The sequence below is a fragment of the Gymnogyps californianus genome, chromosome 3, assembly GCF_018139145.2.
Source record: "Gymnogyps californianus isolate 813 chromosome 3, ASM1813914v2, whole genome shotgun sequence".
Lineage (NCBI taxonomy): Eukaryota > Metazoa > Chordata > Aves > Accipitriformes > Cathartidae > Gymnogyps > Gymnogyps californianus.
In genome coordinates this window covers 79,098,948-79,236,753 of record NC_059473.1, presented here as the reverse complement: position 1 = coordinate 79,236,753, position 137,806 = coordinate 79,098,948, and the positions used below count along the sequence as shown (strand labels likewise).

Here is a 137,806-nt window from a genome sequence, read left to right as displayed (position 1 = left end):
TACCTTTAAATTCAGAAGAGTATGAAGATGTACCCTCATATTATAACACCATCCCTGAGATTAAAAAAATAATGTAGCAATTGCTATACTCTTTGGACTGGCGGTAATAGTATTTCATGCTCTGAAATGGATCCTATTTTGCAGACATTGGAGGTGTTTCTTTTACCCTTGCACCACAATAAAATACATGATACATCCTTGGGGAGCACAGCAGTGCTCCCAGTAACTATCTTGACTAAATACATGCAAAAGGCAGGCCTCACTACACACATTCTGCTGGACACTGGTAGCTTTTAACTCACAAAAGACAGAACATCATTAGAGAGATTTTCAAACTGAAGTATACTCCCTTGTTAGTCTAGGCAATGCCTTTAAGTTTGTTTAGTGTTCTAGGGTAGGATTACTAACAGTTTTAAAAATATTTAAGCTGATAAATATCAGCATGTAAACAGAGACTGTTAAAGAGGGCTGTGATTGCAGTGGTAAGAATGCTTTGGTACATTAGCAATTCAAAACCATAAAGCTCTGAAAAAAAATGGAAGTAAATTTTGATACCAGCATTACTTCTTTTCTCAGCTCCCTGTTGGGGTTACTGAATAATTTTCAGAATCGTGTAGCTGATACACAATCAGTGACATAGAGAAGACGTACAATAGCTGTTTAAGCCAAGGGAGAAATTCAGTCTTTTCTAAGAAACTCGAGCAGAAGGCGACATACAAAAAGCAACCACAAGATGTCAGCCTTAATGAATTACAGTAGATTATTCTGGTTCGCTCCTTCCTGATAAGTAACTAGATAGAGAAGAACTATTTATCATGTTGAAAATTTTGTGGAGAAAGTAATCTAAGAATAATATTCCTAGTCATAAACATTTTCAGAAAAACGAATTATCAGCTCCAAATATAGTCCCTATGCACATTTGTTTCTACTAGGAAAAAAGCTGAAGATTTAACCCTTCTGCTTGAAACTCACAGGAAGGACATAGCAGGGATTTGTCACTCCCCACTTGCCCTTTTTTTACACTCTTTCTCTAAGCATCTGCTGTCAGAGCTGGGGTATCAGCCTAGATGGACTTTGGGCTTTTTCCTGTAAAGCTATTTTTATTTTCCTAATATTCTTGACCATGTTCTCATCCTACAGTTCTGAATGCTTGTAAGATAATGAGAAAGTCCAATTTCCATTTCCAGTCCAGACTTGGAGTCATCCAAGTGACAGATATTGATTGTTGTTCCTGGAATACTTTGCAGTCTATTCCCCTATAGTTCGCCATTTGAAAGCTGACAAAGGAGTTGTGCTCTCAGTTGCCTTTTTTGAGGGACACTCCATTTGCTTCTAGCTGCTCACACTAGCAACTAGTACTGGTTGCTCACACTAGCCAGGTTTACCATTAGCTACTGCCATCAGTCACAACCTCCTGTTGTTGTTTCTGCTGGTTGTTCACGCTGTGCTGTTTTGCTCTGCTCTGTTCTGCAGCAAAACTGCTGACTGCTTCTGTGTCTCTGCTCAACCCTTTCTTTCTGCAGTCCATGTAGTCTTTCAGTTGTGCTTAAAAAGTCGAAGTGATACCCAAGATCTGCGCAGAGACCTTGCCACAACGGGCAAGTTTCCCAGCACGATCTTACCCGTGCTCTGAAAAAACAGACAAAACACCAAAAGATGCTTTGACCCAGATTTGCTTTTGGTTACTTTGTTGTGAGATACAATGACAAGCTGCAGCATTTGCTCCCTCAGCAATCACAGATAGGTTGCCCAGAACACAATTAAGACCCTTACACATCAACTTGTAGCTGAAATACCCCGAGGCACCGCAACACTTACCAGGAAATTAAGCCCTGAACCTTTAGTTCCTTCACTGGCTCTCAGCTCGCTGACAGGCAGGCAGGTTCTAGGCTCCCATCTTACAGGGTTCTCACACAGGCTGTCGTCCTCCCCTGCACCTCACACCTCCAGCCTTACAAACCACTTAACTGAAGTTGACCAACTCTTGCCATTCAGCTATTAAGTGAAAGCACTTTTACTAAAGTTAATTTGGCCTTAAAATTTAATTCACCTGCTGTGTCTTCAGGTTTCATAATGCCCTGTTTGATGATTGCCAGTCTCCCTTGGGACATTTGCCTCTGCTTTCTGAAGAGAGCAGGCATCCTAATATGCAGATTAAAGGTGCTGTGGGGCTCAGCTCTGGGCTTTCCAGTGGTAAGAAGCTGACAGAGAGCAGAGACACCACCCTGCAACTGCCTAATACTACCCCCAAAGCAGGGACAGCCAAAATGTGCTCATACAGGGCAAGGAGGGAGATGTGCTGGTGTGGAGCCTCCAGAAGTCTGAATCCGCATCCCATGGCTGAAAGTCACCTGCCATCTGGGACAAGCGTGTCTGCAAACGCAGGCTATTTGTGTGCCTGGTTGAAAGATGACTCGTGTTCTGCTGAGATCTGTTCTGTGCTTTGTAAAATGGACGTGTTATGGTAGGATGTTTCAAAATTTAGGAGGGAAAATGTTTTGGGATGTTAAAGCTTCTTCCTGATACATCACTTGTTATAACAGTATTCTTTGCTTACAGTAATCCTTTGCAAATACTAAAAGTAAAAAGGTAAAGGATGCAAAGCTGTTGTTTCTTGTTCCTCTCAACTCCTCCCTTGTAATTTGTCTGGAATCTATCTGGTTTTTGGAACAAAATCTGTTTCTTCCTGTGTACTTTCTTTTCTGAAAAGCAACTAGACATATTGACCACTACCACAGTCACAAGGGATATAGAATCATAGACTCAGGAGTTAACATACATTGATTTACTACTCATCAATTATTTTGTAATGAGTACCACTGGAGAAATACAAAATGTCAGCAAGACAATGAAATACCAGAACTTGTCTAAAAATATACCTGACATAGATACTTTCTGCAGAAAGCTCAATGCTTCCAACATACAAAAATAAAATTTTCAGACCAGTCAGTTAATTGTATTTATATTTTTCAACATTTCTAAACACAATCTATTAGAATTTGCCATTTAAAGAGCTTGTTCATGTCACAAAATTGATTAGTGTAGCTCCCCAGCTCTTACACCAGAAGCTCCTAGAGCACTTGGTTTCATGGGTAACTTTACATTAGTCAGTACAACCTGAGCTCAAGTTTCACTGAAGACAGCTAATAGAGTTACTGTATTCCATTAAAGAGTTTTCTTTCCTTGCCTGATGCTTAATCAGCTTCTTAAATGTTATTCACTTGTTCACCTGTTCTCAGTATGTGATTTTTCTAGTTGTAGCATTTTAAGACAAAGTTATAGATCGCTGTTTCTTTCAAGATCAGTTTTAACCATTGACAGTGATGATGATAGATGATGTATACCTTCCCCCCACGGCAAGACGCTAATTCACAGTCCATTTCCTGCCCTGCATTCCTAAGCTTACCCATCGCATTCCTTATCTTCCCATTCTGACACTTTATTTTTATTTTAAAAACATGCCCACCCACAGCCATTACCCTCATCCTTCTGCTCTGCATCAGCTTCCAGTATCACTTCGGGCCTTCAGAACACACACTTACCGGCAGAAAACAAACCAACGCAAGCCCAGTGAGACATGCAGAGTTACCAGATTTCTGTGGCAGTCTCGTTTTCCTCCTTGCACTAGGGTGTTTCCCAGAGGGCAGGATGTGGCTTAGTAGTGTCTCTGAAGAGCTAGCCAGGCAAATGGGGATGTTGTGTACTTTAAGATAAGGTTTCTTTTTAACAGCTCATGGCAAGGCCATGGAAGGATAGGATTCGTGGCATTATCCTGGTTTCAGCTTCCAAAAAAACATAAAAAGCTTTTTTTCCAGATTTGTTTTTTATGTTCTCCTGTACTACATGTAACACATATTTGGATTTTGAAATTTTCAGATCTCTCAACACCTTCATCACCCGCTTTTTTCTCCCTGAATTGGGACACATGACAAGGTTCCTGTGGCTCACTCCCTGCTTGAAGCACTGGATCATGCAACAAGGGACCTGCTGAGGGGCAAAAATGTAGCTGGGGAGTCTGTTTTCCAGCACGTACTGCTGTTTGCTCCTCAACCTTGTGGCCTCCCTTGTCCTCCTTGCCATATGCAGCTGGTCAGTTGGCCTTTCAGCTGCACCTGGCCTATGGGACCCTGGAGCCAGAAAACAGATGCAGGTTAGCTTGGGGACACGTCCCAGAGGTAGCTGATTGTTTGGTACCATGGCTTGGGAACATGGGACAGGGGGAGGTTGAGCGAGCACCAATTTTAAAGAATGATTTGACATATCTAGATTTGAGAGGAAAGGTCATTCATTCTCTGTTACTCTCTAAACACCTGACAAACCTGAGCACAAGTAATAATAAAAGGTAACTTTATTATTATTTCTTATTATATTATTTTTTGTTTCTTCTATTGTTATTCAGAGAGGTTTGTTGTTGGGTTGTGTCTGTTGCTAAAGAATTCAACTTTATGAGTGAAAGCAACTTTGTAAATGAGGAGTTAATCATCTAAAACATATATATGGTTGGGAAAAATAGCTGTATAGAATACCCAGTCTTGTCACCCTTGCTTATGTCATCATTTCATTAACTTCCTCGGAGCAAGGCGGGGGCGTGGATCCTGGGAAGAGAGGAAGGGGTGTGCAGGACAAGAAGCAGAATGTTTTACAACACTCTAAGCTATTATTTTAGGCTGTTACTCATTTCCCTCTTTGGGCTCTTTGGGGCCACCTAAGAGAAATCAGTGAGATGAATGGCCTACTTCGTACACTTTGGAAAAACCCTCCCTATTTATAGGTCGGTTCTTCTGAAGACAATGTATGTATAAAAAGATTAACCCATGGAAAATGAAGCTATGATAAAAGCAGATATGGTAAAGTGCTAGAAGATGTAGCCACAGTCAAAAAGCGGCAGACAGCCGCAGACTATTTGGCAAAGTTTTCTCATACGTTGGTTATTTGTAACTTGAGTTACAGAAGCGGGGAAAAGTGACACTCTCCAGCGAGCTGCTGCCTGTAATATGCATGGGATGCCAGAGCGGGCACCTGACAGCAAAGAGCAAGGACACGGTATGCCCATGATGTTAGTGGCCATGTGGGACAAGAAGACAGGAATGCACAGGGAACAGCAGCAGCAGAAGACTACAAGGAGATAAGTACTACAGAGGAGTTTATTTTATTGCCTACTGCTGTCTTCCAGGGACTGGACTGAGTTTCCCATGAACAAAACACTACCAGCAGAGCCCCGTGCTCAGGCCACACGTCCTGGCTACATTGCAGGGCTGCATGGAGCACCGGGACCGTGTTCTGCAGAGCTTGCCCAGAGGGACGGAGCAGAAACCTTGAGTTTTAAAAATTTCATGTGCATATGCAAAGAGGTTTAGGGCTTGAGGTCAAGAGCCTTCTGAGCTGTCACATAAAAATTGCTACGGCAGCCTAGCACCCGCAGACTGTGCTTGGCTTCTACTTCCCTTGGCAAGTTTCACAGCTGACACAACTGAAATTAGGCTGTGCTAGAATAAGACATGCTAGATCTCACATTAACAATATACTGTATTACCTATACATAAAAATATAGAATATGACAGACTTATGACAGACCACTGGGATGTCTTCAGTTCTTGCAATGACCTAGTTTCTGACTGTTCATAAAAGCAGACAATAGCTATTTTAATCTGAAACTTTGATTTTCATACCATACCTAAATAATTAATCAAGCAACAAAAATTACCATCTAAACATATTCATCTACAAAGGTACATGCAGCCATATATATACAAAAGAAATATGTTATTTTTTGCCTCTGTCCTTAAAAAAATCCCCTCAATAAAACTGGAACAGAGGTTGAATAACATTTTTTGGCAGTTTTCTATTTATAGCAAGGGCATCAGATAATGAGCGGAATATTCTTCCCTGTGAGTAAGGGACTCAGAATCCAGCCATAAAGGAATTAATATCTATCTATTGACTTACAAATTATGCCCTTATGTAAATATTTAAATAGAGCATTGGGGAGATACCTATCCCCATGCAAGGCCAGATTTGTATATGGATATGTATGTTAAAAATTCTTTAATGTGCTATTAAGCGAAATCTGATTTCTGGATATGCTAACTCTGCAGAACTTGTGTGCTCCAATGGTTTAATGTCTGTATCTAATCCTGATTATTCCTAATCTTAAATCAGAGAAAATCCTCCCCTCCCCTCTGCAATCACCTGATCTTGATTCCTGGATTACCATATAAATACTTAATTGCCTATTAACATGAATCATCTCCTTCTTTAAATATATATTTTACATAAATAGGGCTTGTCTTTCATTTTCTCAATCCTAAGCATTGTTCTCTTATGCTATTATGTCTCCTAAGTATTCTAGGTATACTGTAGAAGAAAACAGTTGGACTCATCTAATTTCTGAACATTTTTCTCCTGCTCCAAATACAGAGCAAATACACGTGGAAGCAATGTCACAGATTTGAGAGGACCTGCACCCACTCAGCATGCACACCGCAGTGCTGATCTTACCCGCCCCTGAGCTTCTCTCTGTACAAGTAAATCAGTGCCTAGGACTGTTGCCGGGCACTGGAACTGAAGTGTCTGTATTGCTAAATGGTTGAAGGAGTCCTTGGAAGACTTTTGCCTGGGCACACCTCTCCCAAGCAATTCCCAGTCGTAGCTCAGGAACTGGCCAAGGCCAGGGACCATTTCCAACAGGACATGCATATGGCTACACTTGTTTAGAAACAAGGGCCAACACCAGCTGTTTTGTCAGCCCCAGAGAAATACTAGTTTGTTAGTTAATTGACTAGTGAGCCCATTCCTTCATGGATGAAATGTGAGTTCATTTTATTTTGAAGAGCTGATAATGGCTCCTCACGGAAGTCCCGCACTAGGTCCTGTGGTACTTGCGTGTGAGAACGATCTGTTTTCCTGGGTAAATCAATGGAGAAGAAAGAACAAATAGAAAATGTCATTGCACCACTGAATACTGTGGGCAGTTCTGCCCCCTCACCCAGCTCAGAAAGGATATAAAGGGATGTCAGGGATGGTCGAAGTTATGAAACTGCTCCCATCTGAGAAGTCTCTAAATACTCAAAGCCGGGGATGAGGAGGAAGGTATAACAGAGCTCTGTAAAGTCAGGAATAGCACAGAAAAGGTGCACACCAAGTGATTATGGAACATCAAGGGAAATTTCCAGGCAGCATTCTGAATATGAACAAAAGGAAGGATTATTTCAGACAGCACATAGGAAACTGGAACTCATTGCCACAGGACATTGTGGTAGCCCAGACTATAGATGAGTTCAAAAAGCAGCTAGAGAAGTTCCTAGAAAAAAGTTCATCAAAGGCTGTTAAACACAAAGTCCTGGATACAAGTCTGGCTCTAAAATGCCAGTGGACAAGAGCAGGAGAATATACTAAGTATCACTGTATGCCTTACATGCTTTAGCGAATCATGCTGATCATTGCTTGAGATTAGGATATTGGGCTTTACATTTAAATTAGTAAAATCATTCTTATTTTCTATTCTCTGACAGAGTTAATTACTTAGTTAATTACAGAGTTAATTGTTAATTGCTGCCAGGCCATAATTTGCATTGCCCATTATATAACGACTTTCCACTGGCTGTTTCATAAACTGTCGGTCTGCTTTAATGTGTGTTAATTAATGCAATTAAAAATTATAGTGCAAACACTATTTACATATTTGTCCCATGACTCAAACATTTGCTCCTTAAACATGATTAATCACAAATGTATGTGTCCAGTCTATGATATAATCATCTTAGTTAATTAATGTTCATTAACTAGAGCTTAAACACTAATGAAAATTCAAGTTGGCCTTATCCAAAAAAATCTTTGGTTTGGATCTTTGCCTTATTTAAAGGCAAGTAACTTTGAGGAAGAGTGGTAGCACCTCATCAGATACTGGCCTGCCAGATATCCAAGCTATGCAATTGAATATATGCTAGGGACAGTTTTAAAAGAACGGAGTAAAGCTTCCATGCCTGTTGTTAAAGGGATATATCATCATTACTGTAGCTCAGAGCTGGATTAACTTTGGATATACAAAAATAGCTTCAGCGGCTGTGTAAGGTGAGTTTTGACTTTGGAGATTAGTGTTTCACAGGAAGAAAAGATATTCTAACAAAGTCTCTGCTCACAACCACGTCTCAGGAATTAATGAAGTCAGGCCGACTAAGCTGATGATTCACTTCAGTAACAACACTGAAAAAGCTTGACTTTATGTAGCTCTGGACCCTATTTCTGCTAAATTAGACCCTTAGTAAGTGAGTTACAGAAGAATGGGCATCAATGTAGCCAGTTCTGGGCACACGAAGTCACAGAAGTTTATTTATTTAACTTCCTGACAGATCTTTAAGCTGAGCAGTGAGAACAAGTTTGCCCCATTTCTTTCCATCTGTTCATCATACATATATTTTTCTTTTTTCATGTTTTTCCTTCCTTCCTTCAAACCCTGGCAGAGCATATGTTTCTGAGTCTGACAAGAAAAACACTACACTATCTAAAACTATACAAGGCAAGGGAGTTTTTTTTTTACTTCTTAACCACCTGAGAGCTTCGCCAATGAGCTTGTGCAGATCTGTACTTTTTAAGTACTTTTCCCTCTGCAGGATATAAGGTTGGAGTAGTATTGCTGTCAGCACAACCTTAGACTTAGCTAAAGGTCTACACCAGCTCTCACTCAGCTAGGTTCTATTGCCTCAACTTTCTTTTGAACAAATCTGTGCAATTACTGAATCCTTAGCCCACAACAGAATAGCCTGGGATGTATGAATAGAATTGTTACAATGTGTATTAGTGGAAGATACCTTGACGGAAGAAGTAATCTCCTGGTTAAAGGGAAAAAGAGTATCTTAAATGTAGTCCTATGAAATTTTTGTTTCCAAATATGGCACTAAAACCGTCCCTAGAAATGAGTCCTGCAGTTTATTCCATTCTTGAGCTCATTTGTATATTAATATCTTACATATTTTTCTAATGTGATTATTTATATGCCAGATTATGTACCCACAGGCGCTGAGGGCAATGCAGTTTACCATTGGTGAGGTGGAAATGCTGGCTAACTCAGAGATGGGAAAACAGTGGAACTGGCAGAATTGCCTTAGAGGACAACTAGCATAGAGTTACAAGAGGGCAGCAAGAGGAGCACTGTGTCTTGCAAACGTGTGTAGACCTCCAGGCATATTGCTTTGACATCCTAAAGGCATTAAGCTTTCAATTCCCTTGCATCTGCCTTGAGCACGTGCTGTTTTCTCCTCCCTTCATGTTCCATGGTGCATAAATCAGTAGCCGTCCCTAAGTGCCTGTGTGAACCAGTGCCAGAGGTGAGCTCAACAGCACAACTGAATCTTCTCAAATATGCGGTCAGGGAAGGGCTGTCTGTGAATAATTTTTCCTATCCTTTTTGTACCTCAAAGACCAAAGTAAGAAGCCTTCCAGGTGGCATCTTGTAGATATATGAGTTTCTTGGGGGGGATGGAGGTGAGACACAGTTCAGCTGAGGAAGAAAACTCATCCTATACTTGGTATTTAAGTTATATGTTTTTCAACACCTTCCCACATAAGTCCAGATAATTGACAGGCTTAAGTGCAGAGATAATAATATAGGTTAAAATATTTTTTTTTCTTTTCTCGCTGATTTTTTGGTCTTACTTTTCAGCCAGGTCCATTCATGAAAGTTTCACTGGCCAACTGCACAAGCATAGACTCTGGTGTAATGCAGAGAAAGATGTAAGAAGAAAACTTGGGAGTTTTGCTGATGTGAATTGGAAAGTGACCTTCCACACCAAATTAAAAAAAAAAAAAAAGAATTATCAGTAAATTTCACCAAACTTCCAACCTTCTTTTGTAAGTTCAAAAAAATTTTGAGGAGGAGTTTTCTGTTTGTTTTTTATGAAGGAGAACTGATGACCAGCTTCAAGAGTATGCAAAAATCTGACACTATAGAAAGGGCAAGAAAGCAATTTCACAGTTATGAAATGTATTACTGCTCACCAATTCCTTTCCTGTTGAAATTAACAATTTGGTAGTTGGAAAACCTAATTCGTGTAGTATTTTATTGATAGGTGAAACAGTAATCAGACAACAGCAGAAGAAAAAACTCTTTGACACTCCCTTTGAAGAAAAAAATAGTTGAAGTTAGCATTGATCAGTGCCACAAACAATGGAAAGATGTCTTTAAAGGAGAAGGGTTAGTGGCATTTCCTACTCTGGGCCATCCTCTTCTCCGGAAGTTTGCTCTCTCTCTGTATCTCTTTGACAGAGAAAGTTTTGTCTCCAGCCCTTCCTTACTTCAACCAGAGCTTCAAGTTGTCCAAGAGGAGCACAGCTGTGGTGATACTTCAAAGGTCAGGACATAATCTGTAATGTAGGTCACATTTGACAGATGAATTGGTTCAGAAGTCAGTGGAACAATGGTACTTTACTCCATGAAAGTTTGCCTCTAACTGCTTCGGTGTCTTTCATACACATAGCAAATAGTTGTCCCAAGTTTCATTTACTTCATGGTCTGTCGTGGTTTTATTTGAGGTTCCAAGAGGACAGGAGAGTTGGTCTGCTGCTAGACCCCTCCTGGTTAGGTAGAGTTTTTTGGACATAAGTGAATTGATTAGCAACTGTTACATAGTTTGCACATCGCTTGCATGATGGCCTGCTGGTTTTTCAAAGAACAGACTTACTCGGTGAGTACCAGTGAAAGTAAGTAGAAAGAGTGTCCAACTTCATTTAACACAAAATGTAAGTAGGAAAGGGATAAAAGATTATTTAGTTGCTTCGAATTATATTGAAGAAAGGCTCTTCACTTGCCTTGCCGAGTCCTGGGACAGACATATTGGAAGGCTGAGACAATAGCAGCATTGTTTGATGGAGTCTCTGGAGAGAAGGGACAATTAGCTTTACACAAAATTTGGAGGATGTCAGGAGTGCCTTGGGGTGGGGGAGGAAGGGGGAGTGAGAGAGCAGCTTCATTTCAAAGAGTTTGATTTGCTCCCAGTCTACTTTCTTCTGTGTCAACAGGGATTCAGCAGGAGCATTCATGCAGGAGGGAGCAGGTGACAGGACCCCCAGCTCTGGGAGGGGGCAGTACTGTCACATCTCCGACTGCCATTCCACATACTGCTCCCCACTGAACTCAATTTGTGGTGATGAAGTCATTTGTTAGTAAAATGTCAGTTCCTGTCTCGGGTCAGGCTCTACATTGCCTATTTGTTAAAGTAATTTAAAAAAACCCAAAAACAACAAAAAAAAAACAACCAAAAAACTTTGTGATTCTTCCCGTGCTGTTCCTTGCACTTAGTAGGAACTCTCTACTGCAAGGCAGTATCATTATCCTTTTTCAGATAGGTCCCTTACACTTTTTTCATAATGCCTGCAGAAAATATGACAACAGTTAGATTACTGGTGTGCCATGATCACTGTTATCTCATTGTCTCCTGATACCTTCTTATCAATCTTCATTCTTATTTTGAATTGTAAACTCCTTACTGAAGATACTGTCTTTTTATTTTTCTCTATTTGTATGAACTCTTACACAAATAGACTTGACACTTAGATGTCAGGTAGGAAAAAAAAAAACAAGAAAAAGAATTCTCCCCACATAATCTAATTCACCTATTCTCTGCCTGTTCCACTCACTTTTTAAGCTCTAGGTCCCCTTGAATAAACAAAAGTTGTAGAAGTCTTGCATGGCTACAGTTCAGCTTTCATGAACAGAGCCTGAAGGATGAATCAGTGCAGGAGGATGCAGGCTCAGTTGAAAATCTCTTCTGTTTTTAACAGAGTTTTTTTTCTGAGCATAGAGATAATGAAGGGATAAAGCCTTTATCTCCTCCTTTCCTTATTTTTGCCATTTCCCCCCTCATAGTTGCTGACTGGTTAGTTAAACAAAAGAAAAGAAAAAAGGGAATCCTTATTTCTTCAGACTTCCAGCTGTGTTAGCATATCTGTTATTTAGATGTTCCCAGGTCTGGTGCAGCACAATAGGAGGGCTCTGCAGAGCCGTATGAGACTTGTCTCCCCTTATTAAGTGTCAGTTTATGGTTGAATGGCAGAGGAATTTATAAGCAGAGTTAGATATCCAGACCTGGGAAGGGCTATAATGAAGGGTAGGAAGTGTTCTGTATCTATATCCATTAAGGAGTTACAGAAAACTCCTCGTTGTGGTTTGGTTTCCATTTAGTTTTCCTCTGAGGGTTCCACTATTAGCTGTTAAGTAGCATACACAGCATGTCATCAAGCTGAAGTATGTGAATCCCAGTATTTGTCACCTGTACTAAGAAAATGGCATGCTGAGGGAGACAGTTCTCTAGGCTTTCTTGACTCTTCCTCAGATTGGCAATTATTTTTTTAGCAAGGCAGTGAGAGCTGTGGTTAACAAACTTTGTGAAAAATTATTTTCTCTGAAGTCTTTCATTAAGGGATGTTTTTGTTCTTGTGCTATAAAAAGGGAAAGTGAGGGAATCCGATTCCCATGGGAGAGAGAATTTTTAACAGGCAGAATGGAGTCCCCAAATTCCATTTAGTTCTACATTTAATATGGTCACTGATTCACTGAGTGATGCTGTACAATTTATTCTTTTATGTCTTAATTTCTGTATCCCTAGAGTGAGGCTAATATTTTTGTAAGTACCAAAAGGAACTCACTAGAAGGATGCTAAGTGACAAGTAGCACTGCTACATAGTGTAGCACGTACAATTAGGAGAACACTGATCTTATCTGATTATCATCTTAGAGCAGTAACCAATAAATAAAAAGGAACTTCTTAAGTCATCAAAAAAATTCTTCAGTCATTCAAGGACTCTTGAACTACTCTCACGAAGCACTCCGAATGAACTCTTTATTGTGATGAACTTAGGGTAGTGAATTTACTTACTTTTAGTAAGTACAAGTAAGTGTATCTATTATGTTACACCTAATCTATAACTTTGGAATAGTTTCCTTTTTTAAAATTGATATTTTTCTTCAAAACTGGTCAAATATTCACCCCAATTTTCTTGATGTAGGATATTTATTTCATGTAATTACAGTGGTGTTCACTCCTGTTCAGTTAAGACATCTTGTGTTTGATATGTTTGTGTTTAGTGCACTGTAAATTTTCCAATTTTTTTAAATTTATATCATACTGTTGGGCGTTTTACCTCAAATCAGATCATAATCTGATGTTACAATATTCCTATAGAGAACCCGAAGAACTAGCATATGATGACTTAGTAAATCAGTGGTGTAGAAGTTGTAACAAAATGTGTAAGCGTATGTACGTATTTTTTTTTTAACTGAAAGGTGATGAAAGCTGCAGAAACTTGTGCTTATTTTATCAGGTCAGATCTGTGGCTTTGGCTTAATGCATCTTTGGATCTTTGGCTTAATGCAAAGCTGAACACTTTCTTAAACGTAAAATTCTACACATGATGTGCTCAGATGTTCTCTCGGAGCAGCATTCAAAGCTGATGTTTTATTTATTCAGATCTCTGTGATCTATAGTAAATCGTTAAGTGTTCAGTTGTTTCAGCTTTGCTAACAACCTAATTAACCTCTAAATTTGTAGAATCAAATTCAATTTGCTTAACTTTTTAAGGTTTTACTTTATAAGAAAAAATAGTATAAAAAATAGGCTACTAGGCTAAAAATAAAGTGATAGTAGTTCACTTTCCAACTCAGGCATATAGCTGTCAGCAACAACAAGAAAATATATTTTTTTGCTGTATATTTCCTATCTGTAAAATTGGAAGAATACTTCTTTTTCTTTCATGGCTGTCATAAGAAATAAAATTCATTACTGTCTATGAGGCATTCAGATACTGGGATGAGAAACATATGGATACACATACAGTAGTAAACTAAACAGTGCCAGAAGGTGGGTCTGAACACAGGAACTTACTCATCTGCACAAACACTGAACCAATTAGCTCTTTTCTCAGCAATTTTAAGACACAGCTCAGAAGTTAGCAAAGGGAGGGACACCATTTCCAATTATGAGGTTGTATCTGGCCACTATTTGAAATCTAGAGAGTTTAATAATACAGACCTTGGCTTGGCTACCCCAAGCCAACTGGCCAAGAGGCAGAGAAAGACATGGAGCCTGTTGGTTCTGAGATGCACTGTTTTCTCTGTTCCAGTAGGACTTTTCTGATGAATATATTTCCTGGTGACAAAATTAGATCTACATACCACAATATATGGTATATCACTGTTTTATGTGAGCAGATTTGAGGAAGGAAACAGTTTCCCATTCCACGACAATCAATTTTTTGAAAGCTCTCTGCTCTGCACTGTGAAGAAAACAAAGGACTTTCCAATTTTCCTTTATTTTTTTAACTGAAAGAGAGAACAAGATAGCCACGCTGGTTGCCTCTGCTCCCAAAAATATGTTTGGGAGACCAGTTTAAAACCATGGTCTGAATTCAGCAGTTTCTTACTTACTTGATCAGCTCCAATTTGCACAAAGCACTTTAATTGCACTAACTCTCTATCATATTCCACCATTACAAACTCTACTTGGACAGCATGGAGTTATCCAAATGACTTGCACCATGCGGCTGCTCACTCACTCCTCCCCCATGGTGGGATGGGGAGGAGAAAAATATAAAGAAAGGCTCATGAGTCGAGACAAGGACAGGGAGGGATCACTCACCAATTATGGTCACAGGCAAAACAGACTCAACTTGGGGAAAAATAAATCTATTTAATTAGTTACCAATCAAATCAGAGTAGGATAATGAGAAATAGAACCATATCTTAAAAACACACCTTCCCCCCACCCCTCCCTTCTTCCCGGGCTCAGCTTTGCTCCCGATTCCTCTACCTCCTCCCCTCCAGCGGTGCAGGGGGACAGGAATGGGGGTTGCAGTCAGTTCATCACATGTTGTCTCTGCCGCTCCTTCCTCCTCAGGGGGAGGACTCCTCACACTCTTCCCCTGCTCCAGCGTGGGGTCGTCATGCTCCAGCATGGGCATCAGCCCTCCACAAGCTTCTGCAACGCGAGTCCTTTCCATGGGCTGCAGTCCTCCACGAACTGCTCCAGTGTGGGCTTTCCCACGGAGTCACGGCCTTCTCTGCACCCAGCCACCTGCTCCGGCGTGGGGTCCTCCACGGGCTGCAGGGGAATCTCTGCTCGACCATTAACCTCCATGGGCTGCAGGGGGACAGCCTGCCGTCTCACCACGGGCTGCAGGGGAATCTCTGCTCTGGCACCTGGAGCACCTCCTCCCCCTCCTTCTTCACTGACCTCGGTGTCTGCATGGTTGTTTCTCTCACATCCCACTCCTCTCTCTGCTGCAGCTTCAATTTAGCAGTTTTTCCCCTTCTTAAATATGCTATCACAGAGGCGCTACCACTGCTGCTGATGGGCTCGGCCTTGGCCAGTGGCGGGTCTGTCTTGGAGCCGGGGAAGCTTCTAGCAGCTTCTCACGGGAGCCACCCCTGTAGCCCCTCCCTGCTACCAAAACCCCGCCGCACAAACCCAACACACTTGGCCAGATGAGTTCTTAACCTAAGTTAGGAAGAACTTAAGTTTTTCTCACTTTTCATAATTTTGACACAGCCTTACCTGAGCACTGATCTTGCAAGCCGGTCCACCCAGATGAGACCATGCAGCTACATACAGCTCCAGCTGACCTGCAGATATCTGCCCTCAGGGCAGAGCTTCTGGGTTGATGTTTCTTTTTTAATGTTGAATGATTTATACCATTTATGCTGGCTCTGATTATGTTTGTGCTTAGCTCCATTTTCTAGGTTGCAATTCACTTTTTGCTTATGTATTATTTCCAGGGCTAAAACCAGTCTGTAATAGAGCTTCCTTTAGCAAAATGCTCACGTTTTGCATCAAGCCTCTTCCCTCCCAGCTGTGTGTTTATGCTTGGGTTTTGTTTCTGTGAAAGTGCCTGGAGACCTATGGAAGACAGGCACCATCTGAGTTAAGTACTTCCGTTACTATTTCATTATTATTAAACTCTTACCTTACATTGATGATTATATATTTCTGGTTTTGTACCATACATTCTTCTGCTGTCCATCCTCTGCAGGACACCTTTATTTAGTGTTTATTACATCCCATGTTTATTACAGAACAGTTTTGTTTCTACTGCATTGCCTTGCTACATGTTTCCACCTTGATACATTTCCCTCTTCCCCTCCATTGCTAACATTTTGCTTTCCCTTCTCTTTAATGTTAAATTAATCCATTAATCTTTTCAGAGTCAAACAAATTTCTTTCGATATCCTGTCTTTCACTTAGATCAGCATTTTTTTACCATAACTACTGTGATATCTTGTACTCAGCTTGCCTCATTTCATAGATCACAGAATCACAGAGTCACTGAGGTGGGAAGGGACCTCTGGAGATCATCTAGTCCAACTCCTCTGCTCAAAACAAGGTCATCTACAGCAGGGTGTTCAGGGCTGGGTCCAGTCAAAATTTGATGATCTCTAAGGATGGAGACTCCATAACCTCTCTGGGCAACCTGTGCCAGCATTTGATCATCTTCCAAGTGTGTTTAAATGGAATTTCCAGTATTTCTGCTTGTGCCCATCGCCTCTTGTCCTTTCACTGAGCACCACGGAGAAGAGCCTGGCTCTGTCTTCTCTCCTCCCCATCAGGTATTTATACTCATTGATCCTTGCGCCTTCTCTTCTCCAGGCTGAACAGTTCCAGCTCTCTCAGCCTTCCCTCATATGGCAGATGCTCCAATCCCTTAATCGTCGATGTAGCCCATTGCTGGATGCACTCCAGCATGTCTCTCTTGTACTGGGAAGCTCAGAACTGGATCCAGCACTCCAGATGCTCTTCCTAATGCAGCCCAGGATACTCTTGCCCCTCTTTGCCACAAGGGCACATTGACTCATGTTCAACTTGATGTCCACTGCGACCCCCATCTCATTTACTGCCAAGCTGCTTTTCCAGCCAGTCAGCCCCCAGCATGTGCTGGTGCATGGGGTTGTTCCTTCCCAGGTGCAGGACTTGTCACTTCTCTTCGTGGAACTTAGAGGATGCCTCTCAGCCCATTTCTCCAGCCCATCCAGGTCCCTCTGAATGGCAGTGTAACTATCTGGTCTATCAACTACTCCTCCCAGTTTTGCACTAAGAGCAAAGAAAAAGCTCTTATAACACTCTCATATCTGAAATTCATCTTTACAAAGCCTCTCATTTCTCTAAGGCGCTTTTTAGTCTTTGTGCAGGCTCTTTCTGGGGCTTGTCTCATAGAAAGAATAGAGCCACTCAGGTCTCTCCCTGTGAAAACCCATATCAAAGCTAGCATGACTTTTAAGGAGAAAAGGGATAGACATTTTTGTTGTTTTTTCTTTATGTCTGTCCCCTTTTGTAGAATGCCTCTCAAGTTTACAACTCCCATCAATCCTGGGATACACTCCTAGAATGACCTGTTCTTCAAACAAGATTGTTGCAAGCTATAAATCTGCCTTAAAGGGTCTTCCGTTGCATAGGGGAGCTAACTGATGCCAGGAAATAAAGTCTTTTCTCTTAGTAACTCTCCTTTCAAAAGTAAAACTGAATCTTTGATAAAATGCTGCAGGTTCAAAGGAATTTGGCAGAGACCAAGATCTTGGAAGAGATATTTGCAGTGTTTTTTAGGTTTTCCTAGAAACAATCAATGTTTGAAGAGAAGCTGGAAAAGGCAATACCCTAGTTAATTTCTGTATATGGCAGGTTCTGAAGCAATTAAGGTTATCTACATTTGAAAGGGTAAGAAGGGCGCTGCAAGCTGCTAAACAATGTCACATATTTGAAGTGTGCAGTTAGACCAGGTGACTGTCACCTGGGAAAGGCATATGTTTCTAAAAAGTACTTGTCAGCTGTGACTATTCACTGTGATGTTATAGTCCTGTATATCTATATAATAAGTTGAGCAGGTCCAGCGAAGGGTCACTAAGATGATTAACGGATTGCAGCACCTATCATAGAGGGAGAGGCTGAGAGCTGGGGTTGTTTAGCTTGAAGAAGGCTCTTCTCAGTGGTATCCAGTCACAGGACAAGAAGCAATGAGCACAGAACGAAATATAGCAAATTACATTTAAGCATGACAAACGTTTTTACTGTGAGGGTGGTTGAACGCTGGCACAGGTTGCCTGGTGAGGTTGCGGAGTTTCCATTCTTGGAGATATCAAAACCTGACTGGACGTGGCTCTGAGTACCCTGCTGTAGGTGACCCTGCTTTGGAGTAGAGGAGCTGAATTAGGTGATCTCCAGAGGTCCCTTCCAAACTCAACCATTCTGTGATCCTGTTTGGGGACTGTTTTGTTGAATGAGCACTGAAGAACCGTTTTAAGGTATCCTAAAGACCTCTTCTCTTTAAGCTACTGAGCTACACTGTCTTAGTTGAAAGGGAGACTGAGTAGCAGCTGCATCATGACAGAATGAAGTAAGAGATCTGCGACACTCTCTCACCCAGGTCTTTGTCTCATCATGCCGTTGTCACAGCTCAGAGCCTGCTATGTCCACAGCAGCCTTCGATAGCTCTGTTCCTGCCTTATGAACACAGCAAGTCAGGGATTAAATCAGACATGACAGGTGGGGCTGTTTTCCCCCTCTTCCCACTCAACTCACTCTCGTTCACTTGCACAGTGAACCACAACCATGGGACTTACCTAGCCGAAAAAAATGACCTCTCTGTAAAAAGTATCTAGCTGAAAAAAAAATGTACTTCAGCCATGCGCATTCCCCAGGCCAGTTCCCAGTAAGGCAAGGCACGATTTGTGCCAGAATCAGCTTGAGGCAGAATACTTTTTTTCAGTGGCCCTTCCAGCTTAGTGAATGGCTCAAATTTTGAGGCATGAGAAGCTGTCCCTATGAAAAGAGACCAGACCTGGGAAAAGAACAAAGACCTACCTCTGAGACAGGTATCATGTCATCTAGGCTATACCTTCTTCCAAATTGTACTTTTATTTGTGAAAACAGACCCTCTAGGTCAGGACCAAAAGATGTTCGTGTCTTGCAAGAACCCAGCTACTTCCCATGTTGCAACTACTATATATCTGATTATCTTTCAGAGGATTGTCAGTTTGTAATCTTTTATTGGTGTTACACTTGATTATGCAAGGAAAAAAACAAAGCAAATACAAACCCTATGTATATCAGCAAATATCTTCTGCTTTTTCCAAGAATGTCTTACCTACTGCTTGCTTTGTATCTTCACTGTTCCAGGCTGAAGCGAGTTCAGTTTTCATCTCTCTCATGAATGCTTTATCTCTTTACTTCTTTCCAGGATTGTTTGTTACCTTTTCCCCTTTCTTCAGAAGAAAGCAAGCTTGATAGGTTTTTAATAATGATCAAATCATCTCCTCTACACTAACTCTAATGCACAATTAACGATGGAAGCAAAAGGTTGAGTAAACCAAAGGTCATGACAATTGAGGCTGATTTCATTAGACAGTGTCGGTATGTTATTGTTCCCAATGCAGAAATCTAGGTTTAAAGGAAAATAATGCATTCATGAAACTGGGCCACAGGAAATGATCATTCTTCCGTTACTTTTGGGTCACCTGCAACTATTACTTTAATTAGGGTCACAAGCAGCCACTGCTAATAAATAACCTGAAAATGATATATGAATGTGCTTTCATCAAAATAATTCACAAACAATTAGATTCTTCCACACTTACTTACTTATTGGGTAAAATTTCCCAGTATGAATAATCAATTGTATGTGTAAGGGTGGAAAAGTCTCTCCACTGATTTGTGTCACTTCCATTTTCATCTCTTGGTAATAAGAGAGGAACAGGAAACTCGGGTCCATATGTTTTGATAAATTAAAATAGAGCTAGGATTAGGAAGGGATACTTTATCACATGAAAACCAAAGCATGATACGTAAAGAAACACACAAAAAGAGCAGCTTTCAGCTCCTTAGACGAAGGATGTGTTGCTGAAGTACAGATAAACTGCTTGAGGAAAAGGACAGGGTTTAAAGCTAGAAGTTACACACTTGGCTACTTAAACACGCATCAGTCTATATAAATTGCAGTACTGGTGGTCCAGAATAATTTCTTTGATACTTCCATTGCCTGCAGTGGAGTTTTTCTAGCAATAGATTTAGCTCTGCACTTTCGTAGCCTATATTACTAAGCCTAATAACTTCAGAGTATCGATCAGATGATGCCAGTGCTCTGTTCCTGAGAGAGAAAAATGCCAGACACCTGGATGTTTTTTATATATTCACAGTTCATCACCCAGCTTTCCAGCTGCCGAGTCTCAGCCCTGCCTCCCTTCTTCCCCCATGTCCACCTGGCTCTGGCATGGAGTCTTCTCTTCAGTGGCTTCATTAACCAGCCAAATATTGCCAGTACTCACACTACTCGGTTCTTCACAGATTGTCAGATTTTTGATGCTCCAGTTTCTCTGCCCTCCTTTTCATCATCAGTAATTCTTCCCTGATTGCATGAAGAATCTTTGCCTCCATCGCCATTCTGTGGCTAATTTGTTTGCTTTATTTTGAGCCTCAGACATGCCTTTGTTATTTATACTCCAGAATCTGTTGGGAAAAGTCCCAAGATCTTTCTGTTCCCACAGCAAGCTGATCCTCCACTTCCTAGCTCAGCTTTTACTTTGGCCAAGGAGCACCTCTTTTTCTCTTTTCATTCTGTGGTTTTTATCTCTGGCTGCTATCGGTCACTTTTTTTGCATATCTAAAAGATTAAATAAGTAGGATTTGCTAAGATCTCCATTCCATGCTTCCTTCCCCACTCACATTTTAACTTGGACTCTGTCTGCGTAATTGTTTTCCAAATTAGTGCTGGTAGCAAGTACAATGGGACTTAAACTGTACTGACTTTTAAAGTCAGAAAATAACTCAAAATCTATTAAAACGCCATGCTTCTATTTCCATAGTCTTTTTTTTAAATTTATTTAAAAGGGTATGGAAAATATGAAGCGAGATTCCTGTATGAAAGCAGTCTCCATTTGAATCAGCGTAGCTTTCGATCAGTTTACCCTTTAGCAATGTGGTTTACTTTTGCAATTAATCTACGAGTGAATTCTGATTGACTCAAACTGAAGTGGCAGAGGTAAGCCAGGAGTAAAACAAAATCTTTTGAGACAAAATTTTTGAGCACTTTAAGCCTTGCTTATCAATTAAGCTTTCACTCTTAAAATTCATGATTAACAATAAAAGTGATGCTGAAAATGAATGCTTGGAAATTATTATTCTAGTTGCATATTATCCTAGTCCAGTGGAGATGTAGAGAAGCTCCTTCTAAATCATGTTAACTTCTCTACCTGTTTTTTCAATATTCAATAGAACAGAGAAATGCTGACCTGAATGACTGTAATTAGTCCTTGTGACTGGAGTAATGGTAGATGAAGAAACAGAGTAAATGTATAAACCAACTGTGGCTTACCACCCACAGACGCATGAGGCAGGCACTTTCTTACTCTATGCCCCCAACTCCAAGTAATCATTTCCTTTCTTCACCACTGTGTACTTTGAAAAATGTTCTGTAATTTTTTCCTGCCAGCTAACAATTCAATTTTTTGAGCCTCCAGTTCCCTGAGGAAACTAGTTCAAACTCCTTAAATCAAGCTGCTATAAGGAGCCAGACAGTTTGAGCTGATGAAAACTGCATACAGTGTAATGCAATAAAACCCACAGACCAGTCTCGGTCATAACAAAATAAAATTTATTCCTAATGTTAAGCTAACATTTTCTTATCGTTGTTATTCTTAAAGGCTATACATACTGATTTAAAAAGCATTAAAATGTTAATGGTTAACCAAGTATATGTCGCTGAATTCCGAAAAAAGTATTTGAACATGACTGTGCTCCTTTTGAAATAGTTGTTTAAGTCTGAGGATCTTGTGCACTAATTCAGCTTTACCGTAAATGCCTCATCCTGCACCAGACTCTCTGCTGTTGCTGTTGCTTTTGATCAGCATTAGATGAAAAGCTACATATTATTTTTCCTTTTTAAAAAGTGCCATAACCACCACTCTGATAATTATTCTGTAGAAGAGCATGCTCAAACTTTTCTGTTTGAACTGGACCAAACAGGAGTCAGAATCCTGGGATCAGAAGTAGAATAAACGTTTAAAAACTTGGCCACAAACTACCACTTTGGGCAGTCAGCTGGACGCAGGGAGACCTGAGCTCTTATTCTCTCCCTACTATCTTTTTTTTCTTCAGTGACGGTGTAATGTAAAATATAGAAGCAATTCAGACCGGCAACCACTCAATTATTGGTCTCTTTTTGGAGCTGGCTCTTACAAAAGGGGTCCTCATCGTAAAGACCCCTCTTCCCCTGCTCCCACCAACCTCATTGTGGGGTCAAGACCCAAAGGCCTTGTCTGTACTGGTAAATAAAACAGTACAGGGCTCATTTTCTGACCCTGTGGCTAACTAGCCTGGCACATCTCACAACAATGGAAGGGTTTAAACCAGTTATCCCTGCAACCAGGCCAAAAGGAATCTGCATAGTAGGGCTTGGCTTTGGCCCATGCTAGTTCCCCAACCACAGCCTGGCACCGATTGTTTTGGCGAGGCCTGGTTGGCACAAAACCACTTCACGGACTGTGCACAACCAGTGCTCTGGCATTTGCCCTGGCCCCGTTCATTTTGCTAATTCAGATGTGGCCAAAGAATCTTCATACCCCTGAGCAGGCAAATCAGCAGTGAAGACACGGGCACAGGATTTTCCATCCATGAAACAAAACATGATGCGGGGAACGGACAGATGGAGAGCGGTAGTCCAATATACTCTGTTTTGTCAGGAGCAAAATATTTGTCTTTTTTCTTGATGTAAAACCAATACCCGTGTGACACACACATGGCGTGCTCATTCACATTAATAGGAAAGCCCAAGCCAACAACACTTTTTCTGGAGCTGCACGTGTAGCCTCGGTCTAGAAAGCAGAAAGCAGGATCTGCGCTGACGGAGGGGGTTCACAGCTTCCTCTTTGGTTTGGTCTTCCTGACCAACCCATCAACAGCTGATGCCATGGCAAGTTTCTGGATGCACACAACTCAGTTTCTGCACCAGCTTCAACAACGAGCATAACCTCAACTTTCAAATTAGTGTATCTGAGCCACTGAACAAGGACAGAAATGATCAAGCATTTGCAGAAGGCAAAATAGCTGCTGGTTTGGAGTTAAACGTAGTCTTGTAAAGGTGGTAAATACTGGTTTAGAAAAGGCATGGAGAAGTCCACAGCTGAGGCTTGGCAGAGTGCTCTTAGTGTGCCTGTAATAAAGGCTTGACTGAAATGCAATTGACTTGGCTGCAACTAAATAAATGTCTAAAAAGCATTTGTGATAAAATACTTTTCTCTGATTACCATATTGAATGTTCATGTGCTTAGATATCTGTCTAGGTTTGCAAATGGAACATTCTTGAGAATCTTATATTAAAATTTAAAGCTTCATAAAATGCTGCATGATTTTCACAAGGCCACAAAATAAAGCAGAACAGCATATTTTGGCACAGCTTTTCCAAACTAACGTAAAAAAAATCACTTCCTTTCTTTGGCCCCACTGGCAAAAGCAAATAAAATAGGAGGAAGACAGAAGAAAAATAGGAAACTTCTCTGTTACTAACATTTTCATTGGGTCATTAAAAAATTAGAACAATCCCAAAGGGCAAAGAAGGAGACTAATGGCTAAAAGGAGAAAAGAGAAAGTTCTGTAACTGCATACAGCCATTGCCAGCTAAGAAACAGAGCACAGTTTGGACCTTCATGAGGTATGAGCAGTTCTGGGGGAAAGAAAACAGGAAACAGAAAACAAGACCCTCACCAGGGTCCTTCTATAGCACATTTTATATCAGTTTTGCTGCCAGCATGCAGGGAACACTTAGCTTTGCAACTGCAGTAATTTTCCTTTGAGTTTTACAGTACATTTGATGTGTTTTTAAAAAATAAACGAAAAGGGGGTTAAATGGAGTATATGGTAGTCATATGATTTATCACCAGGCTTGAGACCTTTAGGGTATACACCTGGTATACACCTTCCAAAGCTGAAGGAGCAATCTTACTGCAATCTTACTATGTTACTGCTCCTGAGACCACTGGTGGAACGTGAAGCTGTAGGAAAAGGTCCACGGCGAGTCCACAGTGCCGGGGGCAGCGAGGGGAGGCAGCTCCGCTGGGGAAGGGGAGCTGGGAGCCATGGGTGACAGCAGGGCCTGTGGGGCAGGGGCCGCACTGACAAGGGTGCAGAGCAGGTCTGTTGGTGGCAACCAAGGCCAACCAAGACTCTAGATGGCCAGACAAGCCCATGGGGATGAGGCAGGTCCAAGGTCAAGCCTGTCACCCGTCAGGGTCCAGATCAACAGGCATGGCCATGGCTGCAGTGCAGCTGCAATGGAGCTTAAGCTGGGAACAAGGATGAGAGCCTCAGCTTAAAAACAGCTCCTGGGCCAAGGAACAGCAGGCCCTCACTGACGTTTCTTCTAGCGTTTTCTTTCAAGGCTACCAGCCGTACTATCTCTAAACTGGCCCTGAGCCCAGGCAGCCACACACCCGGAAGGGGGGGATGCACACAGGACCCACACACACCAGCCATGTATACTGTTTCCACTCTCAAGTTTTTTTCCATATTTCTGTCCTGCCTTCGTCTACCACAGTTCCTTATCAAATCTATTTCAATATTCTTGTAATCCCCATTTTGCAGACAAGCATCTAAATATTTTTTTTCCTTCTCCACTGCATTCCCAGACCCTTTTTCTCTTCCTTCTTTTAGTGTATCCTATTCACCCACTAACTTCCCACGCTTCCCTCATGGTTTTGTAGTCAGTCTCCCCCACGCATACTCCCAGTCCCTGCCCCTCACAACTAATAGGAGAGACGGTGCTGCTTCCCACAGATACATATGACAGCTGTTCCAGCCAACAGTAACCCTGGTCTTCATTAACTCATATTTCACATATTGTGGATTACGCTATGCTGGCAAATAAACACGCTGATATGAGGTGAAATGCTCTTGGGCAGCGAGTCTCTGCCTCCACTCCCCAGTTTCTAGACTTAGCTTTTTGCCCCTTGAACAGCCCTGATCTCAGGAGACTCTTCCTCTTAATCTATTTTTTTTCCTCATCCTGGTCTGGCATTTGTCTTTTTTTCCATTTGACTCAGACAGCTTCTTCCTTCATGCTTCCAGGGTGTTAGCAGTAGGGTCGCTAAAAGGACAAGAGAGAGAAATTCCTTGTTCTTAGTTGCCGAACAAGAACCTGTTCGGGAAAAGGAGCAGCTAGAAGCATCCATGGAAAGTTTTCCCTGAGATTCTATAGCCCGGACTAGGAGGGGGAGTATGTATGTGAACTACCCATTCACTGTAGAAGACCCGGTGCACATAGGCTGCTTGGCATTCAGTGTTGGAAGTGACTTGGGTTTTCATTGGACCCAAGGCTTTGTAGATTTTAGCTGTTAAGAAAGTCTCTTGGTGTGTGCAAACTGCGGTTTGGCAAGGGGTTGTAGCTCAGCCAGATCTGGACAGAGTACTCGCACAAACAACAAAAGGCATTTTCCTGCCATTACACCAGATTTGAAGTGCCTGCTCTAAATGTTGGGACTGCTAGATCATTGTGAAGAAAATAATATCTTAACATGGACCAAATATATATTTTTCAGTCTTCTTCCTGGAAATGACTGGGAAAAAATGTAAACAGCCTATAACAGGAGGCATGAAAAATTTCATACCAAAGAGCTAGCTTGCCAAAGATACAAGCAACTGGAAAACTGTCTTATACTGGGAAATTTTTAGACAATTTTAGTAATAGCTGACACAAACATACCCACTTATAACAAGTAACAGTTCATAGAAATATTGCAGAGAAACCTATACACGATCTCCAGAAGTGCCTACTCAGCCCCTGATTAAGCTGGCATAAAGCAAGACTAATGAAGGGGCTGGTAATTGGGAGATGATACCGTCAGGAAAGAAAACATAGCATGATCGAAAGAGAACGCCAAGAGGATAAATGTGGACAGACGGGAAACCTGAGACAGCACAAAGCTGTGGGAGCAGAAGACTCTCTCTGCGGGATAAAATGAGTAAATGTACTCTCTGCTCTGAGTAGCAGTGGGGGTGGAAGAGGAGCAACCGCTCTTGGTCTAAAACCTCTGGCTTTGGACTGGTTTCCGAAACCCAGGAATGTGCTGGAGAAGGTGTTACCTGGAACGTCAGAAATTCGCTCCCCACAATCAATGTCTCAGCTCCTTCTTTTCAAACATTCAGTGAACATTTCCCACAGTTGGAGACACCATTACAGAATGGAAAACAACACTACTTACTGAATGTTTTTCTTTTTTTTTTTTACTAAAGTGAAAAAGGTTTAGTAGACCTCACTAGAAAAATACTATATGTAATGATTTTATGACATATTTTCATGAACTATTCCAGAAATTATTTTTGATAGCAGCACAACACAAATAGACTAAATGTTTTGTTTTGCTTTGGGTGGAACATATAGCATGAAAAATTAAAAGTGCTTTTTCAAGCACTGACTTTTTTTGCAAAATATCTTCAGTGCTTTTTCTTTTTCACCAGGGGTGGCAGGTCACTTTAACAGGTCACCTTAGGAAAAAATCTCGTACCTCATGAAAATGCCTAGAACTAAGAAACAAATTTTTCACCAAGTTCTCAGGGGAAACCCTATGAACGAGCCCAGTGAAAAAAAGCTGAGAAATGGAAAATAATAGAGAAGAATGTGCAGTGTTTTCACAGCCTTTCAAACTGTTTGCAGTTCAGTTATTTATTGAAAGAGTTCAATTCTGCTTATGTTCCGTATATAACTTGTTTTACACAAACTTGCTATAAAATTAGATTATGTCATATGCTGAGGGTACAAAACCAAAGCAGGTGGGTAGGTTTCTCTTTCTGCAAAAATATCTCAGCACAAATACCAGGGACCAGGAAGGAACTCTTCCTCATCTGTTAGAAATAAAAAATTAAGTGAGAAATCAAGTTCTGACTGCAGTTTGGTTTTGTTTGGGGTTTTTTTCAGAAAAGATCATGCATTCTCAAACTATTAGCAAAATATAGCTACACCTGTGTTAGGGTAATATAGCTATATATTGGGCTAGACATATATATATACACATGCACACACAGAGTGCACACTAAATTTTAGGTAATAGAGTCAAATATTAGGAGTACTAGCAAAATGTGGCTACTTAAATCTCATCTGGGAAACATGAATGAAGTAACTTTCTAGGGCTGCGCCTAGTTAAGTCTAAGTGGAATGGCGTCATTTGGTGACTCCCTGCACAAGACTCTCTCCTGAGCCCTGAAAATATTTCTCTGTCCAACGCAAAACCTTTCTCAGCTAAGTAAGGCACAGTATTTGAAGGCTCGAGAGGCTCCATAGCTTCTTTAATCACAGGCTAGGATCACACAGCAAAACTCTATAATGTGAAGCTTTTTTTTGTGAAAAAGAAGTTAAAAAGCTATGCACGGTAAGTATTTCAGCACTGACTGGGCCCTTAATTGCACTCAAAAAGGGCTGATAAATTCTTGAAAGGCTTACTGGAGCCTCAAAAATCAAATCCACAAAGGAAAGCCCAAGAATGGGAAGTTGTGATCAAGGCAGGCATACTAATGCCTAATGATAGAAACCTACGTGAACTGGGCTCACTACAGAGTAGGAAATGAGCGCTTCAAAAAGCCATCCTTCCCACGTGCCACATTTTTATCTTGGTCTCTTAAGAAAATGCAATTGCATTCACTATCCATCTCTTTGCTCCCAAATAACTTCTGAACCCTTTTTACAGTTTCAGCCAAATTCCACATAAAGGACCTAAAAATACTAAGTGTCATGAAAATCAGCAGTCAGATAAAAAGAGACTGCTAATCAGCAGAGGAGAGATGGTGTGACTTCACCACCTTCCTACTGCTTGACTTACCAGTTGGCTAATCCTCAGCACAAGCGCCTGGTGAGGCTGCCAGCATACACACCGCTGGGAACCATCTCCATTTTGCTAGTGCATGTGGGAAGTGGGGACTATTGGAGCCTGCGTAGAAGGGATGGGTACAAAAAGGTTGTGGAACATTAATCCGTAGGTCACCAAGCTTTGTTAACCCTGCTATTTCTAGAACTACTATATACACTTGGGTGAAGCATGTGCATGACGGTACGTGAACTACCATTGGGGTATTCTGCGGATAAGTCAGAATGAGCTAGAAAAACGAAACTTTGGGATTAATAAAGCCTCACGTGCCGGGAAAGGAACCCAATCGTGGTGCAAGACAACTGGGAACCAACAAGCTCCGGGCAAGCCAATTGTACAGCCAGAAGCCCGCCTGCTTTGGGGATGTGGACAGCACATCGTGAGACCCACCTGCAGGTCATGGCTGCAGCTGGTTAAGGTGGTGTTAAGCTGTGTAGGATCCTCCACACAAGAGTGAAGCCCCACTTGCCAGCGGCAGATTTGGGGGTGGGTAGGAGCGCAAGCGGACTGGACGCGCTGCAGCTGGGGAGTCCAGTCCTCGGGGCAGTGGAGGTAGATGCAATCACAGAAGCCAAACGGCCTCGACGACACGCAGCCGTGAGACAAGGAGATGCCTTCGAACGCCGGGGGAGGAGGTGGTTGGTTGGATGTGGTGAGCAGGGCCCTCCGCGCTGGCTCCCAGAGGAAGAGGCCCTCGACCTCTGCGAGCGGGAGGCCGAGGGGCTGCGAGGTGAGCCGGGCGCACGCTGTACCGGCACAGCAGGAGGGGGTCGGAGGGGACGGGAAGAGGCCTGCGGAAAGACGAAGCGCGGACAGCTTAGCCCGGCGCCCGGGGGATGGCGCCGGAGGAGGGAGGGCAGGCGGCACCGCCGGGGCGGCGCTGACAGGGCTGCGCGCGGGCGCCGGGGCGCGGCGGGCTGACGGGCGGCTCCCGGGGGGGGGGGGGGGGGGGGGGGGGGGGGGGGGGGGGGGGGGGGGGGGGGGGGGGCGTGGGCGGCACCGCCCCGCCCCGCCCCGCCCGCCGGCTCGCGCTGCCCTCGAGCGCCCCCGCGCGCAGCCGCCGGGCGCCCGCCCGCCCGCGGGGAGGGCGGCGGGCAGGTGCGCGGCGGCTGCGGCGTGAGCCGGCGTTGGGGCCGCGTCTGCCCGCCGCCGCCGCCTTCCCGGCGTGAGCACCGGTTCCCTCCTGCCGCTGCGGCTCGCTTTCTCCTCCTCCTCCGTTCCGTCCGCCCAGCGGCTCGGGAAGGCAAAGCCCCCGGGGGTGCCCGTCGGTGGGTGCGTGCCCCCAGCCCCTGCGCTCGCCTCCCCACCGCGGCAGCCGCCGGCGCAGCCCCGCTTAGCCCGGCCACCATGGCGCGCGGGAGGTAAGCGAGCTCCCTTCACCTCTCCTTCGCGGCGGGGCCGCCGCCGGGTCTCGCCCTCCCGCCGGCGCCGCACCTGCCGGGGCGAGCGCGGGGTCCGCCTCCCGCCGGCCGCGGGCGGCTGCGGGGAGGGGGCAGCAGGCGGGTTTTTCCGATGCCGGAGGAAAAGTTGCGCTCGGCGGAGGCGAAGCGGCTCCGCATTGTTGTGTTCGGGCGCGGGTGTTTCCCTGCGGGCGGCGGCGTGGCGGCGGGTGTACTTCCGGGTTCGCACCTTTTTTTCCTTCGCCGCCGCTCCGCGCCCCCTCCTCCACCGGCTGCCGCTGCCCTCGAGCGGAGCCGGAGCCGCCGCCGGCTGGGCTGTCAGCAGCTGAGCCGCGGCTCCCCCTCCAGGACGGGGGGAAAGGGGTGCCGGGCCGCTCCGCACGTCAAACACGAACGACGACAGCAGTCGTAGTAGAGGAAGGGTGAAGGGACGGAGCCTCCCCCCGCCGCCGAGCGGGGCGCGGCCCCCCGCCGAGAGCCGCCAAGCGCTGCGGCGGCGGCCGGGGCCGAGGTAACGGCCGGGCAGCGGCCGCGGGGACGCTGCGGCAGCCCGACGCCAGGGGGCGGCCCGCGCCCCGCCGCCACCGCCGCCGCCGCCGGATGGCGGTGACCGCCCGGAGAGCCGCTGCGGCCGGGGGGGGCGGGCGGGGACCGGCGCGGGGCGCCCGCGGCCCGCTGGCCGGGGGCGGAAGGGAAGGCCGGGGAGGAAAGTGGACGGACGGCGGCATGGGACCCGCCGGGCGGCGCGTCCGCCGTGAGGCGGCCGGGGAGCGGAGGATGGGGCCGCGGCGGTGCGCCCCGAAGGGCGCGGGGTTTGACCGCCCTGTGGTAACTACCGCCGGGGCGGGCGGGGGCGAGGGGTCGGGGCGGGCGCCGCTGCCGGGTGTCACGCGCAGCGCCGTGTGCGCGGTGCGGGGGGCTTAAACGCGAGTGGTGGCGGGGCCGCCATTTTGAATGGTTCCCTGCCGCGCCGCAGGGAGCGCGGGGTCGCAGCCGGCCGCTGCCCGCCCTCGGCGGCGGCCGCCCCGCGGGGCTGCGGGGAGAGGGCCGGGGCGGTGTGGAGGTGCGGGCTTTCCAGGTAACGGTTACATGTAGCCTCACGGCTGGCTCTGAGGCGGAGTTGCCGGTGCCGACGGGACGCGGGGCGAGGGAGAACAAATAAAGTGCAGAAGTGCCTCCAAAACGCCTCGTTTCTCCTTGTCTGGTTTCACGCCCCGGGGGGAGAGGCGGCGGAGTCGGTTTGGCCGGTGGGCGTAGGGCGGGCGGGCTGCCTGCGGCGCTGGCCGCCACCGCCTGCCGCCGCGCTGGGAGGTACAATGGCATCTCGCCCTGCTCCGGGGCTTGGTTCGCGCTTCGCCGCCTCTGGTGGTGCCTCGGTGTGCGTCTGTGGCTGAACGCCGGCAGCTTCCCTCGGCTGCAGCGATTAGACTGTAGTAAATCATACGGTCAATCAGATAAACAGCTAGGAAGTTGGTAAATGAATGTAAAAGTAAGCAGACGACAGCAGTGCACGTAAATATTTTGCCCAGGCTATCACAAAATGCGAAATTGGCATATCTGAATAAATCTGAAAACTCTAGGTTAATTTTAAATCTCTTTTTGCTTTAACACGAGGGAATTACCCATTTTAATCTGATAAACATACTACCTAAAGGGATTTGATTCATTTACTTGTTTCTCTCTTACCAGCTGGTAGCTTGTTAGTGGTTGTGAGTAAATTATGTATGATGTTCTTACAGTGATGGGATGAAATAGTAGTGTACTCCACCAATTTCTTTACAGACTTCACACTTTTTCCTTCTATAACTGATCTTGCTGTTCTTTTTAAATAGGCCATACACAGGGCTGGGGTTTTTTTCCCCATCTAATAGCCTGTTTTGGAATTTCACGTCTTGCATGGAAACACTATTAATAATTGTAAGTACAGGGAAATGTCCCATCATGAACAAGTCATCAGATACTAAGAAAATAATCATAGTTAAATTTGGTTGTAGTTCATTTAAATATAGTTGCGTATAGTTTTGGTGGTATCTGGATATAATATTGTACTAAAATGCAATAGTGCATGGTTACTCTTAGATTGATAGCTGTATGCTTTGCTTTACAAAACTACAAGTCATTTATTTTTTAAAACACTAAAAAAACCTGAGAGCTTCAGAGGAGGCAGCACTGACAAGCTGGTTTGGAAAACTATTTATAAGATATGCAACTAAGCCATAGTTCTTTAAAGAATGATGATGTTTTTTTCCCCCTTGGTATAGAGTAGTAAGAATCAATATTGAATTAAATTATGACCTTAATAATTAATACACCAGGAAGCCGAATTTCCTGTGCTGTAGTGAAACGAATCATGTATGTAATGGCAAAAGTAGTGATTACAGCTGATGTTTGCCCCATGTAGTAGTTACAAAAATGCAGCCATAGTAAAAACTCTGCCCGTGTGTGTATGACAAAAATAGCTGTCTTCTACTCTGTTTTTAAAATACATTCTGTAAAGGGCATGTGCTGCCATCTCAGTTTTGATAAAACTTCTTTTTGGTTTTTTTTTTTTTAAATCTGAAAATGCATTAGGTGGCATGTGTTAAAAATTTCAGAAGAGGAAAAATGGTGATGAATGAATGAAGGAAACCCCAAACCCTCTCCCTCCTAGGCCTGAACAGCTGCTGTCTAAGCCATTGCTGGGATGCGGTGGTAGGTCACAAGCAGTGTTTCAGAGCGCATCCCGAAGCACGGAAATGAGTTTCAAAGCCCAAGCGGTTAAAACATTTGTTCCTCCTCCTCTTTCTTTTTGTAACTCCGTGGCAGCGTTTTGCTTGAATCGCAGCTAAAACCCGTGATACACGGCGCGATCGCTGAGCGAACAGGCAGGGCTCCAAGGGGCGCTCCCAGCAGGGCGCTGGGGCGGGAGGGAGTTTCCAAAGGAACCATTTTTCCCCTCGGTGAGGAGCCTGAGCGCCCTGCGCTGTCAGGCAGACCGCTGGGTCGTCGTGCGGCGTAAGGAGGTGCCGGTCATCGGATGCGACGACCCGCTGGGCGGGCCGGGGGCCGGGGCCGGGGCCGGGGCCGGGGCGGGCGGCAGCTCCCCCCCCCGCCGCCGCCGCCCGCCGCGCCGCTGGCCGCGGTGCTGAATGCCGCCAGCCATGTTGGTCCCGGCTGGAGCCCGCCGCTGGCGTGGCCCGGCCGCGGTCCCCGGGAGGGTCAGGTGTCACGGGCGCGGCGGCAGGTTGTGCTGGCGTCTGCTGTTCGGCTCGTGTGGTTTTGCGTCGTTGGCAAGGGGTCACGGCAGGGAAATGCTTTCACCGAAAGCCTGTCTGTAAATACGCTGTATCGCTTCGGTATGGAATGCTGGTAGTAAAATCAATGACAGAAATACTGTAGCGCTTTCTCCTTTAGAAAAGGAGCCCTTCCAGCAATAAAGATTTTTTGTGGGCAACTTGCGAAGCATAATGTTACCTGTATAAAATGGAAGTGCAGCTGAAACCAGCAACTAGACAGGAACTTGCTATTGGCTATTTTTAACCACAGGTTCGGTTTACGAAAGGACGTTCTGAAAGCTAGTATCAAAACGGCATGCCATCGGTGAGAACGAAATAACCACTGATAGTATGGGGAAGGTTCAAGAAAAAACAGGTATCCATTGGCAGCAATACAAACACGGACGTGAGCTTCCCCCCCCCCCCCTTTCTTTAAGAAAAGACAGTTAATTTCTGAAGGCATGCAATCCACAAGATTTTTTTTTTATAAATTCGCTTTAACGTGCTTCAGCATCTCTAGTACATTAAAAAAAAAAGCTTTTTTTCACCACAGAGACAAGTGTTCATTTTCTGTAATTGCACACTGGGTGTTTCAAGTGCAGTTGCATAACAAAAAGCAAATATGCTACTCTGGTTTGATGTGTAGAGGCTAAAAACAGACAAAAACAACCTGATGTGTTTCATATGGGATGATAACAATTTTAAAGATATATAGACTTTTTAACATTCTGCTTCTAAAAATAGAATGAATTGATATGCAGGGTCTTCAAATTAAAGGTCAGAGGTGACAAACCGGGACAAAGGTCATGCAGCTCATTTTCAAGCAATCAGTTTCTAGTTTTTTCATGGTTGAACAAAAGCTTAATTATACAGAAAAGCGAGGACTGTAATATTTAACTAGTCAATTTTAACAGAGAAATAGAGGTAGTTTTAGACAATTTCATCTTTTCTTGAATGTGGCTGTAATACGGAATTATTTGTGCTACTGTTACTGATATAAAAAGGGGTCTGTCTAAATTTGAACATTTAAATTCATTTCTTAATTTAACATTTAATAATTCACAATCTGTATTTAGTATTTGTACTGAGAACTGAGAGAAGAGTGTGTAGCCATTTTCTGCCCTTTCAGTGATCTTAGCAAAAAAAAAAGAGGTCTATCCTGATGATACATACTGTGATTTCAATAAAGTTAAATTGCAGGTCCGTGCATTTTGGCATTCGTGCACATACTTATTATTTCTAGCAAAGCACTTTCCTTCCCAAAAATCCTCCTTCTAGTCTGCAGCATTCTCTATGTCACTGTGCACTAATTACACAGACCTAAAAACTGACTGTTTAACTAGTACGTGTATGTGATTATCATTTTATTATATGCAGTTAGTATTCTTTCACTAATTAAGATTCAGGGTTCTTAGCAATTTGAAGGTATTGTTTCAATGTTTATGTTAATAATATCACATTTACACTAAACCATGTTTTCATATTGTAAAGGTATTTAATAAATATTTTATAGGTAACATTTGGTATATATTTAGACTACATGCAGTATTGCAACACCTAAGGATAATGCCCACAAATTATACTGTTAAAATTTGTACACTCACTAGTATTTTTGTATCTCATAGTAGGTTTTTGCTTTTCTTTCAGACACTGTGTCTCCTGTATGTACTTCAAATTCGGATGTGTGCACTCATTTTTAAAGATTTTCATCTTTGAATTTAGAGGTTGTGAATTTTTAGTTATATATCACTGATGTTTCTGTGTACTTTTTTCCGGTTTGAATTAATGACCTATCTGCACTAAAGTTTATAAAAAATGACCATTGCATTACTTTATTTGCTCAGTTGTTTTGAACGGTGACTTGATCAGAAGGTATGACATACAGGACTGCTGTCCACTCCAGTTAAAATGAGAAAAATGTCATACACCCTGTACTATCCATACTTCCAGGAAAGTGAATATTGGTGTTTAAAATACAGACACTCATCTGTTGTTTTACTTTTATAACCTTTGGTTTGATTGTTTTAATCCACAATATCCATAGCAGTATTTGGTGAGCATGTTATGAAATGCAAATGATAAAAAAAATTCCATCTTTATTAACGCTCTCAAGTAATAATTCGGTGATTAAAAAAAAACCCCAAAACCAAGAAAGAAGATTCTGTGTTTTGTAGGTAAATGGCATGTACAAATAAAACAAAAATTCTATGCAAAGGAAAGGATGTGTGAAATATGCGTAAATTCCATGAAAACAAGCATTAATGTAAAACAGCTCAGAAGAGAGGTCTGAACAAACCATACTAAAGTTGGTATAAAAACAAATAAAAATCTATAAAATATAAAAATCTATAAAATATATTTTTAAAATTAAAACTTGTTGTAGTACCATCAGTCTTGAGGGGATCATGTTAAAGTCTTAATTGGTTAGAGTATTTTTATAACCTAAACGAAAGTTTTAAGTTACACCATTTGTTCATAGACCAGATTTAGTCTTGGTTTAATAATGGTTTTGCATTGAGGAAAAAGCATGTACAATTCTGGATTAAAAATGTAACATCTCTACATTGAATGTGAACAATACACATTCAATTTAGTGTAATCAAGGAGAGTGGAAAAAAACGCATTCTTCTTTAAACTAAAAACTTAAATATTGAACTCGCCTTGTTGCCATAAGGGCTTTTTCTTAATTTGGCCTTTAACATGTATCTTTTTATGGCTTCATTTGGCATTGTTTTGTTTGCAAATAGTTTTCAAGCGGGGAAATAAATTCTTACTCTCTCTATATATAGTTTCTAATAGAAATAAATAACTAGAAAATAGATCGGTGATCAAGCTCTGAAAAATATGTTGATCTGTGAATGATTTGAGAATTGTGGCTTTTAAGGGTTTTTCCCTTAGAAAGTACTGATACTAATTAATTTTAAAAATAACAAAGAAAAATCCGTCTGAAAACAAATTTAATAAGATCACAAGGTAGTTTTCTCATCGTTTAATTTGCTGTATAGCAAATCAATCTGCGGCAATTTCAATATGCCCATGCTAACAGTAAACTGGGAACAAAATACTTTAAATATGAAGGAAGTAGAAAAACAGTAGTAGTGGAGGGTGATGTGTTTTATTTTTAAATTGTGTATTTAAAAAATTTCATCTTTGAATCTTACAAAAGATTGTTTGAAATATACTTTTTTTACATTGCTTTTTATTAAATAATTATCATAGTTGCTTAATATGTGTACATTCAAATGCAGACTGTATGAGGTTGCAGATTATACTAAATCAAATACACTAAATATGAGAATTGTTTATACCTAATTTCAATCCTTAAAACAAAAATAATCTTGTTCAGCAGGTTCCTTTAGTACATATTCTTAATGTTTTAACCTAAATAAATCCTAAATAGTTTTTAATGCTAAAATAATTGTCAATATTAACATAATAATAGTATTTCATGTTGAAGAGAAACTTGGATCCTATTTAAATAGTTGGCAGGCTTTCATTGGCTCCGATTCTGACACGGTGGGTTTTATTTCTCCTTTTTATCGCCCAAAAGAATCAGATTCGTAACAACGGTGGAAGCACGTTTTACCTTTTTCTGTTCCTGTTCTCACTGTAGTCAAATGACATTCTTACAAGTAGTTAAAAGGTGCATAACTGGATGTTTGATCTTCAAAAATGTGTACTTCATTTCTTAAAAACTAAGGTACGCTTAGCCTCTTTTTATAACTGAGAAAAGCATACCTGGACTATTGCCAAGCTATTTTATTTACTTCAAACTGTAACTACCCTCCTTCAGATCAGTTACAAAATTGGGTGAAATTAGTAAAGAAAGACTACATTTTAATTTGCTGGTTGTTCAATTAATTTTCTTGAATCAGAATTTTTTAAAATGTTTCAGCGTCTCACATGTGCTTGCTTTTATCTTCACTTGCTAGAAAAATATTCTAATGGTGTAAGAAGAAAAGTATAGAAGAAAAGCAAAGAAAATTATGGCTAGACTAAGAACTAAAGTATGAGTGCTGTCAACTTTTTTTTCTCTCTGTAATTGCATAAGGACATTGACACCTGAGTGTACATTTTCAGGAAATTTTAATTTTTCTTAGTTACGCATTTCAAACTAACTATATTTTACTAAACGAAAAGGAAAAGAGAGTTAAAACAATGAAAACATCTCAGGAGGAAATCCATTATTTAGAATTGTACATTAAGGATTCCATGTGCATACTCTTAAAACAAGTTAATTCAGAGTATAAGACAACGCTCATTTTGTGATGTTTGAAATCAGAATACTGTGTGCGTAGTACTTCTACCAGCAGTCAAGAACTGTAAACGAGAATAAAGTGTTCGTTAATTTTTACTGACTGGTTCAAAAGATAGACAGCAAAGTTTGTTAATTAGAAAATGCATTTTCTAAGTTAATATATCTGACCTCTGTGTGTGTGTGTGTGTATGTATGTATTTAAAAAGCTGATGTTTTATGTTCTTTCTATGCTTGGGTTCTGTACACAGAGTTTTAAAATTTTGTATGTACTTTGCAGCATTCATCCATTTAAGTCTTCACTCCTGATGAGTTAACTAAAAGAGCTCCTTTAACATCGGAATGTTTTCCACTATTCCTTTACACCACTATCATACTTGTTTTTTTATAAAATAAAGTATTGGTGGGTTTTGTTTTCTAGTTCTTCTGCACTCTGATCCTACTTTTAGTATCCAGCATTCTGTAAAAAAAAATACTGCTGGCTTTACTCTGTGGAAGAAATCAGTCCCCTGGCTACCACTGACTGTGAAAGAAACAGGTTTAACATCTGAATTTTTCTTTTCAACTTATTTTTGGAGGAAGGCATATAACTTATTTGAATGGGGTAACTATGTATGTCTGCTTTACTTTCATCCAAGGAAATTATGTTTCTGAATCTTTTGGCAGCAAACTTGCTTAAGCTAATGAATTCAAAATAGTGCTTATCAAAGAAAATACTTTCTTTTTAAATAGGTATAAATTTACTATTATTTTCCACTGACCAATAGTTGTCAAAAAATAAACTATATAAGCTGTTAAGTAAGTTGAATTATAGAATGTGCTACCTGTAAGGAAAGGTGGATTACCTTTGTTGGATGAGCTACTTTATAAAAAAACCTACATCTCCTTTTTTCTACTTTTAATAATCTGGTATGTTTATGTGACACTCTAAAATGTGTGATGCTTACAAATGTGTTATGAAATGGCAATACTGGAAACAACAATAACTTAAGCTTGTGCTGGTTCCTGCCACAATCTTTAAGAACTGTACTTTTCCCCTTTGAGTCCGGACACCACTCCCCCAAATATTTATTTTTAATCCCTTCATAAACTGAAGCAGACTACATGCCAAAGCCCAGAACGGATCCTTTACTCTATGCTTGCATATTTCATTATGTTGCATAAATAATTCAAGTAAATCCGAAAGACACAAAAGCCACATAGCCACAGGTTGGCGGAACAAAGCAGCAGACACAAGAGATTGGGCTTCAGTGCTTCAAGGTGTAAAAGCAGAGCTAGGTTTAATACAAGGCAAAAGTCCACACAATTCCAGTGGAAAACTTAGTTACTACAAAAGAAGAGGAACTGAATCAGCTTGCCTGTGTTGTTGCACTGAAAAGAAAGATTGTACCATCCCCTTTTCTGATTTCTGGTGTTGGCAAGGACTCAGGATAACTGACTGTAGGGGAAAAGAAGTTAGAGAAATTTGATTCTCATTTGTCTTTGGTCATTCTTCTGGCTTTGCTCACTCCTAGTGGAATATCCCGTTTTTTAGTAAGAGAGCAGGGTAACTGTCAGGATGTGCTCCTAAATTGGAAAAGGACAAATCTCAGATTTCTCTAAAAGAGGAGAGAATTGGGCTTAGGTCTAAACAGGAGGATAATGCAATTCCTTGTTTGTTTTGGATGGGTTTTAGTTAAAGTAGATTATTCAAAAGACAGTAGAGGGTGACAAGAGGACAGGCTTGTAGCAGGTGAGTTTGTGCATGCTCCTGTCTATTCATCTTTCATTTATTAAATAAACCGAACAGCCTCAGTAACAAGCTGACTCCAAAACCAAGGTCTTTTCCTTCATGCTTCCTGCCACCTGCGGTACTTGTTTTCTGCATGATATTTTTATTGGCATTATACAAAATTAGCCAGGCCTTGCTCAACTAGATCAAAAGTACACCTTTCATGTTGTTTCAATGAAATCACACATCTACATTTTTATGACTAATTGGTTTTGTTCAGATTGAGACCTAGAATTTAATACTATTACATATTACGCTCTGCAATTTTGTAACTGACATAATTGAAAGCATTTTTCTATCGATACCCATAAATTGGCATCAAGTTACAATTTTGACCATGAAAGAATCCCAAAGAATCATTTTTATTGTTTTTTTAAATCATATACAAGGTATGACTGATTGTTTAATTTGTACAATTTAAGCGTAGTAAAGACAACTCGCTAGTTCTTAGGTTACCTATTGCAATTAAATATTGATAAAGGAAACAAACACCTTCCAATATCCTGCAAATCTGTGTCTTTTCCCTCTGTTGTCATCAACTGCATAGCTTTTGTAAGAGACCAATGAAAGGAGCAATGCCTTTACGGACGTGGCTGATTTTTATCTCATGTCTTGGTTATCTCATTGTGGTTGTGATGAGCTAGGTAAGTCTCAAACAGTTAATAAGTTTACAGGTCACTTCACAGAGTCAATGCCCTGGCATTTTATGGCCTTCTAATGAGCCGTTAAACTGGAGAAGAGGTAATTAAATATGGTACTCTGGTACAATGTACACAGTACTGACTCCAGCTCTCTGATTTTAGGTTCCTCAGAAGACGATGAGGTCATTCAAGAAGGTCTCCTCAGGCTCAGGTCAGTCTTCTCTAGCGTCTTACATGGCTGACTGTATCTGTAAAACTGAGGTACTGCAGCACTTGTGTCCCACTGACTCTGATGAACTTAATTCTTGGAGGGGGGGGAGAGAACTCATTAATTTTGCGCACGAGCTTCGGAGTTCTTGATGCAGTCTGAGTGTTCTGCTTCTGTAAGACAAATAAACAATTATATAAGGAAAGTTTATTTACAGTAACCCACCGTCAGATACCTGTTGTGAATCGTAGGAGCCCACACGTCTATAGGAACGCTGTTGGACTACCACCACAGCGTACGTACCGATGGCCATACGCATCGCAGTCGCTGACTACGCTTTTAACCCCTCGAGTTATTTCCATGCCGCTGTCAAGTTACAGCGCCGGCTGGACGCTACCGCCAGGCCTCCCCCCCCCCCCCCCCCGATCGCGACGCCGCTTCTCTCAAGCGCAGCCCAACCGGCAGCGGTGCCCGCCCCTCCCAGCCTCCCGCGGCCGTGGCGGCCGTCACGGCGGCGGCGGGGCGCGGCCCTTCCCGGGCGCCCGCTGTGCCCGCCCGCGGTGGCGCATGCGCGGGGCGGCGGGCAGGGGGCGCGGAGCTCCCCCGCGGAGCGGCGCTGCGTGGCCGAGGGAGGGACGCTGGCCTCGCTCCGCGCCGGGCGCTCGTCCCAGAGACACTTGGAAGCCATCCGTGCCCCGGCTCCCGTACAACGGGAAGCGCTCGTTGCGGCGGTAGATAGCCCCGGGGCTGGCGCTGGCAAGGGTCAGGTTTTTCCTGTGTCCTGGGGCGGGAGGAGGCTGCCGTGCGGCGGGCGAGAGCGCCTGAGAGGTTGCCCGGCGGGGAGGATGCGGGCCCCGCCGGGACACGGACACCGAGCCCGGGTGCGGCTGTCCCGGGTGAGGAGACGGGCTGGAGCGAGAGCGCCTGACCCGCAGACCCGCCCGCTCATCCTCCTGCGCCTACACCGCGGGAGGGGAAGCGGTGAAACCGGGCCGCCGGCGCGGCTACTTCGGGCGGGCAGCGGCGTGCAGCCGGTCCCTCTGCAAGGGCCGGTCTTCCCTGCGGGGTTTTAGCCCTGTCAGACGGTCTCGCACGACGACTGGCTAGAGCCTCCTTAAATCCGCCGGGGAAGCGGTCGCTATCAGTTGCAAATCCACGGCTGAGAGACTGTTAATGTACGTGAGACCACATCCTGCGGCAGGGCTCTCCGAGTGGGTGCCTCCCGCGTCCTCCTGCCCTCGGATCGCGCGCGGGATTAAGAGCCATTTCCAGTATTTCATAAATCCCCCTCGCTAGCCGCCGGCGCGGCCGGCAGAGATCAACGGGAGGCAGCGTGGACCGCGCCGGAGGGCTGTGCGGCGCCGACAGCCGCCGCCTTCCATTTCAACAGAAAACGTCAGGAAGGCGCGTGCTTGCAGCCACGCTCCGGCCGTCCATTAAAACAGCGGCGCCTGCAAACTGCGGCGTGGTCCTTCGGCGAGGGCCGCCCCGTCTCCCCTAACGAAGGCAGAGGCGGGCTCCGGGCAGCCGTCCGCGCCCGCGGCTGGCGCCTACCTCAGGTGTAACGGCTGAGGAGCGCCGGGGCAGCCGTTGGGGGGCTCCCGAAACCGTGCTCCAGTTGCGGTCGGCGGGCGGGGCGGGGGGGGGGTTGAGGGCGGGGGAGAGGCGCCTGCTGCGCCTTAAAACGGCAGTTCCCGAAAAGAGCCGTCGTTCGGGACGGGCGCGGTGCGAAGGCACCGTTAGAAGACCGGTAACTTCGTAACCCGCAGATGCACGTCGAGCAAATCCCGTCCCTCCATCGTCCCTAGCCATGGGAAGCGCGCAGCTGGGTCGGAGCTGTGTTTTGTCACCAAAAAAAAAAAAAAAAAAAAAAGTATTTTTCGATAATAATGGTGCGGGAATAATACGGAGGGTAATAAGACCGAAGCAGGGAAAAGGGGAGAGCTGAGCGATGGCTAGGCACGACCGACCTTTCTCTCCGAAACGCGCGGGAAGGCATGTACGTCCCCGTTCCCCGGTGGAAAGAAACCGCACTTTCTGGAAGTGTTAAAAGACCAAAGGCAAAGCCCCGCGCCGGGGGAGGGTTGCGGGGACAGATCCGCCGCCTCAGGCGCCGCCGCCCCCGCGGGCACTTGACCAGAGCGCGGCCGTTGGGCGCGGGAGCCCCTCACGCCCGGCTTTCCGCCCTCCTCGGCGCCCCGGCGGGCGACGAGCGATTGGAAACGGCTGCCCCCCCCCCACCCCGACCCCGAGCCGACACGACCGCTGCCGAAAGGAAAAGACCGCCGGGCCGGTGGCAACCCCCGCCCTCGACCCCGGCGCTTCACGGCGGCGGAAAGGGAAGGCGGTTTTGGCGCCCAAACTGTAGGTGAGAGGGTTTTGGCGGGAAGAGCTGAGCACCGGCAGAGACCCTTGGCCTGGGGGTCGGTGCGGCCCCTGAGGGGCCGCACCGACCCCCAGGCCAAGGGTCTCTGCCCTGAGGAAGCGGCCGGAAAGCCCCCCCCCTCCACGTTAGGAAGAGCCGGTTTCGATAGAAACCGTGTAGGAAACACGACGGGTGTCTTAATTCGGTCAAACATCAGCGGGAGCGGCTCGCGTGGGCCGGCGCTTGTCGTGCGTGGGGCGGCCGCGGCGCAAAGCAACCAACCCCAAGAAAGTGAAGGGGGGGGGGGGGCAGGGGCTCTCCGGCGCCTTTCCTGCTTTTCCTGCCTGCCCGTCGGCGAGAAAAGTTGGCTGTGCTTTGAAATGGGAAGTCGTGGCAGCACCCCGAGCTCTGCTTTCAAGTGTAAAACACGCGTTTTGTTTCAAATGCACGCGGGTCGGTCTTTTTTTTTTGACCACCCCCCCACCCCACCCCCCGTTTTGGTTTTTGGAGGTGGGGTCTTTTTTGTTGTTGTTTTGGGGAATAGAAGAAACCAGAGTTAGGACTTCTAAAAGTTTTAGGAAGGTGACAAATTGGAAATCCAACACCACTGGTTTTGGTTACATAGTTTCAAGTGAGCTCTTACTGTGCATTTAGAAAGACAATGATTCCAGCTTCCTATAATTGTCTTTACCAAAATTAGCATCTGTTTAGCGAAATGTAAGGATAGAAATATCTTTTTTAATATGTGAACTATTACCATTAAACTAATTTTTCCACGAACTGGCTTGTTCTGTAGGGCTTTTTCCCCCTTTATCCTCTTGGCTCCCCTCCCTCCCCCCGATTCTTTGCGAATGAATTTTGGAAGGGTGTTAGTGGCTGGGGGGTGTGTGTGTCTTTTTTCTTTCCTTTTTTTTTTTTTCCGGAGAGTTCCTAGCTGGCAACAGCTCTCTACCTTCCACAAAACTTGAAAGGCTGATGTCCCTTGCAGGAAATGAATGAGTCGATAACATCTGACACCAGTGACCAGTCCAGTGACCCCAACCTTAATTCCACTAATACTGGAGGTCTGAAAATCTCAGTAAAGACCCTTTGCAAATCCCCCCCTCCATTTTACAAAATCTGCATTTATTTTGCAATGTAAGAAATACTTTGCAACAAATATCTTTACATTCATTTTTTTACGTGTTTTGGTAGTCTTTCATTTGTTCATCGAAGAACATATACTGAATTTTCTTTTAACTGAAATTTGCTAACAAGTCATTTTGTGCATTTAATGAACTCAATCAACTCGTTTGTTTCTGTTTAACCAATATTCTAGCCTCCAAGGAATTTTTATACCAAATGTCGGTAAAATAAATCAATCTGAAAAAAATAAAGACTTTTAAAACGGTATTAAACAGAATACTTTCTGTCTTTTCGAAGGGAGGGGCAGAGAGAGCTCGTATTTTATAAATGTGCCATTCTGCTACAAGAAATGTAGTCTTGGGCACTTCAAGTAAGTGGTGTAAGCATTTTTTTCTTCCGGTAACCTTAATTTCTTGTTCATAGCTGGGGTTTCACGTGTGTTAAAATCTCGTGCATTTATAATATATTAGATGTCGTCCCGGTCATAAGATCCAAGCATATAAAATTACTGGTGATTTAATATTGTAAAATAATCGCTATTGTAAAGGGGGAAGGGAGGTTACGAGCAAAAAGAAGTGGTATGTTGCACGAATGCGTAAGGCAGGTCAGTGTAGGAAGTCGACCTCCACTGTTGAAATAACCTATAGGAAATTTACGGTTGAAGACTGCAAAGGAATTTCGGGATTTAAAGCTTCTGCTCCACTTGCCAGGCTGCTTGTATTTGTACACTTTTGCCCACCCTCGCTTCTTTCTAGCAGACGATCAAACCGAGCACCTTGGTATTTCACGCAGAAATGAGGCGCTAGCAAGGGAATTTACGCTTTCCTGAAAGGCAACAAAAGGAGTAAACAGGCCCATCGGGGCAAAGGCGTCCCCCTTAATTGGGCAGACTGATCGACGCCACTTCCCAAACAACAGCAAGTGCTTTGCAAATGCATAAACCCTTGTATTCAGGTTCTGCACGGATCGGTTTGTTGCTTTGGCTTTTGTTTGCGTGTGTCCTTGGGATAAGAGAGGATGCCGGGGAGGGGGAAGGAGTTTTAATAAGAAAGTAATTGAGCCCAGGTTTTAACAAGGTATAGGCAACGTTTAAAGGTTATGCAATACTGGATGTAAAGTGAGGTTATATGTGAGTAGGTGGTGGCGAGGACAGAAGAGGCAAAATCTGATGTTTTCATACCTTCATCTGTACCTTTACACTGAAGGAGGTAGGGCAGATGGAAAATAAAACGGAATCTCACCTAATTAGGGTTTGGGTTTTTTTTTACCTTTCTAAAAATATTTTTTAAATAAGCGTTTGGCCGTAAGTGCAGCAATAGCAGGGGCTTGCGAGCACGTTGATAGCTGTGTACCTGTGAGAGCCGAAGGGGAGTGCCTTTGTGAAGGGGTGCGCTCAGGCTGTTACCCAGCCCGTTACATATAACATATTTCTTTTCCGAGTTGGATCCCCCCTCCCGCTGGCAGCGAAGACTTAAAACAGCAGTCCCCAGTCAGTGTTATTCCTCCCCTCTTTGTCTTCTTCCTCCGGCTTTTTTTTTTTTCCGCCTTCCTCCTCTCCAGCAAATCCTTTTCTCTGTCAGTCCTAGTCCTAGTCCTAGTCCTCCTCCTCTCCGTCCTCCTCTCCCTCTCCCCCGGGCTCCTGGGGAACAATCGCTGCTGATTGAGGTTCACTCCAATACTAGGCTTGAAAACTGGGCTCTTATTTAGGAAGTCATTAATCACATCCCCTCCCCCGGAAAGAGATGGCGGAGAAACCTGTGAAGTACAATTCCTCGCCCCATCCCCCTCCAGAAATGTTTTGAAACGCTAAACCTCCGCACATTCTGGGCCATATTAAGGTGATAGCGCGTTTCCGGCGCGCTTTTAGTTTGAATGCGAAATTAGTAACGTGCAGCAAAGGCATGAGCGGCGGCACACGCGTGCATGCACGCACACCCCCCCCCCCCCCAACACACACGCGCACACGGACACACACACACGCACACACACACACACGTACGTAGAGAGAGGCAGATTCCCCCCCCGGGACGGCGCGGCGCTGCGGGGGCTTTGGGCGGCTTTTCTTCGGGTGGAAACGGCGATACGGTTATACACGTGCCCGTATTCTGCGCAGACGGTAACACAGATGCCCCCCAACATACCTAGTGCATGTCTATACACATGTGTATATCTCACTTGTAAGCATCTTGCACTCGTGTGTGTACGCGTAACCCCACCTAGAGCGTGCACAGATACCCTAACAATCTCATCTGCACGTCTGCCTCTGCGTGTATTTGTTGCTCTCTGGGCTGTATCTAGACACACACGGATCTTCCTACGTATTTGTGCATGCACGGGAGTGCAGAAACCCCAGAATAATACGTCATCTCGATTTCCCGTAAAGAAGCGTGCAGATTAGCTGTCGAAAAAAACGTGTTGGAAATTTCTTGTTCATTCATAAATTATTTCGGTGTGTCAGCCTAGTTGAAATGGCGATTGGCTACTCCTGCCTCCTGCCAACCCCTTAAGGATCCGATGTGAAATTAGTAGCAAGAAAGCATGTAATTGACCAAGTCACGTGTGCGCAGGGGGCCAGAAACGGAGCGAGAGAGAAGGGGAAAAATCAAAAGAGGGAAAGCACATTAGACCATGCGAGCTAAATTTGCGATCGTTCAAAATCAGGATGTTAGATTAATGCAGAAGACCACTTCGATCCACAGGGAAAGTTTTCATCTCACGAGTTTGGAGCAGAGGGCCCGTGGGGCAACATGGCCGAAGGTTAATTTTCTTTTTCTATTGTTTTACTATGATTTTCGCTCGCTCGCTCGCTCTCTCCCTCTCTCTTCCCCCCCCCTCTCCCCCCACCCCCCTTTTAACCCAACTATGCATTACCCTTTTTTAGCAGCTCGCGCAAGGGGGCTTTCTCCAAACCCATTGTTACCCAGCTCAGAAACTGTTCCGTACCGCCCACACCGATTCACAACTTGAAAAGCTTTCAGGGGGCTATTGTTTGGATTGTTCCTGTTTGATTAAGCACAGTTGCAGTGGTGGGATGAGAAAACGGCCGTACACCTGTCCCAACTTTAATCGAAAGTTTATTCCAAGGAGGGATGGATACACGTTGGAAAATAGTGGTTTCGGCGCTGCATGTGCAATAACCAGTTGTGCAATCTACCCAATTTTGCTTATTCTCTCTCCTCCACCCCTCCTCGGTCGGCCTCCCCCCTCGCCCCCCGGTCCTGCGCCTTGCGAGGAGAGACTAATTGGGCTGAGAATCTCTGTTGAGAAATGGGATCGGTCTTAAACCAGCAATATTCAAGTAAAGTATCGCGTTCCGTGCTGTAATGTGGCTGAAAGATGGAGTTAAATGGAAAAATACACGTATGTACAGAAACGTGGGCTGCCCTGGGCAAAGAGAGAGGGAGAGCCTCCGTACGCAGTGTTTCCTCTCTGTAACCTCCGGTGATTTTATTTTTTTACGTATTTTGGGGAGAAGGTTGTTTATTTTAGGATTTAGGAAAAAATAAGCTCGTTTCGCCGTTTGCTTTTTGATTTTGTTTTGTTCGCCTTTTTTTTCCCTCTTTCTTCTGTAGTAACTCCTTTATACAGTGACAAAAAGATGTTACCAGAATTTAACTCTTTGCTTTGCATCTTGTCCCCCCCTTCCTTCTTTTTGTCCCCCCTTTCTCCCCCCTCCCCCCCCCCCCCCCCCCCCCCCCCCCCCCCCCCCCCCCCCCCCCCCCCGCCTTTCCCTCTTCCTCAGCAGGGGCGAGTAAAGGTGGAGACGAGCCCGGGAAGTTGCCGGAGCAGGAAGAAGAGGAGGAATCCCAGGTTTTGCACGGAACCGGCCATTGCAAATGGTTCAATGTGAGAATGGGATTCGGGTTCATCTCCATGAGCAACCGAGAGGGAAGCCCCTTGGAGTCTCCAGTTGATGTCTTTGTACACCAAGTAAGACCCATTTTTGTCTTCCATCTCAGCCTGCCACACTTGGTTGAGCTCAGTGAGACTCCGGTTTCATGTGAAGAGTAGTAACCTATTTTTCCTAGGTATTTAGGTACATCTGTAATTAAAAAGTTGTCTTAGGTAGTGGTTTTGTTGGCAGCGTACAATTTGAGTAAATAAGGTCGTTAGATTGTGCTTAGTCTCTGTGGCCGGAGATTTGTGCAAAGGGATAATGTTGTTTCTTCGTATCTTCCTCCTTGGTTAGAAACTTCTCCTGTGTGTTTTATTTATTTTCAAATGCCACATTTTTCTTTTTAACAAGGTTTATGTCACCAGACTGATCAGGAGCAGATATGCCTTTCCTTGGAAACTAGTTAAAATTAAGCTCGGAAAAGGATAAAAAAATGTCAGTTTTCATTCAGATAACATTTGAATACAATTTTAAACGCTTTTCTTGTAAACCTCCAATTGCTTTTTAAAAGCTCATCTGAGATTAGTTAGTGAAATTAAGATATAATTATAGTGTTATTTTGCAGTAATTCAGACCTGAGAGCGTCCCTGTGGTGATACACTCAAGCGTGCATGTGGTTTGGTTGGTTGATTTTTAAATATTCCTTCCTGGAAAAAAAAAAAGTAACAATTAAGGAATCAGACCAAAAGCAGCGTCTCTGTAGGGCTGTTGGGAAAAGAAGGGGCATGTGGCCGTTGTTTTTATTTTTAAGCACAGCAGCGTGAACGGTGTTTGTATTTTGAATGTGGAAGCTGGCGTGAATGCCTTCACGCAAAGGAGTTTCAGATGCAAGTACAAAATGATAAAGTTAAGGGAACTTTTCCCAAGGTCTGTAGCATGGTTTGTGAAGAAGGAGCATGTGTAGACCTTCCCTGGTCTTTCTGTTAGTCTCCAGTTCCAACAACGCTATTTTGAATTTCACCCGTCTTCTCTGTGATCAGAGAACAGAAGAGCGGCATCAGGTAAAGAGACCATTTTGGGTTTGGCTAGGGCCATGTTAGGAAGGCAAAAAGACGTCTTAACTTTTTACGTGGTTGTCCATTTTCTGTGACGTTTGCAATGACAGGGCAGGGGGGTGTTCCATGATTATACAGTGATTCCCTTTTAATGTTCCATTTGATGGCCCAGCCTTATTTTGTGGTAACTTTCATCAGGCTTTTTTAAAGAATACACCTTTCATTAGGTTAATAAAAAGGTGAATGAAACTTAGAATGCTGCTGCTGTGGCATGTTGCCTTGCTCCTTGCAGTGGTGGAGTGGATTGCTGATCTTGCTGTCTTACATGTCCCCTACGCCTAAGGGCCTGCACATCAATATTAGCTGCTTGCATTTGGAATTACGTACGAAGCGTAGAATCCAATAGTGAACTTACTCAATTCTTACACTTCCTGCTTTGTACTGGCATATGAGGTGCCCCCCTCTTGGCTGTTGCTTTTTCTTTTTAGAACTGAATGAATGAAATACTTATCAAAGAAGGAGCAGTCTTCCTCCAGTTTTTCCCCCTTTCTTTCCTTCTTTGTACCTTTTCAAGTCGTGAAATTGCTCTTAACAGTTTTATAAATTTACTTTGTAGATAAAAAAACCTTTTTCTTCATCTAATTTTGTGTTAATACATGTCATTCTTTTTGCTTCTCAAATGATAGACATTTGAAGCATAGCAGTGTTGTTAATAAAAAAACGCATTTGGAAATAAAGATATTCTTAGAGCTGTGGAAATAGGGAAGTGTTGAACTGCATGATGATGTGATACATTTAAGTAATACTAGACAAGGTGTGCTGTTCCATAATGGAAAGTAGTCACAGAAAATAATTAAGAAGTATGTGGTAGATTTGGAAGTCGCTATTCAGTTGCGTCCCCTAAAGGAGGGGACAAGGAGGAAATGTTAGACATGTTTGTTTACACTTTAATAATCTACAATTTATCGATATCCTTAGGTTTCTAGGACATATCACAGTGTAAAATGCTGTGAAAAATAGCATCTTTCATTGCACATAAACTGTGCGCCTTACTCATTTTGAGTATTACTTAGAGATACGTCTTACTGAGAGAAGTTATTAGTATTCTGCAATGGATTCCTCTTACAACAAAGAAAATACGTTTCTCACCTTTTTTCTTTCTGATGAAATTTAGGATATACATAAACTTCATGGTGACATGAATCTTCTTTCCATCAGTCAAAAGCAGAATTTTTCTGTTTAATGTAATGGGGAGAAGCAGTATCTATTTCGTTTCAGAGTACATTTTAGATAATTTATATTGCTATACAGAATGCTTTGTGTTAGCTGACTAGCTGACCAGTGGTAACAGTAGCAGCCAGAGCAGAAAAATGTCTTTAAATCAGTAATGTTATTTAACAGTGCTGCTTGTACAACAGAGTCTGTTGCCTGAACAGTGATTGGACCCTATTCCTATTAGTTTCATTAATTTGAAAAATTTAGTCAGGTGAAAAGGCCTTTTCAAGGCAAAGATGTTAGTTTATTAATCTGTTGAAACGAAATATTGCTGTTCAAAACTGCTTTGCAAACACTTCATTGTGTATTTAAGTGTGCGCACATAGTGTTGCTTGCATTCACTTGTTCTGCAATGTTTGTAGCTACTAGTATCATTTTATAGAATCAGACAGTCTAAGCAGAGGAAAGAAGCTTCTATGTTGTTTAGTCCAAGTCCTGTCAAAGTTAGCTTGAACCCTGCAACAATATTTTTACTTCCTTATCTTAAATTTTCTTGGTGAGATTATGCCCAGTTTATGAGATCTTACTATGAGCAAAAACTTATTGGATGTTGAGTCAAAATTCCTGTAATAGTTTAAGCTCATTATACCTAGACTTTTAAGCTTGCGATAAATAATTTTGCTTTCTTCTTGGAGTTCCCCCTTGGTTGTGTGCAGATTATAGTCATGTTTTTCTAAAGTCAGTGCTTCGCTAATTGTATATATTGATATATTTTTAGAGGACAATGCTTTTGTTTGGACTTCTCTTCCCCTTCACCCAATGAAAGTTCTGTTAATGAAACAGCTGCAGTATTGAGTTTTTAACTCTACCTTTTAAGTCCGTCCTTCAGCACTAATCATTTTGATTGATCTTCTCTGAACTACCTGCAGGTTGTTGTTACCCTTCTGGTAATGAGGTACCTAGAGCTGGATGCATTATTTAAGGTAGAAACACATCAGCCATTATATATGTGCATTTGTGTGTGTGTGTACAATGTAAATAGGGTACACTTACAAACATCTACACTCTTGTCCTTTTTTAGCTTTATTCTGGTACAGCTTATGTCTTTAAGTCATGTGTTTGAGTCATTCAGTGTCATCTAAAAATTACAAGTCCTAAAAACTATTTAATTTTTCAAAGACAAGCCATGCCCAATGCAGCAATGTGCCTAGTCCACTGTGTTTCTTTTACAAAAAAATGAGGATTAGCAATGTTAGTCCTTTGTAACTGTTAAATCCAAGGAATGTGCACCTTACTGAATTTGGCTCAGTATTGTCATTTGGACTTTTAATAGGTTAGCATGGAATGAATAATATAGCTTGCTTCTCTTTTATGATGTGAATTCTGCACATAGTTATGTGTGAACAGCTCTTGTTAAATTTTAGAAAAAGATCTATTTGTCAAAGGGTAAAACAGACTGGAGAGGTGAAGTGAGTGAAACCTTTTGTGGTGCACATGAAAAAAGGTCTTCATTGCTAAGAACTAAGAAGAGCTCAAGCTCTCATAAAATCAGAAAAGGATGATGTTTGTTAAAATTTTTTTGCATGTTCAACTGCACACAACTTAGATACATACAACTTTTTTGGATGCTGACAGTAAGGCAAAAATGCTGCGGATTCTTTTTTGCACACATTTTGTATGGACTATGTTAGAAACATGTCTATTTTCCTTTGCTTAGTGTGAAGCCCAGATGTTAAAGATTATAATGAAGGGTAGGGTGCTGGATGTAAATATAATCAATTAAATACATGTTTGTGAAAATCAAGGGTTATAATTTTACGTTCTGTTTCTGAGTAATCTGGTCTTTCAGGATGAGATGGATTGTTCACTTTAGAAGATGTTTGTTGGGACCTGGCTCTGTAGTCCAAAATTCTTACCGTGTTAAGGCATTGATAACAGGATTTCTGAACTGGGACCTTAAACATGATCCTTCTTTGGGATCCTCTTTTATGAGATGGGGAGAGGAAGGAAGGGAGGAGCAGCATGCAGGAGTTGGTGTATTTTGTTTCCTCATTAAAAGGAACATGGTTGGTTTGAAATTTTTCACTTTCATCTGAACTTTCTTACTGTTGCTGCAAGTTACTGTTATTACAAGATTTGATAAAAGTCAGAGAGCCTTTTTTCTTTCATTGAGTCCTTCTGCACTGCATTATCATTTGTATATTATAAATTTTGCTCTTATTGTTGCAAGTACCTATAACAAAAGAAGGAGGGAAAATTACTGAGACTATTCAATTATGATTGTAAACAGAAGAATAAATGGAAAATTAGACATGTAAGCAGCATCTGAAAAGTCTTTTCCCTTAATTTGACCAACCATCCTTTTTGATGATGAATCGGATGCCTGTTCTTTAAATTGCTAGTATTTTAGCCACAGTTGAACTACTTTTTCTAGGATAAAGTTGGGCATGGCATGATACACTGAATGCTGACTTTCTTATATTGTGATACATGTGATCCTATGCTTTTGCCAGGGTGCATTCATTCATCTAGCACATCTTTTCCATTTCTGCATTATTAGGAGCCTGTAAAAAGCTACTTAATTGCTCAGGATAACTGGAAGTTCTGGGCAAGCGAGATCAATATTACATTGCTCCTTATTGTTAAATATGACATAGCAATGCCCGTTTGAAGCACAGAAGTCTCCATGCAGAGTATGCTACTACAAACTTGTTATCTTCGACTTCTGCTGGGGACCAGGCAAGCCCAGTCCTAATCAAAACAAAAGTGGCTAGCAGGATTTAGAGAGGGAAGCTGAGGAAGGAAGCGAATGGGGAGTAAACGTGTGTCTGCAGTGAGCATGTGTATCAGAGATCCGGCAGAGATCAGACCTATGCTTAAGATGTGGGTGTCAAAGTCTGCTCAGCAGCCTCAACGCATGTAGAATGGGTAACTGTTGGACAACCGGAGCCAACCTTTGGCACTCACCAGTTGTGTTGGAGCATACAGAGAAAATTGACTTTAAATTATGGGGACCATGGATTTGTGGTGTGGAGCAGTACAGCCTTGTTTGAGATTTATTTTTTTTTTAATTTATTTTGGCTACTAATTAGGCCCAGTCCTACATTTCAAGTCCTACCTATGGACATATAGACAGATGGCAAAATACTTCACTGAGAGCTTGATGGTTTAAGATGGTTGTCTGAAGAAACTTCTAATTTGGTGTATAAGTTACAGAGCCGCCATCTGTGGAAATACCTTCCAGATTTCATCTATTTACATCTAAATCCAACATTACAGTTCATTTTTATCGATAGGCATATGTAGTATTTAAGTGAATGGCAAGTCCCCTTAAACCTAAATGGTGTTGAATCAGATCAGATTTTGCTGAAGAAGTTTAAACATTAAATGTTGACAGGCAAAAATCACAAGCAGCCCAAAGACAGAGGCCTGCAATGGGACTATTTTGTCTTAAGAGAGATTTCCCTCTTTGGCAGAGCAGTAAGTACACCCTTTCCAAAGCATGCTATCCTCCTTTCCTCCAAGACTGAGGAAGTTGTGCACAGGGGTTGGGATGCTGGAAGGAAGAGGATATTTTGTCTGGGGCACAAACATAAGATATCAAAGCAGATAGATGAACTGAAGCTAAAAGGAAATGAATTGTCCAATTGGGAAAAATGTTATTGTTGCTTGTCCTGGTTTGCAACTACATTGCTGAGCTAGTAAGTATATCTAGAGCCATCCAGAGTTTTGTTTTAGACTCTTTACAAAGTATACTCCCATGTAAATATTGTTTAATTCATCCTCCTTATGTAACCCATCTCAGTAAAGGCCTGTCATCTTTCCCCACTAGTTATCAACAGAAGCAAAATTAGGCCCATCAGTTTCTACAAAGGTGTATAAAAGTGACTGTAAATGTATAATTTAAGTAAGATCCTAGGAGCCTAGAAACTGGAGGGTAAAGGCTGTTTATGATGTTTCTTAAATGAACACAAAGAAATAAGGACATACCATTTACATTTTTCATTCCCTGTATTTAAGGGTGCTTTTTTTCCCCCTTTTGTTAAATCAGCTGAAAGTTACCATGACTGATAGAAAGGTATTATGTGATACTTCGCTCTTTCTAAGGGACGGTTACTCAGGAAAAGTCTAGACTAGCTTTTGTTTGCTGGGTATCACTGGTGAAAGCAGTGGATCCTTACATTACTTTTACATCAGTAGAGTATCAGTAAACACCTCTGCATGGAAGGTGGGGAAGGGCTTCTGATTGCTCGAGCATATTTAGTTGGAGAAATTGGTGTCCAGGCTTTTCCTCAGATTATCCTGGCTGGTCCTGACTTAAAATGGGGGGTTAACTCCTTGGGAGATGGCTAGAGGGAATTCCAGATCCCCACTCCAGAGATGGCTCAGCTGCTTGCAGAGCAGCTGTGGAAGCTGCCTCAAGTTTTACAGTCTGTTGTATTAAGGAAAACTGGCACTGATTTTGATTTTTTCCTAACATGCAAAGCTGTAACATGCAGCAGGTCAGCAGCTGCTCTGCAAGCAGCTGAGTTGGCTTTGCAGTAGCAGTGTGGTGAACAGGTGGATGTTGAAAATCCTATGGCCACCCTTCTTGGTGGGAGTCCTACGGCCATGATTTTACTTTTACATTTGGCAGCAGTGCTGTTGCTTAAGTAAGCTTCAGGAGCTTTTATAGCACTGTCCCTGTTGGGCTAGCATAAGTGCTTGTAAAGCTGCATGGCAAACCCAGCTGGGGCAATTTTGCTTTTCGTATCTGATTTTTATCATTTTTCATATCAGAGAAACCCCATGATCCCCACAAATAAGGATAGGCAGTGTTGGCACCATGGAAGGGCGGCGAAGGATGCAAACAAGCAGCTGCCAGGGTAAGGTGAAGGTATCAGAGGAAAGAGAGCTGGAAGCTACTGTTGCAGAAATGTGAATGAAACTGCAGTCTCCTCTGGTGCAAAATAGCAGAATATTGGTGTTACCTTCAGCTGGGGATGGAGAGACAACGAAAGTGTTAGTGACTTTTCAAGAAAAAGGGCACTTGTGGGTATTGGAATGAGTACAAGCATCTGAGCTCTCCTTGGAAGTGGAATGTTTCAGGACTCTTTTTTTGGGGTCACACTTCAGTTCAATCTTATACATTTCTCTTTTTCTTGTTTTATTAATTACAATTAAGCTGTGGCATTGAAATATATTGAACTGCAGTTTTAAAACAGCACTATTTATAAAACAAGACCAAAAAAATTAGGAGGAATTTTCGATTCATGACAGTAATGTGTGTTTCTTACTTCTACAGAACAGAAGTAAGTATATTTACAGGGCATGTTCATAATAGTTTGGATGTATCTTTTTAGCAGATAGGTGAGAGCTTAGTGACATTAGTTGATAATCTGAAAAGTATAGCTCCTTAATTTTTCTATGTGTATAACTTTGAAAATTAAATACATTGATACATTTGAAAAGTTATTTGTCTGAGAGTATGTAGAATATCCTTGTTCTATTATCAGTGCAGGAGCCAAGAAAATCACACAGATACTTTCTATTCCAAAGTTCTAATCTAGTGCTAGAATTACATTTTTTTGGAAGGAGGGAGGCTAAAAGATTTGTTTTGGTTTTATTAGCATCATAGATTAGTTAAAATTGTTTAACAGGTAAAATCTGAGTGAATGCATATGTAATCAATATTTGGAGTGTATGAATTTGTCTACAAAATCGAAGTAATATTCCATGACTACTACAGATCTTATGATGCTCTGTTAGAAAACACTAATGTTATTACATTCGTAAGTGTGTACTTCTCGTGAACATAGCTGATAGTGGCTTTCCCATCAAAGATAATCTGTTCCCAGAGAGGCCCTCTTCTAATTAGTCATGGTAATTTATAGGTATGCAGTGTTGAGGGATTTTTGGTTTTTCTAGATTGCTTTTATTATAGTGCCACTTGAGGCTACTTTAACAGTTGTGTTATAACTTTCTTTGTTTATGGTCATATAAATACATGCACCAAAATAATCCCTGGGCTGAAATTGAGAATAAAAGTGATAGCCCTTGTGTACTTTAAGTAGACTAGAATAAGCATGAACTTGTATTTTTTCAAAGTACAGGTGTCTTTAAAATCTCTTAATAGTGCATGTGTACTATCATTTTAAAAATGTTTTATTTCAGTTTACAACTGTGTTTTGCAAGCTAGTAATCAAAATCTTGGTCGGTTTTATGGGCTATTTGTAATAATACAATCTTAGGGGAAATATGGGGTTTTAAAAAGCCTCTGCTGACCATGTGTAGTAATTTCTGAATATTGTTAGACTCGTTATATGGGAAATACTAGAAATATATAAAAGTTTTAATATAGAATGTACCTAATAGACCCAAGCTGACTTCTATAGATTTTGGATTAGACCCCCGACTACTCCCTGTATTTAACAGATATATATTGCTATCTTACCCTGTTTAATTGCCTGGCCTAAGACACATAGATTGCACATCTTGAGAATTAGCCATTGTTGACACTGAAGTGGAATAAGATCAAAGAATTATTCACAAACCTGTTTGCTACCCTCTCCCCCACATATTAAAAACAATAGTATATCAGGTGAATGGAAATTTGAGAATTGTTTCAACAGTAAACAAAAACTCCTCCTTAATGGAATAAAACCATGACATCCCTTCTTTTCTTGTGGATATTACAGCCCTGATGGGCCAAATTCTGCTCAGTCTTCTCACATGAAGTGGTCCCACTGACCTGTGAAACTTGTTCAATAAACTGGACAGCATTAGGAGTGGATTTTAAGTCTCTTATATGAATGCTCTTACTGGAATTATGTAGTTTACATCCTTTTGTTTTTGTAAGTGTGCTTTTTGTGCTCAAAAACTTGAGGGCTGTATTGTGATCTGATTTGTTCCCTGTATGGTGCCTAAAATGTAGAGTAGTAAACTAGGGTTTGGGTCAGTGCTGCTTAATTAGAAGTTAACTTAAAATGATACAGCTTAACATAAAGTGTATGCATGAACTTGACATTTATGTAATTTGTATATACTTTTCACAATATGCTCCTTTTTTGTACTGTGAATGTTTATTGTCTTACCTAAATTCACCTGACCACTAATCTGCCAGTCTGCTTTGATACAAAGCTCTTGGCTGATAATGTTGTGGGTTTTTTCATCTTCCTGTTGAAAAATTGCTCAGTCCCAAATCATTTCCTCACAGGAGGAAAGAGTGGTAGAAGTAGTATGTGAAATGCTCCCAATGTGAAAAAGACCCCTCACCATGGGTGCAGGCAGGTTCTCTTGAAGGGGAATGAAGTTCACCCTTGCAGTGAAAGCGCCTTAGGATCTTGAACAGCTATTCAGTAATCTAGGGACAGTTGGGGCCACCTGTACAGGGCCTTTGATTTCTGGCAGGGGTAATGGGGTGCGGTAGGTATTGGGAATACTTCTGAAAAGCTTTGTAACTGCAGTACTGTGTATCTGTGTTCACAAGGGGAAGGATGGGAATCCTCCTGGCGAAGTCCTTCACAGTCTGCCTTTTTCCCAGGCCCCTGTGTTAGGGATGTAGAGATCCTACCGAGATACAAGGGAGAGCACTGACTCGTGGGGAGGGGGAAGTAGCTGAACCCTCTGTCCAGGCAGGAGGGGGTGGACAATTTACAGATTTGGAGGCATAATATGGTCCTCAAATATTTGTAAATGCAGTTAGTCAAAAACTTTCCATTTTGCCACAGTGCTTAATAGCTCTCCACTACAGTGATTAAATTCTCATTTGGCTGAGCCAGACCTGCTTTGTTTGTCTGCTTCATTGTTTGGTTTTGGGGGTATTTCTGTGTGTGTGTGTGTGTTAATTTAAGAAAGCATGTTACATTTGTAATAGCTGTTTTATATGAATCAAAATCACATTTGTTTAATGTTTTCACATAGCAAGTTTTGCAAAAACTGTTTAATAGATGAGAAATGTAGGGTAGAAGTTAACCCTGTAAGGAATGGTTTCTTGTATAGGGGATCTGTGTGGCTGTAGCATTCATACTGATTTTAACTAACAGGACATTCAGCAGAGCATCCTGTTCATTGTGTGTGATTCCAGTTTAGAAACTATTGCAACCTAGAAACGACGATAAAAGTAAAATAATTTTTAAAAGTGTTTTTAATTGGCTTCAGGAATTAGTGATAATTGTTAACGGTAGACATTACTTGTAAGGTCATTGATCTGGATGTGAAGCAGATGCATGAATAAACAATATCAGAAATGAAGAGTTTACAGACAACTTTGCATGTCACCGATGACTTTAAAGGACTAGTCACAAAGAGAGGACTGTGGGATTGAACTGTAGATGATAAGAGAGCAAAAGATTTTAAAGGTGCATTGTCAAGATGAAAATCATATTCAAGATTTTCAGGCAGAAATATAGTACAAAGTTAAAATCTTTGCTTAGACTAATTGTAATAGAATTTTGTTAGTATTAATTCATGCTTTTGCAAAAACTTAATGCAGCAGTAAACACCATATCTTTCACAAAGGAGTGCTTAATTCTCCTGGACTATAGTCTATTACCTACACTAAGAAAGTAGGCCATCAGATTCTCCTCTTAGCAATGCCTTCTATTCCTCAAGAATTAAAAAAAAATCTACTAAACATTTCAAAATCTGATCTATCAGATTTGAAAATGTTTAAAAGTATTTAAATTCAAAACACTCTGGTTGAGAAGGTTCCTTTAAATTTGATCTATGCCTACATTGTCTTCAGTAGAAATTAGCAAAGACTTGTAAAAAATAAAAATGCGTTTTCCACTTTATATGATGTCTTTGCATTTAATGACTACGTAACATTTTTGCAAGACAGCAAATACTTTTCAAAATTAATCTGCAGTCTGCTTTGAGCAACAAAATCTCTTTGTGTTTAATAATGTAATTGGTGGATTCAGTTTCCCCAAAGAATTTTTACATTAATCTTCATTAATTTATTTTCATTAAGCAATTACATATTTTTTAAAATGGCAGATTATTTTATTTTTGTAATGTAGTAGTTTCTTTTTTACTGACAATTACTGATAGTTTATTGGAAAGTGATAGCCCATTCCATGCTTATGTGGCTTTATTGTTAATCTTCTTCACATAGATAGTACTTCTTCCTTGGATGATCGTTTCTTTAACTGGTGACAACTGGAAATGGACCAAGATTAGACTGTTAAAATGGCTACAATTGAAGCATTGTCCTTTTGTCAAAGATTAATTATTTTTAGTGTTCATTATTCGATTGTATAATCAATGTTGGACATTTTCTGTGATCTCCTACATATTAATATAGCTTTTTCATATGAGAATCAGTAATTTTTTAAACTTACATATAAAGCAATACTATGCTTTTGTAATTTGTTTTCATTTATTCTTTATTAATAGTACATTCATTACAAGGGAGCTAAACCAGCACTGACCACAATAGGTGTCATGAAATGCACCTATAGGATATTATATTCTCTTGAGAAGTGTTGAGGTAATTGGCATAAAATGATTTTATTGTAATGTTTCTGGTTTTAGGATGATTAATATAATCTATTTGTTAAATTCTTAAAAATTAGTAAACCTTAGCTTAGTTTCTGTTTTCTCCCTCCATTTGACCTGCATTTTAAAGGTACAGTGTATTTTAACTGCACTTCAAGGACCAAATGTTACTAAGAGATGAAATGTTGAGCCAGGTGAAATCAGTAAAATAGTCGTCAAGAAGTTTCAATAGGTATGCACAATTTCTCTCAAGGATTTTTTTCTGATAGTTTCATTTGGGAGCTTAGATACTTAAAACAGAAAGTCGGATTAAATAAATGTAAGGGGGTTTTGTGTGTATAAACAGTCATTCAGTGTACTTGTTTTTACTATGTTTGTGAGTGCTTCGCAACCTTTAAAATGCCCCCAAAATTAATTATATAACACTATTATATTTGTATGAACTTACCATGTAGGAATGTTCATCTAAATTTCTTGCAGCACATTCAGCTGTACCATGTACATCAAGAGAAATGTGACTCCTCTTTATTTACATCGTATGTGGCAGAAAATACTCCATTGGCTTCCTTTGTTCATTTTCACCAGGGTCTTCATTAGTTTAAGTGTAGCTTTGCCATTTTGTGGACAAGTTTGAAATTCCTGGCATTTCAAATCTAAAAGAGGACTAACTTGGCAGGGAATTATTTACTGATAATATGTAAGAGAATAAAAATGTGTACCGATCTATGACTTTCTCCACTGAAGTTAACATGTAGAAAGTTTAGTATGGGTTTTTTTGTTGTTGTTTAATTCCAATGGTTTAACAAAGTTAATCTGAATTTGTATGTCTTGCTAGCACATTGTTGTTCTAGGCACGCTCGTATCTCATTGCCAAATTTTTAAAGATGATGGACAAAAAAAGCAAATTATTTCCTTTTATTAAATCTGTATGGAAGTAAATTATCAAACAATAAGGATACATGCTAAATATATATGAAAGACAGAAATCCTTGCTTCCTTTAAAAATTGGTTTGTTGAAAAATACTGATTACATTATTGTAAAATAATTTTTACACATTTACTAGACAAAATATTTTCATGTCAAAAGCAGATGTGCAGATTTTGAAATGTCCAGTTTCCATGAATTTGTGTAATTTTATAAAGAGCTTTCTGGTAACAATGTTGCTATTAAAATGTTACTGTTAAAAAGCTACATTCAAGCATTAAGAAATGAAATTAGAAAAATTAATTTAGATATTATGCAAAAAAACCATGATGAAATATTCATTATGAATTAACACAAGATCTCTTCAATATTTGCATACAAGCCTTGTTTTCATCTTTTATAGCGTTCATGCCTATTTCGGGAAATACATTTAACAATACAGGTCAGTTTGGATTCTGCTGCATAAAGGAATGGCAGAGACTGATGCTAATTGTAACAGTGGTTTTTGTATTTGTCAGTCCCCTTCTGGATCAGTGCATTGCAAATCCATATAATTAGTATCTAGAAGGGGCCAAAAGTAAAGATTCTGGGTCTCAATTTTTCCGCTTGCCGAAAAGATTTGCCAGTTGGCTGTTGACTTCTCTGCTGTGCTGCAGTTGGCATGGAGGGAGCAAAACCTCTGGTCTTGCAAAGAATGAGCTATGATTTTTTTCTTGTATAGATGTTGTATTTATTGTATGTTCAGTTCGTAATATACAAGTAGGGCACATTGCTTCTAATAGAAAAGTTGTCTTGAACTGCTCTGGTAATGAAGGGACTGTAGGATAAATGCTGTGAGTACCTCTCTATTTAAAACATGCATGAATGGAATCACTGCAAAATTTTGTTGTTGTTGTTCTTATGCCTATTTTTATCCAAGATCATCACTGTGAACATAAACAACAGCAAAACATTACCACTACGGTGAACAAAACATCTGAAATCCTGTTCTCAGTTACAAATTTATAAAATGCAGATTAATTGACTGGCTGATGTAAAGACAGATGATTCAATTCTGCTTTCTTCATGCCAGTGGCAGAAGAGGCAGGAAGACACTGGGGTTTTGTATTTTTAATGCAGCAGTATAAGCCCATAACCGGTTTTAACGCTTAGCTGAAGAATTGCGGTAGACGAATTTAGGTGGGCGACAGGGTATTTGAAAGTGAGGTATCTCGCTGTTTGGGGGGGGTTTCTTTTTCCACAGGCCACGTACCTGGGAGGGCGGTGAGCCTGCCGGCGCTGGGTTTGACGGAGCCGCCGAGTTTGATGGAGCCGCCGCGCAGGCAGGAGCCTCCTTAACGGCGGCCTCCCCCGCTCGGCCGGCGCGGGAGGAATTTGCACCCTCCCGGCTCAGGTTGCAGGCCCTCCGATCAAACCGGGGAAGCCAGGGTCAGGGCTATTCATTGCCTATCGCTTCCTTGGGCCATTTATAACCCAGTCCTCCCCTGGTAGTTCAACTGTGGCCCAAGGAAGTGATTGATGTGAAAGATTCAAAGATTTTTTTTTTCTTTATTACTCTCTTAATATGGTTTAAATTGTTTTTTAAAAGAAAAGCTAATTTAGCACACAGTGGAGAACTGGGAACGCTGGTTAGTATCTTTGAGATTGAAATAATGATAGATCAAAAATAGCTGAGGGTCTGACTTGTTCGAGGGGGCAGTACTTCTGAAATTAATGGATTTAATGCTGCGCCGTGTCTTTTCAGCAATAAAACTTGCCAACCGCTGGAGTGCTAGCATGGTGCAGTGGGGATGATCGCCGTTTCCCATGCTGGAGGACCAATTTACTGTCAGCCACAGAGCAAATTAACATACATCAAATGCGAATAACGAACTGGCAAATCAACATTTTTTCCCGGAGGTTTGCTACTATTTATGCCGGCGCTTAGCGCCATGGTAGCATCTGTTATACGGGGAGGCTGTCGAAGACATAAACACTTTTAAACTGAACCGGGCTTAAAGCGAGCGCCCAACACTTTGCTGTTATCTCGGCATCCCACGCAGGAGGCCCGGCCGGGCCGCTGGGACCAGCCGCCGCCGCACCAGGCCCGCAGGAGCCGCGGGGGCTGCCCATCAAGATGGCGGCGGGGCGAGGGGCCCGGCCGGAGCCGGCGGAGGCGGCCCACCTGCGGCCCCGCCGCGTTCAGGCGCAGGCACGGGCTCTCGTTAGGATTAGCCGCGGCCCAGGGCCGCTTCTCGGCCCGCAGGCCCCACCCAGGGAGGGCGGCGGGCGGCCCATGCCACCCTTTGTTCTGCGGCCGCGGGGTCCTGCCCCTTCCTCCGCCCCACCGGAGGAAAGCGCGCCCGCGGCAAGGCCGATGGTAAGGTGGCTGTCACACGTGGGAAGCGCGGGAGGCGTGCTTGCGGCAGCGGCTGTGCCGCTCGAAGCACGGTGCCTCGCCTACGCCTTTCGTTTTAACGGGGTTCAAGACATGTAACTCCAGAGAAGATCTCCCTCCCCACCGCCGCGCTAACCCTCTGTGGCGCGGGGCTTGGGGGAGCCACTGCCTCTCCCAGCGGGAAGTCGGTCACCTCTGGGGCTCCTGAGGAGGCCCGGGCGCGAGTGAGCCGCCCACCCAGCCCCTTCCCCGGCCTGGGAACCCACCCCGCCGGGAGCAACGGTACAAGCATTATAATGGAGGGGTCGCAGAGCTTGGGGATGGGGGGTGGTGATGTCTCCCCCCCCCCCCCCCCCATTAAAAACGACTTGGAAAACAAATGCAACCTCCTTTCAAGGAGCATATGAAACCTGAGCTAAGTGCTGCATTTGTTGTTTGCGTCGTTGATGCTTAGAGGAAAAAGAGTACTGGATGGAGAATTAAATGTGGCTATGATAGAAAGTTAGACATTCAGTGATTTTCTTAGACCTCTGAGACCTAGCTATTCAGTAAATAGCTAGACTTCCCCTCTTAATGATCAAGCAAAACATGCTACTAAATAACACGCTGGGTTGAAGTAGTTGTATTTACAGAAATATTTGAAATTTTAAAGTGAATACTTTTTTACCAACAACCAATAATTTCTCTTAAACTTGTTACAACTTTTCAGCGGCGTTTTGCCTCGCAGCTTACAACTTCTCTTTAACTTCTGAGTGTTGTAATGTGACAACACAAAGGCTTTGCAAAATATTCAGCAGAATTATCTGCTTTTGTTTGTTTTGAAGGAGAACATAGTCCTTCATGCTAAAAAGTCATTCGAAAAGATTAATGATTGTAGGATTCCGATCTTGCAAACACTTGTTCTTTAAAGTAAGAACTATTCATGTAAATAAAGGTTTCAAGATTAGGACCTTAAATATGCGACTTTTACAGCTATTCACCCCTTAAAAATGGTCTTCTGCTTTAGTCTGGCCTTGGGCAAAGTTCTGCATGGACTCGATGGGATTTTTTTTTCTTGTGTAAGAACTATAGTTTCACTACTTAAAATACTTTTTTTAATTGAGGAAAGGATTGATAGTCTATTAGGTTTTTTTCTTTTTAAAAACAAAAAAAAAGTATGTGCATATATATACTTTATATGCTATATATGAAATATATGTTTTTCTTCCACAACAACAGTTCTGCTGCAAAGGAAATAAAATCAAGCAATCTTTAATAGTGCGGGTCTCAATATGTTGATTTTTCAGTCTATGTGGGTGAGTTGTGTAAAACTGTTTGACAAGTTCTCTGACTGCAGTTTATAGTAGTATAATTAAACCCAATATTTTTTACATTTGAAAATAAAAAATGCACTTCTAGGCTGTGAATGGTGTGTAATGATTCACCCCTCTGGGACAGGCTCTCCTGTGGGATGAGTTTGGTGTAGTGCCATTGACTGTGATACATTTGTGTCAGTTGCTCTTTCCTCCCCCATCAGCATCCAGCTCGCTGGAATCTCATGGTTTTTTCTGATAACATTTTTACTTGCAAACGATTTTTTTAGATGCATGTTATGAAGGGAATTTGTACTGACAGAACCTAAGGTTGCTTTGGTTGTTTCAAAATAGTGCAGGGACCAAAGGCTGCTTTACTTGTATTGTTAGCTTCAAATAGGTGACACATGCTTTTTGAAAGTGTTTGTCAAGCAGAAGTATTTCACATTTCAAGGACAGATAACTTTGTCTCAGGTTTTCTATAGTTTTAATTAATTCATAGGTGCTGTCTGGCTGTGGATTTTCAATTAAACATAGGGTTGTTTGACAAAATGTACATTTTTTTTTACTGTACGTGTCAGATAATTGGAATATTTAGATGTTTCCTTTGGGGTTGGCAACTTATTTTAACCTTTCTATGTAAAATTCTTTCTCTGTTTTTAAGGTTAATGTTAAATGTTGCTTTTACAATCCCAAGTGGTAGAAATGCTTTTCAAAAATCACAGATCTTGGAGAGCCCAATAATTGTCATTCCATACACCAGTGCTTTAATGACATTTTGGTTGATATACATCAACCTTTTCATTGCTGTTTTTGTGAGCCCCAGAATTATGCTGCATGGTTATTTTTAAATTAAGTGAGCATCTCTATTAATCTCAAAGAAAAAATTGTTTGCTGAAGATGTGATACCACGCTAGGCTTTGGTTTGGTTTGGTTTTTTTTTTTTCCTGGACAAAATCCTTGTTTGTTATAACCCTGCCATTTCATTATTGCCTTAAGCCACCTAACTGTAGACTTTTGCTAGCAGAGGCAATTCCACCTACCCCTTCCTCTACCCTGGCCTCCTGTTCCCACCTGGACTCCTGTATCAATTCCACTGCCTTGTAGCTGCAGAAGGAATTACAATCCTTTGCTCTTTGAGCTGAAAACTAGTAATTTATTTTGCATGTTTGAATTTCATTTGTATCAGCAAGCTCATAGGACTTTAGTTTTGCTACATGAAAATTGGAGCTGACTTGAGGAAAGCAGTGGAAGCGTGCAGCCTGAGGAAATGCAGAATACAAGCACTCCGTTTGGTGTCAGGACAGTGGTAGAGTGTAATTTTCGAGGAACTGAGCCAAAATAAAATGGGAGGTCTTGTTCCCTGAACTTCTCTTCGATCTCACTGATTTAACTCGCTAGCTAGGAAAAAATGGCAGAGCAAGACTTGGCCCAGCCGCATCTCGCAGAACCTCTGTCTTCACTGGCGTACACTCGTCATGACTGCACCTTGTATCAGTGCTGTGCTTGGTCTGGCATTCATTTCCTTAGAAAGAGATGTTAACAGTCCAGTCCTGCAAACAGTGGATGTGTCCATTTCTGTAACTTTTTAAAAAAAATAGAAATATTTGAGAGTGAGTTTCCCATGGCCATTGGCGACATTTAATTTGTGACTGCCCTGCTGGTTTGTAACTAGCAGCTATAATTGAGGTGTCTCCTTTACCAGGCACACCTTTTACTTAATATTACAGGAGGATCAAGTTAAGCTCCCTTGAAGAGTCTCCGTGATTTAAACTTTCTTAGCAGACCCTACATGATATATATTAACTGAACTCAGTGGCTACTTCAACTAAGGTTCAGGGCCAACCAGTGCTACATCAAATAAGCCATAAACAGCTTCTCTCCTGGTGCCCAAGCTCTGCTTTGAAGCAGGCTGTAGCAGTAATTTTTGTTTCTCTTTTAAGGACACTTGAAAAGTATTTTCACTGAAATAAACCACTGAAATGTCCTGAATTAACTGAGAAGTGTTTTTAAAGAAATACTTCTTCTCATGCACATGCGCGTGTTTGTCATTTACGGTATTAGTTCAGTGCTGCAAAGCACTGGTTACCTGTGCCACACCTACAGAGTTAAGAAGTCACTTGGACTTCACTGATGATGTTCAAGGTCCTGAACTGAGCTCTGTGCAGGACTCCCTTGCGTGGCAGGTTGCAGGACGGGCTCTCAATTTGTCTCAGAGCAGGTAGGACTGAATTCTGTCTGTGCAGGGTCAATGAAATTATGCTGGGTGCTGCATGTGCATAACCTGGGCAGATTTAGTAGATACATTGAAAATGTTGAGGTCTGGTTGCTGCTAATTTAACATGAACTCAGAAGGATGTCGTAGTTAATAAAAAGCAAGAGTGATTATCTTCAAATTGTTTATTGACACAAGTCGTTCTGTGGCTGGCTAAGGTGCACCATACTACAGATACAGTATGTTGCTGCTGTACGTTAGAGTCCACCCCTCTCCTCAAGGGCTGTTTGGTGAGGAGGTAATACAGATGTACATAAATTGAAGGAGCCTTTATTTATATATGTATATTCTATATATATTATATATCTAATTTCTATCAGGGGTCAGTGGCCTCGGGCAGCTAGGATGGGCAGGGTAGGAGTGTAAAAGATCTGGCAGCTCTTCAGGGCACTGCTGACTGTGCTGGGCAGGGTCAGTGTGGTTTGGGAGAAGCTGCTGCGTGTGGCTGTTTTTAATTGAGAAAAAAGTATGTCCTGAAATTTTGGGAAATATTTCTCTTAGACTGCCACTGATGAATGGAGCCTATCCAGTAGCAAAGCTCAGTGTTTAATAGCATTTGATCAGAATCCTCACAATAAAGTTGTCTTTCATATATAAAATTATGTATGGTTTGAATTTGTAGCTGCTTTTCTTGTAAATGCATCTAGGTATTTATTTTAGAAAGAAAAATTGCCAAATGCCACTAAAAAAATTCTGTTCAACTGCAACATGTAACTGTGAGGACATCATTACATTTTTCAGTAACCTTCATTTATTGCATAGATTAATGGTTGATTAAAGTAATTTGGCACTTTCTCTTGCAAACAATAATTTGTGCGCCTTGTGCATTGATATTACATACATGGTCTAAGTGGATCACGACTGTACACAGTTGCCTTAATATAAGACTGACCAAAGTAGGTACGGCTGTTTCTGGCACACAGATAAAAATCAGGAGGATATCAATATTTAGTATATTGTAACAAACAGAATTATTTGGCACATTATTCTAGCAAAGACTGAGTTAAGTGAACAGCATACCATTTATCTTTATTTGTAGGTTGTTCGTCAGGTCATTATTGATTTCTAAATTTCAGGTAGTTACAATAAGTTACCACGGTGACATTAACAGTAAGCAATTTATCTTTTTTTCAGTGGTTGGGGGAGGGTATGTTGCAAACAAATGGAAAATTTAATGTAAAAGAATAAGCTGCATGTGAGAAAATATTTTTAAAGGTAGTATTAGCTGTGAAAGTAATGTTTGAAAAACTTAAGACTATAAAATGTAAATTTAATTTCCATGTAAAGGTATTTGTATAGCAAAAGGATTTTCTTTATTTTACAAAATGAAACAATATATCTGAGGAAAAATATATAAATCTCTAATTTCACAAAGAGGAAACTTTATAAAGTTATTTTCTGTCCCATCAGCTTAGCATTTGTGGGTCAGCATTTTACCATAAACTCTTGATTTCCTTATAAATAGGATATAACCTATAGTAAATAAATAATTTCAGAATTGTCCCTGGAAATCTGAGGAGGTTGACCAAGGAAGAGTTTTTCTTTAACACCTTTTTTAAAATTCTCAAGTAGTGATAAGGAAACACTACTTCGGGAGAGCTGAGCAAAATGCAGCGTATGCTGTAGGCATTTCTGCTGGCTTTCCTTCATGTTCTGCGGATGCCCCTCCTCCATTTTGTTTTCCTTTTTCACAAGTTTTCTGGTTGTGCTCTCTCTTGACCCCACTGTGTGAGCTTGTAGCCACACAGGACACTGGTAAGATCAGAGAATACTGCTGTTGGATTAAAATAAGAGTGCACAAGTCAGGAAAAAGACTGCAAAGGCAGAAAAAGGAAAGCGAAGGTCTACAGTTTTATCTATAAAATAATGCAGTAGTCTTAAGCCAGGGCTTGAGGTTTTGTACAGATTGTTCGACATTTAATACTGAAAGATAGCACAGCTGTTTGTGAAAAATCCCTAAATAGATTTCGTTAAGATCTGTTTTTCTATTGTGATTTGCTATCACAATTCAGAAAAATATAAGACTAGTTAAAAGCACTCTCAGTCTAAAAAGGCAAGCAAGCGCCAAATAGAATGATTATTTCCTTTCCAGTTTTCTGCGTTTCAAACAAGTTTCCCTAAGATAAACCCTTGAAAACCATGTGACACAATTTAAATATTAATCAGTCCTTACAAATGAATACCTTTTACTTATTCCTAAGAAATGACATCTCTGATCTGTGCATAAATATACTTTTTCATTCAGAAGTTGACCTTAACTTAGTGTTTCGTAATATTTTAAAACCTTATATTAACATATTTAACCTATTTCTTGGCATTAGTATTTCAGGTTCAGTGTTCTGTAGAACAGTGTATTCATTGACCGAACATAAGCAGAAAATACTTGTACTTTTGTGATAAGGTATGCTTATACCTGGCTAGTTGAGTAGATGATGAAGCTCTTCAAAAGCATTTTAGAAAGTGCTTCTTTAGACAACCATAAGAAACCTACACTCCTCTTGTCCTTCGTCTCCAAAGTCATATCCATCTTTAGTTTGATTTTCATCTTCCCTTTGATAGGATTTTAGCACTACCATTTGTTAACCATGTCATACACCTGAACACCAGGGAACATATTCTGCAGTCAATATTACATTTCCATGTTTATCAGTCATGACACTTCATGTACAATGAGGGGAGGCATTCACAAGTTTTGTGAAACAGGTACAGTATCTGATTATAGAATCTCCTGAATACTCTGTTCAGTGACTTTAAACAGTCTTTTAAGAGAAAATACGTGTTGCGTTAGTTTGCTATTTTTCTGTACCTGTGGGCCTGCTTTTTCACATCTGACTATGGATTCAGTTTCTTGGCAACTGCTTGTTGATTATATTAAAAAGTTGCGCAGAGATTTCTGACAGGATCCAGAGGTGAGAGGGGACCGCTGCTGAGCTGTGCTCACAGATACCAGGGTACAGGTTCTTGCTTAAATTAAGGCATGGGCCAGCTGCAAACACCTGCCTGATCAGTAGCAGAAAGTCTCCCTTATTAACTGAACCGGTATTACTCATTTAGTGGGCTTTAAGACTGCATTTAGTGATAAATAAACCAGGGTCAGGAGCAGGCTGAGGCAGTGGAGTGTGATCCTCCATGCTGTATGAGAGGCAGCATGTTGTTCCCTTTCGTTTTTTTTCTCCCCACAGCAACTGCTATTGCATCTGGCACATCTGGCAGAAGGCTGCATGCCTGGTGGCATCGCTCCAGTCAGCAGTCTGAACACAGCTACCCTGACTTTTGGGAATGGGGAGGAGATGGGGAAGGAAAGAATTTTGCCAGATGGATGTTAAATTACACTGTGCCACCTTGCTTCAGAGCCAGGGAATGATGCCTGAGCTGTTTTATTAGCAACATGTATGTAGCCTGAGACACAGAGGGATGGAGAGGCAGGAGAGACTTTGAAATGGGTGCATATGTGGCTGCCAGCAGATGTAGTCAGGAGCCCATGAATCACAATGTTTGTGGTAACAGTAAAATTTCTGTAGCCCACACAGTTTTGTTGAATTTTTTAAATTTATTATTATTCATTTTCTCCTCACCTTTCTGTTTAATAATAACAGATTGCAAAGATGGGTATTTTTGTTCCCTGTCCAAAAGGATTAGGATATAGTAAATTTTAAAAGATGAGAGGCCCTACAGTGGGTAGGTAAATCCACTTTAACTAACCCACTAAAGAGGTTAGTTTGTACCTGGTTAAGGATAGCTTTGCAATAGATCTACCCTGTGCAAGTGGGATAGAGGCATTTGGCAGCAGTGTCGTTTTGTGTTGGCTTGAACCACAGGTGAAAGTGTCTTGAGCTGCGTACTGTTTAATGTGATTGAGTGAAGTACTTGTGCCATGTGGGAGGTAACAGCAATTCACTAAGCACACGTGCAAATGCCATGTGTGGATGCACTGACTCATGTTAATGTAATTACCTCACTGTAATTGAGTTAAGCACAATTGATTTAACAGTAGTGAAGATGAGCCCACAGTCTAAAATGTGAGTTCATATTTGATTGTCAGGGTTACTGATTCTTGGAGGAGGCTGAAAATTTTCTTCATAATACAGTGAATGAAGAATGTGCTTAACTTAGCCACATCCTCAGTCCGAGTGGTACTTACCCAGGATGGTAGTTTTCGTTTCCTTGCATGTATTTTCCAAATACTGTGTGAGCTATCGATAATACACCTTTTGCAGAGTGGGAGGGATCACCACGTTGTGCACAGGACCGTTTTATTTGATTAGCTGTTCTGTAGGCTGAGTTCCGATACTGGGGTAGAAATATCTTTTCTTATCACTTAATTGCTTTGGGGGGGATCTCATGGCAATAATTTTTAAAGCCCTGTGGTTCACTACTCTGCAAGCTTGATCTTTTCTCAGAAATGTTTTTCATTCCTGCTTTATATTAGTTCCCAGTTACTGAGAAGGTCAGCTATCTACCCAATAGACTTACTCTGACAGTAGCTGCCATCTCTAGTTCAGTATGTTAGCATTTACTAATCCATGTTTTTTGAGGCAATGAATGTGTGAAGATGACATGAGAAAGAGGTTGAAAAAATTAGTATCTTGATTGGCTTATCAGCTAATGAGCTTGTCAGATATGAATTGTATAGATTTGGTATATTATGTTAATACAAACAGATTTACTTCCCAGTGAAGTGTTTTTTTCACTTTGAAAAATTTTTCTTTTTTGTGTAGAGGTCTGTACTGGTCTTTGTAGTTACTGGTAGAAAGATTTTGTCACAAATTCCAAATTCTCCATGAAGAGTTCATCTGTGTCCCTCTGAGTTCTGACCGCAGTGTGTGACTAATGAAACATCCCACAAAGAAAAATATTTTGAAATTACTATTATTTACTAAACTTCATTTATCTTTTAAAGGTTTAGGTGACTGGTACTTTCAGGGTCTGGTTTGCCATCACAGTTTAGCCCATTTAGGTTAGCTGCATTGGAAGGAGCAGTCTTCCCTGCTTTACTCTTTCTGCACTGGCCCAGGCTCCAGCATGAGTCAGTTCAGCAAGCTAAACCTGTTTTAAAAACAAAACGAACAAACCCCCCCAAAAAAACCACCCGTTTTTTGTAGAATTAATTTTGTGCTGGCATTGCTACCTAAACTAGTGATGACTCAGATGAATGCCAAACCTGGTACGCGAGGTGGAGGAAGAAATCTGCGTCTGCAGCTGGGAAGAGCAGAAGGGAGCTGCTCCCTTTTCCTGAAAGGCCATCATTTAAATTAGAAATTATGTTAATGGGTTTATATGAGTAATTCTAACATTTTTGTTTTGTTGTCATTCCAGAAATACTCAGTTTCTGAAAATAGGATACTCTGTATGTATCTACATAGAGATATCCATATCCCTGTCTTTGTCCACACATATTCTTAGGAATTTAGTAAGATATTGTAGATTCAAGCTGCTGTTTAAAGAGCCAGGTATTTTTATTTTACGAACAGTTCATTTGTAATGTTTTGTTTTGGTTGGTTGGTTCGTTTGTTTTCTTTTTAAGAATCAAAATGTCATATTTGGCCAAAAAACTTGCCTGGATAGCTTCTCATATTAAGTGAAATGGAGCAGAAAACAACAGGGACAAAACCAAAATATTACGTGCAATTGTGAGTACACGTTGTTACAGCATAAACCACAATTAGTATATGTTATAAATCTAAGCACATTATTAAGCATATTACCATTTCTTTATTAGAAATTCCAGTTAAGCCCTGACATTGAAGCATGTTAAGGAAGCTAAAAATATTCCTGATGTTTAGATAGCGTATGATTGAGTCAGAAGGTTTTCAAGACTTGGGGGCAGGCTGTATCAGAAACGATGCAATGTTACTATTTGATGTAGAAAAAGGAACACAAAACAGATGCAACAAATGTTTTTATATATAACAGGTTATGAATAATGCATTGTGGTGGGTGAGTTTTTCAAATTTCAGAAAAACACCGTTGATGGCCATCTATCTAGTAGTGATAGTTTAAACTCTGAGACCTGGTGAGTGAAGCTCCTGTTGGCTCGGCTGAGTTTTAACCGGGTTTGAAGCAGGAGGCATTTTGACCGGTGAAAAAACTAGCTGTTCCTATGAAGTCAAGGGCTCAGACACCTACAGTTGTTCAAGCATCAGCAACTGTAATTGAGACCAAGCCTTGTCTGAATCTTTGTATAGACAAAACCAATGTTTCTGCCTTTATGTCTTATTCGGGGGGGGGGGGGGGGGGAGGGCAGAAAACCAAAGGGACCAGTGCAAGGAGGGGGACTCTGTGTTGAAATAAACTAATGACATTTGCAGTGCAAGCAGTCCAGACCTCCAGCAGGCAAGCTCTGAGCTCCGTATGTACAGAAACTTTTAACAATACTCAAAACCCTGTCGTCCTAGCAAAATTTTTGCTCCCAAAACAGGGAAGCATCATGTGTTACAAGCACTGAGGCAAGCTGCCTTGCTAGCCGGGGCCAGTCTCTCCAGGCTGAAGCTGAAACCCAGCTGCCTCCTGGCCCCAAGTCATCCTGTCTCTTGTAAAAGGATCCTGCGATGCTCCTGCTCGGTGTCAGTCCCAGCAAATGCAACTGGGCTCATAAGCTGCCATTTTATTCCCTTAAGAGCAGTGATGTGGTAATCAGTGACCAGAAATGACCTTCAAACAGAAGTATAATTTTTATAGAACAAAAAGCAACAGAGAGAAAAGGATCTTAAAATCCATAAGGCAGAAAGCATGTGAATGAAGTGCTATGCTATGTAATTTCCTGGGCTAAGTAACGCCCAGTTTCTCTAGATGGCTGTGGTGGAGTCCCTTTGGGCCAGTCTAGCTTTCTAGTTTCTGAACAGTGACCCTGCCCTTTCCATTGAGAAGGGCCTTTCTAACTCTTCAGTGTTTGTTTTTAATTTAATTTCCAAGTGGAATATCCATGTTACTTCATCCTGTATCCTAGCAGTTGTCCAAGTTGTTGCTTGCTGCTTTCCTGGGCCGTTCTTATGTGGAATGCTGCTGGAGAGCTTTCTGTCACTGCCCTGGCCATGTGCTTACTTGACTGATCATACGTAGCTGGTTGTGTGTCCCTTTCCCCAGACAACAAATTACTTTTCTACTGGTTTTGATTTTATATGTGATAGGCTTTCATTCTGTATCATATCAGGCAATGAAAAATGGATTGGGTGTTTTATTTCCCAGGAGATATACCTATGGCTTAGGTGTCTGTGAGTACATTCACAGTATATGTTTTCTTTAATGAGAAAAGTTTTTAGATGCCCGTTTTCCTTCTGCGCCTTTTGGAAGACAGGGCAGAGGGATTGTTAGTTTTTAAAAGCTGCATCCACGGGACAGCAGTCAATCCCCATTTTTATTCTCTAAGAAAGCTTTTCATTCACTTTAGGTTATGTCATTTGAGAAAAAAAATCAGGTCTTAAGCTGTGCTGGGGTATCTGTTTGGTGGTTTATACTTCTTTAACTCTCTTCTAAATCAACAGCTGAACTGAAAATACGAACATTTCACTGATACAAGACTAATTCTTGCATCTTCAGCTGTCCCTAGTTTGAGTTGCTTACAGGAGGGAAGCCTGAAGTCTTGAGTCTGTGGAGAATCATGCATCTCCCAGCTCTGTATCTGTTTTTGTGGTGTCTCTTTTCTATGCATTTAAATGTACTAACTCTGCCAGGAGCTGTCTCCTCCCTCTCTTTTAAGTTTCTCATGCTTGTTGTTAGCCTCAGGGGCTTAATTCTCTGGAAACACTGAGGGTGATTAATCAAGCTAATTTGTGTTAACCGTAAAAAAACCAATCTGACTTTAATTTTGCGTAGTCTTGATTTTCTAGTGTCTTGTTAACATTTTTTTGGAATTTCTTATCTCAAAAATATCTTGCCTGTCTACATAACAGACATTTATGCACCTGATTACTCTGAAGAATATTCCTGTGTCCACAGAACAAAGCCAGCCGTAAAAAAATCCCACATGGTATATGAACTGCAGAAACTTCACAGGTGACTAATCATGAACATAATCTTATGCTTTCCTTGCATTCTTAAAATAACTATTCACATGACATAGTGGTCATGTCTAAGTCATCTGGGAGGTGCAGAAGTACTGTGTAGCTATAAAGAAAAAAGCTGTTTTACTAATTTGTCCTTAAGATCCATTGAATTGAAGGGGTCTGCATTTAAGAAAGTGAGATAGATTATGTAGGATTGGCCTCAAAAGTCTCCTAAGTTTTGTGTTGCTTTTTTTTCCCTACATCTCTGTCCACAAGCTCATTTTGCTCATGAGCAGAATGTTTACCAAGCGTACATGGTCCTGTAGACTACCTTACTTATCTGGATCTTGGAAGAGATGGTTGCTCATCTGGCATAACTGTCCTGTGTGAGTTTTTCCCTGGGGTGTGGAAGTGCACTCTGAGTACACTTCAGGCTCATGGTGTCCAGTCTCCTGACCAGCTGTGATCGTGTCGCAGTGCCTGCTGGGGTACGTTGCTGCACAGCCTGCCAAGTCTTCATGCAGTACTTTATGCAGCCTCATATCCACACTTGGACAATCATTGTGTTCTCTGACACTGAAAAGGTGGTGCAAAAGCTTTGTCATCTTCTCCCTGCTGCGTAAGGTGCTGATCAGCTTCTGGAATTAGTGCACTGCTTCTTTGTGGATACAGCCATTAGTAATGTATTTTTTGAACCTTTAGAATACCAAACAAGCAGATTTATCAGGTTAAATTTGTCACTATAGTGAACAGAAATGCAAGAGCTCTATCACAGAACACTTTCTTAGACTGTGCCTGTCTAATTAGAGACATGTTTATTGCGTTATCCAAAATTGCTGGAACTTTTTTTCCAGAGGAGGTCTTAGCCTCGCTTGGGTATCAATACCTTCTTTGTCCTTCAGTCAATGAAATTCTTATCTGCTCATCTATTTATGCCTTTAATCCTACATGTGTTTTATAAGAGAAAACGAGACTCTCCATTGTTCTTGTTCCCATCTGGCTGAGGCAGGCAGGTCTGCTCCCCAGCTCATCCTTGTGCACCCCCTATACAATCCCAGGGCTCTCAGATCTCCTCTCTCACAGCAGGAGGGGGATGTGCAATCCAAATCTGCATTTCCTCCCTATCATTGTATGGAACCTGGATGACTCCTGACAACCGGTAGGTCCTGCTCTTCTCCTTTCTTATCTGTAGCAGTTTTGAGTCTCCACCTCAAGGTGGAGGTGGTTTTTGACTGAATGAGCAAAATCTGACTCAGCTTAAAAAGTGAGCATGTTCTCCAGCTATCCAAGGCTGGTGGAAATAGAGCACAGCATCTACTCTGTGTTCTCACCACTGGTACTTATGTCTTCTCTAATTCTATGTTACAATACTTTCAGGGGTCTAATTAAGGTGGAACATGAGCAGCCTTTCAGGTGGGACTGCCACTCATGTTGATGACAGCCTGCTTGCTACTACTGTATTTTTGGGAAGTGGTGTGGTATTTTTGGGACTGCAGAGGACAGTAGTAACAAATCGTCCCTGAGGATTCACCGTGTTCCTACTACAGGTTTTCAGGTTATTTCACCTAACAATTTCATCTGCCATCTTCCAAAACCACATTTACCAAAAGCTGAGTCATTCCCACACATAGATAGTTTTTCGTTTTTTCCTGTTAAGTTTACTTCACTGCGTCTCCAACCTCACTGCATCTCCACAGCTGTTTGTAGCTATAAGTGAGAGTCAAAGACTGCACAAATAGATGTTGACCCATGCTCAGGTGAATCTACTGGTAATCGTTAGAGTTCATTTAACCAGAGCTTGAGCAATTGCTCAGTAGCCCTCCTTCTGTGCCTCTTTGCCCGATTCTGCTCGCTTGCTCTCCCAACAGCCGATCTCTGTGGAAGCTGCTGGTGCAAGAACTGCTGGGCATGTGCATCCCGTGTAGGTACTGCCTGGATTCAAAAAAGCCTTTGTGGTTAAATACTGCAACATACCTGTTCCCCCGTAGCATAATATGTACAAGAGGCGTTTGCAGAACTCGAGTTACTGGCAAGTAATTTTTTCTGTCAGCTAACCTTTTATTATACTTTGTAATGGGCACCTTGTGTGGCCTGGTGTTTAATTTGGCCTCTGTTTGATTTATCTATTTGATCAGGCTAGGTTATGGAGTTGACTTTAAATTAAATGTGCGTTTGCACGTGCACACACATGCACATACACACGTATATAAACTGTGATATGGGAAAACTGAGTTTGTACTGAGTCAGGGAGGAAAAAACTTAGAAAATACTGAAGCTGAAGTTGCACAGACAGCTGCAAGTCTAACCCCTTTTTAGTCCTCTCACTTTAGTTTGTACTTAATTGATTTTGTGATCACCTACTACCCCCCCAACATAATGTGTCATGCTTTTAGCTACAAATGGCTGCTTCTTACATAGTGACCAGAAAATAAATGTTCATGTGAATATGGTCATAAGATATGTCACTGAAAGGAGTCTAAATAAAGAAATAATACACAGAATTTATTGTTTCCCACAACTCAGCTTCGTTTCTTGCATCATAGTTACTATGCGATGTACCTCTGATTTTAGCCTTTAGAGCTTTCTCTTTCAAAGAGTCCAATAAAAATGGAGCCTGGAATTTGTTTACTTCTGGTATTAAAAGCAAACAGCTCAGGGAGCAGGCAACTTTTATTGGACCTGTAAAGGAGTAATATAGATGGTAGAGATTTCGGGCTGTATTTTGTTTATCATGGGTTTCAGGTTTTTGGGGGTACTTAACTGTTGGTGTGGGGAGGGGAGGGTTGGCAGCTTTCACTGATGTTAGGCAGTCTGTGAGACCAGACCATTGCATTAATGCAGCAAAAAGACTGAGTGGAAACATAAATATGTTGTAGTGAAAAGACTTCAGTTTTTATACAGTTCTGTTTTTTCTCCCATATGAAGTGTAATTTTATGAGGAGGAAAAGTCTTTGGCCAGAACTGAGAGGAATAAAATCATTACGTAGAGGACTTTCAATGTTATTACAGATGGGTACAATAGAAATAAACTTCTCGGAAGTTAAGAAAACATAAGTACTGCAAAGGCAGTGTCCCTGGTCTTGTGATACCTTGGCCTGGAAAGCGTATTTGGAAGAGAACATAGCTGTCGTTTGTGCTCCCTTTGTCAGCCAGGATCTGTACAGCTGACAGGCAGTGGAAACCTGAGCATGCCACATATGCCACCGGTGCCCTGTGAAACAACGTGCTTTTGGTATAGAAAGAAGGGCAGGGGAGAGTCTACAGCTCAAATCATGATACTGAACGGATATCACTAGGTGATGCAGCTAAACCATAAATACATGTTTGGAAGGATTTCTCCTGTGGACTGTTTGCCTTATAACTGCATCAGAACTAGTCACCTGCCTGTGTTTCATAATGAGATGTCTGGCAATGTCTGAGGTGTAACCAACGCACAAAAGCAAACAAATTCAGAATTAACAGGCTGATGCTTCTGGGTCTGCTGTCCCCCATGAGTGCTGATGGGAGCTGTGTCAGCAGATTGTAAGAGGAAGGACTTGTCCTTAAGGAACCTCTTTGTGTCTTCCTGCTGCAGCTGGTCTGACCCTCTTTCAGCAGGCCTCGGAAAACATTTACATTCTTTGGCAGAGCATGCTAAAATTAGGGCATAAAAATGACAGATTCAATATTGGAGTCTTAAATAATATTTGAGTAGTCTTGCATTGTGTAATCTGAGCAGAAGCCAACATTACTGTCATTTGATTAATGCAGTTGTATGCATGATATTCCAGTTTCACAATTACTTCCTCAATAAATATAATCATAACTATAGTAATAAGATACTATCTTTAAAGTTTTTGAAGCATTTCTGAGTACTTCCCCAATACCCATGCTAACAAATTTAAATAGTTTGTCTTTTATAGTTAAAATCCTTTGTCCTCTTCCATAAAAGTCACTCTAATCTGCCTTCTGTTTACTTTAGAAGGGTTTTGCCTTAAATGCAGTTTTCTCATTTGTGTCACTGTGAATTCAGAGGTGTTTCATTGAAACACAGGACATGTCCTTTGTAGCAGAATATAGGTTATGCTTTGATAACAGAAGTGGCTCTAAACCAACCATTTCTGTCAGCTTTTAAAATGCAGCTGTTTAGAGAACTAGTTCACAGTAAAGTTACAAATTAAATGCTCTCCCAAATAATAATTTAAAGGTGCTGCTAAGTTCAAGTTACTTTTTGAATCATCAACACTATCTCCTCCTACTGCTGTGTATTTCTAAAAAAAATAATTTAAAGTCACCTACTCATTTCCTGTTATGTCCAGACTGTGTTAGACATTTATTACTAGTTTCACTGCTCTCTAGTACCTTAACTGTCATGTATTTAGATGATCTGCCACTCCCTTCCCTCCAAAAAAAAGTGATAAAGGTTTGAAGTATAAAATAACCCTGTGCTCATTCTTCCTCCAAGACAAAAGTGTTCTTTTATTCGAATATCTGGATATCTCATCAATATTTGTAATTCTGATAAAATTGTATCTAATTAAGATATAGCTGACTATAAGTTGTTAGAACTGATGGGATACTAGATTATCTAGCACTAGATTAAAAAAAATAGAAAAATTAGTAAATGTATAATCTGCTGCACAAGAACAGCTAAGGAAGATTAACCATAATAAAAAAAGCATAGAAATACTAGAGAACTTGAATCGTAAGTCAGGAATTGTTAATGCAGTATAAATGTTGCTGTTTAATTTTTCTTTTATAGTAAAGGAAAAAGTGTTTTGGTTTTACAGTATAGATAATGTTGTGAAGATAACTACAACTTTAAAATAAACCAGCCCCAATAAAAATTTCAGCCTATTTATCACTTCTTTGCTTTACGAGCAATGACATTTGAACCCCACCAATTTTGTCAGATAGTCTTCTCTTATTTTTGTGTGCATGGTGACTTTGATTTTAGTAAACAAATATTCTAACCAGTATTTCATTTTTGTGTTTCACTTCTATATTGGCATTTTAAATAAATGGGATTAAAAAATGAATAGTAAATGTAGGTTCTGACCTCCAAATGATTTAGCTGCGTTGGCGTATCGCCTGTTGATAAACCATGCCTTCTTGTATCATTTGTGCAGGACCTTGCACAGTGCAACGTGAGTCCTCAGTGGGAACCAAGGACACCTGTACCATAAAAGTAAAAACAATATTTGCCCAAAAGCTTGAGAATAGTTCAAGAGAGGTTCCTGTTTACAAGATAATGGATTTTTATCTTGGGATTGCTTAGGGCATAGTTACTCCCGGTTGCCTAAATTCCATCCGTGCTCACTTACTCCCTCGCTCCCTGGCTTGCAGTAGCTTTCAAGCAGACAGCTTGCTTCTCTCTGAAGAATTAGAAGAGGTCATTGAAGAATGGAGGGGCTTTGCACTAATGCAGCTGATGGTATTTTTCAGAAAGCATCCTCCACAGCAGGGATCTCAGGTTTCTGAGGTGAGGACCCGTGAGGTTGCAGTCGTGGCACTGTGCTGGGCTGGCGGGCTCTGTTTCTCAGCCCAGGGCCTGGGAGAGGTGGTGGTGGTATGAGGACAGTTTTTCAGGCTTCAGCCTATAGGTAGCTGGGACCAACCAGAGGAGAAGGAGAAAGAAAAGGAGGTAGTGGCAGGGGTGGACTGCTAGCACAGTCCCAGTCAGGACTGGGCTGTAAACCCTCGTTCTGCTTCCAGGACTTGAGCCACTCCTGTGCCTTCGCAGCCTGGGAAGAGAGGGGAGTTGGCTCTTCTGTGGCATTGAGAACCTGTAGCCACTGTAACTGTCAGCCACTTCTTTTCCACAGATCAGTTTTAGCTTGAATCATCAGCTAGGCCATTACCCCAGCCCATTCCTTGTAGGCTACCACCCCTGGTCTTTCGTCATGGCCCAGCCCTTCCACCATCCTGTCCCCTGCCCCTTGAGAAGGTCAAGTTGCTGAATTCCAGCACGATCCAGCCATCACCCTCTCTCTTACCGCCATCCTTCCCATCCCACAGTCCTACCTCAACTTAACTGCTCACAAGTAAAATCCTTTCTGTCCTGGGTATGTATGAGCCTGTATCTACCAACATAACCCAGCTACCCTCTCCCCAACCTGCTGTTCCCCTGTTGATCTGCAGAGATGTTGGTAGCTACCTGTTATGCCACACTTCAGGAAGAAAGAGGCAGGTCAGTATAATCGGGATATGTTTTGCCATGAGAATAGGGTGAGCTGAACTGTCTTAACAGGTTCAGGACTCCTTCTGTACTGCTGACTTGCTGAATCATTTGTATGAAATGCCTTTTTTCAGTGTCAGCCTGTGGCTTCTGTAGTTGCCCAGTGTTAGCTGTTCTTCTGTTTACCGGTGAGATGTGAATCACTCAATTTTCTCATGCAAAGCTGGGATGCAACAAGGTAGATGAACCGCTTTCTCAGTATTTTCCTGGTACTATTTTTCGCTACTGGTATCCAATTTAAAGCTTAAGGACAGCTTCCTAGAGATGGTTGTTAAGAGTCTGCAGTAAGAAAACATGACTCTTTCAGGCCACTTTTATGCAGGGGAAGGGAAAGGTGCATGTGCAGAGAGAGATCCTGCTACACCTGAATTAGCAGAACACAATCTGGGCCTAATTTCTTTTTAATTATATGCAGTCTCTTGGGATGGTAGGAGGTGGTGAGGGAGGTGGATAGGAAATCTTTACATAGCTAAAACATCTCCTGGCATAGGGGATTGTCATTCCCATGCATGGGAGTGTATAGAGGAGCACAGAAACGAAGCTTATAGACATCGTAGGGCAGGCTTGGAAAATAGAGGTGCTGCAGGTGTTTCTGAAGATGTGGTTAATGACACCAGAAAGGTGTAGTAAATATGGAGGAAATTGTGGTTTAGTTTTAGGTGAACTCTACCATTGAGTCTGTGCTTTCTACCAGAGCACATTTTCAGTAGTTGAAAAATGCAGCAAGCTGTGTGGGTTGTACATTGCGCCTTCCTGTGCTTTTGCACTTCCACCTGTGTTTATGGGACGATCTACATTGAAATTGGCTGATTTTTAGATCTGTTAGAGGAGAACTGTGTTCCAGTATATTCAGCGTGCTTTTTAAAATGAGTGAATCGTAGCCATACTGTGTTCTGTCCTCACCATTAAACTCATAAGAGAGATGCCAGACAGGAGACAGCTCAGCCACATCCATCATGCAGGTTTCAGTGTATTTGTATCCCTTGTGGAAGAAATGAGAGAAACTGACTTGGTGGCATTCATGGATTTTCTGGTGGCCCACACTTTTATTGTTCTTTCTTTTTCCTTTTATCCACCACCCACCGCCCACCTCTCCCAAGAAAAAAAAAAGAGGTCTAGGACTCTGTGTGGCACCTCCTTTCTTCAGGTAATAGAAGATGAGCTGCAAGAATGGCTTGTTTTGACCTCTGCCTTGGAGGTTTGGGTTTTTAACAGAAAGGAGGCTTGAAAAATACTCTGCCTAGGTGGACACTATGGAAGTATGCAGCTCACCATTGTCATGAATTTTTCAGCGTACGGCATGTCGTCAGGGGAGGAGGTACACCGTGCCCACAGTCATGCTAGTTTTCTCCCCCGTCAGGAAGTTTTGCACTTGATGCTTCACTAAAATGAACTGAACATCAGGGTGCCTTGGAGAGCCTGTTCATCTGGACCTCAGGCCCGTGTCTCACGAAAGAAGAAAAAACAGGGAAAAAAGTGCCTCCTCCCAGTGAAAACAAAGAGGATAATCTGCCCTATTTATTGATTGCATAAAAGGTCATGTTTGTTTGTTCTTAATTTTTTTAGAAAGAGCCTTCGGGTTTCTGCAAAACTGCCTTACAGCAGATGAGTACTTGGAACAGAAAATGAGGCAGTTTGAGTTGCATGAAGTGACTGTGGTTGCCTGAGGGTGGAATAGCTCAGTGGTGAGTGAAGGAGGGGAAGGGCCTCCATCCTGGGGGGATCTGTGGGGCTCCCAAAGGCAATGTGGTCAGCCAGTAGCAAGGGAGCACTTGTGAGGAGGGAGCTTGGAGGAGTTCGACCATTGGGGACAGTCAAGAGAAGAAGATGCTTCTCAATGGGTGGACTTCGGGGGTATTGTAAACTGTCTGGGATTAACGGTGGGGTTTCAGGAGGTCACTGGGGCAATGTAAGTGGTAAGTTGGCACAGGACAGCCTTACATGCTGTTGCTGCACACTCGCACAGCTTTTTTTGAGGTGTGCTGCTGGTTTTTTTGACTTTGCATAGAACTGATTCAGGGAGCAGAAACAGCAGAAAACCTGACATTACCAAGAAGAGGTAAACGATTTTCTTCCTGAGTCAATGTGAGACTGAGGTAGGGGAAGAGGAACCGTCCCTTTGAATTGACTGAACTGAATCCTAAAACTCTATCTTGTGCCTAGCATGACTGATGAGAAAATACTTCAACTAAGAAATGGGAGAAGAGGCTGGCTTGATTTTCACGCCTGGTATTAAAGCACAGAAGAAGGAAAATTGGTTAAATGAGAATTGCACATGCAGCAACACAAATGGTCTATGCAAAGGAAGGGTGAAAACTAGTAGTAGATGACTAGTTGTGTAGGTGCTACACTAACAAAAAAATATACTTACTATAGCAAGAGAAGAGGATGAGGCTAGGGAGGAAAAGTAAATGAGATGTTTATTATCCGGGCTCTTTTCATTAGTATACAAAACTAGAACAGCTGGTGCTGAACATGTAACTAGATATAGAGGCAGCGGAAACATGGTCAAATAGCATTCATGGCCTGAACACAAATACTGAAAATTATGCAGAAAATTAGTACGGTGTTGTGAATGAAGTGGCACCATGCAAAGAAGCAAACAGTAGCATGGGCACAGTAGAATCTGTTTGGTCAAAATCACTTTGGGAAGGAATTATGAAAGACCTGTTGTAGACCTCTAGCTTAGGATTTATATACAGACAATGTAATAACAATATTATGACAGAGGAATACTAGTAGGAATAGTAACGTTATAGGTAGGCTATGTAGTAGGCCAGATCTATGTTTAAGCACAAATGATGTTATAATGATGTGGTATTTCTGTACATGACAGTCAATAGTTTTCTTACCAAAAGTGTAATTCAGAATAGAAGTTGTGTTATTGTGGACTGAATTGCTGACCTTATAGAAAACCTGATTGTTTAAAAAAAATGAAGACAAAACACGAACTGGGTTAATTTGGTTTAAGGTAAATGGGATGATAAAAAGTCAGTAACAATTTTTTTAAGGCGAACATTTGTTAAATCAGGAGAACTGGTTAGTGAACATAGGTGAAGCTGAAGTACTGGAGAAAAGGTTCAACTTGAATCCCAAGTAAAGGAAAAGGAGAATTGTGGGAAATTACCTAATCGTTCTAGCAGAGAACCTTCTCCTGGGAGCGATATTGGTAGAGAAAAGGTAATGCGAAAGGAAGGAGGAGTAGATTATCAAAGGAAGTCACTTGGAAGTTGTGGTGAACAAGAACTGAAAGTACTAAGCTGAGTTAGAATTTACTTAAAGTTCTGAAGAGTTAAAGCAGTTAGTAAAAGTTTCTTTGGACATATAAATAAATTGAGAAAGAAGAAATCCTTTGGTTGTATAGGGAGGGTGGTTTTGAATTAGAGCCTTTTGTTCAAAAGCTAAATAAATACCTTTGCACACTTCTCAGAAGAGTAACAGTGTGGGGACAGTGACAGGATGATGAATGGCAATAAGGTTATGAACATGACTATGGTCGAGGTGGAAATTCAAGACAGAAACAAATTCCAAGTAAATAAGGATGTGAAATTGCAGTGTACCAGCTGCATTATGGTTACTGCCTACGTACCAGTTCTTTGCCTACTGTAAAGTTACTTGCAATAGCTCACCCTATCTAATCAATGTTGTATACATGTAGTGTATGTGGCTCTTCATTGCCTAAGAGCTGAAGTGCAAATCTTTGAGAAATAAAGCAGTTTATAGCTTTATTTTTAAAGTAAAGTTAATTTTTATTATGTTGAGCTTTAAAAAAAAATCTGTAATACTGTAGATTTTTCTGTTTGACATAAAATATTAAGGAACACATTCTCATCTCAAAAGTTGCCGTTTCCACTGTGTATGCCCTGGAGCTCATTAAACCTTTCTGTGAACAGATGCAGCTCACTGGAAAAACAAAAAGCTATCCCTGTTTCCTCTTCCTCTTATCGTGTGTGTCCCCCCTGTCCCGTCCACCCCCCCCCCCCCCCCTTGAGCAGGAAAAAGCCCTTGAGGTCAGCGGGAGCAATGGCGAGTTGTCTTGTGGGTGCCCAGCCTTCGAATTCTGTGTTAGTGCAGCAGAGCTACACGTTGCTCTTGGAGGGGCTGTTGTTCAGTGTAGTGGATTTTTTGTTTGTTTTAGCATTCTGCCTGCAAAAATACATGATCTTCACAAACTTCCTAAAATGAACTTTTGGTGGACAGCAAAAGTCCTTGCAGCAGGACTTGTGTCATGCAACTGATACTATTTTGCAGCGCTTCCCCTAACATTTGCAGTGTACAACAGTTAAATTCTGGTTTTCACCTAATGCTGGTAAGTGCACTAGTATAGGTCCAGTGTAAATTGTTTTACTTTTGTGTCCTCTTACTCTGTACTCTTGCTTTTCTCAAAGGTTGCTGGAACTGTACGAGGTTGTTTTGGAGAGCATTTCTTATCTTCAGTGCGGTTGGGCTTCAGGATATGCTTTCCTTCATGTCTGGATTTAATTGTAGATAATTTTGGAGGGAAAACCATTTTCTTACTTTGGGGAACCCGGCATACTGGTGGCATCTGGTCATTGTACTGAGCAATCAATCAATCACTAGATAAAAAGGGGCAGAAATGAGAGATACAGAAAATAAACGATCTAAGAAGACTAACTTTTTCCCCCCCTCTAAAGAATTTAATGTCTGTGACAGCAGTTGTTCACAGCCCTGACTAGAAATGGCAAAGTTGTTGTGAGGAGGCGCTTACGGGGACCCTGTTCTCCCTTCCCTCCCCACACGTTAATAAAAGTAATGCACATGTATCGGAGGCAATTGGGCCCCTGTAATGAGCCTTAATTCCAAACTTCCTTTCTTTTGTAGAGGCTGGTGAGAGTTGTAAGCACTCCCTGACACTGCCCAGGAAATGGTACTTTTCTTTGGGACCATCTTGCTAATACAGTTTATATTTGTTATGTTTTGATTTTTGTTTCATAGTAGGAAATGCTTTCCAAGAACTTGTGATCATGGACTTTTCCACTCTTACTTGTTGTTGTTGCTGATAGTGTTATGAAATTGCCAGCATTTTGGACCAAGCCGTTGCTTGTGACAGAGATGTGTGAGACTTCACATTATAGGCTAAAATACCAAGCAATAATAGGATACCTATTAAAAAAAAATAGAAATGGCCCTGTCAACTTAAAAAAGAAAAAGAAAAAAAGCTCTACTCTGAAATCGCTGTATTGACTGCTGGTAAAAATAACAGCAAAGTCTCTGACAGCTGAAAGAGAGAGAAAGGAGAAAAAGCATGTTGCTTTTAAGTTTTTCCCTTTGTTCCTTGGCGGTGTGCCCGTACACCCCATTCAGGGCTCTAGAAATGGTTCACTGACTTGAAACTCTGGCTGCTTTTAATTGTGTGGGGTTTATTTGTTTAAGTAATGTGAGGAAAATACTGAGCTAGGTCTCTCAACATTAAATTATCAACTTTACAGACATTTTTTGTCCCACTCTTCAGACAAGTTAAGAGGGATTCAGGTTTTAGATTTGTTTTGCTGGTTTCCAAATGCCATTTTTTCACTATGGCTTTGAATTGTTATTGCACCCTCAGAGAATCTCACCATGAGCTGGCTGACAGCATAGTAGTATACATTTACACAATAAGTCAGACGGCACCAAATCCATCTATAACGTTGAAAAGCTGTTGAGGTGTAGTCAAGGAGAGTACTGTGCAAGTCATTTGGAGTGGTTTTTTCAACATTTTCTATTGTTAAAAGTGCTTGAAAAAACAAACACAGAAAAATGTACACTTGCATAATGTGATTTATGAAAGCATACTTGTTCCATTACTTTGGCTTTTAAATATATTTAAAAATTCCTCTTGTAAATATAGTGCTTTGTTTGGAAATAAACGATCTGTTGCTAAAAGTGAAAAGAGAAAAATAAAAACGTTTTAGAGTACTAATAATGCCCTGTTTTAGGTTGCATTTTAAATAAGTACTTCCTTCTTTTGAAGTACAGCAGAAGACATAATGTTATGTGCATATCAGATGTCAACCTTTTGGCATTTGTTTTATAACAGTGAAACTCAGGAAAAACACATAAGTCTTGCTGAGACTTAACTGTATCTGCATTAAGTTGTAATTAAACAAAAAGACAAAAGCATCCATGCCATGTTCAGTATTACTGGGAAATAAGGGCTTATGTTTATCTGCTTGAGGTTCCCTTTGTGATTAGCACCCATCTGTGTTGTCATGGTTGTCTAGTTTTGGAACATTTAACTATATGTTTTAGTTTGGGACAAAATACATGTTCATCAGTTCTTTCCTTTTAACAAGATTTTCCCTGGTGGCTGCTGAAGACTGAAGAGGTGTGGATGGACCTAGGGATGGATTTGCGCCACAGGTGGAATCTGTTGTTTCAGTTGATGAGTGGTGGTGTCTTCTTTGGGCATATTCTGAACTTGGATGTTTCTTCATTGTGACGAAGATCCCTTTATTGCTATACAGACATTTCAAAGTGGAGGGCTGGCTTGAAATAATACTGCCTTCCTGCGTGGTTTGTTTCATTGGTTTACGTAGAATTACTGTCTTCCATTTGTATTAGTGAGAAAATTTGCATATTTCCTTTTTCATACCTTATATTTTCATTTCAAAAAACAGCCAAGCTTATGATTCCGGGAACAGATATTATATATTTCTTCTTTCATGTGTGTGTCATCGTGTCCATTCCCCCCACTCCATACCGTCCCCCCCTTTTTAAATAGTGCTCAACCTCTCACCTAGAAAGTCAACTATTTGTCTCATGCTTCACACTGTTACAACATTTGGTGGAAGAGCCACATGTACTAGAGCTGCACAACTGGATAAGCAAAAACAGCGTTTGTCCTAACCAGTGGAGCCGTGTTCTTGCTTACTTTTGGCTGCTGGAAAAATTACAAGCAACTGAGTCCCTCAGTCAGACTGGCATTGGTAGCGTCTTGTTGCATTATGAATGGTTGCTGCTGGGTAGACTGTGAGAACTCAGCTGGTCCAGTACTTGGGGTTTTTGGAAGCAAAGGTGCGTGTGCTTTCACATGGTTTCATTAAAATAAATATTCTCAATTATTTTATAATTTTTAACTTAGCCTGTTAGTGCTGTGGGAAATGGACTTTGCGGTGCTGTCCCTCTTTAGAAAGACAGGGAGAAGTTAAGTGACACAGGTCACCTGAGGTAACTCTGCTGCAGAACCAGGAACTGGTTTCCAGTCTCACTGGGTGTGATTCAGCTCCGGATTAAGATATCTGAATCACAGAAAAGTCTAGATTGGAAGGGACCTCTTGAGATCGTCTGGTCCAACCTTTTGCTGAAAGCAGGGCCTTGGATTAGGTTATTCAGTGCCCTGTTAAGTTGAGTCTTAGCTATTTCCAGCAAAGGGAACTACACTACCTCTCTGGGCTTCTCGGTTTAATTCTTCTCATAGTGAGCAACTTCTCTTCATGTCTCGATGGAGTTTCCCCTGAAGTAGCTCAGGCCTATTGCCTCCTGTCCTGTTCTCCGTGCATCCTTGTGAAGATGCTCCCTCTTTGTGTATGAACTATGAACTCTGTAGGTGTCAGTTCTTGTGCTCTGCTAAAATAGTGTCTTGGTGCTGCAGACCTCCCATACCCATAACATGATTACAGGGAGACCATGTCAGGGATTACCATCTGATTTGAATACGTTCCCTAGTTGCACTTGTCGGGTAGTAGATATGACTTTGACTTACAGAGTTGAGTGTCGCTCGGCTCTTTTTGACGTGTGACTGAGTGGGATGGCACCTGCAGTGAAGATTCCCTTCTTGACTCCATGGTTCGGCCAAGTGAATGCTGGAGACCATTGTAAGAATCAGTCAGGATACGTTTTTCTCTTTGCTGTGAAGAGTTTGTGAGCAAAGGAAGAAAATATGTTTCATAACACTCCGGTAAAAACTACAAGTGTTTGCAAATTGATGGATTTTGTAATATTCTCTGTGAGTCCAACTGATCTCGTTCATGTAATGTGTAACTTCTAAAATAAACGTTTAGTGCAACCAGTGTCTATTATTTTATCTTTTTCCCCCAAAAAAATTGTCTTACTTCACCTGATGATCATTTTATTTAAGAGTTTCATTCATCAGATTTGTCCTGGGATATAGACTTACTATTGTACATAATTTATTAGGAATTGAGATGAAAATTTTCATTGCATCAAAATCAGTGGTGAGCTCCTGTTTACTTCAGCTTGTCCAGGATTTTGCTGATACAGTGTAATATCAAAAGATTTATCAGTATTTATTTCACTTGCCCTGATGATGATAATTTCCTTTTCTGTGAATGAAAATACAAATCCATACCTAAATCATGCGAACTACGTAAGATTTTTGGGGTAGTGAACATTTAGTAGCTGACTAGGGGTATTTGAATTGCCCATTTCAGTGGACTTTGTTCAGAGTGCCTTCCTCCTGCCTTTCGTGCTCGTTGTAGCTTTGATTCATTTTCAGAGCAGCAGAGCCATGTCCCAGATACAAGGAATATGAATTATGATAATTTTGATCATAAACGAATTAGCTCTGAAGTGAACATTTTGCTCTCTTTCCATTTTGTTAAAAAAGCCTTTTCAGTTCCTGATGCCTGTTAGACAGGGGTTTTAAGAAGACAGCATTTTCTCTGCTTCTTACATCTATAGCATTCATCACAGAAAAGGAAAATGTTATTTCAGTTTCGCTGATACTGAAAGTAGGTTCTTGTTACTTGTTTAGTGTTGAATAGTGTTTTCAGTGTATCCAGGACTATAATTTGTAGTATCGTCTGCTATAGCTCATGCAGAGGAAACTGTTATTCAACCTGTATGTATTCTAGGATAGTAGACAGGATAATTTGTCCTGTTGATTATGAATGTAACTATTGTTTTTAAGGCAATGGTAACCAACAGTATTTTTCCTATTTACAGAGCAAGCTTTACATGGAAGGATTTAGAAGCCTAAAAGAAGGAGAACCAGTGGAATTTACTTTTAAGAAATCTTCCAAAGGCCTTGAATCAATACGGGTAACAGGCCCTGGTGGGAGCCCCTGTTTAGGAAGTGAAAGACGACCCAAAGGGAAGACAGTACAAAAAAGAAAACCAAAGGGAGATAGGTAATTACCTTACTTTGCTATTCCCCCCTTTTTTTTTCTTTGCAAGTTTTTCTTGAAATTATGTTTTTAGCATTTATTCATTTGTGAAAGGAAACCCTTCTATGTAAATTTGGCTTTTACATGTAGCCTAGTGATTTGATTAAACTTATTAAGCTGTATCTATATAACTACATAAATCACCCACTTGATTGGTTTTACTTGAGGAGGTTTTATTGAATTAGAGGAGCCTGCAAAGGAACGTAATATTATTTTGAAAATATTGCTATTGGACTGAGAAGAGAGGTCAGTCTGAATACAGGTGAAATAACGTCATGTTTAGGTGAGAATTGTGCATGCTAAAGAGACTATTGTGTGCAGTGGGGTTTTAAACTGTGCATCAGTAGTTTTATACAGAAGAAAGTGTAGGTGGTGCAGTCAGGGTTGAGATATACATAATTTGATTAATTATATTTTTACTTAGTGAACAGAGTATCTGGTGTTTCCAAAGGTTTTAATGCCTGGTGGTCTGAAGAACTGTTGTAATAATATTTTACAAATTTCAGGTTAGTCTTGAGAGCTGCACTTCTTTATACATAAGTGCAGCAGCCTGGCTTGCACTGTTTTACTTCACTTTCTGCCTCTCATGGCTTGAACAAATTCTGTAATCCTCTTCACTACAAAGCCACGTGCACCTAGTTCCCCAAGGACAGCCTTCCTGCCCAAAAGCTCTTGTATTTAGGTGAATCTCCCTTTTTTCCTCATGGTATTGCCCGGCCCAGTAGCTGTAATGACTGAGATCAAGAGAAATATATAGTTTGTGAAGGATCCTAGTAAGAATATCCAAACAGTGAAGTTTTGCCTGCAGCATTTGATGTATGGCATGACTGAGAGGTGGCTCTCTTCCATTGTAAATTCTGAAGCAAAGAGTAGCTTGGGAAAGAGGGAGTCACCTGGAAAGGCAGTGTAGCCCAGCCTCGAGAAACAGGGGATCAGAAGCCTTTGCTGGCTACAGATGAACTCCACTTGTCCCCACCTCTGTTAAAAGGCTTTTTTTTCCTCTTTTTTTCCTTTTTTTAATTAAGGACTGGAGACAACATGATAGTTGTCCCTCTTTCACCTTCTTTGTAAAAGCTAAAGGCCATGAACAAAATTTATTGCTGCTGTAACAGATCAGAGTCCATAACCACAACAAGGAGAGACTTTGTAAGCCGGACAAAGCTTTCTTTTTGATTGCTCACCATATCTGGCCTTTCCGAGTTGTGTTGCATGCAATGGCTGTGAAAAAAACTTTTTTTTTTGAGCTAGGCTTGCAATATAGTTCTTATTTAAACCATTGGTTTTCCATGGACTGTAATTACTAATCTGTTTAGGGTATTAGCATTACCATTGTTATTGATGTTTCATACTATGGCAGCAAATAAAGGCCACAGTCATGCAGTCATGATGCTGTTGTCCTGTTTGTTGCACATGTATATGAAGGAAGACAGTCCTTGCTTCAAAAACGTTGAAATTTAAATGGACAGGTTGTAAGTAGACAGGAAAAACTACATATTGAAGGAGACAGGGATTTGAACAAATGTAGATGTCTATAGTGCACAGTGTAGTCAATGCAGAGGAAGCAGTACTTTCAGAGTGCAATTCATCTGATCCTAGGAAAGCATCTAAAATATTGGGGCTGAATCTTGCCTTGTGGCTGTTTCTCTTCAGGGACTACAAAGGGAGCCTAGCTCCAATGCTGTAGATACTTCCCTTACAAGTCTCTAAAGTTAGGTGGGATGATTCCTACTTTCAATGATGTTTTTTCATAGCTAAAGCATAGAAAAAATTGAACAGATATACCCTGAAAAACAGTGCAGATGAGTGATCTATGAGACAGTGTACTCTTTAATGTTCACTTGCCTTTAAAGAAGGAAAAATTCAAAATTCAATTGAATTAATTTGAATATGAAAATGTGAGCAAAAACATTTACCCACTTCCGTCTCAAAATTCTCATACTTAAGTCATAAGACACCAAAAAGTCTGAAATTTGAAATGTTTGAAGTAGCATTGACATTATCACTCAGTGAGGAGCAGAGTCTTTGCTTTAAGGAAAATTAGTTTTGATTGAATGCCTAGCCAATAAAAAAGTGCATCTACAACATGTGTAGCAGAAAATTTCTTGAAGATTGCTGTTGTACTCTGAGAACTGCCTCCATTTATGAAAGTTAATTCCAACTTCTTGTGTTCATCTCTCTTCTACTTTATCAATGTAACAGTGTGAGGGCCCAGCCTCAGTGCATCTTTTTAGATGGATCTCATTTGAATGGATCCCATGACTCTATCAATGGTGTATTAAGGCAGAAGGGAAGACTGATAGGAGTTAGAAATAGCAAAGGTGGGAAAAAGAAAGGGAAAAGCAGCAATATGTGCAGAGAGGGAGGAAAAAAGTCATGACGCTGGGGTTACCAATATTGATGCTTGTTGGTAGATTTGGGGGGGCTTCCACAATAGACTCAGAGTCTCTGTAATTTGCAGAGTGTTGTTGCTGTGGGGACCTTGCTATGATAATATTTCCCCTTCTGCATTACTGTGGGCCACATTAATTTCATAACATAGGTGGGAAGGCTTTGTAATTGCTGTCAGTGATATTGGCCACTTCGGCATCTTTCTCCGCCAGCATGCTAGTGCATGCCAGTATGAGGAAGGGCAAGTCTTTTGTGGTCCATGTCAAATGAAGCTGTGGCTATAAGCAGCCTGCAGGCTTTAGGTTCCCAGACCTTACTTTAACCTATTGTAATGTCCACGTATCTTACATAGTGTGTAATCTGGCTAGAGGGGAGGTTTCTAAACGAGACTCAGCTGGGATTTGCATCTGACAAGTGCTGGGTTCAGAAGTGGTGTTTTATGGCAGAGATGCACAGTGGTGGGGACTAGTTTCTGCCTAAGTAAGGCAGGGGATGAATTTGCAATGTGTTACACTGCAGCAGGTTGCAGCTCCCTTCATAGGAGCTCTTAGCACATGCTGAACACTGTGTTTTGCTCAACTTTGACAATGAGCTGACACAAAACCACACTATGCTGCTCTCTAGGAATGACCGCAGGGAGCTGATGCAGAAAAGATAAAGTACTCTGAATTCACACCTTAATCACCTGCTCAGTAACTTGTAGACAAGTTTGTGAAATCTTGATTTAAAGTAGAATAAATTAAATCAGAACCTAGCCCACCATCTCAGAATAAAGTTTGGAGGAGGAAAAAGGGAGGAAGGAAAAAAAATTATGCCTTTAAAAAAAAAAAAAACCCAAAAAAATCCCCCAAACACTCCCAGTGTTTGTATGTGACCTAAAATGAAACCAGGTAAAGGACCATTTTATTAGTTGTAATTTTTTATTTAAGATTATTTTTATAAATTTATATAGCTGGGAAAATATTCTTTAGAGCAGTGTATATTTAAATAAATTTGACCCACAGACGTTTGGCAGAATATTACCAAAGAAGATGCATGATGCTCACAGGACTAGAAGCTAGAGTTATCTTTGGGACCTAGAGGTATTATCCAGTATCTGTAAATATTCCTAGTAGGAGCTCAAAGTTGGATACTTTCAGCAGAGTGTCTGTAGTACTGTATCTGCTCGGCTTGGCACTTGCTTCATGTGGAACATTTCAGGGGGGACAGGGAGGATAACAACTTTTTTTTCTTTTTTGATTTTGAATTATTTACACCAAAGTGGAAGCAATAAAATAAAGCAAGAAGGAAGGGACAAGGAAGAGATAATTAAGGGTATAGCTCCATCTCCCAGTTCTAATTTATGACATTTCAGTCCTATGCTACCCTCTGCTAACATCACACTTGTGGTAGGGAAGCTACCTAGCACAGGTGACCTGTATCAGTAAGTAGTTTGGATTTAAACATGTAATAAATAAGCAGTACGTTGTGAGATTTTGGGTTTGACATGAAACATTTCACTGACTTGGTTTATAGCGCAGCCCTGCAAGTAAACTGTGAGGGAGGGAGTTGGGAGCTGCTGGAAATGAGGGAGCTTAACGAAGCATTGCCACTAGATAAACGGTGATGCTGAATTATGTTCTGGGAATATGGCTAGTGAAATAGCTGTGTATTTCTAGCTCAGTTGGCTAAACAGTAATGAGCACTGCAGCGTTGATGTAACACTTCAAAACCCTTTTTGCAATGTAGACATCTACAAAGGAGAGACGACTAGAAAAGAAGTGGTTTTGTGTTAAGATGTAATAAATGGTGTTTGCCTGTCACTCTTGCACATGACCAAAAGCATACTTTTCAAATGAAGAAAAACATATTTCTAAACTACCGATTGGGTGGAAATACAGCCACTTAGGGAAGGGGGGCTGTAATTAAATAATATAATACTTCCCTGATGAACTGTCACTTAAAATCAGTTTGTGTCTGAGTCAGAAAAAGTATTTAATATCTGAAGACATTCTGCTAATGATCTGAAGTCAGACTATAGTAAGAAAATCTTAAAAGTCATCTTTAAAAGCTCGTGATCTGCACAAACAGCCACTAAACTGGTGTGATGCAGGCAGAGATGACGGCATGGTGGAGCGCTGTGGAGAACATTTGGATTGAACTTAACAGGACTAGGAAAGCTAGTTTAAGACAACAAAGTTGCATGATACAAAGTCACTTCAAACTTGAGATTATATCAATTCCATCTCTACTGACTAAATCATGCTCAAGTGTATAATTTTCATAGAAAAGCCTGCTACGGCTCGAGCGGAGCAGATTTTTGTGAAGGAGACATGAATAATGGGAGTGGTACGGGCTGGGAAGGAGAGCCCTGAACTAGTACTGAAATGGGAGAAGCTCATAAAAACCGTGCTTAACAGACGGATGGGGCTGTGGTGGATGGAGAAAGCCCGTCAGAGTCCCTTTGCCCGAGAGCTGGGAGGCGAGGCAAGGCCAGGCTGGTGGTCACCACACACAGCTACGATGCAGGGGGCACGTCCGCTTCTGCCCTCGGCCAGCCCCGGGGACCAGCTTTGGGCAGGTCCTGAATAGCACCGGGGCAAAACAGGGGGCAGACAAAGCAAGAGTGCCCAGCTGACCAGAGAAACGGATGGAAAGTTCAGGGAGTTGTAGCTTTTGGCACAAAATGGTGTCAGCATGTCACTGTGAAAGGGTTGAATTTTCCTGCTCCTCTCCATGGTAGATTGCGTTCACAGTTCTGCCGTTTTCTAAAGAGGAAGCTGGCACAGAAGTAATGCAAAAGTTGCATGGCTTTTACACAGATTTCTTAAAAATACAGCCTTGCAAAAGGACCTTACTCGAGGGTGGTGTTTCAGAAATTAAAATGTGAACTACTCTTCCTCCTCCCTGACTCTCTTTCACCTGGTGTTAGATGGTAAGAATTTCTTTCTTTCCAGTTTTCATCCTTGCTTTTCCCATTTTTCAAGCATAGGGCATTTTCTTGGCTGTTGGCTTTTTCCCTGCTTCACAGTGATTCTGTGGAGTGTTTAGTTCCTCTTTCCAGTGATGTTTGAGACCCCTCTTAGGCTTACGGACTGCAAAGACCACCGTAGTTTTGTTCTCTTACATGAAAACTGCCATGTGAAATGAGGTCCCTCTGGCCTACTATCCTCTTTCCAACAGGAGCATGTATTTAAGGAGAGACTGTAAGAAATAGGGAGGTATAGCTTTCCATCTCTGGCAATTAGTGGTTTAGGCATTTCTTCAGTATCAACACCTAATCTGCAAAAGACAATTAGATGATGTGTTAAGTACCTCAGTTGCTGGATGCAACTTCCTCTTGGATCCTCAAGCAAAATTTGAGATTATTTGTGCAGAATTGTATATAGTTAATAATTTGCACACTGAGGCAATAGGCTAGAAACAGGGATAAACACCAGTCTGAGATGTGCTTTCTTACATGATCTCATTATTGATATTTGCTGACTGTGCCATAATAAGCCACTAAACTAGTATGAACTGCTCGTAACAGGAGCAGCAGAATGCTGACAAATTAAAAAAAAAAAGGGGGGGGCAAAAACTAAAAAGCCTGAGTGCTTTGCACTACTCCAGTACTTTAAGAAGGTTGTATCTTTTGCTGGACTGCAATCATTAGGGACAAAGTTTTCCGTACTAGCTCTTTTTTTCAGCCTGACAACTTTTTGGAAGGTTTAGCAACAGTTCAGATTATTCCAATAGTGGGAGAAAAGCAGAGGGCTTTATTAATAAGGTTTGAAAAATAGGCAGCTTTTAAAAATAGCTGCCACTTGGTGCTGTGGATTGGAGGCTTGAAAGCTGGCTTGGAGATGGATCTCTAGGGCAGGGGGTTAATCTTTCCTCGTCTTTGTGCAGACCCATCCAAGTCTAAGTTAGAAGCCTCTGAAAAGTGTTACTGCATATATTCATTAGACAGCCCATTACATCATCCATCTGTGTTTAAGGGACCTCAGCAGCCACAGCCTTCCTGCATACCAAACATACAGTGTGCTTCCAGGACTTGGTCCGTCCAGCCTGATGAGAATAGAATCAGATCTCCAAGACTGAGTATTTTCTTCACCAAAAGATGAAAGGAAGGTGGCTTAAGGGAGGAAAGACAAAACAACTGCCACTGACTATGTATAGCACCCAATACCTATGGACCATACACTATTGGCATGATTTCATCTCCAGCCTAGGGTGTAGCTAAACTTCAGCCTTCTGGAAATGCCAAGTGTAGAGCTGTGGTAGAATAAGTGCCCCAGAGTGAGCGCACAAGCAGGAAAGCCTTGCCTCTCAGAAGACAGTAAGCTATGGCTAGCCTAGCTTCTACCCCCAGATCCAGCACACAAGCATCAGGAGTTGCCTTCCTCAAAAGATAATGGATTTCTCTTCCTGCCTATTTCCGTAGCTTAAACAGTCAGGAGTCAGGATGCAGAGCCGAAAGATCAGTACTTGAATGTAGGTTGGAGCTAGGTGTGGAAATGGTTACAGTTGTGCATAACGATATGTATAATGTTAGAATAAAAGGTTTTGTCTTTCAGAAGACATGGAGGAAATCCCATTCCAAATTTTAAATGTAGAGAACATTGTTTAATTTGCAAAGCCAAGTGCCCATAGTTAGATGCAGTCTACAAAGCTTAATTTGATCCCTTACCAGCTGCGCTGCTTCTGAAACCGAGGTCAGTTAGAGTTATTTTGGGGTACCCTCGCACACTATAGTGTGCTGGGTGGTAATACAGGCAATTTCTCATTCATTTGAAAGGCCATTTTCTGGTTTCACACAATTTAACTACCAAATTCATCACAAGGCAACTTGAAAGTAAGGGCTCTTTTCAGATCCCGCCTTGCTGGTGAACTTGCATGACCGTGTGGTGTTTCAGCCTGCTTGCTCGGGTGCAAGTGGGAATTGGGCTTTGCACTTAGGCATACAAATCAACAAAACACACAAAAATGTGTGCTTCTTTTCCATCAAATGTGCCTTCTGATAGGACTATTCACGTGCTTCAAGTGAATGCAAATTTCTGTGCTAAAGCAAGAGCTGGGAACCTGGTGGCAGTGATACCACTAAGTGAAATCCAAGCCTAATTTTCTTCATTGCAAGCTTGTATTAAGAACAGAGTAGAGCCTGAATAAAGTTGTCTTTGGTATCTGTTTGTATGCATGTACAGTTAAGAAGACATAGGCCCCAAATTTTTCATAGCGTTTATAATAAGAAATCCAAATTTGATGCTAAAGTAAGTAGATATCATTCTGAAAATGTACAAGGAACAGATGAAGTGAGTAGGAAGGTGTTGCTTTTATGCAGCCTCATGTAGAGTAAAGCTGTCCCTGCACAGCAGATGGGTTTCTTAAGTACATACACTGTTTTCGGAATGCAGAATATTTTTCTTTAATCGGATGTCTTCTCAGGCCTCGTGTTTTCCGAGTATTTCACCCTCTTTCATCAAGGGATGAGCTTGCTCTCATTTACAGTAAAGTACCACCATGTATTCAGGCCTCTGCTATGACATACTGATATGCCTAATGATCACACTGGAGTCTTACCTGTAGTAATGATTCCCCATATCTGAAGGAATTTAGAAGCAAGAAAGAATTGAGAACTTTGCTCAATTTAACAGAGCTTATGCATAACTTCAGTAGAGTGTATGTTAAAAGTATTTCAGTAAATAATTTACAAAACATCATTTCTGTTTCTAAAAATCTTCCTAATTTAACTGACATCGTCTTCCTTAATTCAAGTATCTCCCTTGCTGTTTAATTTCTCACTACTATACTAATATACTACTTTCAAGTAGACAAGAATAAAGAAAAAAGTGCATACTTTTTCAGGGCCCAACTTGGTAAATACTTAAGCCTGTGCTTTGAAAGTAGTAGGGACGAGGGCATTATTTGAAAAATTTCCCTGATCGTGGAAATTTCTTTTTAAGTTGATGCTGACCCTGACCACAGACTGTGCTGCTTTTTGCTCATGTGACATCCAATAGCTATCAATGAACTGGGAACAGAACTGCTCACAGGATCAACTGTCTTTTAAAAAGATGCACACAGTCTGTGCTATATTTTACTACAAAAATATTCAGTGTAAATAATTAAACCCCAAATCCCTTTTATTTTAGGAAAACAGTTGCATTTCCTTGCTTTTCTTGATGTGTTGCACTCCAGCATCACCTAGCAAATGTACTCAAAGCACGTAATAAATATATAACGCTAAGGAAAGATTATAATGGTGATTCCAGATGGTGGAAAAATTTGCCATATATCTTGGCCTGTTGAAAAAGATACCAAGAACTTGAAAGTTGGGGAAAACTGAATTATAGCATAGCTGCTAAATCAGATATTCCCAAAACGTTGCCTTTGATTTACCGCTGTTGATGAATCTGAAGCTCTTCAGAAAGAATAAAAGTTCTGGAGCTCTTTAACTTCAAATTAATAAAGTCTGTGCAGTAATATAATTCCAAATAGCTACAGCTGTTTCTTTTATTAGCTGTGGCTTCATGTTTCTGTCCTTGACACTTAAAGATCAAACCTACTTAAATATGAATCATTTAAAAGTGTGAATTTACTTCAGTATCTTATTTTGTCAAGAAGCTCAGCAACTCATTATGTAAGAGGAATGTGTCATGGAGGTAGTCATCTCCGTAGTGGTAGTGCAGGCACGCTACTGCTTCCCACTGTACACACCCCCCGTCCCCCCCAAGTGCACCTACAGCGTGCTAGAGCACTTCTCAAGCAGGTAATAAGACATAGGCTGTGTCCTGAAAGAAATCATGGGTTTAAGGGCTTATTTACACGAGGAAAGATAGGTTTATTTTGGGGAAAAAAGTACCAGTTTAAGCCAGCCCTGCACAGTGATGTGGCATCCTCCATCCAGAAGTAGCAGGACTGACTGGGACTTTGCAGTTGCTTCTTCTGGTTATGGGAAGCTGTTCAGACAAGAGACAGTGGAGCTCAAATAGAAATGCTCCTGTGATGTCCATGATCCCTCAAGCAGGGTGACAGGAAGATATTTCAAGGACAATGGATAGGGAGAAGATTAGGAAGGAGCAGGAATATGAAAGCACAAACACAGGGGAGATCAGGAAGGAGAGGGAAGAGAAGGGCTTGAGAAGGGGAGTAGGACAGACCATTGAAAATGATGTCTATATGAGAAGCACAGAGTTTTCCCGGTCTCCAAATGATCATCTTAAAGCTGGTAGTTTGGGCACTCTTCAGGGAGTGCAGAGAAGCTTGAATCCCCTCAGGCACAAACAGGGATTGAATCAAAGTTTCCTCCATTTTGAAAGATTGCTGCAAATCAAGAGCTAATGCTCAAGGAGCTGGAGCGTAGGTGGGATGTAAGCTCCTGCTTTGCAGCCCTGCAAAGGCTGAGGTGATTCCAGCGGATCTGGGAGGGTTGATCTGAAATGAGACTTTTTGCAGTAGTCTGCTTATTGTGTGTTCCTCGTTTATCAGGTGACAAACATGACACATCTGGAGTTTGTTTTGCAGAACCACCAAATGCTCCCAGCTGTAACAGTTGCTTAGTTTGAGCTTTGCCCTAAATGTATTGGGTGCTATAAAATAGTAAGTGCTCTGTGGGCTCTAATATTTCAAATTGGGCGCCTAGAATAATGCTCCTCTGGAAAATGATTTTGGCTTTTTTCTTGTGCTCCAGAATCCTGTGCATTTCGTTAAGACCAATTAAACCACACAATTTCATAGAGCCATTGCAAAGTAATTAATATTTGTAATGCATGAAGAGATCTTAGTGAGAGCCCCAAAGTCAGTACTTCTGTATTGTATTCATGATTTAGTGGCGAGTCCAAGCATTGAATTGAGTAGGCTAAAGAAGAATTATACAATAACTAGCTTATATTTCGTGCAGCAAATGAGAAAAGGCTGTGTAGGAGAACTCACATGTTGGTTCACAGGCTGTTACTACTGTGCAAATTATTTCCTTCTCTTTTGAATGCTGAATTTGTAGGTAGTGGGTAGAAATTAGCCTGAACGCTCCTCTGACTAGCAGCTAGGCTTGGGGATTTGGACTGGTTTTTCTTTGAAACCATATTGTGACACTGTAGGACAAGGATGAAGAGACTGGTTTCACGGAAGAAATTGCACGTACATGTGCAAGAGAGAACAAAGGTGGCTGTGGCCGAGCTGAAGGAATAGCGAGCCGAGGCCAGCGTTATTGATGGAGTAGAGGGAGCTGGGTTTGCTCAGTAACAGACCTGTGGAACGGTTAAGGAGGAAAGAGTTGTGAAGGGTCACTATGAAATATGGGAGTGAGCTAAACAATTTCTTTTCTTTGATCTCCATTCATTTATAATCTTATTGGTGTTGAGTCTCCTGGCACTAGAGCTTTTACAATGAATAGTTGAAAGTACAAAAATTGATTTAAAATGCGCTAGTCTTGTGCTGAATGGCTTTCTTTAGCCTAAAAGTTACTTGGAGTTTTACTCTTTTAGCTGTTGGACAGTTTAAATGCTAAGCATTTAATTTACTTCAGACAGCTCTGAAAACAATAGCAAACTACAGACTGCTCTTATTTCATTGTCTGCAATTAATGTTGCAACAGCCTTTGCATCAAAGTTTAACCAGAATGCTTTGATTTCCTCAATGATAAATGGATATCTTTTGACCAATATAAAAAGCTGAAATAGTTCAATGTTTCAAATTCAGCTTCAGATCTGCTAGTGTTTAAAATTAGTACCTCTGCCTTTTTGTTGTGCTAAACTAATAATGTAAAACAAAACAATACAGTGTGTGTCAGTCTGTGTCTGCATAATGAGATAAGTTGTTCTATAAAATTATGCAGTGTTACTTCTTCCGTCAATGGGATGGAATCATCAGTAGTTGGCAATAGGGTTAGAAATTCTATATAACTCAGATGTAAGCCTATTTATTTACCTTTTTAAAGGTTTAATTTTATTTACATTCTTCTTCCTGAGTTGTTGTAAATCACTTCTTTCTAGTAAGTATATGAAAAATCTTTAATTTAGTGTTGATCAGGCTCATTTTTCCATGTTTTTGTGCTTTGATATATTTTTGGAGAATCATGGTTAGCTGCTCACGTAATAATTGCTAGGAATATATGCCTACATCTCCTTTTAATAATTACTTAAAATGTGGTAAGCACTTTAGTTTTCTAAGTCAAAAAAGAATTCACAGAGTGTTTTAATTTACTTTTTGTTAAATAGTTCAATGGGATTTTATGTTACTAAATGTGGGCGTATCATTACTCACTTCACTTTTAGAATTTTTGTCCTTATGTACATTGTGTAACGTACAAATTTTACTTGGGGCTCAGAAATAATTTTATCAAATGGTTCGTTCTTGTTATCCCTGTATTTTTAACTCACTGGAGCCTCATGAAGTTATCTTTCTCCTTTACAATCTATACATTTCATTTATGCATAGAAAAGAAACATCTGGCATTTTTTTAATGAGAGCTGTACGCTCATTGACCAAACAAGCAGCAAGGAATCTGTTGTGTGGCTGATTATGGCAAGAAAATGAGGTAGTAGTCTCTCTCACTAATAATCAGTAAAATTTGTATAAACTGGTGCTGTTTCATTTTTAGCTCATCTCATACTTTCACCCTTACAAGAAAAAAAATCGTGTTTAAAAATGCCTGGTGTGGAAAAATGCTCCTTTCAAATGTAGAGATTAGAAACATTTAAAACGCACATATCTGTGGTTAAAGATGCCGACTCTTAATTCTCTCCTGTCTAGAGCTTTCCTTTTTTATCTTTGAAGTTCAGTCATTATCCCATGTCGATGCCATTGATCCTATTTATTTTTGTATCCTACAGAAATTAATTCATACTATTTAGATCCAATCTTTTTAGAATATTTATGAATGTAACATATCAACAAGTTTATATTTTATGCAGCCTGTGGAGCTGGATTTTGGAATTTGCTTTTTTAGTGGTTCTTTTGTGGAAGAGAAATCTTTCAGGCATGAATTGATAGTCCAGATCTTTTGAGGTCTCTCTGTGCTAACCTATGACCTCTGTTCTTAGGAGGTCAACATCTGAGGGCAGGAGATTAAGGCAGTTAAAAGATTGGAATGGGAACTGGAATGGAAAAATTAGCCAGCACATTTTGGGTGGAAAACATCAAAGTCATCAAACAATTTGCTTATTTTAAACTCAGTTTAAGGGTAACAAGCTAATTGTACTGTGTTTGTTGATGCAAGCAATTTATATTATTTGAGGACATTAACACTGAAGAATTTTTTTAATTGGAGAAACATAATGCCTGTTCAGTATAAAGGCACTATGTATTTTGTATACTAAATGCTTTTGTGCAACATTTTTTAGGATAATAATTCAGGATCTGATCATACAGTCTGTATGCACTTAATTAGCTCTATTTCTTACAAACAGCAATAGTGTGTGTTGTGGAACCTGGATCTTGCTTGTGGTCTGCTGAAGACCCCTTGCTCTCATTGGAGAATACAGGTGCTCTCAGTACATGGGAAAAATTATTCCCATATTAAAATTTCCTGACTGTGATGCTTAAAAACATTTGTAAGCATCTCTTTTTGTTACAGCTTTTCAAATGCGAATTCCTTTCCAATGCAAACTTGTCACCAAGGAATGTTCTTTCATAGATTATGAATTGATTTACAAGAAAACACAGCACTGTCTGTCTGTTCTTGTCTGTCATAGTTAGAAATTCATTAGTATGTGTTTTTAGAAGAATGAAGACTTCATCTTTCATCTGTACAATTGATTTCAAAGATGATATTATCTAGAAAAAGACACCTTTCAAGAATTTGTGTAAGCAATCACATTTTTGTCTTGCTTGTTTAAAGTGCAAATAAAAGTGGTATCGGTATCGCATGCAAAAGCCAGACTAGTGTTTCAGCGTGCAAACCCACCTAGCAGGAAAGAAAACAAGAAGTTATGGATATCTCACAGCTCACACTCTGACTAACAGTGTATGGATTATGATACTTCTATAGGTATGGCTACTAATTAAATTAAAGTACTACAAAATACAGCTAAAGTCAAGTGGACAGCCATCTCTAAGCCTCAGTCTAACCTCCACACATTATTATTGTTCCTTTGATAGTGAAGGATATGAGATTTAAACCCCTTTGCACGCTTATAACTTTCCAAACTATTCCTTTAAAGGCTAAGACTTTATTTTTGCAGCTTTTAGCCCTGACTTGCACCTGAGGGGAAATGGAGCAAAATGATCACCATCATTTCTTCCCCCTTCATGGAAGGAAAAGAAGGGAAAGCAGGAGGAGCTGTTGTGGACTGCAGCAGCCCATGGACCGTTCCCACGGACGCAGCCACTGCTTTGTTTCCTTCCTGCCATTTTGCTGGGGTGGCTGGAGAAGCTCTACCAGCCGCAAGGGCTGCCGCGGCCCGGTGTGCCCCACGACCCTGGCGGTACTGCCATGCATGGGTGTGCCCTGCATCCCCGGTCGTACTGCCACAACCAGCTGTGGCCCGCATCCCTGGGAGTACCACAGGCGTAGGGGAAACAGGGAGCGTTTGAAGGGGCAGGACCAACCCTGAAGGCTGTTTTGTCTTGGAGATCTGTTCCCCATTTGAATTCTTGGGATAAAATGGAGTAGCTTCTGATCAGCCATTTTGTGATTCTTGCTTGTCAGCCCTCTCTGTGGTTAAATAAATCGGTAGGATTGATGGATGGAGAGCTAATTCTGTTTTACAGAACGGCTTTGGTTACCAACTTGTGAGAACACGTGAATCATTGTGAAGGAACAGAGAACTTGTTGATTAATAAAGGAAAAAAGTTAAGCAACTACAAAGTTAGTGTGCCTGACATGACTTAAGATAACGTTCTTGTTTGCCTAAGCCCTTTCTATACCTTCCCTCTGTTCTGTCTGTTTAGATAGTAAACTCTTCAATGCAGAATTGGTTTCCATCTTAGTCCATACAATACTTAAAATCACTGCTGTTTTTAATAACAATAGTAATTCTGATTCTTGGCTATTTGAATTATTAGAGAGCAGTGATACACACACACATTTGTTAATCTGGAAGACCTGCTCCCCAGGATTTTTGTTAGATGTGTGTATCCTCTTGTTTCATAATGTTTGATGATTCAAACATCCTGTTCACAAGCCTGCTTTTCTTAACTATCTTTTGCCTGCCCTTTAAAAGTAGTCTATAGATACCTGAGATCTACAGATCGAAAACTGCTCTAGTGGAGAGTAGGGTGCTGGAGGTTTTCCATCCCTTAGTACTGTTGCATTAGTTCTAAATGTACTAAGAACTGCCTCCAAGTTTTGTGTGCAGTAGCTTGCAGAGCAGAGTAGACTGCTTGCTGAGTTTGTGGAAGGGGTAATTCAAAACTCAAATTATAATACAATTTTTGAATGACTTAGAAATTATATTTGACTTTTTATGATGAAACCCTGCTTTGTTTTTGCTTGATCTGTGTGAGAAATAGGTAGAGACTATATCCTCAGTTCCCTCACATGTTCTTTTCACAACAAAAAATTGCTGCAGAGCTAGACAAAACTGATTAGAATTACTGCAAATAGTATTTTCAGGCTTACGTGCTTGTGAAGGTTGAAATTTCTGGCAGTGCAGCTGCACCAGATTTCTGACTGCAGCCCCCAGTGCTCTTGGAATCAGTGTCTCCAAATGGGCTCTGTAATTTGCCTCAGCTGAGTCACTTCCTTACCACGAACTGCCATAAAGAGATTTCTTCTGCCTTGCTTTCTAGGGTTTAGCCTGCACTGCCCCCCTCCTTTTCAAAATAAGAACTCATCAGAAAATACCTTTTGTACTAATGCAGTTGAGTTCAGAGGGTTTCAGAAATCTGGGTTATTGGTGGCCTTTTTTGTTGAAAGGACTATGGGGTTTTGTGTTCCTCAACTGTTTCTAGCTGCTAATTTGAATGAGAAGCAGTGAAGAAGCATGTTGGGTTTCTTTGTAAGTAGTGGTTATAGTTTTTCCCAACTGCCAGCTGAATGTGAATATCTATGAGATACTTCAGGTGATAGCTATCCATAAAATCTTTAGAAGTACATCGTAATGTATCTAAGCTGTTATATCTCATTTTTCTTAATGACCCACATTTCTTGCTTAATTCTTGCATAAAACATGAATGAGTCAAATTTGAAAGCTTTTGAATTTGGCAGAATAATAGTAGTCTTTACAGTAGATTGACTTTAATTGTGAAGAGCCAAAAGAAATTATTAAATCTGTTGTATGCATATGTGAGGTATACACATATATAGTATACACATAAACGTATACACAATAGATTTATGAAAGGTTGCCTCAGCTGCATTGAAGAAAGTGGATATCAAAAGGAAGATGACTTAATAAGAGATCAGTTCAGATGAGATGTACATGTTGGTGACCTCATCAATTAAAAAAAACCACAACACCCCCACCCCCCATGTCATTTTTATGGTTGCAAGGTAAAACTGACAGGAACTGGTTAGTGCTTCTTTCTTATGCTGACAGTGATACTCCCTTTCTATTCCGAACTTCTACTAGGTGAGCTCGGTACAGGTAGTCATGTGACAAAGTGACGCTGTGGAATGTGGTGAATTCTGGCTTTGTAACCCAGTTTAGTTTATTGCGGTCTCTGGTAGCTAAGATGCTGCGTGACGGGCTGCTTCTAAAAGATGCTGCATGTGTTGCATTAGTAGGACATCTTCCTCTAACCAGCTGACAGTCCCCAGTCTGTGTCTGTGTAGTCAGCGTGGCCACAGCACGTGCTCCTTTCTCCCGGTTCTCTCTGCTGGCACATCCTAGAGTGCGTTGTTTTACATTATTCCCCTTTTGCAGTATGAGGCTTTAGACGAAATGAAGCTATACCAGTATAGCTGTGTTAGCTTGCTCTCATTAGGCCAGGTAACAACAGAAGTAACGATGTCACAACATGCCCTTTTTGCATCTACAGTCTTGCCTGTGTAAGAAGGTCAGTTGAGAGCTTTCACAAATCTGTAAAAAATTCTTGAATTACAGATTATGGTTGAGACTGTAAGTGAAAAAGTATATGAATTGTAAGGTGGTATTAGTACTGGAAATTAATTGTGACGCTGTATGCACACTAATCACTGTAGTGGAAACATCCGGCTGCTATAATGAGATGCTGTGTTGGGAACAGGATACCACCATGTTCCCTTTCTGTGGTAGCAGGTGGTAAATTTGCTTAAGCTTGCATATTTTGTTACACTGTAGAGGACTACAGTTTGTGTGTGGCATATAAATCCATTTTCATTTAACTTGGAATTGTTGTCTTAAAGCAGACTCTCATTTAGTTAAATTAAAAACAAAAGATTCCACAGGGACAGGTTTATGTGTAAAGACTTGAAACAAATCTGTTTTTAAAAAAAAAAAAAAAAAAGGCATGGCTTTATTAAACGGTAGTTCAAGTTTGTCAGTTTAAAAATCCTTATTTCCTTGAAGTAGCCAGCTGTGACCTCTGAAGTGGTTCATGCATATCAGTATGTAAAAGCTAAATGTGACAATTAGGAGCAGAATTGTGGCCTAAAGGTAGGGGTTCTGCTGCTGCCATGTGGGATGTGGATGAGCAGGCTCGGGTGTCCCAGGGTGGCCACTCCTGGGAGAGGATGGGCTGCACGGCGCTTGCTGTAAAAAGGCAGGCACTTGTAAAATTCTCCTCTTGGTATTTCAGACAGGCAGTGCTCATGATACTGCCAAACGTACTCATGGGCTGAGACTGCTGAGATGGTCAAGCAGTGTGGCCAGGAGAGTTCTCCTGAGGATGCTGTAATAGATGCAGCCCTAGAGACCAGTTTGGCAGAGCGTGCCAATAACTTAATTCTGCCTATGCTGCAGTCTCTTTCTACAGAGGAAAACAGCCTCTCTGGAACAAAGATGAAGTCTGCAGTCTGGTCAGCATTCCCCTACGGAGTGCAATCGGATTGGTACGTACCCCTCAGCAGATGGGGAAGGTACAGAGATGGTCTTGGCCCAACCCCAGGCTATACCCTTTCTCAGGGGGATTCAAGACAGATTCCTTCAGATGTGGGGGTTAACTTAAAATTTCTTGTGTCAATAATGGTGTTCTTAAACGTGCAGTAAATATGTATATTTAGGTTATTGTCGATGTAGGCATTGAACATCCTGAAATTCTTTTTTCCCCTCTGTATGTGCTTGTAAATCATATATGCCAAATACCAAGAGCAGAAACTTCCAGTGGCTGGTTCTGTATCTCATGCCTCTGTCCATTCATACATGGCTGGGTCTTGGGACTCTTCCTCTTCACACGCTGACATCCCCTGGGGACACAGCTAGTGTTCAACTACGTCTGGTCCAGGCTTGCCAAAACTCTCCCCAGCAATCGCCCCAAAACTCTTCAGCCAAAGACTCACACAGCTGCACTTCACAATCCAACTGATTTTTTTTGTGTGTGTGGCTGACAAATGATGCCTTTCAGGGTGTTTTTCCTTGTTAGAGAGACACTTAAGTTGAAAATACTGTAAATTTCAGAAAGTGATACTGCACTAGTTTTAAGTATAAAGCATACTAGGGTTTTTTGTTGTTGTTGATTTTTCTGCACTGTGCTGTACATGCTGAAGAAACAGGAATCTCGCAGGTACTGGACAGCATTAACAGATTTAATCTCCATTTGTTATTTTTCCTGTAGGGGAACTGTGACTTTAAAAGAAATGGATGCTGCCCCTGGCTCTGTAAGCCAGGTCTCTGCCAGGGTGCAGTTTCACATTACCAGGGCGGCTGGCTGCCATGCCTCCCCTGCACCCCCAGCCAGCGTTGTGGTCCTCTCCCTGCAGGGTTGCTGGTGCTGATCTAATCCCGCAGAGAGCCAGTTCAGGGAGCGTAACTGAGAGAAACTAATCCTGCAAAAAAAGAAAGGTACCGAGGAGCAAACGGATAGGGTGGTGGCAGAGCGGGGGTGCCTTTTCGTGACAGCTCTGCATTTGGTGGGTTTATCTGGAGTACAAAACCCTATGGGCAGCTCAGCATGAAACATGTTGTCCTCTCTGCTCGGTGTGGCAGAGACGTTCCCTGCAACGTGACGGCGCCTTTGTGGCCCCTATAGTAGGAGCGATGCGAGGTCTGCCCTTGTTGGTGGCAGGTGGTGATTTAAGAGCTGGCGGGGTTCACTGGAGGAAAGCATCAGGAGCACAAAACCCAGCAGGGAGTTGGGTTTGGCCTCCAAAAGGCCAGAGGTGTAAATAGGCATTGGCAAGACCTCGCAGAGGGTTTGGGGAGCGTCCCAGGCCAGGCCTTTTCTGTTTGAACCTCCCCTGTCGGACTGCCACACAGATATGAAGTACCAGATCCCACTGCACACCAGTTCCCCACAAGAACGATGGTCTGTGCTTTTAGCAGGGTTGCAGCTTGTGGTTTTCCTGGCCAGGGAAAGAAAACAGGATGAGAAAAGCAAATCCTAGCTATTTTAGATGCTTTGGTGCCACCACACCATTAACTTGTCTATCAAACTGTACAGTACTAGGAAGTTGGCGACTGACTGGGAAGGTAAGCAGCATTCCTCAGCTCTGTGCCTGACATCCCTGTGGGGCTGAAGAGCAGCCTTTAAAAGCTGCAGTGATCAGGCTTAATTCACTGTTAACTTCTAGTTTGGTGGTTTAGTATGGCAGAGCAGCACGTACGCAGCGGTCATTTCTCGGTTCCCTTCCTGCCTCTCGGCAGCTGCCCCTCCAAACTTGCAAAATGCGAGCGGTAGGCTTGGAGGAGTGCGGCGTGTGGTGTAAATACAGCTCTTCCTTCCCCGCCAGCTTCCTCTAAGCAATCTATTTAATTTTTTTTCTGCTTCTGTTGCATTAGTTTGAACTGCTGCGAATGATGTGAAGACAATTGAAGATATGTACCAAAACTAGCATTTCCTATTGTAGTGTTCTGCTATTTCACATCGATCATATTATCTTAAGTGTGTTACAGTTTCAGAGTTTTACTTTGGAACTTAAATGTACTAAAATGATAACCTGCCTTCTTCATGACAAGGAAAAAAATAACATAAATTTCACACACAGTAACAGAAACCATATTCTTTCCATCTAATTTTACTACATGCATCAATTATAGAGTGTTTGTGTGTAATACACAAGAAGTTAATGTTTCAGGTTTCTTAATGACAGTTCTTCAAAGGAAATTTTCTCACTGAATGGAAAGAAAGGATTATATAAAATCAGCACTTAAAGCTAGTAGTACTGTAATGCTGAAAAGTACACATAAGTGTCAGTAACCTTGTGAAACTCACTATATAATCCATTCAATGTTGTGTTTTCCAGGCTTCCAAAAAACAAAAATGTATATTCCCTGATATTTCCAGATATGCATATTTTCCTAGTCTTTGCTAGGAATCAGTGAGTTTTCAAAGCATTCATAAATACTGATCAAGTATAAAAGTATGTTATAAAATGCTAATTTGCAATGTTGAGATAGCAAACTAGTTTTATTGCAAATCTTTCAATTACTGTCAGTTACCAGGAAAGTCTCTTTTAAAAAAAAAAAAACAAACAAAAAACCCACACAAACACAAAACACCCCCCAACCAGTTCATTTTTTACAAATAATTTATGATAAAGCTCTACAGTGATGTTAATGTTATTCAGAGTTCCTTTTGTACAAAGAGTGTGATAATGGCAACTAAAGTCCTGATTTATTGATGACTCCCCTTTCTATAAAACAGCTTAAGGTTTTCTTGTTGTCGTCATCATCAAAGGAAAGTTACTAGCTGAACTAATGCATTCTACAAGACTTCATAGGAAAAATAATTTTGCAGCTATTTTTTCTAACTGATACACTGGTGGCAAGAGGCAGGGTAAGGTATGGAAATGCAGACAGCTGCCTCTGAAAGAAACAAAGCTTCAAGGAAGCTTAACATGCTGAAATCAAGGGGGGCATATAATCTCCATCCTAGGGTGCTAAAGTACCAAGCGTCACATCAGTCCAGGGTTATTAACAGCTTTTGCTTTGGGACATGGACTTAGGGCTAGAGTGCTCATGAAAGAAGGACATAAAAACTGCAGGCAACAGCAATCAAGCCAGTCCGATCTCAAAATATGTATGACAGCCTTGCATCCTACTAATAGCGAAGACCTGGAAAAATCAGAAAAAGTGGGTGAAGTGCAATGTTAGTTTATCAGCTGCAAATCTTGCCTTACCTTTGTTATTATACCTTACCTAGCATTTGTATTTTGTTAACTAGATTATTTTCTTAGACAATGGAAATGTACTAAAGGTAATCTGGCCTTCAAAAAGGATCTGTTAGAGTGTGCAAGGGAAAATTATCAGTTAAAATAAGGTTTACCACATGAACTCTGAAATGGGTAAAAAATAGTTTACTGAGTCCAAGAGTTTCACTTGGTTTTGAACCTCCCATGCTCCCCTGTGATTTATGATTTGGAATTAGAAATGTTTTTAACAACATAGTGAGTATAAAACTGCCGTGCCTTGTGCATTGTGTATCCTACTGCACCACCTCGTAGCATCTAGGCAGCCTTTAAGGACAACCATATTAAAGAAACACTCAAGTTAAAAATACCTTTCCTAAGTTGCACCCTACTATTTATGTAAAAGATAAAGGGGTGAGGGACAGAATTTAAACTGACCTTCTTGCTGTGGGGAGAAAGTAGAGGTTATCATGTCCTGCCTTTCCTGCTGGTGTGTCTTTCCTGTGGTTCCCCAGTTCATTGGTCTTCCCCTTAGGCAGCCAGCCATGGTTGCCCCCGAGCTTTTATGTCAGATTATAGGAACTGGCATTTTTCTGCTTTTGGGGAGCATGTAGGAAGGGGGAAGCTGCTCTTCCCCACGGTGTCTAGAGCAGCTTGGGGAAAGAAAAGAAGAGAAACGATCAGGTCCTTGATTCCCTACTCCCGTTCATGCTCGAGCAGGCTCAGCGCTGCTGAGCTTCAGGTGCCTCCTGGCTCCTCTTCCTAAAGGCACATAGGCCAGCTGGGAACCGCAGGAATATAACATATTTCAATGAGTAGTGTGTCTCCTACACCAGATGAGGCACTGACGTGGGGATCTGGTAGTGGGATTTCCTTCCTTACTCTGCCAGTGTAGTGCAAAAGCAAGTCACTTTGAACAGGTCAGGGAATTTGCTCTAAAGTATTGATTATGGTTTATCAGCCCTTTTAATAACCTGATCAGCCCCAATGTTGCAAAAGCCTCTGTGTAGTTTCTGTAATAGATAATTGTTTGCAGCGTCTCTCTAATATCATTCGCAGGTTATGCTAATTGCATTGTCTTCAGGAGCCAGTATGTCAAAGTCCTCTCGCAAAGAGGCAGACACATTATTTGGTGCTCAGTGGTGCAATTCAGTCATTTCTGGCTGCAGTCTTCTTTTCGTGAGGTGCAGTTTGCTTTTCTGATGGCAGGCCCATTGGGGAGGAAGGGCTGGAGGGATGGCTTCACACTTTTCTCATCCCGTTCAGAACAGCATGCACCACAGCTGGAGTAAACAGGGAGAACAGTACTCCCCTTTCCCAACCTTACAATATCTTGCACCACAGCTGGAAACCTGCTAGGCAGCCAGCCATAGTCTTGTGGGTTTTTCACTACCTCTGTTACACCTTGTGTTGCAGCTTTTCATCAGCAGATGTCTGACGTTGCTGCATCATGGCACAGGCATTGCGAGATGTTATCTTCTACATCACAAGCACTGTACAGATGGGTCTTGGCATGTAACAATTCACAAGCTTCCCCTTATTTCTCAGACTGCGGAGTCTGCTACGAGCTATCTTTACTCAAAACTCCTCTTGCTTCCATTTTCATCTTAAAGGCACAAAAGAGGTCAAGACAGGGAAATTTGACCAAATTTTCAGAAGGCAATGATCAGTAACAAAAATTATGCAGGCACAGGTTACTTGAGTTTGGTAGGAAAGAAGTTACGACCTGACTGTTGATGAAGTCGGTGATGATTATTTGTGTGATTAGGAACCGCTGGGGCAGGATCTGAGGCTGCAAGGGAGGGAGAATGTGAGACTTTTTGATGAATATTTGGGGTAATGAACCTGAGGTAATATATGATGTGCTACATAGGACAGAGTTAGGGTTTGGTTTCACTCAAGAACCGACAGATCAGGATTTTAAGAAGGGCAGGGGGAGAATGGGGAGTAGAATGGACCTGCTGCTACTGCTAACAACCATTAAAAAAATACAAAGCCAGCTGCTCTCAGAGCAGAGCTTGATCCTTTCAGTGCCTTTAACAGCACAGTATATATTCAGAGGAGGGGAATTCATGAGGCCCTATGGACCTACACCATGGCATTACACAAAAATGCAAACCCGAACAATGGGTGGCCTCAGCGGTTCCATCTGGCTCGCCATTAACAAGGTTAAAGTAAAGTGGGTTTCCTTGGCTGTGTCACACACAATTTACACTTCAGATGCTTTAACTTTGGAGCCGGACCAGAGGGAGCACCACTCTAAACGGACGTGGCAAGGGTCTCCTAACATGTGGTAAGTGCATTTGGTATTGATGCTCTTTGAAAGATACAGAGTAGTAGCATTTAGATAATTTGTAAGTACTATTTGGAAAGTGCAGATTTTTTGGCTACATCATTTAGAAAAAAAAATTCCTGTCAACAAATCAGAATTGCAGTCAAATATTGTTTACTCAAAATATTTTAAGGACATTATAGTATTAGTGGCTGGATTCAGCTAACAGCAGAAATTATTAGAGGCCTGAGAAATGTTACCACCAGCATTTCTGGCATAACCACCTGAAAACTCCAATCCGCTTTTAAGCTAAACGGGATATTGATACATGGAAATGTATTCTGTTGTAAAGCATTCTGCTTTCAGAGCCACCAAAATACTTAGCTAATAGCATAGTTAACCACGGCAAATAATGACCTTTAAAAAATTGTAGCTTTAGAGAGCCAGTGGTATATCAACAGGTATGTTAGCCTGTTTATTTCTATGCTATTGAGTGTAATAAAGGATTGGAATTATCACAGCATTTTGCAGAAATCATGCTCTTTGTCTTGGCTTTGAGATGCTTCAAGGGAACCCAGCTGTCCTATAGGCTGTCTCATTCTTGAATAAAAATTCAGTTGTTATTGAATGAATATCAAAGTTGATAATTGATTTGTGAAGCTGTTTTATGATCTGGAAGACAAGCATTTGAGCAGTTAACTCTGTGGTAAAGATCTAAGGTAATTTCCGGAGAGAGGATACGTCTATTGTTACTGCAGAGGTGCTCAAGGCAATCCACAGAGCAGGGTGAGTGTTGCACTGAACAACAAATGCAAGAAACCTAGCCATCTCGTCTGCCTTCGACCCCAAATCATGAGTTCAATAACAGAGCAGAACTTCATATTCCTTCTGAAGTTAAACAATTAAACTTGTGTGCCATAAAACCAGCAGATGTTGTTGACGAGCAGTTAGCCTAGGAAGGCCCTGAGCAAGCATCTTGCCACGCTGAGCTTCCTCCTTGTGAGCTGTGCAGTACTGCTGTGACGGGGCACTCTTCCTCTTGAGCGTGCTGCCGAAAGGTTGGCTTCGGCCTCGCCAGCATTGAACAGCCCTGCAGTTGCTTCATGCCTTCCAGGCTTTGCCAGCAGGTGAGCCAGTGTCACTGATGATGAACGATGTCCGCCTCAGCTACGTGCCATTAATAGAGAGGTTGGTGTGAATGGCCCCGTGCTTGTTTATCCCTGTCGTGGTTTAACCCCAGCCGGCAACTAAGCACCACGCAGCCGCTCGCTCACTCCCCCCCACCCCTGGGATGGGGGAGAGAATCAGGAAAAAAAAAAAAAACCTCTTGAGTTGAGATAAAGACAGTTTAATAGGACAGAAAGGAATGAAAAACAATTATAATGATAATAATAATATGACAATGGTAATACTAAAAGAATTAAACTATATAAAGCAAGTGGTGCACAATGCAATTGCTCACCACTCGTTGACCAATGCCCAGTTAGTTCCCGAGCCGCGATCCGCCCCTCCCAGCCAGCTCCCCCAGTTTATATACTGGGCATGATGTCATATGGTATGGAATAGCTCTTTGGCCAGTTTGGGTCAGCTGTCCTGGCGGTGTCCCCTCCCAGCTTCTTGTGCCCCCTCCAGCCTTCTTGCTGGCTGGGCATGAGAAGCTGAAAAATCCTTGACTTAGTATAAACACTACTTAGCAACAACTAAAAACAGCAGTGTGTTATCAACATTATTTTCCTACTAAATCCAAAACACAGCACTATAGCAGCTACTAGGAAGAAAATTAACTCTGTCCTAGCTGAAACCAGGACAATCCCTCTCCCTCCTCTGTTGTCCAACTCTCTGACCCACCCTGGTGGCCCCTGTGTGCTGCCCTTTCGTATCTCTTACAAAGATAGGAACATCCTTAAACATTACACTTCAGTTTCTGACTGTATGCAGCAGTCCTGTAATCATAGCCATGATTATTGTAAGATGCCATTTGACAGGCATGTCAAAGTTGCCAGGGTCCTCTCAAAGGCTTCCTGCCCACTGCATTTGAGGTAACTACAGGCAAAGTAAATGGAGCTGAGAAGTCATCTCATGACTAATTGGTGACAAACCATTGACAATCCCTTCTCCTCTCCCTTTTTAGCTACCAGACTGCTCTCTGTCCATGAGCAGCAGCTTTTGACTCAAGCCCTACCTTCACAATAGCCTCAGAAAGAAAATAGTTGGAGCTATTCTTGCTGAGCCCTGACAGGTGCAATGCTTCCATGCCAAGCATTGCAGTGGAAGGGAAATGAAGAAAGAATGAGGCAGCAAGGCAGACCCTGTGAAGGAGGTAGAAGGGAAGTTGTCCAGCTGCAAGTAGCACTTGCATGAGCATAAGGTGGGAAATGCCCCAGCTATGCTATGCGTGAGTAGAGGGAGAGTTCACAAAAAAAGGATTACTTAACCTGAAATAGGGATGGTTGATTTTATGGGGAATATGTAAAAGAATGGTGTAAAAACATATTTACTTAGAGGAGGGAAAATACACATCTCTGCTGTATTTAGCGTGTATTTAACTCAAAGCACACTTTGCAGCCAACTCAGCTACTTTTTTGTCAGTTAAGTTCTTTTCCAGCTCATTGTCTCTAACTGAAAGGGAATTCAGCCACAGCCACCCTGATTACAAAACTAAGTTCAACATCTGCATCTTGTGCCTGGACTTCCAGTGTGTGATTCTTTTATCCGTCCTTCACATACACACTCCTACTGGTGCAGACCAGGTAAATGAAATACTATGACTGACATATTCATGAACCAAGGTAGAAATCCAGTATAGATTTGTGTAAAGGCCATGCGTGGACCAGGGCAAGTCCCAGACACAGGGTGCATTTCCACATTGCAGTTCCTCTGGCAAGAGCGTTTGAGGACGATGGGAATCTCACTGCTTAATCTACTCCCTCCCACCTCCTGCCAGTGTTTATCACACCCGCAGTTGTGCCAATGCAATGGTTTATGATTTTGCCTCAAAACTGGAGGTGTGATGTGAACCAAGCTGAACAAACACTACAAGCTGAAAAAAGTAGATGAATTAACTGAAAACTTTTGCTGTTGAGAATTGGCTAGCAGTTTTAGTTACTGCATGGATCATCCTCAGGAGTTTTTGAAAGCAGATCATATGTCTTTGGAAGTATTCTTCTTGAAAGGGGGCTGATGATTATCTTCCATTTATTTTCACATTACCAAAGAAAAGCTATGAAAATGCAGAGTAGTTGAGCTGGAGTCCTGGTCACTGCTTACGGTTCTGGATGGGTTGCAGCACTCAAGCAGGATCCCTGGCAGTTCCCTGTGTTCTGCCTGGCACAGCATACTGTTGCTGGCTTGTTTCGCAGTACAGAGTGTGAAAACAGAAGGGCACCCCAGGAGCTGTCACTGATGCTGCCAAGACAGCAGGCAGCGGTGGCACTCGCTGTGCAAAGCTTTGCGGGAAACTGGGATGAAAGCTAAGCACAGTAGTTTGTTGAAGACATTCTAGTTCAGACTTTTGCACCATGTAGAAAGTGTGTGTTTTCTGCATCTGATTCTCATTTTTGTGCTTCCTGCCAACGGGGAATGAAAAAGACCTGTGGAGGGTTTTTCCGCGTTTGTACAAAGTCCAATTAAGCTCTTGACAGCCCTCATTTTCCGTGTAATGTTTGGATTGTAGACATAAGTGAAATCACTTTTCACAACTTGTCTATGACTTTCACCCCAATAGCTGGACAGCAGTGAAATAGCCATAACAAAGATGACAATTTCAAAATCAGGTATTTTATGCATTGTCCAGGATGTGCTTGATTCCTGCTCTAGTTCAGTGAATGCCAATTAATTTGTGGCCTGATCACCGTACGGTTGTACTCTGTTGTACCATAACATTTTTTTTTTCCCCCTTGCTTTACCAGATATAATCCTGAGGGGCACAGACTCAGATCCTCAAAGCTATGAGGATCTTGCTCCCCTCTGAAGTCAGTGGGACTTAGGCATTTAAATACCCGTAAACATTTGATTATACACAACAGGGTCACACAAGCTGCCTGTGACAGAGAAAGAAGGTAATGCCACACTCTCCATCACCAGCTTCTGAACCTGGGAAGGATGAGACTTTTCGTGAGGGAAATCTGTGGGCTGTGCTTGAGGTCCAGAGTCCTGGGTGGGGGACACATTCTCCCTCCACTCTGTGGTTATTAGGAATTGGGTATTTCCAGGTATTTTGGATATTTAGAATTAGAAGGTTTGTAAGGAGGAGGGCCAAAGGGATCTTGATTTAGGAGCAAGGCTTTCTGGCCTTCCAGGTTTTCAAGAGTAAGGCTGGTTTAATAAACAATTGGTTTGTTCCTGGAAGTATCCAGGAATAGTGTAGGAAGTGTCAGACTTTCAAAGGTCTGGTCCCTTGTCTTCTATGGCTAAAACTGTTCAGGTATTACTATTTTCAACAACACAAAAGGTGTTGGGTTCCTAGATTTCATGTTTGTGTGCTGCCAAGAGCCTCAAAACCCAAATATACTTGCTGTCTGTGTCTGGTATCAGTTGGGGTTTCTACTGGACAGCCATCAACTCAGTGCTCTAGCTTACAGCTGAGCCCCGCAAAATTATCAGGTTGGCTCCTGAGCCCTCCTCTTCACCTGTATGGCCCAAGCCAGTGAGCACACTTTAACCTACACAAAAGGTCCCCGAGAGTTCACCACATACCTCACCCAGTGTGAAAGACATGTTTGGATGCAAGTCTTGCCTCTGTCAGGAGGTTGCTGTGATCTCCAGATGGTTGTTTCTCAGCCTTTTGAAGAAGGATTAGTAGACTGTAGGTAAGAGACAGGGGTTTCTCATCTTCACTCTCTGAGGAGCAGGGGTCACTGACCAGTTGCAGGAGGATTACACCCAGTGGTGGAAGCAGCACCATGAGGTGGGGGGGGAGACTGCGGCTGAAGAAGGCAGGCAGCGATGGAGGCTCTGGGCAGTACAGGGTGAAGAGTTCAGCTACAAAGCGTACGGCAGCTCCTAAGACTAGTGTTGTGGTTTTTACAATGGTGTGGTAATACAGATACCTAACACTGACACCCGATACAATTTGTTAGTGCACAGATTGAGGGTTGTGGCACCCGTATGCCACCCCTCAGGAGTAGCTGTGAGGAAGGGTTCACGCAAATGGAGGACGCGGACTGGGGAGTAGGGGTCCTGCTCCAGCCTGGTGCTGAGCAGCCAGGCTCCCTCCTTCTGCCTGCCAGCAAACTCCCTGCTCCCTCTACCCAGCAATGGGCATTTATCCAGAATGGAAGAAAAATAGATCCAGTTCTCTGTCTAGCTGTGAGTTCAAATCCACTGCCCCAGCTGGTTCAGCTGCAATATTTTAAGGTCTTGTGGGAGAAGGATACTCTCAATTTTTCCTGTGGAAGATCTATCACTGGAATAATTAACTGCTCAATGAATAGTAAGAGTTGTCTCCATAACCTCGTAGCGGTATGGCCAATAATCACTAAAACAGGAAGAAACTGGGTTTCAGTCAAGGCTAATGAAATCCTATGGATTCCTCTGGATTTGACAAGTTATATGTTCCATTTCTAGCGACTGCAGTATATCCCAGTCATCTTTCCATGTCTTCTAACCTGCCCCCAGACCCTGGGATCAGAGGAGAGCAGACAGGCCACCAGCATAACTGAGTATTCTTTTGTTTTGCCAGAAGTCAGGATTTGCACTCCAAAACAGAAGAACTCGTAACCATTCCCCCTACAGAAATTCAGTACCTGGCTGGCCTGTGCACACTTCGCATAAGTGGCTGCAGAGACATACATGCCTTCTTCCACCCCAACCAGAGGTCAGATTCATCACTAGCAGCTTCAGGGCTTGCATTAAAAATGTGTTGCCCTTTCTGCCTCCATGCGCTTCCAGTTTTAACGTACAGTTGTCCTGCCTTGTACAGTGAATGCTACTGATAACTGGAAGGTGGTTTGGTTTAGAGTATAGATGAATTGTTAAGGAACAGACACGATGCTGGCATTAATCACTCTTCTGGTTTGTGACCGCTTTCAAAATTGTAAATTCAGGCCTTCCATAATTGAAGTTGTGGCTTGGGTATGAATTTGTGATCAAAAGTACAGATAGCTGGTTGTGCTGTGCTCGGTGAGCATATCCATTGCATTTTTCTTTGGCCAGTGCACTCAGTGTCCAACTTATAATCTGCTGTCCCCTTGCATTGATCATGAGTGGAATGCCCTTATCTGAATTGTTCTTTGCTTTCAAACATTTTATTTAAGTCTAGGGTTCCTATTTTATCTAAATCTCCTGATGCGGAGTTCATCAGTCATGCCAGGAAAATTGATTCTTGGCCTATAAACATCCTTACTTTTGAAATCATTCATTCATTCTTTCTTAACGTGAAAGGCTGAGCATAAATGGGCGGAAGAATCAAACACATCACTCTTCTACCTTGGCTATAATTCTTTGGTTTTCTTTTTTCAACTTAGTGATTTATGCTGCGTTATGCTTTCAAGTGTTACATCAACACAGATTTACAGGTGGAACTGAGGGGCTTCAGCCTGCATTGCTGCGTTGCCTTGCAGCTTCTATCAGCCTGACCTCTGCAACCAGCCTTGGCTACTGCAATGTGACTTTTCAGTATTCATACACAGTGGGAAATTCTTTTCTCAGTTACAATATTAAAGTTAACAGAGAATAAGCTCAGTGAAGTCATCAAAATTGCTCTGGATTTACACCCATGTGACTGAGAGCAGAATTAAGACCATTAAGTTGCTCTGTTTCTGGGAAGATGCAATCTTTTAAAAAAGTTTTATTAACCTCATTGTTATCATTTTACTGGAGTGATATCACTTAATCCACATAATCACAACCAAGAGGGATAAAGTGATCTAGTTTACCACATACAGTGAAATGCTTTTGGTTATGTTTCATTATTTTTAACCATACACAGAATTAACAGAATTCAGAGAAAGAAGTATTAAACTCAAACCTGTGCGTGAGATTTGCCATCCTGAGGCCAAACTAAGAAAAAGGAAACACCAAATTTTGAATTAACAATGTTGTTTTTATGAAGTAACAAATGTGTTTTTTATTTTTATGTACACAATTATAGAGAGAATTAACAACAAAGATAAATCCAGTGGTGAGATAGGGCGGAATAATAGAAAATGGCATTATTTCACTTTTAATTCTCAGAGATCAGGCAGCGTGGGACAACAGAAATACCTGCCTCAGGTGGGAATTAAAAGCTTTAACGTACGAGGCTTAATCCTGTTGCAGCTGAAATCCTCTTTTCATGCTTTACTGTTGCTTCTGCATTTTGATGTGAAAAGTTTTGGTTTTTTTTTTTCTTTAAGATGTTGAAAGCCTCTTAAAAATGTGTTATAGAAAATGCTGAACACAACCATTTAGTAGTAATGTCTGTATAAGGAGCTAGTCCATTTTAGACAGCTTAAGATGGAAAAGTGAATTAGGAACTGACTGCTTTCTTTCTCAGTCAGTGCATCAGAGTGATACAGATTTCCCTTATCAGTCAAATGTGACCACAGAGCATCTGAATGGCTTAATTGTTCTTGCAGGTATTGAACATGTGAACTTATAGGTGCTATTTCAAGGAAAAGCAACCACCATGTTTGATGTCCTTTTGTTACACAGTGGGAAAGGAAGCCCTGCGTGTATTTCATGTGACACAACTTACTCTATCAATTCCATGAGCTCTGGAAGGAACCCCTATAGAGATAGCTGGCATGGCCTCCTCGTAGTGAGTGTGTCAGACAGTAACCATCCCCTTATTTCTGAAGAATGAACTGAAGATGTGAGTTGCTGGTCAAATCCTGCAATCCTTAATGCTTGTGAAGCCTATATTCATGCAAGTCATCTAATTCAGTGAATGTAATAGGAAAATCCATTTCAAGGCTGGGATCTATGTCAGTCCGTACTCCTGTCACCAGATATTTCTGAAACCTTGTGCATGATACCGATTTATAAGGGATACCTAAAGTCATATGACTCTAAACTGGTATTTGGGGAAGAATAGGTTATGAACTTCCAGAGCAGCCTTCCTCCTCCTCCTCCTCCTCCTCTTCCTCTACCACTACTTGCTTCAGTGCTCCAACTACTGCCAGGATGCCATTTGCTGTTTCCTGCTGTTGTGATGAGTTGGTGTTACTTGTGTTTGCTGCTAACATTAGTGATAAAATAAGGAACCAAATGGAAATGGCAATTTTTAACAACTAATTCCCAGTTACCTACTATCCTTTTATCTCATCTGTGGATTAGCTGATCAGTGGATGTAGAAACCCTGGAACCAGCTCTGCTGAGAGGCAGATAAGGTCAGGCGTGCCTCTTAGCTCATGAACAGCACCTCACTGACCCAGAAAGAGTTGAGCCGGTTTTATGCAGCGTGTACCCTTATCCACATGGCCAGGAGGCTCACACCACCTCTGTGAAGACTTCTGGTGTTACTGAACTATGCTTCTGTAAACAGGGGCACCGAGGAGTGGTTTCAAACTCAGCCCTACTTAGTTCTGGCCACCCCCACGCCTGCCCAGCGCTGCGCAACAGCTGACTTTGGCAACAGGCTGCAAATGTGGGCACACGCTGCAGTGATACCCAGACCAAACCTGTATGGCAGCCTTTCCACCGACATGAACTATGGAAAATACTTACTGTTTTTAAAAGTACTGCATACAGAACTGTTTTAATTTAAAATCCCTTTTCTTGTATTATTCCCACAGAAATTAAGGTTTACAAGGGAAATTTGTGGTTGAGAATATTTGTGTGTGGTTTTATAATGCAAAATGATTAACAGTAGTAGACTTACTTGAAATCATGGTATAACATTTCATGTTTGAAATGCATGATATATGACTGTTTAAAACATAACTTACTTAAACCGTCACTGATCTTGTATCTGCTTTATCTGGATGGGTTAAAGCCACTAAAATGTACACATTCTTTCCACGCTATATTGATACTATTGGAGCAAAACCATCTTTCATGTTATTTAGAAAAAAGACCTCGCTTTGTAAATTGTTATTTCAGGAGTTCTTAACTCTCAATATAAAGAAAACCCTTTTGTTGTAACAAACGAAAGTACATCCAAAGCATTCCTCCATGAGGATGCATTTCATAAGGATTTTTATGTGATTATGTGAAAAATAATTTTCCTCCATGCCTGTAAAGAGGGCTGAGTGGATAGCAGAGATAAGGTTTCATGGAAAGGAAGAAAGAATGGAAATGACATCGTCGAGGTTATTTTTTAAGAGCTGCTGTCTGCGTAGTCCTTTCCATTTTTGTGGAGAAAAAGACTGCATTTTGTGCATTTTGAACCACCTTTCTGTTTCAGTGTTGTTCTTAGTTCTCAAAAAAAAAAAAATCTACCTTCCAGTAAAATCGTACTAGCAGATTTTAAACAAATTCATTTCCTCACTAACTTAAGCTAAATTGTATCCCGACAGGCCTGATTCATCAGGCAAATGCCCCACGTTGTTTGTCAGCTTCTTTGTTGGGGGGTGAGGGGGAGGGGAAACCCAAGCAACAAAAGACCGTAACCTATTGATATTACTTCTGCGATACACCAGGGAAAATAGATTGATTTAGAACTAACCACAGAAAACTAGTCGATCTGATGAGTTTACAATTGAGCATTTTTATTTATTTATTTGTAACAAGAGTAAACATCGTCAATATTCAACCCTGTGTTATTGGAAGCCTTGCAGACAGTGGGTTTGTGTGAGCGTGCTGGGGCTATCTGTAAGATGAAAGAAGGCAAGCTTAAAAAAATGGAGGGACCTTGTTTTTCTCACAAAATTGAAAGTCTCCGATCTCTGGTACGTTATCATGTGTTGTAGGATTTGGAGGAGAAATAGATAGATGAGCATTTTTATTTTACTTCATCTTTATTTCTTTAGGAGGTTATCTTTTTTTTAGAAAATTATATTTCTGTTAATCTCAAAAAGCTAGTAAAGCACAGGAAATTTTCAAACTGAATTTTACTGAAGAACAACAGCCTGCAATTAACTTTCCCAGCATGTCGCCTCTGCACAGTGTTTTGCATGAACGAGGGGTTCAGGGTAGCAAGCACTCACAGGATCAGCACAAATCTAAATGTGGCCCCGATGTGCTGCTTTCTGAATTGATAATACCCCATTTTCCAACATACTTCACTAAAAATAATTAGTTTCAAAATTAAACAGATCCCCCCCCCCCCCCGCCCCCCATGGACTGATAAATGAGGGCGCTAGTGAAGTTTTCTGCCTTAGTGTGACCCTGCTTGCTGGACACACCATAAATGCTCTGATGAAGATGCTTAATGCTCCATTCTTTATTTAACAAGATAATTTCATTTGACCTTAAATGATTTTTTCAGTATTTTTTCAGTATTCAGTATTTTGAATACTAATACCTTATCAGAGTGTTTTCAGAGGTACCTGTATTCTCTTCTGCATTCAGCTACAGCTTAAGAATTAAAGGTTGATCAAAATGGCATAAAACCCAGCAATGTGCATGTGAGCAGAAACATTCCAGAAATTTCCCTGTTGGAGGGCAGGGGCAGAGTGTGTATGTTCAGTGCGTCTTGTGTATGTCTCGTTGACTCAGCAGCGGTTTTCATCCTTTAAAAACAAAAAGCTGGGCCACGTTTCTGCGTGTTAATTCCCTGCTGGGAGCGGGGCAGCTGCAGGGCATGCACTGCGGTGAGGCTCCCTCCTGCGCCCCATGACTTTTTAAAAAACACAGGCCGGCTTTATTTCTCCTGGGATTTAATGCTGCTTAAAAGGTTCGGGTGAGAGGAAGAAATCTCCCGAAACAATGCCTGCAAGGGAATCCGCTGGTAAAAGCGGTGGAGGAAGGAGTGAAATGCCAGAGGAGCTGGTGCCCAGTGCGGGGCTGCTGGCAGGCGCTGGCTGCTGCTCGGGGTGCGTGGGGGTCCCCCCCGCCTCCCGCTCCTCCCCTGCCATGCGCTACTGCTGCTCCTCCTGCTCCTGCAGCTTGTTGCCCTGGCAGCTGACCAAACTTTTTTATTTTCCAGGGACAGTTGCTGCCTGTGTTTAAGTTGCAGCGACTGCAGCCTCATATTTAGTTTCAGCATTTCTTGCTCTAAAAGGATGAGGTCTGAGTGCTATCCGTTTTAAAGCATACGGGTAATGCCCTGTTTCAAAAAATACTCAAACTGTTTTTTCACTTTTAAGTGTAGACTTTTCAGCAAGAAGGATTTTCGTATTATACCTGTATTAAGTGAAAGGGATTAGTCCTTTTATAATGCAGTAATATACAAGAGGTGCCCGTTTAGCAGCAGTCACCTGTGGTCCTGTCACTCTTTGGAGTGCTGCTGTGACAGATTTGATATCCAGGATTTGGTTACTGGAATATTTAAGTAATCCATTAAAATACACTTGTATTTATCTCAAAGACAATTTGAAATTAGCAGGTCCTCAACAGTCCAGAAGACACTTTCAGTCCAGTGGAGGTGTTGGAGGTGTTTCTCACTTGTCCCAGGTTGTGCCTGAGCAAGCACACGCCTCCCCGAGCTTTTCTAAGTGTTCACAGCCAGCAGCAAGAAGTGTCCCCTTGCACTGCCCCACGGCCTGATTTTCAAGACAAGTCACTGAAGCCCTTGAAGAGTAAAACATCTTAGTTTTGTCTAATATCCATATTTCTGTTAGATTACGGATAGTTTAACCTCCCTTTACAGCAAAATAGGCTGGTTCAAGTGATCTGCTGTGTGTTCTGTCTGCAAGAACTGGCCTTTCTTTAGGTATGTTGTGAAAGTAATTACTAAAAAAGACAGCACATTTAGGTGCCATTTTAAACATTTCCTTTATGCTTTAACTGCTTAGTTGGCATTCAGTGTATTGTAAAAACATCTCACTTGCACATGCTGTTAGAATACCATGCCATTTTTCAAAGCATTAACATTGCTAGATGGAGCATTGTTAGCCAAGATGCAGTTTCTTGTTGCCTGATAGCATTCAAAAGGAAAAACAAAAGAGGAGTTGGTGTAGGGAATATCCTGGTGAATTATTTTAGTCTTCCTCCGACTATAACCCCTTTCTTCCCTTTGCTATCCCTGTTAGATGTTAATCTCACCCCTTCCTCCCCCCAAGAAAAAGTCAATCATCAGGGTAATTTTAAAGCTTTTTCTTTCAACAGATAATACTGTGGAGCCACACAAATGATTCTCTACTTGTCATATATATTGGATTATCATCTAAATCATATTATAAAGCAGCATGAAGAAGAAAGCAGTTGTGCTTATCCTCCTTACTGCTTAGCTCAGTTGAGCTGTTATTGTGGCGAACGTATCTGCAACGCAGGGGTATTGTCATTTTGAAAGGGATAGGGCTAGGGTGTGCTTCCTAAGTAGGAGCTGACTGCTGGGGCAAGGAAAAAAGCTGAAAACTAGGGAGTATTTTATTTTGCATTTGCATTTGGTTGTGAAATTGAGTACTTCTGATTAATTTCAGTCATCAGCTTATTGCATTTGATACAACATAGTTTATGTTGGAATCTGTACGCTTTTTGTTTGTTCATGTTTCCTTCAATATGTATAGTTCTGTGCAATCACAAATCCATAGTGAAGGAGAACTTAGAAGTGTTTTTTAACCTTGCTCTATGCTCTCTTCTTTCTTTGTTAGTAGGTATTAATGTTATTGTTTTCTTGAGAATATTGAAATACAATGCTAGACAAGTTCCTCAAGGTGTTCCTTTATTAAAATGTTCATCTTTTTTCTATCAAAAAATCAGCCTTATTCACCTTCCTGTCAGTGCTGTAGCGAAGAAAGGATTCCCCATCAGGATAATTGCCATCTCTTTATTTACTCTGTTGCATTATTTTTGGAGCCTGAAGCTACCTAGTAAATCATGGGAGCCTACTGTGAGAAAGACAGTCCTATTTTAACAAATCCTTCTTGCTGTTGCTTTTTTGTAAGGGTTCCTTCTACTATAATTGTACTTTCAAGGGCTTTTTGTGGTTTATTCATCTCATGATTTTACATATAAACTTTTATGTTGTGTTTAAGCTAACATAATTTCCATGGTGCTTCTGAAGTGAAGAAATACTTGTTATGGTTATATACTAATCTAGAGTTTCTGAGAACATACTCAAATGGGAATTTGCTAATTTTCTTAGCAGGAGCCAGCTTGTATATTGTTCTGTATATTTATGTATGTAGAGATGTGGATGTATAAGCTTGTGTGTGCATATCGTATGCTATCAGGTTTCATTATGTTGTAACATAAGTATATACAGCAGAGAGAAGCAAAGAGTTGAAGCGTTTTGGACAAAAGGGTTAATATCATACCTTAACGCGCATGGATGATGCCATGTGGTATCATTTGTGAGCTCTGAGGTGGCTGACCATTTCCATTTTCGTGTAAATCCCTTGAGAGGGAAGGCATTTCAGAGCGGGGTGTGATCTCTTCTCCTGGTAAGAGTGATTGACAAGGAATTAATAAATAGTTAAAAGAACTGAATAAATACCACCCTCCTGTTTAAGTCCAGGCACACCCTGGCTGGCACATATATATTCTAATGCGACAGTTTAGCCAGATGCTTGAGTTGGTTGGTAACAAAAAACATTCCTGAAAAGCCAAATCATAGTTTAATCACAACTGCTTCTGGTAGAGTTTTCTTTTATGGTGACGTTTCAGCAGTGATTTGAATAAATGCAGGGAATTACAGTATTTTGCAAATAGGAAGTATTGATAAACATATATGCAAAAGGTGATGGAGGCCTCTTGAGTGGAAGCAGGGGCCCTGACAGCAGGTTCTTGGTCAATTGGTGAGGTGAAATGGTTCACTGAATTGGATAACACAGTGCATACCATAGTGACTGATTAAATTGATTTGTCCATTGCTACTGCCTACCCTGCTACTGAGGCCCTTTAACCTATTTTCATACTTAGCTCTTTTTTAACCGTTCTAAATACATGTGATATTAAGGGAAAGAAGCAAGTGCAAATGCATTCACAGCTATAAAATTCTGTATTCTGAATTAAGATAAAATGCACGATTTCCAGAATTTCTGCACACTCCCATGTTATACTGTATTATACTATACTTAGCCCAGGAACAAGTACACTGCTAGAAACCGATAAGATAATAATAAACATCATTCTTTAATATAACCTAAATTATAATAAATACCACATTTGTGAATTCTTAGATGTATTTATTGGAGGAGGAGAAAGTAAAACACTTAAGGGGTTTTGTTGTTGCTGTTCTTTTGTTTCTCTAATTGCAAGTTTTACTTCCTTATTATTTTATCCAGAAGGTGTTTAGAAAGCTTGTCGGGGAAACATAGCTGAATGCCAGTTAAGAAGACTGAATGCTACTGTTAAGTGGGGGTCACTAATGTGAAAATATCTGCAATGATTTGGGAAAAAGTAGTCGGGTATTGTTTAATAACTTACAACTTTTTTTAAATTATAGGGGAAAAAAGCTTGATGTTTTGGTCTTAGATCAGGATGTTTGTATTTTACAACATATTTAGTATGTCCTTTCCCTTCCTATGCTACGGAAATCAATACTAAATGACAGTGGGGCTTGTACATATTATTTTCTTCTTGATTCAAAGGAAGCTTTATATTCTGTGTCTCTCCATGGGTTATTCTGTAGTATATGCAGACAGACTAGTGTAAGCGTAGTCTTCAAATTCCACTGAAAAGTCACATAAAACTTCAGTGCAGTGGTGACATAAAAATGGAACCAGTTCACATAAACTGTGTTACTGCAGTTGTCACAGAAGTGCAGAGTTCACTATAATGGGTTTGGTTTCTTGTTTCTTATTAATTTTTAGGGATGATATGACAATTTAATTACAATGTTTTCTGAAAGGATAATGAAGTTCTGTTCATCATTTAACATCTCTAAATTATAGGTCAGTCTTGTAGGACATGACAGCATGCCATGGACAACTTATGCTGTTTTTTATTCGTCTGTTAAAATAAAGATATGGTTTATATCTTGCTAATAGCACAGAAGAGATATGAAGAGGGAGGTGCTGAGGGATTGTTTCTTGGAGTGGATTTGCAAATGTTAACAGCCATTTTGTAATCTTTTTAAAAATTAGGCAGGTTTTATCAATAGCGTTTCTTTGGAAGGTAAAGTAAATTCTGTAAGTGAGGCTGCAGCTGTACATACAGCTTTGCATGGACTAAACTTCTTGGTTCTGTATAGACTAGTAGTGACCACTAAATACTAGCTGAAACAGTGCCTTGTTACTTTCCAGGAATCTGAAAATTTAAAGTATTTTGATGTGAGCTCGAGCCAGAACGTTGCACTATTTTCTACATATAGTTAGTTATAGTTACAGTCTTTTTTAATCCTTCAGTTGACTCCACCAGGCCTAAGTATTTGTGCAGTTGTTTTTTAAATTAGTTGATGGTTAAGGGAAAGCAAAAAAATTTACTGTATAGTTCTCTCCAGTAGCATGTTAGATTATAATAAATTAAATGTCTATGCCTTCAGTGCAAGTTTTATCAAACAAAGAAACAGAAACCATAGAAAAATAGCCAAAATAGAAAGCTCAGTGGTGAACATGACCAGCATAGGGTCACCATGCCAAAGGCATATAATTATTTCTTTGTATCATGTGTTAGAATAATGCAATCCAAGGACTGGCATTCCAGGCGCGTGTTACAAAGCGAGAGGATTCAGTAAGGAATTGCTGGAGATTTCTTCAGGACTACCCTGGCTAACAAGGTTAATAGAAGAGCATTTGTGGGTTTTAGCTATTTTTGAGAACTGGGGAGGAGGCCTTGCCTGTGTGGCGTGGAGGAGGCACTCTGTGCCCCTCGGCTCCTGGGCGGCTATTGAAGATGGCACCCCAGGTCACGACCGCTTGCACGCGGCTTGGGAATTTCAAGAGAAAACAAACAAACCCTGTTTTATGATTCTTGCCGGGGCTTTATTTATTTTCTTTTGAATCAAAACCATAAATGCCATTACAAACCCTCTGCAACACAAACACTGTAAAAGTTTGGTCCAGACCCTTGCCTTGTCGTGGCTTGGCTGAGCCGAGGAGGCAAGGTGTGGGGCCCTGGGCGAGAGCCTGGCTAGTGACAGGGCACCACGTCCCTTCTCCACGTTTGGGTTTCCTGGCTGAAAGCAGCGTGTCCATTAGGACACGGTTATGTCTGAGGCTGAGTATCTCCTCTCTGCACGTTTCTTTATGGCCCCGACCCGGCGACGGGTGCACGCAGCGTGAAGCCACCTCAGGGTGAAACCGCCTCAGGGTGAGGCGGCCGGCGCTGGTGACTGCCTTGCCTGCTCTCCTCGCCCCACTTTGCGATGTTCGTCCTGTCAGGCGTTGAAACACTAGTACTCGCGGGCGTTTAATGCTATAAATACCTGGGTAAACAGAGACGTTGGCGGCGGCGGCGGGATGCTTGAATATTTGGTGCCCTCTAGTGCCGAGTGCCAGGGCCCTTCCTGGGAGGCGGCGGCCGCGCCCCGGCGACGGCCCTGTGGGGAGAGCTGAGCCGGCAGGCTGGGATCCCCGGTAAAAGGTTCCCGGTCCCAAGCACAAGGTGTTTTTTGACACCGGTGCGACAAAGTGGCACCTTCTAAGTAAGTGACTTAAAAAGCAAAACTCAAATGTAGCTCAGCCGGTGGCAGTGGGATATCGGTGCAGGAGCCCCCGCTGTGTCACCAGCAGACCTTGTACCACGCTCATGGTGAGCTTACCTGACATAGAAAATCTTACCGTTTGACGCTGCATTTTATAACTAGCTGTCTCTCTTTGGTTTTAGATGCTACAACTGTGGTGGTCTCGACCACCACGCTAAAGAATGTAGTCTACCTCCGCAGCCAAAGAAGTGCCATTACTGTCAGAGCATCATGCACATGGTGGCTAACTGCCCCCATAAAACTGTCTCGCAGCAGCCCACTACTTCTCAGGGAAGACACGAAGCTGAATCGCAGCCTTCCACTTCTGCTTTCCTGAGAGAAGGGGGAGGAACGCACGGCTACTCGTCTCCATCGTACTCTCAGGAGGGCAGGTCGGAGACCTCGGAGCGCTCGGGCAGGTCACCACAGGAAGCTTCGTCGAGTAAGTTGTCTGCGTCGCCCGAAGAACCGAGCAGAAAGGGGCCTTCTGTTCAGAAAAGGAAAAAAACCTAAAGCATTTGTCATAACTTTCCATTTTCTTTATCCTCTTGGGATGTCTACCTCATGCAAGTACAGGGGAAATAATTTCATTATCAGTAGCTGACCTGGAATTTTAACTACTGTTGAGGAACTGTGAATTTTTTTTCTTTAGTAGACAAATCACTCCAAGCAAAATACATTTGAGCAGGGTGCATTACATTTTACCTTCTCTGTGTGTGTGTATGAGTGTGCACGCGCGTGTGTGTATGTGTGCATATCTATAAATATATATTTTTTCTATCAGACCACTCTCCAGCTCCCACGAGACATTACTGTGAAGCAATAGGCACAGTATCCACAAAAGTTCCTGAAATCATTCCTAGAACCTGTTTCCAAACATGTTCAAAAAACAAACAAGAAAACCCAAGAAATCTCACTCAGAAACAAACCAAACCTGATAAACCACACACAGAACTGAGATCAAGACTGTTACTTCTCTTGTGAACCAAAGGATACTTTCATATTTTAAAGCTGCCATATGGTACTAAAGATACTAAGACATCCCCCATACCATCAATTTGAGTTATTTTCTTTCTCATCTCCACAAAGTATCAAAACCCCTCCCCTCCCCGTGCCCGTGCAGGGCAGCATCATGACTCAACACAGCTCTCATCATTGCCACCATCCTTTGTTGGTGAGGAGTTTAAAGCTCCAGAAAAGACAATGAATGTGTAGTTTCTGTGCTGGTTTCTCAAAACGTTTTGTTAAATTAATATGGTTGTAACTGTAATTTAGATGACTGTTGTGTAGGGGAGAATGTATAAGCTGTTACCCAACAGACCCTTTTGAGTGATATCAGAATGCCATCCTGTTTAACCCTTTGTCTTCTGTGAACGTTTAGGGGACCTTGGTGGTAGTAGTAGCAGCAGCAGCAGCAACTTCTCTTGGTCCCAAGTAGTGCCCCTCAATTTGAAGGGACTTCCCCCTTGTTTTCTGTTGAAATGCTGTGGAGAGAACTCCCTAGGGATTTTTTTTGTGCTTGTCTGTTTTGGTTTTAAAGAAAATGAAATGCAAAGCTAATGAGATCCTGGGATAAATAAATCGTTTCTTAAGAATAAAGGTAGGTGGGTACTTGGGGTTGCTCAGCCAGCCTCCGTTGCTGATGATACAGCATGTGTACAGTCAAGAAGGACAGGTGTCTGCTGCAGACAAGCCTGAGGGAAGGGACCTGCAAATTTGCCAGAAGCCCTGGGCGTCATCTGCTTCTTGTGAACGGGAGACTGTTGCTGACCAGCCTCGGTCCAGAGTGCGCTGGGACCACACACTTCTGCATTAAAGAGGAGAAAGATTGGTGGCCTCAGAGTGAGACTCCCTGGGCTGCAGCCCTTGCTCGGGGTTAATAGAGTTGGAGCCTATCAAAACTTCAAGTCGCTTTCCATTTGTAACTTCTGAATTACCAAGTCATACGTAAGATAACATACTTTGACAAATCCCATTGCGGATGTAAGTTAATTAGAGAAACCTGTATAATCCTTAACATTGGCAATAAACACAGGCTGTTAAAGCTTGAAAGAGTCGGGTAGGTTTAAGCTCGGATAATCAAACTGAAGAAACAGCCTGCATGAAAGGCTACAGCGAGCCAAAGTCCTACCCGTGGTAACTCTTTCGCAGCCGATGATAGTTACAACAGGTATGCCGCTGGCTCATTACGTGGCCTTCCCCTTCCCACTTGTCCTGCCAGATGAGACTTTTACTGTTGCTGCTGCTGCTGCTTCAGTAAACAGGTAGTAATCAAACGCCTCAGTGAAGGGCACAATTTCAAGAAAATTATTTTGTGTGAATTCCTTGCCAGTGTTTGTGAGAATCTCGATGGTTTATACTGAAGTTCTCAGTATGCTAATGCAAAGCTTACCTTTGACGATATTGAATGTGATATATCTATAGAGAAGAACTTCCTTGCCTTACGTAAGGATAGTAAACTTATTTAAATTATGTAGACAAATCAAAGTGGCATTGCTTAACCTTCTAGCCGGTGTAAAAACCAGGTTAAACAGCAAAGATGCAAAACTTAGGTCACTTTGAAAATTTAAACCAAAGTTCCTTATAGAAATAGGCAATTGTGGATTTGAAAACTGGTCATTCCCTGTTTATATGTAAGAAGTTCAGAGCTGAGATAAGGAAATATTTTCAACATGCAGATTTTTATTGGTGCTGTTTGAAATCACTGTGCGCACCAAAGTCAGACTGAACTGCTAAGAGCACATACCATACCCTATCTTATTGTTGAAAGCTTAAGGTTTTATTTTTATATATTAGAATGTTATCACTATTACATAACATACTCAGGACAAAGAACTTTGCTCAGGGAATATACCATGTAATGTTTTTTTCTTTACAGAATAGTCTACAGACCTGCTTACTCGGAACAAACCAAATAGTCTTAGGCCTTTTTATCTCTATATAAGTATTATGTACTGATATTAGTAACTACCTCTGAGTTGACATAGACCTACATTTCTGATAATCAGAGCTCAGCATTTTGTATTATAAGTTCCTGTGAAATGATAAAGTGGTATTCCGTACTGGTTGCTTATGTGAGCATTTGTGTCTTTACATTCACAGGGTCTGAGTTTTCAGAGATGCTGGGCAACCACAGCTCCCACTGACTTCCAGTCGGAGTTACTGGTGCTTAGCTTTTCTAGGAGGGGAGGGATGGGGGACGGGGGGGGTGGAGGGGGAAGAATAAAAACACAAAAGCATCAAGCCCACTTTGTTTACATGGGTGACAATAAAATTATTATTCTGTTTACAGCAAAAGGCTACCTCATATTTACTGCATAAACACACCTTTGTGCTGCTCTAGCCTTAAAGGTGGCTGTTGATCTATGGTACATACTTTTTATCTGTACTAAATATGTAACTGATAGTTCACCACTGCATACATTATGGCAAATACTTGTTTAAGATGAAGCATCCATTTGAAATTATGAGACGTTTCCAAACATTTCTTTGAAAGTTTTTATTTTTCTGTCTAAAGGATTATGGGCACTGTTCACAAAAATAAATGCATCTCCAGAAGAGACAAAAATGTGCATGCCTAAGTTAAACATATAGCAGCACAAGCTGTGGCAGGTAACTACTTAGCACTGGGCTGCAGTAGAAAAAAATCTAGTTACACTCCTTCAATAGGCTGCTCCAAATAAGCAAAGAACCCTTTAAAGGAGGAGGCACAGACTGAGTTTGGGATTCTTCCTTCATGTCTAAGGACAAAATTAATATTCTGTAGCATTGGCTCAGCCTAGATATCCCCTATTCACCAGCCTGTCCTTGCCAGAATGCTTCACAATAAAACTCGTTTGAGTAGAAATAGTTCAAATACCTGCTCAGAGAGATGGATTTTTCTCCTAACAATAGTGGAGATAAGGTTAAACCTGGAACAAGAACATCTCTCCCTCCCATTCCCCCACCCCAAAATACTCAATTTGATTTAATCATAAGGGACATTGTGAGGTATTTTTTACTCTTCCCCAAGGAGAGGTCATGGTGTTTATTTACACGCTACAAAAGTTAGGCCATGAGGAAGACTTGTATTTGGAGGAAGAGCCAAATAACTTTTTGCTGCAGTTGATGGTAAATCTGATGTTGTAATACCATTTGCAATATGTTGCTTTCAGCCAGCTTTCAGGGAGTGCCAAACACCACATTTGGATTCTACCTCTTCCCTTTGCAGGCCACCTTTTTTAGCCCAGTTTTAGTCTGCACCAGTGTTATCCTGGAGTTCCTGCTTAGTCGTACTTAGTTTTGTGAATAGAGCCCCATAAAAAGTGTTTATAGATCTTGTAACATTCTTTGTAAGAAGAATTATAAAAGAACATGGGAAATCTCATCGAGTCTTAAATTTAATTTAATTAATTTATCTGTAAGAAATGTTTATCATAAAAAATATATATGTATTCCCCTGTGCTAGATATAAAAGTAATTGGGAAGATATGTACATGTGCAGATGCACTGATTTTAATTTTCTAGAAGTCTTAATGAGATTTGAGTATTGTTTTAGAAACAAGCAGAGCCTTGTTAAATGCATCGATCTTACTTTGCTTAGTATATCAACAGCCTCTTCTTTAAGATCCGTTGGTTGTGTTACCCCTGTTACAACTGTTGACTGATAACAAGAGGTTGATCTATGAACACACACTTCTTTTTTTATACTAAACCGGAGCTGTATATTAGCAGCTTTGGCAGTGTTTTTATGAGAACGTTGAAAAGTACCAAGGTATTTGCTACCATTGTCATGGAACCAAATGTAAGAGCAACCATCTTTACAAAGGATAATGGTTTTGACTACCTCTTGGATTACTAAGTTAAGCAACAACTGGCTGACAAACATCACCAGACTGGCTTAAACTAGTATGTGTTGGTTGTGGTAATAATAACAATAACCATACTAGAGACCAAAGTGAACACTGATTTCTATATGTCTTTAATACTGTGTCTTATCTAGTGTTTCTAAATTATCTTCTGTAGTATAGATTACCTCATTGTCCATTTTGACTTGTATGTTGTTTACAAGGTGAAATAAAAGAAAAATCACTTGAATTTTATGTTTTAAGAAAAAGACAGTGAGTTGAAGTTTTGAAGGTCATTTCACCTGTTTACTGTCTTGAGGGACTAAAGCACTGATTGCCTTTCTACATATCATGTATTTTATATTCTCATTTCATGCCTAATGTCTTTTTTTCCTGTCAGTCATGGATATTGTGAGGTTTAAAAGAATTACTTGATTAAAAATAAAACATATAACGTTGGCATTTACAGCGAGCCTTTGAGATTTTCTTTATTTGCATGATAAAAAAGCACCACACAGTCACTGGGCAGACTTTTCATATGCACCTATGTTCACTAAGTTTTAGGATATTATCTTCAGAAAAGATAATTTTAGTTACATAAGCTGTTGTTGAGGGGAGGGAGAAATAAATTATTAATGCATACTTGGATCATACTAGCAATGCTGCAGAAGTTGCACCCCAAACCCTGTTCAGCTATGGAAATTAAACTACAAGATGATAGCTTTTGGTACTTACTCTCTGTGAGAATACACTGGTCATTAAAGTTCTCAGACATTTGGATTATTCTCTGGGATGAAAAGCTTTTGGTATTTAAGTCACATCCTATCTTTATTACTTCTGTAATCTGTAAGATTGTACATACCTATTACATGCTAATTTAAAATTATTTGAAGAGTCGTTTCTTTTTTAGAAATGAAAGTGCTGTCATCTACCATTACCTGGAAATTCTATCTCTAAATTACATAAAATGTATTAATGAATTGGATAGCCTTAGCTCATCATTCTGTATTAAAATATTTGAGGGCTTGTATGTGCTAGCTCCAGTGCCTCTGTTTCAATACAGGGCTCTACATACACGTGATTAATAGCAAAATTTAACAATCTACTAAATAGAAAAGGGTTTTTGTCTGTTTGTACAGACATCTGCATGAAGGGTTACCATCTACTCACTCCATCATCTGCTCTTCTAGTCACAGAAAACTTCATTTACTTCCCCCCCACCCCTCTAATCCATGGCCTCAGAGAAGAGCGAGCTACGAACATGTGTCCCATCACATCCAGTCCTGTCCCCACTGCACTCCAACCTGTAGCCAAATGGTTTCATCACTTTCCTGGAAAGGGGAAGAGGCAACTCTGAGTCCCCTTGGCTGAGATCTCCCACGTGTCCCACTTTTTGGGTCAGTCATGAGGAGCAAGGCTTTCTTTAAAACATCTTACGAGTGTGTTCTTTGAAGAGCACAGTTCACGCTGGGTTGTTACACATGCTCCTTGCCTGCCTGACCCCAGTGTTTTGGGGAATGGGAGGGGGCACCTTGGGCACGCCACCGTCTAACTTCTGCACCACCCCGCAAGATGACACAGGCAGGAGCAAGCCATCTTGGGGAGCTGTGAGCAGCTCTGGACACGCACAGATGTAAAGCCCTTGGAACAAGTAACATGGCGAAACCTCTGCTCCAGCAGTCCCTAATGGTAGCTGAAACCAAAGCGCCTGGAAGAGCAGCGACACCTGATTCTTCCCATCTAGTCTCTATGTGCACACCTCCCTCCCAGAGCATCTAGAAGTCAGTGGTCTTCATCCTTTCAGCAGCTCCCCCAGACAGTTACGAACTATTATCTTCATGCTAAAGGCAGGAAGTCATGTCTTGTGCACTAGGCAAAGACAGATCATCAGGAGTGCCTAAATCCACGCTGCAAGCCAAGACCCGCCCCCCGACCTTGCAGAGAAGAGGTAACTGCCACGTGACATTAACAACAATGTCGATTCATGCCAACGAGAAGAAATTCTTGGGTTGAAGCTTCCGAATTAGTCAACAGAGTAACATCAAAATCACAGCAGCCCTTTGAAATAATTATAAAAGCAGCATGTTTATTTGCTTCCCTGTTCTGTAGGCCTTAGGACGCATGCTTCCAAGCTATTTCCAGCCTTTCTGTAACCCTAAATGCCGAAACAATTTTAGCCTTTTTTGAAAGAACTGTATTTTTCCTGCAATCTGTTGGGACTGGGAGCTGTAGCCAGTCATTTCAAAATTATTCTTACAATTCATGAAAGGCTCCGTACCTATCTCCTTCCCTCCACACCAGTCGTCTTTTCCCTGATAATAAAAATATCCCAGATGCAAGTAATTTCATGTACTTTCAAGTTGCTTACATACTTAACACTCTCCTTTCCTGTATACTTGCACAGGAAGAAACTCTGTTGTGGAGGAGGGAGTTCATTCTGTGAATGTCCTCCTTGTGTTTATTAGTATCATTTAGGTGATGGCCTGATTAATTAAAGACCTTTTCAGCAAAGCGCTCTGCTGTGCCTGGTGGCATCTGCTGCCTGCAATGCTGTTGACCTCCAGGACGACCGGTGCCCTCGAGAGCAGGTTACTCTGCACCCATTTTTTTTGTTGTTTTTGCAAGCGTTGCCCACTGCATGATTGCAGAGCAGTTGCCATCGAGCCCAGGGCACGTTTTCAGGCTGCTGATGCTCAGTTAACATGCAGCTGGTCGATTTTTGTTTCCTGGCTGTTCAATATTTGGCCCCGGGCGTTACTTGCTGCGCAGCACTTAGCCTAGATATTCAGGGCTGGAGCAGCCAAACAGTTCATAAACCAACACAGATAAACTGGTGTCATTACTCCCATTTTACCAGCCAGGAGAACGTGAACTAGGCAGAAAGAGTAACGAGTACTGAGCTTAGGTATCCATTCAGCTTTAGATGCTTACAACCTGTTTTTTTTCCAAATAATCCAAAATTCAAGGCCAGAAAGTATCAGTTGTTTGTCTAGTTTGACCTGCTGCATGATACAGGCTATTAAATTCAGGGCAGTTACTATTGTACTGAATTTTAGCACTCAGCTTTAACTGGAGCCTTGTTTGCTTGGCTGCTTTAAGCATGTTTTCCAGTTGGGCTTCAGATCAGGCCTGAATGCTCGTGAGAAAAAAGAGATGCTCTGCTCCGTGACAGCTTGTTTTAATCACCTGCTGCTAACAAGTAGTGCCTCATTTCCAGTTCCTCTGGCCTCAACTTCCAGCTCTTTGTCTTTGTTCACTAGAGTAAAAAGTCCTTTTGTGCACCAGTAAGAAAATGCAAAACTTTTTTTTTCTTTTTTAAAATGATAGACAAGACCTAATTTTTTTTTAATGAGGAGTTACCTCCTCCTTTATTGTCATTTTGAGAAACTTGCTACTCTCCTCCTCCAGCGCCCTTCAGCTTTGATACTGGAGTAGTGTATCCAGCTCTGGCTTTAAAACCAGCCTCCTGTCTTTAGTCACGCAGGCTATGGTTCAAAGGCTGTGTTACCCAAAGCAGACACTAGCCAAACAACGTCATCCTACTAGCCATGGCGATATGGCATTTACTGGGCCACTACTGGAAGCTGAACACTGCTTTCCTCCCTTCAGGAGAAAGGCAAAAAGCCTGGGCCAGAAGTACATGGACGTTTCCAGCAGCGGAGATAATTAACCAGCAGAACAATCCCCCCGCAAGGCATGGGGCAGATCGAGTTGGACTGCGATTTCTTTCCTTTGACGTCTTCAAGAGTAAATGTCTAGAAATGGTTTGTAGCTGGAAAAGAATTCATGGACTCATCTTGGCCATTGCTGAGTAAATCTGTTACTGGCAGTACTACACGAAAGTCAGGGTTTTTCAGTCATTCTGGCTTACTAGACAGATTTGTATGGCAGGTGGTTGCACTGCCACACTCTTGGTCTTCAGTATTCTAGAAAACTATTTCTTTCGTCTGCTTTGCCTTTTAGAAATATGCTGAATTATCATGCCCTAGGTTCTTTAAAGCAATTAGCTAACACCACCACCACAAAACCAAACATAACAAAATAAAAAGCCGTTTGATTAGAACATAGAAAATATTTGAGGCAATCAGACTAACTAGACATTTTGGGAAATACTGGTGGAAAGTTACTGGAGTAACTTAAAATAAGTTAAATTCGGAAGTATTTTGGAAGCTGCCTATGAAAGAAAGCAGAAATGCTCATTCTCCCCCAAGGCAGCACAGCAAGGGCAGGGGCTCGAAGCGCAGCAAGTTCCTTTCCATCCAGCACCGATTTCTTTCATTTCTCCTTGACCTATGCTGACAGCTGTGACAAAAAAGTCACAGTCAAGCCTGCTGAACCATAACTTCTGTGGAGTTTGAAGCCTGAGAATTTCTGAAAAGCAGTTGTCTGGCACAAAGCTGGGCAGAGAGGAGCAGAGGCTCCCCTCACAGAGACCCTCTGCTTGGCAGCCGCAGCGTGGGAGGGTAAAGGGGGCAGGCGCAAGTGCCAGCCCAGCATTCCCCGAGCCCTAGGATCCATTTCTGTGTTAGCAAAAGCCAAGAGGAATTAAAGCAAAAGAACTGCAGGAACAGGCATATGGTTCCAGCACCAGGTGATTTAAAAAAAAAGAAAGAAAAAAAAAAAAGAGGGTAAGGTTTTTCTAGCCCTTCCGACCAAAGAATCTGGAAAAAATAGGATTACTGGTAGCTCCTGGAGTTTAGGGACAGCCTATGAGGGGGTTTCAAGGAGCAGCCATAGGCTCAGCTCCCCTTCCACCCGTTGCGGTAATGCTCCATTTCCAGACCAGGGATTGGGGTTGCTTCTCCCAATGACTCATGAAGAAGTGATGGCCCTGAATTGACCCCTATGCTAAAAGCTACAGCCTTGTTCCCCTGAAGTCATTTTAGCTGAGCTTTTAGTCATTCTCAGCCGACACCAGAGAGTGCCATTAGCCATATTAGCATATTTGGATG

At 41.6% G+C, this 137,806-nt stretch overlaps 1 protein-coding gene across 3 annotated transcripts; it reads left to right on the top strand.

Annotated features, from left to right (window-relative positions):
• The first annotated feature begins 29,232 nt into the window (after nucleotides 1-29,232).
• On the top strand, nucleotides 29,233-131,163 carry LIN28B (lin-28 homolog B). 3 transcript variants are annotated; one of them, XM_050893839.1, is made up of 5 exons: nucleotides 29,233-29,238; nucleotides 39,361-39,409; nucleotides 46,642-46,826; nucleotides 88,454-88,638; nucleotides 128,172-131,163. In XM_050893839.1, exons 2-5 carry the CDS (start codon nucleotides 39,376-39,378, stop codon nucleotides 128,539-128,541), a joined length of 774 nt encoding a protein of 257 aa, XP_050749796.1. In that variant the 5' UTR covers nucleotides 29,233-29,238; nucleotides 39,361-39,375; the 3' UTR covers nucleotides 128,542-131,163. The 3 variants fall into 3 exon arrangements, with proteins under 3 accessions (XP_050749796.1, XP_050749797.1, XP_050749795.1); XM_050893840.1 differs by lacking the exon at nucleotides 29,233-29,238 and having other exon boundaries at nucleotides 39,376-39,409; nucleotides 46,639-46,826; XM_050893838.1 differs by lacking the exons at nucleotides 29,233-29,238; nucleotides 39,361-39,409 and adding an exon at nucleotides 46,259-46,337 and having other exon boundaries at nucleotides 46,639-46,826.
• The last annotated feature ends 6,643 nt before the right edge of the window (nucleotides 131,164-137,806 follow it).

Excerpts from the sequence above, each read along its gene's own strand:
- LIN28B (XM_050893838.1), top strand. The coding sequence starts at position 46,259 with ATGTACAGAAACGTGGGCTGCCCTGGGCAAAGAGAGAGGGAGAGCCTC. Across the intron at positions 46,338-46,638 it reads TTTCCTCTCTGTAACCTCCG|CAGGGGCGAGTAAAGGTGGA; the intron begins GTGATTTTATTT and ends CCTCTTCCTCAG. Across the intron at positions 46,827-88,453 it reads TTGATGTCTTTGTACACCAA|AGCAAGCTTTACATGGAAGG; the intron begins GTAAGACCCATT and ends TCCTATTTACAG.